The sequence below is a fragment of the Sphaeramia orbicularis genome, chromosome 20, assembly GCF_902148855.1.
Source record: "Sphaeramia orbicularis chromosome 20, fSphaOr1.1, whole genome shotgun sequence".
NCBI lineage: Eukaryota > Metazoa > Chordata > Actinopteri > Kurtiformes > Apogonidae > Sphaeramia > Sphaeramia orbicularis.
The window spans coordinates 23,685,743-23,829,921 of NC_043976.1; the positions used below are offsets into that span (position 1 = coordinate 23,685,743).

General features: G+C 39.5%; 3 protein-coding genes and 1 non-coding gene across 5 annotated transcripts in view; 1 reads left to right on the forward strand and 3 right to left on the reverse strand.

Moving 5' to 3' along the window:
* Positions 1 to 6,906: 6,906 nt before the first annotated feature.
* Positions 6,907 to 94,961, reverse strand: LOC115410891 (early endosome antigen 1-like). Its single transcript, XM_030122715.1, has 30 exons — positions 94,405 to 94,961; positions 91,247 to 91,396; positions 81,777 to 81,847; positions 80,839 to 80,863; positions 79,722 to 79,816; positions 76,258 to 76,375; positions 74,622 to 74,801; positions 74,213 to 74,470; positions 67,602 to 67,685; positions 56,295 to 56,414; positions 51,345 to 51,512; positions 49,810 to 49,989; positions 44,870 to 44,953; positions 44,374 to 44,541; positions 44,140 to 44,223; positions 43,172 to 43,339; positions 39,433 to 39,663; positions 39,072 to 39,302; positions 37,324 to 37,425; positions 37,027 to 37,103; positions 36,557 to 36,701; positions 35,050 to 35,287; positions 29,482 to 29,566; positions 27,194 to 27,305; positions 18,521 to 18,630; positions 17,800 to 17,874; positions 16,508 to 16,601; positions 16,365 to 16,405; positions 11,165 to 11,267; positions 6,907 to 8,175 (listed from the first exon to the last, which is right to left on the reverse strand). The coding sequence occupies exons 1-30, from the start codon at positions 94,639 to 94,641 to the stop codon at positions 7,780 to 7,782; spliced, it is 4,230 nt and encodes a 1,409-aa protein (XP_029978575.1). The 5' UTR covers positions 94,642 to 94,961; the 3' UTR covers positions 6,907 to 7,779.
* trnal-uag (transfer RNA leucine (anticodon UAG)) lies at positions 94,294 to 94,375 on the reverse strand. The gene has a single exon. It is a non-coding gene; the product is annotated as a tRNA-Leu (tRNA).
* Positions 94,962 to 95,080: 119 nt separating the features above from the next.
* On the forward strand, positions 95,081 to 102,240 carry pex2 (peroxisomal biogenesis factor 2). 2 transcript variants are annotated; one of them, XM_030123837.1, is made up of 2 exons: positions 95,081 to 95,165; positions 101,052 to 102,240. In XM_030123837.1, the coding sequence occupies exons 1-2, from the start codon at positions 95,162 to 95,164 to the stop codon at positions 102,035 to 102,037; spliced, it is 990 nt and encodes a 329-aa protein (XP_029979697.1). In that variant the 5' UTR covers positions 95,081 to 95,161; the 3' UTR covers positions 102,038 to 102,240. The 2 variants fall into 2 exon arrangements, with proteins under 2 accessions (XP_029979697.1, XP_029979698.1); XM_030123838.1 differs by having other exon boundaries at positions 95,082 to 95,165; positions 101,055 to 102,240.
* A 15,838-nt stretch (positions 102,241 to 118,078) lies between these two features.
* The window catches only part of zfhx4 (zinc finger homeobox 4), a 79,313-nt gene continuing 53,212 nt past the window's right edge, over positions 118,079 to 144,179 (reverse strand). The window contains 7 exon segments of the mRNA XM_030123451.1: positions 118,079 to 122,444; positions 122,960 to 126,982; positions 126,985 to 128,349; positions 128,592 to 128,712; positions 128,819 to 129,019; positions 130,103 to 130,236; positions 136,552 to 136,644. Coding sequence (XP_029979311.1) covers positions 120,871 to 122,444; positions 122,960 to 126,982; positions 126,985 to 128,349; positions 128,592 to 128,712; positions 128,819 to 129,019; positions 130,103 to 130,236; positions 136,552 to 136,644 — 7,511 coding nt within the window. The 3' untranslated portion in view covers positions 118,079 to 120,870.

A 144,179-nucleotide genomic window follows, 5' to 3' on the forward strand; every position in this document is an offset into this window, starting at 1 on the left:
AAGATACTGAATTTTATGAAAAGGCCCACAATGTTTAGCTTTCATGGGGCCCACAGTTGATAGAGGCACCCCTGACTGCATGTGTTTACTTTTTAGCAAGTGCTGCTCAGATGTTTTATGGCAAGAGGAGGGAGATGATGATGTCCAATAACACACTAAGGTTGAAATATTGAATTTCAGAGTATTTCAGTGAGTGCCCTATAAAGGGTTAAGTCACTGCTTGTTTTTTTTTTTTTTTTTAATTTGTCATGTATTTCTGTTTCAGTACATTTCAGTCTTGTGCTAATTTTAGGAGGCTCTTCACTTCACATTAGGTGATTCTTGATAAACGCTATTCAAGGTATTTTAATCATATGGAAATATCATGTAAACAGGAAGGCATCATGTAGTCTTTCCTCAGTCTTGTGTGCATTTTCTATATTCCTCATAACACTACTATAGCACCTGAATCTGCATTTTTATACAACTGTGCTCAATCAAGAAAATTTTGACTTTAGTGTCTCCTTCATTCTTTTAATGGGTTTGTTGGCCAAGTATTAAATCTCCCCAGAAACATTTTGTTTTGCTTTAAATGCCACCCGGGGAATCTGGGTTCATGAGCCATTATTGACAACAGTGAATCCTTTTCTGCTCCTGGGTGATATTGAGCTGATCCTACAGTCTAACCTCCCCACGGGGATCACCAGAGAACCACTATTAGCTTCCAACTAGCTCATCTCACACTAGCACTGTCCATTTATCACTCTGAGAGTTTATGGGTATTGTAGTTGCTGATCTTTTCCTTCACTCTAACACTTCATCCATATTCGTTTAATTCTTGTTTTTACATCTATATCTGTATTTATGTTCCAAATAGTATGTGTTCTTAAGGCTCAGATTACAATGAATGCACAATACTATTTAACCCTGTCATGCATAGTGGTCACTACAGTGGACAGTTATTCTACAGCTGTTCTCTTGTATATTCATGGGTTTTGTTGTTTTAGTTCCATATCAACCAACACAGTGGACACTTACGCATCATCTCATAAACTGCAATTCATACCATTATTGTAACTTTGCTGTTCTTGATTGGTTCTTGAGTGGAAATCAATCGTTAATATTTATTTTTTGCATATTATCTCCATGAAGTGAGTAATAACTAGTATTAGAATATGTTAAAATGTGAGAAAACATCAGATTAGCTGCATTAAACATGGTTTCATTTCACTGTTTTCATATCACTTTATGATATTGGGTTTTAAATACATGTTTCTTTGCTTCAAGAATAAAATTCATGGTGTAGCTGAGTGGAAATTTTTGTAACTCCATGAAAAACAGGTTGATTTAAAAAAAAAAAAAAAAAATTCAATCACATTGTTTTTTTTTTTCATGCCTAAAGAGGAATAAAAACACTCAGGAAAAAAAATCTTGATTAAGGTTCTCATAATTCATGCATGAAAGGGTTAAATGTCTGTATAATACATTACTAGAAACACAACAAAATCATTTTCTTGCCAAATAAGTGAACAGATACAACCCATCAGTCAGCCAGATCATTGGTAAGACAGCCTGATGCAAAATTATTTTGTTCTCACCACATTTTAGTTCTTACATGGTACTGTGCCAATGAAAAAAATCAGTCCAGTTCAGTTTTAATGTTGTAATGACTCAAGTTTGGCCTCTGGGGTAAAATAACAAAATACGCTTATTGGCTGCTTCAAGTCCTCCACTGGGATATCTGATTCGGGGCTGATTGTGGGAGTTATATTCATGGTCTTGTGTTATTTAACAGAACATACTCAACATAAGTAAGCCTCACACTCAAGGAAATTAAATATTCTACAATCATCACACAATTTCAACTATGGGTTTAATCTTTTAATATATTATTTTTATACCATGTCACATACTGACCACAATATTGCTGTCAATTATTAACCCTTTATCGAGCATGTGACTATGTTTGGTAATTTGCACATACAGTGAGTCAATAATCTCAGGTCCAATGTGGTCTACAGGGTCTGTAAGGTCCACCTCTGCATGAACAAAGAGTGTACCTGCTTTGTTAGGTACCATGAAGTAATGGTACTAATGTAAGGAATGATGTTCAAAGGGATAATGTGGATGTGGACAGGGGTCTGGATCAGCACTTATGTTGGTCTAATGCTCTAAAAGTGATGTTGTAATGTTCCAAAATACATGTTCCTTTCACCTTACATGTGTTTTTCTTATATTTTTTATATTTACTTTTTGGATTTTTTTTTTTTTTTGCCACTTATGGGCAAGGAACCAAATATGGGAATTTCATTGACCTTGATTTTCTACATGACAACAAAATTTTGAACAATTTCACAAAAGTAATAAAGTCTTGTGTCCTCCAATAACACACTGAGGTTGAAATATCAGAGTATTTCTATGAGTGCCCTAAAAAGGGTGAAGCAGAGGATTTTTTGTTGTTCGTAATATTTTTTTCTTTGCGTTCAGAGTTCTGCACCATATTTTCACTCCAACTCAACACATATTACCTATAAAGCATAACAGGAAAGTATGAATGTAGAAGCTGACTGACAACAACTTAATTAATGAAACTGGTTAATTTAAGTGCAGGTCTAAAAGGCCTTGTTACTATGTTTACGGATGAAAAATACAATTTGGGGATGATTTATTCTTTAAATGTGACAAAATGAAATATAAAATATACTTCACCTGTGACAGCACAAGTGTGGGTGAGGAATTGAGTGCTTTTGCCGGGACATTTTGTCATTGTGAAAATCAATCTCCTCCTACAGCTTAAATTTAACTACACCAACTTAATGTCAGAATTCGCCATACTGTATCTGTATAGTCTATAAAAAGTAACCACATAACAAAACCTCACCTTTTAAAATCTGAAACATTGTGTGAATACCTGTCTTATTTCTTTCTTTCTGTTTTTATTCAGTGACCTAACTTTCAGAGGTGACATATTGCCAGCACTCCTGTCAGTTTTATTTCTTTCTCACCCTCTCTTGCTGCTCTGTCATTTTCTGTTCGTGGTGTGACAGAACCGCCTCTCCCACTAAAAGTCATTTTAACAGTTGCGGAATACTGGGCTGGTCCCAGCTAAAGCATTTTTCACTTGACAAAAGGGCTGTTCCAGGTGTTGGATATACAGTGTATGCTGTCATGATATGCCACGTTCAAAAATGTCTGTATTTAGTTAAACTGTGAAAGTCAATGTTTGAAGGATTTTTCTTTCATTTATAAAATAGATGTGACAAAGTGCAGTTTGTGTTAATTATAATTTCGCTTTGCTGCCATTGATTGAAAATAAAGATTGTTAATAATACCTCACATACATTTCTGAGATTATTAAGATGCTATAAAAGCGCATAAAATGAACATGTACTTTTCTTTTTTGGTTTGCTGCAAAGGATAAAAATGAACTATATACACTGTCTCCTACAGACCTAAACAGCTGTCGGCAACTAGAAGTATCTACTGATATAAAATGTTTAATAACTTTTGAACCACCCTATCAATACAGTTAAATAATTCAGGTAAAATGCAGTTTCTCAGCTTTCATCAGTATCAGATATGACCCATTTGGATGTTCAGAGGCTCTGTAGTGAACATGTGTAAACACCGCCATCTTCTGCAACATTGATTCACCAATAAAACCCATGTACGTTTGACAAATGGCAGAGGTTGCAGACATTTATTTCTGTGCTCAGTTACTGATGTATTTAGCCAGAAACCTCACCTTTTCTTATTTTTTCTCTGTTTTAATAAAATAACCTTTGAATTTACTCTGAGTTTTTATAAACATCTACCTAATCAATAAATTCAGTATAGGAAAATATGTGATTTTCCCTGAAAAATGCAAAATACTGAGAATAATATTGTAATAAATGATGAAAAATCACTTGGAAAAGGTTAAATGTAGGGAAAAATGGACTATCCGAGTACTCATAGAAGTGGCCTACGGCAACTATGAGCTGCAACATCCCAATTTTATTCCCAGGTTGTGTGATATTTGTTTTAATCCCCTTTTACTTGTCTCCTGCCTTTTCTATGTTATCGGCTCATGAATTAGGGCTCAAAATAAAATAAAGAGTACCCTAAGAATCTTTTCCGAACACTATTTGTAGAACCACTTACAACATATGCTGTGAACACAAGGTTTTTTCTTTGTGTGATTAACATACCATGCAAAAGACCTTCAGGGAAGCTGCTCACACGAACACACACACACAAACACACATTATAGGCACAAACAACCCAATCATTTGTATCTTGAAATGGGGATCAAATAATGCCTCGTAAACACTGTAATGAGTACTGTGATGATCAACAGCTACTCTGTCTCCCTTTCTCCGTCTCTCTCGTGGTTGAGGGCCCACACTGTTCACAAACAGCCTGACGCTAATTTGGGATAAAAAGAAAATACTGACTTGCAATATTTTGCTGGTTTACCACAGATTTCCAAGGGACCACACAAACAGCAGTGAAGTACCACACACGCTCATTTGATGAAATTAGGTTAGGAAGGAGCCTGTTCTTTGCTTTCCGTCTTTGTGAGAGAAGAGCTCATGGTGTGGAAATTAAGAGTCTGTATGTGCTTATGTGTGCGAACGTGTGCTATTGTGTTTGTGTGTGTGAGAGGCTGACTAATCCCTCCACAGCGCTGAAACGAGTTAAAAACACATCAAAGGGAAGCTTAACCTCTGTGAAACCTCACCGGGTTTTCAAGAACAACAAATGATCATTCTCCTCATTGTTTCCAGGGGGACTCTTTTCACCGCTGCGCCGCTGACTTTTCCCTCAGTCCTGGGAGTTTTCAAAAAGCCTGTGGTTTCATTTTTAATGACTGTGCCGTTTGTGTAAGTGCGCGTTTGTGTGTTTGTGAAAGAATATAAACGCGTTCGGATGTGTGAGTGGGTGCGTGCATGTGTGTTTGCACATAAAAGAAGGGTATTTTTGAGTGTGACATGGCAAATGAGGAAAACCAAGCTAACAAGGACATGCAGTTCTGCTCAAAATCATTAAAACGTACGTGACCAGCTATATAACAGCTATGTATATACAGAACCAATGGCAGATAAAACGGGGGTTTGAAAAGAGACAAAGACAGGTGGGGGAGTGAGGGGGACAGGTGGAGGGGAGACAGAGAATAGTAAGATGAGGAAGCCAATTGTGGTCTGAGACCTGCTTTCCCCAGAACTCTCATTATCACAGTATAATAGTGCACTTTTTGGTTCAGATATTTGCATGCTTTTTTTTTCTTATCTCTTCTCTAAAGCTTTTGTTCATCCACTAAACACATTCCTGTGTAAAGAAAAAAGCATAAATTTACTAGCTCTACGTGGCAGTTGATATACTGTAGGTCTATACGGCCTTTGAGTGCTATCAGACTTGCTCTTGTCTTGTATGATTATTTTTACCCTTCTAAAGGTTCTGTGATCAGATCCATCTGTTTGTCCATTCATATGTATGTATGCGTGTATGTATGAATGTCTGCACCTGTAACACAAAAACTACAACACACTTTGATTTGGAAATTTTACTGAAGGTAGGTTTGAGCTCCATTTCTCAGTTCTCCTAGAAGACAATGGATCTGAATGTGGATGGAAAGTGTAGAATTTTTTAAGGATATTATTATATGTACTGTTTTATACTTGTACAACATCTTGTCTGTTGTCGTCTGAAGAACTCAGGGAATACTAACTTCGTCTCGTTGGTTTGCACAGCAGCACAATCGCAATAAAGTGTTCTTGAATCTTAGGTATTGAAGGATTCTTCGCCACTGGGAGACAGAGCACTTTTGGATATTTTTGCCATTCCCTTACATCACACACATGCTGCATGACAGTATCTATCAACATGGTGAGTTTCTTGCTGATCTTGAAGAGGATCCTTAACAGAGTATTCTAAATCTACCATATCCTGACCTCAGTTCTGATATTGTAACTTAAAATTTGATATTTCCACTCATTGTTCAATCTTTTTCATTATAAGCCCTGGTTGTACATGCTAGATAATAGATGATAATACCTGAAATCACATCCACTCCACCCCAAGTAAATCTGACACAAGTAACAACAGAAACCTGAATATTCATCCTGTGAGTATGTTAAATCCAAAAGCACTGAGTTATGAAACAATATATGGATAAAAGTATTCAAACATGTTGAATTCAGGCGTTTTTTTTCTAACAGGGGTCTGGACCACATAACAATAATGACAAATGCCATAATATAGTATATATAATTTAAATTCTGACAAACATCATTGTATTTCATTGGTTAATTTTGTTTAAATCATCTTTGATTCCGAAATGCCTCAGAGATGGTTTTTACTTTTTTTTTTATCCATGACTATAATTTCAAATGTTCCACTCCTAAATTTCTAAAATATCTTTTGTGCTCTGACTGTAAATAATAATTTTCTACCAGACCTAACCATCTACTTTCTTCACATCTCCCATTAAACTTCAAGGAAATATTGATGTTTATATCTCAAATTAGAATGAACATCTTACAGCTGTAGCCATGATGTGTCCCAATATTTTTGTCCATATAGTTTATAAACATCAATATTTGCTAAAGGAAACACCTAAATTCGATGTGTCCCAACACTTTTGTCCATATAGTGTATATAACATATATGTTTGTATTCGAGGTATTGATTGTGGTGGTTATGATCTGGGGGTGGGGGTGGGGGTCCCTTGTTGTCTAGTTTAACAAGTTTTTGACAGTATTGACTGATGAAATAATAAGTAAATGCAATAAATTATTTGTTTGAAGTGTCTTGGTGGCTCACCTGACAGTGCATACCATGTATAAGGATGGTTGGAATCCCTCTCTCACCGTTGTCTTTTCTCTCTCTTGACATGAACTATAGGAGTAATGCTATAAACCACAGGAAAAAAAATAAAGATGAAAAATGTAATTGTTTTTATTTTGTCTCACTGACACAATGGGAGTGTAATACAGACACAGAAACCACTGATATGTCTTTTAAGTATTAAACAATTCAGCACATTACAGTTTAACATCTGCTGCTCTCAAGACACACAAACTCACACTCGCTCACAGACGAAGAGACAAAGTCATGGACTGGTATAATACTCACTCATAAAGACACACAGCCACATTCATCGCAGTAGATGCAGGACACATGGCAAGCAGCTGCTTAGTAATCAGACTTAGTAGTTACAGTCATTCACATCAACATCTGATCTATGTCTGTGGAAACTGATGATGTGCCGTCCCTCATTTGTTCACAGTCAGACTCATCCACAGTGTACGACATTCGTCAGCGCTGAAGAATTGCACAGTTAGTCACTTCCTCTGTTAAGTTAATTTATATAATAAGTTAAAGTCTGTTCTGACAGTCATGTATGTACAGAGCACAGGAAAAAATATTTTAGTACTTGGTACTAAGTGATGCGTTGTTAAACAAGATTATTATTTTAGAATCGAGCTGCTGATGTTAAAAGCAGCTATTGCCCAGAGCAGGAAAACATTATTTAAGATGCAATCCACTGTAAATGTTTCAAATTCTCAGTCTATAATTTAGGAATGCTGGTATGCTCTTAGAATACATGACTTCGTATCACAGTAGCCGCAGTATTAGAAGGATGATTTCTGATGATTTAAGAGAATTCCATCTTTCTCTGTTACTGGAACCCCCTCAGGCGCTCTCCACTCTGGGACTTGACTTTGACCTGCAGGACATTAACCTCATACTGAGCACGCTCCCCGGTGAGAAGCTGTGGGTCAAAAAGTCATGACAGGTCAAAGTCTGCAGGGGACTTCATTTGATCAGATCCCTGCTTGTCCTCCCAGACCAAGCGTCGTGAAGAGAGGCGGAGACAGAACGCTGTGCAGTCGGCTTCGTCCACAGCGCTCCACTCAAAGCCTGGGATCCACCTGGTCTCTGTAAGTCAACCCCACTCTGCTCGGTTTGGGTTAGAATCCCATCGGCTTCGGCTGTCACTGAGTCCCAGCATACAGTTGGAAGAGGAGGAGGAGGAGCAGGAGGAAGAGAGGTGGGGAGAGGGGGTGGGCGGGCAACGATGGGGAGTTGGACAGAGGAGCACTGCCGGGAGGTGGGAGGAGTAAGACATAGTCGCTCCACTTGTCTACGCATGGACCTCTCCTCCTCCAACTGCCTACGCAAATGCTTATTTTCTCTGCTGAGAGTATTTAACTGGAGAGAGAAAGAAAGAGACACTGAGGGAAACGTTTTATAAAGAAAACCTTCATGCATGACAAAACGAACGGGGGAATGGGGGGGGGACAGTTTTGGAAAAGTTTCAAGTAAGGAGACGGTTGAGTTCATACATCATATTTACTTGGTTTAATCAACCAAATTATAAAACTTAATTTGAAGTTACGAATAAATATCAACCAGCTATCGTGTTGATGAAGTAGCCGACATCCCATTATGTGCTTAATTCATCGTTCACAGTTACTTTCATGCCTCTTGAAACAGAAATGCAAATGGAAAATTGCAAGGAGGTTTCAGGAGAGCATTGTGTTCACAGTTTGAAATGGTTGCAAGTGGGAGTCATGCAACGGTGTAAATTTCTACATGAAAACAACCAATTTGAGCGATCATTAGAGGTCGATTTGACACAAAATCATCCGTGACACAAAACAAATCACACATCGTCAGAACACGATTGGACTCCCTGAAACACAATTACAGACTAGCTAAATTGAGGGTGTTTTATTTTTTGACAGGAACATTTGTGTAAAAGCAGAGAGGAGTGCGAGTTAAAAAGTGGCTTTAAATGCAAAAAAAAAAAATCAAGCATTTGCATTTGTGGTAAAGCGTGGTAATTATATGCAAAATGTGACAGTCTAAAAATTGTAATAAGGCAGATAAAAGAGAATGAAAGATTTGAAATAATGTATTTTTAGCTGTGAGGAAGAATAAAATAAGAAATTAAAGGATGCACAGTCAAAGAGACACGTCGGGTAATGACAGTTGCACTCATCCACATCTGTTTTTAGTGTGTGTGTGTGTGTGTGTGTGTGTGTGTGTGTGTGTATATATGTCTGTGTGAAAGCCGCAGTTAAAGAATGATGTCACATCGACATGTCTGGCCATGTGTGCGTGTGTGTATATGACGGAGAGAGAAAGAGAGAGAGAGAGAGAAACACAAACGGAGATGAGACAGACACATTTCCGGACGGTTCCGCTAACATTACCCTTCCAGACACCACACACACACGCTCAATAAATCTGAGCAAATGTATTACATCTGACTAGAAATAGCTGGGTCTTAGGCTTAACCCTCAAAGAGCCAATGACATGTCGATGTGTCAAAACTATCCTAAGATGCTTAAAGAGTATTTACTTCAACAGGCAAACATCCTACGTGTTCATTTTATGTTACGCCGAAAGCAATGGGATTTCTTGATGAAAAACACTGAGGTTGACATTTATAATTAACTGTATATTCAAGCAGACCTGTTTAATTTTCCTCGTCTCTGGTGACTATGGATGCTTTCCTAATTGGAGGGGAGGGGGGTGAAATTAAAAATCACAGCTTGTCTCCTCAGTCTTCACATTCTGCTGGTGAACTGGTGTGCATATGTTCAGATGAAAAGGATGGGTTTAAATGGAGGGGGGTGGGGGTGGGGGGTGAAAGACACAGAAAGACTAAGAGGGTGAGTGGGGGGGCTTCAATACTTGGTGCATGAGTGTATTTTCCTTTCACGTATTTTTATACAAATTAAGAAAATTACTGTGATAGAAAAGCTGAACACAATTCTACTACATGTGCAAAAAAAACAGCCTTTAAATTTTGTTACTTTTGATGGAGTTTTTGTTGGTTTCCAGTCTGAAAAATAACTCTGCTTAATGGATCATTGTTCATCTTACCCTCATATCATCCCTTAGAAGCTCTTCTATTCTTTTTTTTTTTTTTACAGTGATGCGCATCTTCATCCCAGTCAATGGAAATTAATTTAATTCCCATTTAATTTGTGTGACAATTCAAAAGTTTGCATGAAATTTGCTTGACAGCTGGATGAAAATGCAACTCACGCATGCCTGCATTGTGGAGCGAGTGTTAATATGTACCTGTGGGTGAGTGAGAAAGCAATGGCGGTAAACCTGTTTGTGACTATGAGTAAATGAAACTGATCCTAAGAAGAGACATAGATCTGATTTATACCCCAGTACCTTCCTCATAGATAAACTGAGGTGTTACATCCAGCTTCTTTACTGATATCTGTATGTGTGTGAGTGTCTGTGTGTCTAGTGGACAGTGAAGGGCCTAACCTTGTGTAAATGAACTGTCTGTATCCAGCTCTGTTTGTATGAGCGTGTTTGTGTGTGTAGCCTGTCCATGCCGGATCGATGTGTGTAATGATTCACACCAGAGATTAAGAGGTGCTATTACACACCTGACCTGTGTAACAACACCTCTCTCTTACTGTCTCGTCTAACTCCCAGCTCCACCTTCCTCTGTCTAAAACACACAGCTAATGCCATTTGCTCTTCACAGACACAACACTATATGAAAACTTCAACAAGTACCAGCTTTCGTCGTAGCCCGTCAATCAGCGGGCTATTCCACAAACTAACAAAAGTCGGGTGAGCCATTCCCCAGGCCCTGTAGTTTTGGAGAACTGAGGGGGCTGAGGAGTACTTTTGATTCTTCTCTCCTTTGGTGATTTGTTGACTCTTGTGAAGTTCAACACAGTAAAAAATGTCAGCTTTTCCTCAGAATATTCCTCTGTGTTTTTCCCCCACATTGTTTTATCACAGCAGGCCATTTCCCTATGCTGTCATGGAGAGATCAGCACGGCTGTATTGATATACATCCCTCTCTCAGTTTCATGAAAGGGAAATCATTTACCAGTGGAAAGAAACGTCACTGCTTTGTCCCGATACGATTTGTCCCCCCCTCCCCACACCACACCACACACACATCCCCAACCCGCTGCCGCCTTTTCACTTTTATCGTAGGAAGAGGAAATGGATGTCTGTGTGCGCCTGTGTGTAAGTGCGTATGTGTGTTTGAAGTTGGACGCATAAAAGCTTCCTCTTCTGTGTGAGCTCAACAGCAGGTGGGCCAATGTGTGGGTGTGTGTTTGTATCAGTCGGGTAAAAGGACTGTCAGGACCTGGTGTGTGTTTACGTGTGTGTGTGTGTGTGTGTACGTGTGTACGTGTGCTCTTACTTGTTGATTTAGCATTCTGATGGCCTCCAGGTTGCTTCTCAGTCTGGTCTGCATGTCCTCAATTTTGCTGATGTTTAGAGCTACACAACTCTCCTTCTCCATGCTGAAACAAAGGAATGTGCACACACAGAGAAAGCATGAAATTAACATCTTTAAAGCTTAATACCTACCTGGTTTAAGAAAACAGAATAGAAAAACTTGCCATCCCCGATGGTGCCTGAAACCGGTTCTTGTGTAGTTCCACATTAAAAGCATATAAAGCATACACTTGCTCATACAGGGATAAACTTTTAAACTCCAGGCTTCTTCTGCACAGTGATACGCATTTGCTTAGCAAAACAGTTACAATCAAATTTCCTCAAAAATCTGGGACATAAAGAAGTTGGCGTGCATCATCATTTTCATTATAAGCATCTTTATAATAACTTATTACAAACTCAAAGATGGGTGAGCAAATGGGTTCCAGAAATCATTAAATTAGATACGAAGGCCTGTATAAAGCAGAAAAAAATATACATATAAAAACAAAACGAACACAGCCGCAGCCAGGGAACATTAAGAGTACAAGAAGCCATTTAAGATTTTAACTGTTTATTAAAAACGTTTTGGGAAATGACAAACAAATGTTAGGGTCTGCTGTCTTCAGACCCAGGGCTGACTAAGGAATGTCTATTAAATTAACGACGGTGGATAATGGTGCTCTGTACGGCCTGAAGAGCTTGCTGCCCCCGCTTTACGCTCTTTCTTTCATGCCCCAGTGAACCTGTCCAGTTAGCATTCGGAAAAACCTTCTAAATACTTTATTGAAGACTTCTTAGACCATTAAAGTACCACTGTACCTCCCCAATGTTAATTTTCTTGTAAAAGAGCAAGCTGGGATTTTCTATCAGAGCAGCGGATGGAAAGATGGTCCGTTTTGCTTCAGTTGAGAAGATGCAAATGCTCAACAAAAACACTAATAAATGGCATCATTGTTCCTGAAGATGGGGGTGTGCTAAGACACACACACACACACACACACACACACATGCACACACACACACACACACATGCACACACACACACACACAAACAAACTTTGGGTCCTATTAGCCACAACTTAAAGTATTTAAGATCTGAGGAGACACTTGAGGAAGATGCTAATATGTGAACTGACATTTTAGTCTGAAAAGTTTATGAGACTCATTAGTGACACAATTCAGCTTCCATGCAGTCAGAACTATCATGGTAAACCTCAACCAAGAGACAACAACAACAAAACAAACAGCAGTTAATATAACTCTTACTGTGTACTGCTCAAAACAAAAAACAATATGTTAAACCTAAAAGCTCTGTATTGAGATTTCTCCTGAAAGAAGATCACTTAAAATAACAATATTCAAAAAGAAAGAGTAATGCTGGGTGGTCTTTACAATGATAAGGTCATCTTGTTCCACTGACAATTCTCATTTGTCAAATTTCATAAAATTAAAATTAAAGCACAAGATTGTATGGACATTTGCATGGACATATATTTCTAATTAATTTGTCTCTGTGTGTACAAACAGGAAATAAATGACCCACAGAGTTGACATGAAAAATAGACATACACCAGCTCACGTTGCGTCATCTGAATCACTGCCCATTAGCCAAATAAATAATATAGACTCTCCAATATAGCTATTTTTTATAGGAATGTAATTTCCTGAAAATGACATTTATAAACTGAATGTAATTGCAAGTGACCCTTCCACATCTTTTAATTTCACACCATAATAATGATACAGAGAGCATTAATAAGGAGAAATGCTGAAATTCCCTTTCATCTCTTTAATTGTAAATGCATTTTAAAAGATGAGTTTCGTGAGTTGCAACAGAGACAGAAAAACAGGAAGCATAAACTTAAAATACAAGCCAAGTCTATAAAATCCAAAAGCGTACCATCATCACAGATTCTTCACATGATTTAAACTCCTTCCTAGATGGTAATGTGGTCTTCAGCACATCATGAAACATCACCACTGCTGAGACAACTGTGTGAGATTTATGCTCCTGATGTTAGAAGGCAGCGATGCGCTGAGCACTTGGCATGACGCCTGTGTAAACATGTGTTCCTGTGTTTACACGCAAACGTGGATGTGTGTAATTAGCGGCCTAACCCAATCAGCGTGTGTATAATTACAGTCATTAGTGTCAAAGCCAAGATGCCATGCTCTCTAAACCAGGCAATAAACTACACGGCTCCTCTTTTCCTCCAATCTCACTCTCATCTTTCTTATTTACTGCTCTCATATTGCTGTAAATTTTATGCAAGGCTTGACTCTCTTCTCACACAGTCTCTTTCTTATCTCCTCTTTCTGTTTCACTGTCACTTTAGTTCTCTGTTTGTACAAATCCTCTGCTGTGATCACTGGCTTCTCTTAATTGGAGACACATCGTTAGTGGTGCGACTGATGAAGCCTAATGCTTAATGAGCGCCCCAGATGGGTTGTGTCAGACAGGCACTGAGTCAGTGGTGCCGGCAGCAAACAGCATCAATCTCCGCTTCCACTACTGAGTGCATTTCAATGTGCGTTCTCATTTTAACACTCTCAAACTGTATCAGAGATATTTTCATGTTTCGGGAGTTCATGCCAAATCATTAATTTAATTTGCGGCTGGATTATAATTATGAAGAAAAAAAATCTGGAAGCTCTTTTGACAGTCTTTTCTTTCCATTAACTTTTGAAATGATGACATCAGGGACAAATGCTAGTCTACAGTATGTTTCCATGAAAACTGTGCAACATGACTGAACGTTGCCTGCTATTAAAGCATACGTCAACTTCCCAGAAGCCATTACTGTTGCTGCTGATCACATTTAAGGTTTTAAATCTTGTGACCTTGAAATTGGACAACATACAGTACAGTACAGAAGTCATAAGCCACCCTTCGCCATGATGTTTTTACACAGTTATAATAGTATCATTTGTATTTCTCTATTATATAGTAAAATATCTACTTCTCTGTCTCTTTATTAAAATACAACAAGGGAAATATTATCCACTGCATTAAAAACTCACAAAATTTTTTTCAATTTCTATTTAACCTTTATTTAACCCGGAAGTCCCTTGAGATAAAATCTCTTTTTCAAGGGAGACCTGACCAAGAGGCACATCAGTACAATACAAATAAACTAACAGAGTATAAAATTTACATACGATTAAGACAACTTTCATACAATTAAGACAACATAAAATGGCTAAAAACATTTTAAAAAGCTGAAAACCATAATATAACCCCAAATATAAACTACATGGCTTCATCAGGAAGTATTTGATGTGATCTCTGTTCAAAAATAGTCCAGACAATGAGAAAAAATGGACGTGTGCTGAATGAAACCTGGTGTAACACACGAAATTAGTTCAATAAAAATTATATTGTGAGCATAAAAGTTCAAGACATGTTAAGTACAAAGGATGATCATACTAAATACAGTCAGTTTGTTTGTTTGCTTTTCTTGTTTTTAATGCTGTTCTATATTTCAGTTGTGTCTCGTTTGTACTTTATACCATTATATCATTCTACTCCTGCTAAAACAACAAACCTACTTGTGGCCTAAAACTTTTGCACAGTCGTGTACCTGTAAAGAGTCCTTTGGAGGTCACTGACAACATATATACAGCTTGTATATCTGACATCTGGACAAAGAATTTCCCATTTGAATTTACATTTTTATGTTACAAAAATGAAAAGTAAAAGTTAAGTCATTGTGACAGGTGGGACATTTTGCACCGAAATTAACTTCCCAAATTGAAATAACACAGAGGCCTGTTTCTTTTATCAGTTTAAATTCCTATCTTTTCCTCCTTCCTTCACCTTTGTGTGGGTTTTATTGGTACAAAATACCAGCCACAATGTAAAGCCATGACACTCTGACTGCCTTGGCTCAGCAAGCCATGTAATCATAATAAATTTCTTTAATAAAGGCATATCTAATGACAAAACCTTCACGCCGTCTTGATTGCTGTCAGTGATAGTGACATTGGAGAGACACTGTGCAGATATCTTTTTTGCCACCAGTAATGAAATTTATACACTGGATGTATATGGCTGCCATGAAAATATCATGACATATCTGTTGCCTTATAAATGTACGATTTTCATACATATGGCGTTTTGGGTAGGTGTGTGCTTGTGGAGGAGGGGGTGGGGGGTTGCAATAATGAAATGAAATAAATTAAGAATCCTCATAATAAAGAAAATAGGAGAAAGAAAAAAAGCGAGAATGGATGGGAAGGCACTATGGAAGAAGCCTTCATTCACTGTTTTTATCTCGTTCCATGTTATTATATTCGCTCAATCAAAACCCCTCTTATGCATACATCTATATGAACTGCCTCTCTCGCTCTGTCCCTCTCTCTCGCTCATTCCCAATTATGAGGGAAAGACAAAGAAAAGTGATTCATCTTTCTGTCGCGGCCCCTTAATGATATCATTAAAATGACTGACAGCTTTGAATAGCATTGGAGGCCCTTCCCAGTCAAAACAAATCTGATCCGTTTTGGAAACAGAGCCGGGTGGTTCATGAGGGGAGGGGTGAACATGGGTGTGTGTATGTATGCAAAATGTGGTGAGGTGGAGAAAAAAAAAAAAGGGAGGAGGTGGGGGCTAGTTGTTAATGAGTGGGACCTTAGGGGGTCAACTTGGGGGTATGGGGAGTACTGCTACAGGCAGGTGCCCCCACAAACACCCTCTTCCACATGCACACACCCTCTTTTCTCACTTCCATCCTACACTCATTCCCATCTGTGCCACATTCATTTTCATTGCCTTAATGAACATAATAAATATATCTCCTCTCTATTGATGAATGCTATTTGACAGCCATGGGGGTGGCAAGCAGGAGAGGATGGGCCCTTGATTGGAGTGTAATCATTGTTAAAGGCTCAGCATGAATAACGCATTCAGATTGAAGAAGAGACATAACATGCACACACACACTCACACTGGCGTGCACACAGGTGGCTAAGCCCATGGGGTGTTTCATTCACAACTTGGCACTCCTGCTGTTATTATCATCATCAGCTTTGTTCGGGCTAGATTGTGTGTGAAAGAGCGAAACATGGTGGGCAATGCTTTTGTTGGATGTGAATGCTAAACTCTGTTCAGCTGGTAGACGCAAATAAATGTATGCGCTTATATGTATAATCACACACGATCACACACATACAAGACTCACGTTCTCCCATCTTGCCGACTGCCCTGTTCTCGGATCTGGGCCTGCAAATAATTTGAAAATGAAAGACAAACCTGTTTGTGATCTACTTTCTTTTGTCTCTTCATATTTGTAGCTCATTGCTTTTCCTCTCTGCACTTGTTCACCTTGAAGCGTTCCATGTCTCTCTCCTTCTCATCTGCCACTTCTTTCAGTCTCTTTACCTCCAGCTTCATTGTGTCATTAGCCTCCTGAAGATGTCTGACAAAGCGAAGGAGATGTGGAAACACAGTTAAACAGAGAAATATACATAGAGAGGCAGAGATAGACAAAGACAGACACCTATTATCATCAAGGGAGTGTTGTTAACAGGCCTGACAAAATATACTGCCACACAACAGCAATGGTGTTTGCGTTTTCTCGGTTTTTAGAGCAGGCTGTAACTAGCAATTCAAACATTATCTGTGACACACAAAGACATACACATATCACGATCCATTATAATGAAATGCTATATGTCCGTTGTCATTTTTCACTTCGCCTTGTGGCTATTTATTCCAGTTTTTTGCTATACCACCATGTTTCATATTCCTTACAGACAAGCTTATTTTACTACTGTACTGATAAAATTAGCTAAGTGTGGAGGAGGCATCAAAAGAGTTTATGTCAGTCCAGGTGAGTGAAACTGCAGGTCAACAAACCAAAACAAAGGCCTTTTGCTGCTGGTCCCAGACTGTGGAACAAGCTGCCTCTGCATATCAGACAGGCCTCCTCCTTGCCTGTTTTTAAATCTCTTCTTAAAACCCACCTGTTCTTCTTGGCCTTTTAACACTCTTGCAATGTTGACATTTTGTTTCTGTTTTTATATTCTAACTTGTGTTACGTATTTGATTTTAATGTTTTTTAATGCTTTTATTAATTTTTATTGTGCTTTTATTCTTCTGTGCAGTACTCTGGTCTACTGTGGTTGTTTTAAAGTGCTTTATAAATAAAGTTGAATTGGACTGGATTGGAATAACAAACATGTATCAGCATTTAGTGCAAGTTCAGAAAAAAAAGAAAGAAGCAAGCAAGCAGAGGTGAATGTGGTGCCAATGGGCGGAGCTGAAGGAGTTGTGGCGCTGCAGGGGGTGGGACGACAGAACAAGGCACGACCACTTTGATCTCTGGAAAGAGGAATATGTCACATCCGTGCCTGTGTGTTCGTGTCTATGATGATGCAGTAGTCATGTAACGTGCCAGTATATCAGAGTCCATCTGAATCGCTTGAACACAGAAACAGACAATTTAAAACTTAAATGCTTTTATATTCAATAATGCACCACAAGTGACAGGTATTGCATGTGTTGTAGTAACCTGAGTTGTCTTATTCCCCATCTTTAGTGAACTCATGCACTGATCAGGGTTAAGGCACAGTTTGATTGCATCAAAAATATCCCACTTTCAAATGAATACTCACTCTTTCTCCTCAGAGATGATAAGCAGCGCCTTATTTTGGGCCTTCATCTGGGCAGTCAGAGTCTCATTGGAAGCTCTGAAACACATCAAACTAAATATTATAACGGGCAAGGCCTTCATTAATCAGCATGTGGACATCTGTGATTAAGTAAAGCTTTAACCCTTTAAGACCTTTTTGGAGCAACATTGAAATAAATTTTTCTCTTCATTTAACATTTCCTAAGTAATTTATCCCTATATATTATAATATTTTCTTCTGAATTTTACATTTTTCAGTGAAAGGCAGGAATTTTCCTGTACTTAATTCACTGAACATGTAGACGTTCATAAAAGCTCAGAATAAATTCAAAGTTTGCTGTATCAAAACAGAGAAAACTGAAGCAAAACTGACTTTTTTTCAGCAAAATATGTCATTAACTGAACATAAAACCAAGCGTCTACAACCACTGTCATTTGTCAAACTACATGGGTTTTATTGGTGAATCAATGTTGCAGTAGATGACAATGTTTCCATGTTTACAACAGAGCCTCTGAACGGCCAAATGGGTCATATCTGATGCAAATGAAAAGCTGAGGAACTGCATTTTACTTGAATTATTTTAATGTATTGATAGAATTTGTGATTCAAGAGTTATTAAACATTTTATATCAGTAGATGCTTTTGTTCAGCAGCAGCTGTTTACACTTGAAAATGATGAAAAAATCACTATAAATGTTCATACTTTTGTTCAGTGATCCACCGGTTGACATTAGTCATGACCAGCTGACTCTCACGACGAAGGTTTGCATTGTCAGACCGCGTCCCTTCTAGCTCTGATCGTAGTGACTCCACCTGCAATATGCATCCAAAATAAAAGCATGGAAGTTTTAACCTGAATTAATTTCCCCACATGTATTTATTCAGAAGAACTGATATTTTCATCCATTAATTTTCTGTAATAGTTGAAGACAAACAAACACAGAACAGACATAATACCAATAAACAACTATTCACTCTCACATTCACTCCTATTGGCTATTTAGCCTAACCACTGAACCTATTAAGGATTATTGCAATAAAATATACAAAGAATTTGCAGATTTTCATGAAGTGACCACTTTGGTTTGGGAAAAATTAAACTGGCTCCACCCATTTGCATGTTGTAAGTCTATTTTAAAACACACACTCACACATTATATATAAATATGCGTTGGGAGGTGTCATAGGTGTGAAATAAAAGAAGGTTAAAATGAGATAAGTGAGGCTCTAATAGGGAGCAAAGAAAGGGTGAAAATGAATGTCATAAATAGAGCATAATAGCAAAACGTGAGAAAAATTAGGTAAATGGAGAATAATAGGGGATGGAAGAGATGGCATTTAGGGACATAGATATAAATAGTTAGGGAGGGGTGGGGGGGTTAAACAGGTGCAAAGGAGAAAAGATGGAGGATGGGGCAGAGAAGAAACAGACAGAAGCTGAGATTGGAGGGAGGGAAGGTGGGTGTGCAGTGGAAACTGAGATGGGATGGCACTGGCCAAACTGCTGACTTTTTCATTCTGCTTATCACCAGGACCTTTCCAGGCCTAAACTCTTGGGACCCTGACACATTATTCTTATCACCATGGTAACACCTTGATATACTGTGGCATCTACCTACAAAGACTTGGGTAAACGTTTAAAAAAGTTTCCAATATGTGGGGCATGATTTAAGCATCCCAAAATGTCATATGATTAACCTGAAATGTAAAAATATCAACTGCTGTCGGAGATAAATTATGTTTCGTGTGCATGAGTGTGCAGGCTGGCGTGTGTATTTTGACTGGTATATATATTTTTTCTGTTTATCTGCATCTAGAGTCAATGTAGCACAGAGATAATAAGACTGTTGATTCTGCTGATGCAGAGATGGGGTTAAAATGTACTATGTTATGTAGTTATGTGTGGTGATAATTTGTGACCCAACAGAACTGAAAAACTAAAATTTCTTATTTCCTAACTTAATGGTTCAATACTGATCACATAAGAGGGCTTCTGCTTGTCCATCACCTTAAAATGAAATGTGAAAATAAGGGCTTTTAGTTACCTAAGGTTGGCAGATTGGAAAGATGGAAATGATTGCACCACATAAGCTCTGGGCTGTCTAATGGACAAATTAAATGGGTCCTTTTTGGCTGCAAACTTTTCCAAACACCTGCTACAACAGTCAGATATGAAAAATAAATAAATAAATCTATACATATAAATCAAAAATATTTAGATTCTGTTGAATGTTTGCAGAGTGAATAAGTATGTGTATAACTTGGGGAGTTGCACCTCCACTAAATGTGAAAGGAATTTTGAAGATGGTAGCGACACATAATCAATAATTGAAATAGAATAACATCGTGAGCAATTTGACTTTTAATTACATTTGGAATAAGGCAGGATTGCATTTCAACAAATAAAGCAATCAAGAAGAACTGTGAAGACAATAAATTAAATAAAGCAAGGGTTAAGTGAGTCTGGGCATCAATTGTAATTATATTTCTCAACATTGAAATAAATATTGCGAATCCCATGTTGTTTGTGAAATCATTTCTGTTTTCCTTCTGGTGAAGTATCCTCTGTTGTAAATTTACTGGTAAAAACCACACATTAAAAGTCCAATATTAAATATATTTGCACACACAAAAACATAAAATCATACCAATCAGAAGCTCAAACAGAAAAACCAACAATGCATCTGCACACACACACACCTCCATCTACACAGGGACACACACACATAAGCACGCACCGGCAGGATCTGTGGCGTGCTGTAATGACAGTAATTACCTGTGGTCTCACATTAACATCTCCCTCCTGACTGTCTGACTGGCTCGGCTGGTGGAGGGATGTAAATCGCAGCGCTAGTCTGATGTTGTGATTAGGACTAAATTACACACCATCACTCTGTTTCCACCAGTGTCAAGGGAGGCAGTGAAAGGGTGTGTGAGAAAGGGGGAGGGGGGTAAGCAAGAGAGACAGGGAGGGACATTTAAAAAAAAAAAAAGGTAAAAGGACAAGAGGGTGTGAATGCAAGCAGGGGGAGTGGGTAAAGTAGCATACCTGCTTAACATTTAGATTGGTTTTGTAGCACAAATATTTTAGCAGATGATGGGGGGCTAAAAGGGGCAACGAAAATGCATTTGGGATACACTCAAAACCAAGTTCGGTGATACTACCGGTCCTTTCTGTTTTATGCTAGAAAATATGAGTTGACTACAGCGTAAAGAGTCTTGAGTATTTACAGCTGCAACAACAGAACTGATCATTTCGATGGTTTATTCAATCAAATAAGGCAGAGATTGTACGGCCCACACTTTAGATTAGCTCAGACCTTATACATCTAAATGAACTTTCATGACAAAAAACACAGCCTACCTTCAAAGAGAGAGAGAGAAAAAAAAAGAGGACTTTAGCAGGTAATGGATTTTCCATCGTTTCTATTCTCCATGGGGCTGTGGACAGGCATCACATTGCACATTAACTGTACTTTGTCACTAAAACAGAGCAACTTGTCCAAGGTCATGGGATAAATATAATTCAAAGTTCACTTTTCTGGGCAGATTGAAGAACATAAAGATGAGGAAAAAATGAAAAAACAGATAGCCCCGTTGTTGCCATCATCATCATCATCATCAAACTGGAAGAGCTGATATGAACCATTACTCTGTTGCACTCAGCCCATCAGAGCACATCCTCTCATCAAATTAATGAACACATTTATTGTTAAACACGTTTTTATAAAACATTCATTCATTCTGTCTAATTAAAAGACTCAACAGGCCTGACATCACTTAAATATGCATACTTATCACTCACAGGGTCTGAATTAAAGATCTATAAGCGTGTGCGTGTCTGTGTACTGTATGTGTGCATGTGCGTGGACGATGCTTGCAGAGAATGAGGTTTCCAAAGCAGGTCTTCTCACTCTAGGCTTAATGGTGATAATCATGGCGTGACCCAACATTAAAACTGTGTGCGTGTGTGTTTGTGTGTGTCCCACTCTCCCTAATGGTGACGATGATGACATGTTCTCCATTAGACTAGTCAGTGGGCCACAGCAGATCTAGCATATTAATGATGCTGATGATGGCTTCTTTAATTACCTTCGTCTGCTGCTGCATGGCCTGACTCCTTTTCTCGAGTCCTTTCATCACATACTCTCCTACGCATGCTGCTGGGTTGTTTATCAGTAGCTGCCATTATTGAAGTCCCCTATCTTGCATCTAGCCTGCATGAGCACGACGACATAACTAAGTTTCTTGACCACTTTCCAGCCAGACAAAATTTGTCCGTCTATTAGGTATCCTTTTGATATAACTGACTAAACATAGACTGTATCCCTTATTTTATACAGTCAAAGTTCTTGCAAGAGCACAAGTTTGACTGTCGTGTTAAATAAAAAAAAAGTTTAAAATAAACAATGTTGCTGCTGTATCGGAGAAAAACATCCAAATGAACTTCATGCAGTGACAGTTATTTTAATTTGGTGTTATTTCTGTATTTTCCATGAAATTCTAACATTTGTAAGTTAATTGTAAGCACATAGTTGTGTTGTGTGTCAAGTATTCCTTCTTTAATAGTGAACTTTTCAACAACTTCTTAATGTAGGTGAGGTGATGTTCGCATTGAAAATACAAGTTAATCTGAAGTACAACATTACTTGTCTACAGCTAAATATGCCAAATGTTTTTGTATCACCTGAAATTCTGCAATTGCAAACAGTGGCTAATGGTTATTATTAGTATTGTGGCTCTGCATTAAAGATTTTCTGGGATAGAAACGTTTATGAGATGCATTCCGTGATTTTTACTGAAAATTTTTGCTAGCTCTAAAAGCTTTCTCTTTTTGCTACCATTGATCATGTTGCTTTGAGCTAACAAGTCTTTCTCCCTTAGCTCAAAGATTTCCAAAAGGATCTTCAATGGGATGATTTTTACAAAGCTCTTTTGAAATCTGCTAAGAGGGCAGCTTACGTGATTAAAACTTTACCTTGAATAGTTACAATGACAGTATTTTACTTACTGTTATGAATTTCGCTCTGTTAAATGAGTGGCGTGTGTGATTTGTAAAGACTATTTTTTCTCAAGTGCTGTACACTTTTACCAAGGTCAGAGACAAACACGTTTTTAAAAGTTAAGTGTGTAAACTTTAAACTGTAAACTTTGTCAAATTGATATGAATTTGCCCTGACATTGTATTAAAAAAGCCAAAAATGTAATAAAGTTATAAAGACAAATTTTTCAGCACTTGAAGAACAACAGGTTTCCTTAAGCCATCGATTTATCTGAACTATTCACAAAAATAAGTAGGAACTCTCAACATCAGGTAAATTTTCTTCCCAATTTTGCTCAGTTATTTCCATTTATCTCCCTACTTTCATCATGGTTGAAAGGTTTTACAGTGCTTTACTGATACATGTACTACACCTCTTACTTCTGCAGCAGCAAACATTAACATATTTTGCAGATGCAAATATTTTCACATTTAAAAAAACACCTAATTTATGTTAAAAAAAGAAAAAGAAATTGCAGAAATGCAGCTTCAGTTGAAAGAAGTGCAAACAACGGACAGGCAGCCTGTTTGACTCTGTCCCATCTCTGAAATGGAGTTCAGCATACGGCTTAATGAGCTGTGCACGATGACAATGGGACACACATGCCTGAACATACACATATGCACACAGACCGAACAAATATAAGTCCATTCTATGGTTAAACAGTCAGACAATTGGACCTCTTCTCTTTATTCATCAACTTAACAAATGAGCTTCATTTGTCCATGCTCATTTCTCCCTCATCAAACCTGTGAGTGTGTGTAAAAATGAGAATCTAGTTACGGTCATTCTCAGCTAATTAGGCCGGACTTGAGGCTTCTATCAGGTATAATGATTGAGATCAATGGACAGACACAGCCTTCCCTGAGATCAACTCACCCTAGCATCACTTAAAGTAGAAAATACTACACTGCACTAGTGTCAACCCACACTTCCATGTTTAATTCATGTTCACACAATTAAAAACAAACACTTATAAGTGGAACCCAGAAGAGATAAAAGTAACATTAGGTAAAAGACGGATCATTGTGCTTCACTGCTGGAGTCAATATGGAGAGGAGAACCTGGAAAAATAAAGTTTTTACAGTTTTTTTCTTTCTTACCCTTTACCAGATACTGTGCTGAATAAAACAGGACACTGAATAAAATAGTACATGTTTTGGAGCAGTATGTGGTCCAGTGTCTTGCTCAAGGATACTTCAGCAGGAACCAGACTTGTATCTTTAATCTCCATACCACCACAGCACCGACCCAGATTAGAAGTCACTGTCTAATTGTATTTCTAAAGGATGAGATCAATAGTTACAAAAGATTTGGGCAACTAAGAAAAGTTAATAAGCACCAACACATGCTCATAAAGTTTGGCTATGTGAAAAACTTCACCGCGAATTCTCATTAGAACTGTTTGAAATCTTTCACTGCATGCTAAAAGAAGTTAAAGTAAACACATTAATGACTATGATTGTGTGTGCAGTAGAGAGAGAGAGAGAGCAAGTGTGCAAGAAGAAGAGAGAGGGAGCAGATCTGATCAGTTAGGGTGTGTTTGAAGCAGAAGTCACAAAAAACATGCCTCATGTTTACCACGGTTTGTATTTGAACTGGACTCATGCAGAGGGACAGGACTAAGCGGTGTGTGTGTGTGTGTGTGTGTGTGTGTGTGTTATAACATGCAAGCACAAAATTGTCAGCAGCAAACATACATATTATCTTTTTCCAGGGCGGAAAAGAGACACTAAACAGATTCAAGAAAACACAAATATCACTGTATGTGTCACACATCCCACTCTCACGCACACACTGTTCATACAAAGACATACACACAGAGACAGACAGAGCTATCTGAGGTTCAGCTACTGTGCACCGAGGCAATTTGTAATATAGATTTCCTCTATAGGCCACTGTAGTGTACCATTTACCATTTCAAACCCTTTGATTTTTTTCACCAGAGGATAATTCATCTTCTGCTGGTCAATAACAGAGATTGGGACCTAATGAAGGAGTCATAGTCAGAACGGCCATCACACTGGTGTTTAAACACTGTTTGGAGTCAAATTCATTGAAAAGCTCATCTGTTGTTGAGATGATGGAAGACAGCAAGAATGCAAAAGGGAAATGCAAGGAATTGTGTTGAATGCAGGAACCGGACATACAAATACAGAAACTATACATCCATACATTCTCACACTATTTGCCAGACAGACAATAAAAAATACAGATGAGTCTTTCTGCATGTGGTAAAAATGTAAAAGGAATCATAAGTGAGCCCAGATTGTTGCTGCCATTACAAAAGAACCAGGCCTTTACTTTAATTCATACCCTAGTTGCTATCATCATGTCCTCTTCATACATGACTCCATTTTGACAGATCCAGACTAACTCTGACATGCCACGCAATGTGTTTGATCATAAAATGTACAACTCAGACAAGAGGGTCTGGCAAAGATGAAAGCACAGTTCCACAGTTGAAAAATAGATGATGAAGTCTCTCTGAAAGCCCCAGTTTGGCTACTTGGCTACCTAACCAGCTAAAGTCAGTGTCTGCAGTGTCTGCTGGCCATGGGTATTCACTGTTGTCAAAAAGTGGTGGACTAATGCTGAGAGAAAAAAAGTGAGCTGTTCTATGCAGGCTGCATTATTCACAAGGTCAGCTTTGCAAAAAAAAAAAAAAAAGACAAAAGTAAGGTGAGGGAGAGCAAGTGAAAGAGAAGGACACATATATGTGGAGGAAAGAATGAGAAAAAGAGCACAGAAGTGAAAAGGAAACAGGAGAAAGGAAGAAAAAGACAGAAGCATAAAGGGCAAAAAGAAAAGGAACAACTTTAAAGAAGGAATTGAACAAAATGCAAAATCAAGATCCGAGAGAGCACCACAGTGCACTGAAGCTTAAGACAGAATTCAAAGTTTGTCGAATCTAAATGAACATCACTTTCCCATCCTGGCTTTACCCCTAATTATCCATTCTGCCTTTGTACAGCGGCAGCTCAGCTCTGACAACCACTCTCCCCTGAGGTTCCCCCCCGCTCCCAGCCAGAACATTAGGGAATATCAGGGAATATTACACCCAGGAATTAACGCTCCAAATCACCTTGCCAGGTTTAGGTCCTGCATACACCCCTCCCTCTCTTGGACAAGATAATCCGGGCTCTAGCACCGGATATATGCCACTAATCATCAAAAAGGTAGGGGGGGAGGAGGGAAGGAGAGGTGAGGAAGACCTTGGAGGAGAGGAGAACAGAGGAGAACAACATGTCTTAACATACGTCTGTGTTTCTGTTTGGAGATGAATTAGAGCAGATTTGGTTCTAAGATCAAGTGAAAATTAATTCCACTTCATATTACATAATTAGATTTACATAACAGTAAGTTATGCTGGGATAGCTGCATTTGGGTTTCCATGAATTATTTCACATGATAAAGGAGAAAATATCGATACATGAATATACTGTTTTACTACCTCTTGTTATACTTGTACATAATCAACACACTTACACCAAATATTGCTATTTTTATTAAATCTCATGGCATATATGAATATGAAGTTGTGGTCAGTGTGTGTGTGTGTGTAAATGTATTAACCAATGAATTTACTTTGTTTCATTTCATTTGTCATTTTTCTTAAAATTGACACTGACTAAAAACAATAAATTCTTGCTTTTTGCGTTGTTAAAGCATTTATTTTCCCCTTTAGTTAAGACCTTCTCACCCTCACCTGTCTCATCTGACTAGACGGACCCCCCCATGTGCCCCCATCCTATTGCATCTTTACAGACTGGAACTACATCCACAAATGGACGTCCATTAGTCCTGGTGCATCTATAGTCTGTCCGTCCATGGGAGTGGATCTCTCCTTCACCGTGGTTCTCCCTGAGGTTTCTCTTTTCCCACTGGGTTTTTGGAGCTTTTCTTTGCTGAGAAGGAGGGTCTAAGGACGGGGGATGCCCAGGACATTAATCCATTCCCTTCTTCTACTGTTTATTTTACTGTTATTTGTTTTCATATCCAACTGAATTTTTTTTTTTTAATGTTTTTATGTTATATACCTGTAGTGAAGCACATCGAGTCTGCCATGCATGAAATGTGCTCTATAAATAAAGCTGAATTGAATTGTTACACAGACATAGTTTAATACAGCAGATGATTGTCTTACAACGTATCAGGAGGATTGCTTTATCACAATATCACTGTTATCGCAAGCCACATATCATGATAGTATCATACTGTGACTGTCTATGATTCCCATCCCTTCTGCACAGTGCACCTCCCCAGTTTAGACAGACACTTGGAATCATGTGCCAAGGCTATATGTCACTCAGTTCTGCTGTGCATTTATTTACCTGGTCCTGCGCATCCTGTTTGTCTCTCTCTGCCTTGAGTTGCTGATTGACAGTCTGCTGAAGATTCTTCCTGATCTCTGCCACCTCCATGTCCAACCTCAAGACCACTGACCTAAACACACAAACAGAAATTATCATACCAAAATAAGGTTACATTTATTGTAAAAGTGTCTGTTTATTTCAATCATTAATTATAAAATGCCTTTGACATGCTTTAGTATTATTACAAACACATTTAAGTATTTAATTCTATCAATTTCTAGAAAATCTAAATGTGTGGGACTGGTTAATGTGGGACCAGAAAGTATAAGTATGTGTGTGTATGAATGTGTGAGTGTGTGTGGCAGCCCAGCTAAGGGAATGTGAAGGGGATCAATATGAAGGGGTCTATTCCTGCCACGCAACTGTGCGTCTGTGTGTATGTGAGTCAGTTAGTGTCTGCGAGTGTGTGCGTACATGTGTGCGGGTGAGTATGTGTGCGCCGGCTGCCCTGGCTACAGCAGGATCAATACGACAAATGATTACCATTTCCACAAACCTCCCTCCACAGCCTCGCTTCGGCCGCTCAGTGAGCCTCAACATCCCCTCCAACCCCTTCACAAACACACACACACACAGAGCAAAACAAACCACCCCCACTGTTGACCTATACCTCTAATGGAAAATGTAAAATTGAGAAATTGCAAGTTTATGAATAGTAAAAATATTTGAGCCTTGAACAAGCAGAAGTTTTAGGACAATGAACTGAGGTTAGTACATTATAGATTTTACAGTTAAAAAACGAAGTATGCAGGGAAAGACCACAAACTCAGAATCTGACCATTAGTTTTTTTTTTGTTTTTTTTTTTTTATTACTGGCGTTTGTGTTAAATTATTTACTTGTGTAAAAAAAAAAAAGAGAGAGAGAGAGAGAGAGAGAGAATAACAGAAAAAAATAAAACATTTTGTCTATTAAATGCCTAAAACCTAATTATATTTTAAGTATTTTGTGGGGGCTAATGAGAAGGGAAGGCAGAGAGAGATGGGAATAATATGCAACAAAGATCCTCAGCTGGAAACAAGCTGGGAATGTTTTATTATATGGCCACTGATGAGCATCTTAGACCACGAGCCCACCAGGATACCCTGCAGATACAGTTCCAAAATGATTATTAAAGCATTAAATCTATTTATTGTAAAATATAATATCCAAATAAATTATAATAGACAAATTTTCAGAGTCTCAACACATCAACTACAGGTTTCAGCTATAAACTTAAAGCTGATAATAATAGAGTAACTGAGCGGTAGTAAAAGCTGAAGCAGAAGCAGAGCAGCCAAAACAAAAAGGAAAGAAAATGTCTGATAGATTGGTCCGTGGAGAAAACACATGATAGGATGAACAGAGTAGGAGAGAAAAAGGAAAGAAAGAGAAGAGGCATCCTGTGGAGAAAGGAGGGGATTTCCCACAGCACAGATGGAAGCCATCAGCGTGGTGTTGTTGCTTAAAAACCTTTCATGTCTTTGCAGTTATTAGATAATACTGGGTTAACAGTAAACAGCGTGATTTTGCAAATAGATGTAATATGCAGACACAGCGATTGTTTTACCGTTCCATACCTAAAATTGGTTTAAATGTAATAAAAGGTAATAATTCTGAATGTAACCTATAAAGTCTCCATGCCGAGTTTTAAATTGTCGGTTGACGATGAAAATGTTCCATAGCTCAACTTAACCAAGAAACTCCCTGAGCCGGAGACCGTTGCAGTGAGGTCATGTCAAAGCCAAAGCCACAACCACAACTATGTGCGCACAAACAGACACACACAAACACGCACTCTGCTGGGTGATACATGCTTGCTGATGTCATCACCGCAGCTCTGGTGACACACAGGGGTCAACCAGAGGTCTCGCCCCTGAACTCTGAACTCCACGACCTAACATCTGCTTACCTAAACTGTCTCATCAATAAGTTCTTACGGTATTTCTATCACTGTATTTTGAGAAGAGAAAAAAAAACAACATACCAACAGAACGTGGCATTTACCATAACTAGGCACGATGGATATATTCCAGTTTTAAGAAATGATAGAGCAAAAAGTTCAGTGTCTTGCCTTGTAGTCTCTGTTGAACGATATACGTTTTAAAGCTCAGGGCTGATCTGTTGAACACATGTTGAGTTAAACAGCCTACTGTACGCCGCACGTAAAAAATCTAAATGTTTTTGATTACTGAGCGTACACAGGGGACAATGGGAAATGGGATAACAGGGGAAGCTTCTTTCCCTCTCTTTCTCTCTCTCTTCTTACCTCATTTTCTCCTCTGCTAGCTTTCCCTTATTCAGGCACCCCTCCATCCGCCTCGCCTCCTCTGTACGGGCTGCCAACTCCTCCACTGAGCAGCAGAGAGAGAGAGAGAGAGAGAGAGAGAGAGAGAGAGAGAAGGGAAAGACAGAAAAAGAAAGTGTGAGATAAAAAGCAACAGTTCACTTTAGACACTCTTGGGTAAGGTTCATTATAGAGTGGGTCAAATTTAAATAAAAAAAAATACATTCTTTTTTTTTTTTTTGAGGGGATTTTCCATTTGAGCCATTATTAAAATTATCAGAGTTAGCGCTTGAAGCTGAGTGTATTTTGTTTTTCATTGTAGTAAAAGAAAGAAAGCAATATACATGTAAATATAAGGTTTACACAGTACTTCACATCCTCCGGTAGGCCAAGGTTAATAGAATGATTTACAAAACATGCATACACAGAGGTGATTATTGATTCTGTTCAAGTTCAGCATGAGTGGGAAAATATGAACTGCGAGTCACCTCCAAAGAAAAGCAAAGAACTCCACCACAGAAGAGGCACTGAATGCCTTTCAGGGGCAGAGAAGGAAGGAATAAACGTACTGCACTGCTTACACTAAGACGGGGCAGCAGTCCTTTTGTTGAGAGACAAAAGAAGCGATCCCCAAATTCATCAATAGATGGCACTCTTTACCTTGAACAGGCTATTTGAGCTCATACTGCTGACTGCAGCCCTTCAATCACATTGCCTTTTCAGCCGTCTACTCCGTCTACATGCAATAAAACCCCATTGTCCTACACTTAGTAGTTTAGCACATTGAGCGGATGCATAATAAACCACTGGTCAGGTTTCTTGGTTAGGTTTGCTTTGCTGGCCCTTTTCACGTTGAATTTAAAATTTAGAATTTGTTTCCCCCCCTCTTTTCTTGTTCTGTATACTGTTTTGTGAGTCAATGTTTCTTCATAGCTCTTAAAACCTTTTCACTAAATTCAGTATTCATTGAATATAACATAAACTGTCAGCCATCGGTGGCCAGGGCTAGTGAATATTGAGAAGGTGTGCACTGAATATGTAGAGGTGTCTGCACTCCTGAGTTTGTGTGTGAATGTGTGTGTGTGTGTGTGTGTGTGTGTGTATGTGTGTATGTGTGTGTGCGTGTGTATTGAATATTTACAGGACAGACCTTGACTTTCTGAGCATGCATGTGTACTTGAGTGTGTGAAATAGAAATAGAGAAATGTTAAGTGTATTGCTGTAATGCTTTTAGGGATATACACCACGCTGTGATGGTAGTGGTTGGACAGACTGAATAGGGGGAAACTAAAAACCAATACCAGAAGGGAAGGAATACAGAAAAGAAAATCTACATGTAATGAAACCATGATTAATTTATGGTTTTGCAGCATCCAAACTGTTTAAACTGAAGCCCTAGGAAAATTGAAGCAGCAACTGGAATTGCTAAATATTTAACGATGCACAAACACTTTATTTGTGTGTATGTGCCCTACCTTGGCTATTTTACTGAACCTCAAGGTGAAAGTTTGCTACGTATCTCAATAATCAATAAAGCAGAGATGTGAAAACTTGAGACATGGATCAAATTCGCATTCAAGGCATTAGTTTGAGGTGACCTCAGTGACACCTCCCACCAGGGGAGGCCACAGAGAGAGCAATTAGCCGCATAGACTGACCGATTACACAAACACTTCAATTTGCACCCAAACGCACACGGGCAGAGGTGCTCACACACATATACACACAGAATTTAAGCAAAAATGCAGACAGCTTGCTCTATGACTTAGAATATCTGGACTTTAACATTAAAACAGAAAGACACACAAAGATAGAGAGTAAGTGCACATGTAGAAATACAGCGGTTTGTTGCTTTACACAAACACACTAAAGGTATAGCCCAGTAGGGACGGATGACAAAATACTACCAAAATGTTCCACATTACATGAGGATATGTCAAGGATTCTGGATTTCTAGTACTTAGTTAAAGGTAAACCAGAGTCCACACACTAAGTCTGAGTCATTTCCAACCTGTTTTCTGTGGATTCATGTTTTGACACAAGTCCACAATCTTAGATCTTGGGCAGCCACTCTCTCACTTTCTTGACCCTTTTATACTGGATTCACAACTTAAGGTATGACATTAGTCCATAATCTAACTCTCCCTCCATCTGCCTCTCTCAGCGCCTTCATACAAGCTTCAAAGCCCATCATACAGCATCAGCCTATAATCACTGATCTGCAGTCAGATTACCCTACTCTCTCAGCTAACCTTTAACATGAGAAGGATGAAAACCCAGCTAACCCTGAATCAGTAGATGGGGCTAGGCTGGGCCCTGCCTGGCCCCCATAAAAGCTTCATAAGGCTTCATAGGGGCTTCCTTTGGCTTTGTTGGGGGATTCGTAGTGGGCTAAGGTGCTCCCGAGAGAGGTCCCAAAGCCTCCCAAGACTCTTTCTCTCTCTTTCTGAAGTTTCATGGACTTGCAACACTGCTTTTGGGTATAAGCCAAAAGGTGTAGGCACACACCCGCACACCATCATGCACACAAATACACCGAAAAGAAAGAAAAAAAAATGCATGCACACAACATAGAGCACTCACAAAGACAAAGACTAACACACACGTAGAATCTAAAACTCACACACATACACCCCAACACACTCCCCTCTTGCTCTCTCCTCTCCGCTTTATTTACAATCCTCTGGCAGCGGTACAAGGGCCCGGGGCTATAACACACGGCACCTAATGCTCAAACTGCCAGGTAATCTCATGTCTGACATCCCCCTTTGATAGAAACTGATCAATAGACTCTTGTAAAGGAGTCATTTTCTCTGATGTTTCTACCAACCACTTCTCTCTATCTCTGTCTCTCTTCCCTTCTCTCTCTCTTTCCCTCCTTCTCTTTTATTAGCCATACATTTATAATTCATATTTCAGTGAGGCTGAGTTTGCTCTGAGACAAAGGGGGGCTTCTTTGTGTAATAAAGAACAATGGTTGTGAAATGATGGGGAGAAATGCCAGTGTTTGCTGCTGGTTCCGGTGAACAACAGTTTTGGGGATCGATAGAGTGTGAAATGGGATTATAGCTAGTAATAGAGGTGAATTGGAGGAGAGAGGCCTGTGCACGTGTGCGTCCAGGGATCCAGATTGGATAGCAGCACACACACACATTCGTATAATCGCACACACTCGTGCACACACCCACATGTACACAATAATGATTTCATCATCTTTAGGCAGATGCACATCAGTAGCACAGAGGGGGTGGTAATATCATATTTCTGTTTTTGTGTGTGGAAATATGGATATTAGGTTTTTGTTTATGCTGTTATTTCATTTGTTGTCTCACAGTTATCAGATTTATTTTACATCACAGCCAACCTTACAACACATCTTATTTTAGATGTAACACGACATTGTCAAGAATGTCATTTGAATACCTGAGATTTTAGGTCTTCCTTGAATTTTACGGTGAAAAGAATCGGAAAAAAATTAACAAGACTTTCATACAAAAACAACAAACACATATGCTACATTAAAAAGATCATACAACAATGTCACTTAAAAGAATAAAAAAAAAATGATCCTACTGTACTGGATGAATATATTTTATTTATCTATTTATCTGTTGTCAGTAAAAATAAAAAGGTAAAAAAAAATGACCTAAGCCTTGATTGTTATTAGTATTAGTTTGTGCCTCTAATTCCCATTTAATTTATGTGTTTAAGTGTTAACACATGGCCCTAACATATTATTATAAATTGAATGATTAAAAACACAAAAATACAAGGATTCCTGTTTTTTCTGATAAACTAAGAATTGTATGGAAAAAGGATGCTGTCAAATAGTGACAGTAAATTTGACAAATGCAGTCACAAGAAAAGTTTAAGGACTTATTTTCTCTCCTTTTTAATCACTCTCTTCTTTCTGGTCTCTTCATCCTCTCCTGACACCGTCTGATTGAATCCAGCTGCCTTCAGACGCTTCAGTCTCATCCTTATGACACTTCCCTCGTTCCCAACTCATCCTCCTCTTGTCTACTCCTTTCCTCCTTTGACATTCCCTCAAGCTGGCCGGAGAGACCGTTTAATATAATATCTATCTCAGTACAGTTATGTGTCATTTAAATACCATATTCCGGGCATTTATATAGTAACAGCTTTACAACTTAAATGTCTTGACAGAGGTGACAAAAAATAGAATTCTATCTTCTAAACATCAATAAAAAATAATATCCACCTGGCAGTGTTATTGCTTTTCAAATATTATATTGCTGGTTACTATCCTGAAATTTAAATGCATCTTTATTTACAATATATATATTTCTAGAATTTTACAGAAATATTCAAAGCAGACATGAGTGGATATCTACAATAAAATATCTAACAGAGTTTAGCAGAGTGCCTCATGTAATATAATAAAATAGCAAGTTTTCCTCATTATGTTGCTTCTCTACATGTGAGTCCATATTTTTCTGCTTATATCTACAGTCTAACCAGTTCATTGTCACATTCTCCTCCACGCTGGACCAAATCTAATGTTATCAAACAACAAAAAGAATCATCAACACTCAAGGCAATGTTTTTGTAATACAGAAAGAAGCTCAGAATGGACTACATGTTAATAAAAAGGCCTTTTGTTCATGACAGTAATTTCTCAAGCTGACTCCTCACCCAGTCTATTCAAGCCACTGCTATATCCAGGTAAACAATGTTCCTTTTGTTATAATAATGCATCTTTATTCTTCTTAAGTCATTACAATAGGCTCTACGTTGCTGGATTGTATTTGCTGAAGGTAAAAGCTGAATAATATGTGGTTTTGTGTTGAGCATAGAGTTGAGGGAATGCGTTTTGATCACAGACAAAGGCCAAGCTACACAGCGTTGTCCTTCTGTCTCTATCTTGTTAATGAGCAGTGTTCACCGAAGAAGCCAGCCACTGTCTGCCACAGAGAGAGACCTCAGATTCATCTCTCTGCGGACAATAGGTGATTGTGTGTGTGTATTTGTACCTCGGAGAGCAAGTGTGTATGTGCTAATTAAAGCAGTGGGAGTTGGGAGAAATGGCTGTGTGCGTGTGTATGTGAGGTGTTTGCCTGGCGTGACCGTAGATGTGTACGTTAATTCTTAATGAGACATTTCTGTGCCCAGAGAGACCCAGCCATCACCATTCCTGCGCTGACACACTACTACAAAGGCCACCATTGTGCATGCACGTACATGCATGCACATACACATAAACCACATCATTACCATACAGCTAAAGCAGTGCGCCATTAAATCAAACCTCTATCTACAGTGTGTGTGTGTGCGTGTGTGTGTGTGTGTGTGTGTAAGTTCACATTGCGTGCAGACAGCAAGTGAATCACCACCATTGCTGTACCACTGCTGGCTAATTTGAGCTAACTGATTGAGCTAACAGCAGTATAGCTGGTTCTGCAGCAAAAGGCAGGGCACATTATATAGTTTATGTGGTAGTCCTCTGATGGACAGGATTGCTCAAGTTCAGCAGCAGCCACAGATGGTTGGATAATATGAGTAAGTGATGATCTACTGACTGATTGCTACCTGTCAGTTGGTGCTTGCTGTGCAGTTCCTCCAGCTCTTGACTCAACTGCTTAATGTAAGTGTTCAGGCTGCGTTGCTCTTGGAGGGCATTACTCTTCTTCTCTTTTTCCTTCTGTAACTCTTCCCGAAGTCTCTGCACCTCTCCTTTCTGAACGTCCACCTCCCTGTTCCCTCTCTCAGCCTCTTGCCTGGCTTCCTTCAGCTGCTCTTCCAGCTGCCTGAGAAGTGTCACATGTACCTGCAGCACAGGGCCAAGAAGAACTGTAAATGAGAATGACTGTGTGTCAGTCTAGATTGTGTAAAGATTCAGTTGAGATGGCACTTCACTCCTAGCATCCAAATGAGGCTCAAATGTGTCTTGAGTGACCAGTTATTATTCCATTTCACTTCCATGCTCTTTCTTGATTTTATCTGTGGTAAATCATGACCGAAACTTTAAACTGTTCCACTTATCTGACATAGCCATATCAAAACGTTTTTGCATACGACAGACTTAATTTAAAAAGTGCCTTAATGTAGTCAGGGATGGTTTTGAGTTCTTACTGCATTATATACTGTGTAATAAGTGGCTTTGAATCTATTCAGATTAGTTAGCCAAGGATCCATATTAATGCAAACTGCAAGGATTGTTTACATAAAAATACAAAATGGCACAAGAAAAATACTGCTGTGCATTTTATTTATCCTATTTATACCTTTTCTTCATCAAAAGCTTTTAGCTCAGTATATGGCATTCAAGCACATCATTAAACACCTGAATAATTGTGTGTATATGCATAATGATTAAGATTAATAATGTGTGCATATGCATAATGCATGTGACAAAGGGTAGATGTAGCCTTCCCTACATATGTCCTTACATGACACAGACTCATTACTGATATTCCACAGGGATGAATGAATGGACCAGGCCTCACAGCAACAGGAGAATATTTTGTGTGTGTGTTTAGATGAATAATCGTGTGTATGCATGTGTATGATCTTGGTAAGCGTGACATGTGTATCACTTGTATGTGCCAGAGGACGCATAAATTAATGTGCAGAATCAAATGTTCGTACTTCCACCTACGCATACAAAGCTACACACATACACACACTCAGGAATGATGTGTCTATGACTGCCAGCAATGTTGGCACTTTGCCAGGCTACAGTCACCACTTTGAGTAATTTGAATATTTAGTGTCCCATTGAGCTCTTAATTGGAGTCAATTTCACCAGCCTTGGCACCGTTTGGTGCTTTAATTAATGGTGAAGCAATTTGTTTCTGCCAGGCAATCATGGGACAATCACATGAGTGCTGGGTATGTAGTCAGCGGAGGTAGTTTGGATACTCCTTTTTGTGAGGATGAAATTACTCCCCCCAGCTCTCTCTATGTTCTTGGCCTGAGAAACACGCAGAAAGAATGCAGCTTAGTCTGGATTCAAAGAAAGAAGAGAGAAGTGTCGAAATAATATCGCTGTTGCCGAAGTAGAGGACAGGCCAGCAGATACACATTAAGTTAATACCTTTTGGGTGTCAGCCAGCTCTAGCTCTAAGCGTGTAACTTCCTTTTTCAGATGTGTCACTTCCTGTTCCAGGTGGGTGCAGTTGTTCAGGTGTGCATGGTGGGATGCAACAAGGCTTTTCTCTAGACTTGCCTTTTCCTGGGCTCTGTTTGGAAGTGGAACAAAGAGTGACAAGCCTACCTAAGCATATTAGAAATGCATGATACCAACGGACACAGCTAAAGGGAGAAAAAAATACACTCTGAAAAAAGAAAAACAATAAGCTAGATAACAGATGGTGTGAATCGATTAGTTTACATTTTTCATGTCACATATAGTATGCTGCTGTGTGCCATTTGATAAGTAGGCTGTTGAGAGGAAGATAGAGAAAGAAGGGGGTGGAGGCACACGGGAAGGGCATGAGAGAAGAGACAAGGACACAATCCAGGATCAGCAGAGGAGAATGAGAGTTTTATAGACTCCGTTATTACTGTCTCTCCAGCTCTGACTTCATCTGAAGAATAGCCTTTTCACACTCTGCAAGGCGCTCAACCTGCTCTGTACAGTGCTGAAACACACACATACATGGAAATACACACAGTCATACCCATAAATGTGAGCACAATGTTTAACACTACAATCAGAAGTATCTATATTATTTCTAATACAACTAGAATGTAAACAAATTTATCTCTTAAGGTAACTGTATGTTTTAGTGTGATGATAATAAAGTGTAATCTGTAATGGGCAATCTAAAGGTGTGGCGACTATAAAATTAATGACCTTACCTTCTGAAGCTGCTGTCTTTGTTTTAACAGGCTGTGGTACTCCTCGTCAGAATGAGAATGACTTTGTTGATAAAGCCTTAGGTCACACTCAAACATCAGTTTCTATAAATTGAGAGAGCAAGTGAAACAAGTAGAGAGAAAAGAAGAGGTGGAGAAAAGAGCAAGGTGAAAAATGAACAAACATTATGGTTTACAATGTGTTTAAACATGCCTTGCTTTTAACTGGGTTCTGATTTACCTCAATACAACAATGAAAATGTCTTTAAAACACCAAAGTTACATAATGGTATATTCATATCAAATTACTTTTTAACAAATTGCATGCCTTTCGGTTTGCTAATAAAGGCCAATGACATTGATGTGCTGTTTGGGAACCTATCATTACGTTTTATATTTTACTCTTTTGTGTATTGATTTGTTGCAACACACAAGAAAGACAGAGATGGCCTTTATGCCAAACACAGTCTTCCAATAAGAATCAAAAAACCTGCATTGTATTAATTTTAATTGCAAAGTAATATCTTCCCAAAACAAAAAAAACATAGCTCATTGCACTTTCTGCTCATGTTTACTATGAAAAGAGAAAAGAAAGAGTTGCATAATATATCAGCACTCTAATTTGAAGTCTATTAAATGGTGTCCTTCATGAAGGAAATACTAATTCAAAAGAAGACATTTCTGTAAGAAAAGGAACAAATTTTACTTGTCTCCTTGTATTAATCTTTACATTACAGTAAAATAGTCCATGGTTGGAATGCTAATGTGCCAGATAGTATTAAGATACTACACTTGTGTGTACATTTCTAGTTCCTTTCATTAAGATACTTTAAAAAGAACTTTTTGATACAACTTTTTTTTAAATTATACTTTTACTTAGCTTTTCCTAATGTATATTTTCTTGTAAACAGAAAATTTAGGAATTAGTGACTTTAGGGTTAGCTGAGCCCAACAGTGGCATGGGGGTAGAGAATTAGCGGGACATAAAGCTCCATAAGAACTCCTAACCTCTTGATAGGCGCCTCACAATCAAAGTCATTAGCCAGTGTAATAAAGGGCCTGAGATACAGCCATTCTTCAACAGCCTAACTCTTTTATAACCAACAGATTAAAACTGATTGGATTAAAATGACATTCTGCCCGTCTGACCTTGGCGGCAGCAGTTAAGTTCATCCAAATTAAATTTCTCCGTAATAAAGATGATTCATTTGTTGCCTGACGTAGTAAATATAAAACAGAAAGAAAAAGGAGAAAAGATTAAGTGACACACGCCAGTGCACACATGCACAAATGCACACTTGTACACACGTGCACATGAATACAATGACAGATACGTACAAAGGAATATACCCTTGTATGCACTCACCCAAAGACACACACACACACACACGCATGGAACTTCCAAGGACCTGGGTGCACACATGAGCCATCTGAGTTGAAACAAAACCAGTGCACACAATGCACATGTTCTGTTTGACCTCAGGTTGGGTCCCATGAAAGCTGTATCATTAGCAGTAAGAGGAGTCTAATGGCTGTTCAACTAATCGCATCACCTCCATTTGTTTACAGCTTCATCTCCCAGGTAGTTTATTGATCACTGCGTTAAAACAGTAGCAGGAACTCACCTATATAATCAAACATACCCTTTATGGATAATTTTACATGTAACAAAAACATTTCATAGTTCTGACAAAAAGTCTCCTCAGACTTGTAATATTTTTTCCATATAATGTGTAGATATGTGTCCTCACCTGTTGTTTGAGTGTGTCCACCTGTTCCTGCAGGGATCCCATCAGAGCACTGTGATACTCAAGTTTTTGTTGACTATTTTGAAGTAGATTCTGAGTGGCTTGGAGCTCATCTGTTAAATGGTCCAGAGTCTCCTGTGAACTCTCCCATTGGCCAATCTTTTCCTTGTAGCGTTGCTCTAATTCTGCTAGTTCTTCCTTCACTGAATGATTTGCTCCCTGGGACTCCAGTAACTGAAAAAACATAATATATGACAAGACCAAAATAAAGGCAGGAGTTTCATTCACAGGTCCAAAGACATCTCTTTAGACTCACTGATATTATACTGCTCAAGTGTAAACTAATATTATGATTATCATCTACCTGTTGCTTTGAATACCGTAGTTCCTCTTCCAAAAGTTCCACTTGTCCTTGCACCCTGTGCACCTTCTCTATTGCTGCTGTGTACTTATGTTTAACAATTGCTATAGTTTCATTCTGCTCCTGGGCTTGTAAACTGGCATCTTTTAGCTGTTCCTTGGATTCTTTCAGCTGTCGATGGAGGAATTCAATCTCACTCCTCTGCTTCTTTATCCTCAGCTGAGATGTTTCAACCTGAATGCAAACAGTAAAATACATTACACATGGATAAGTAAAAGAAACTTAATTCTGTCATCTATCCTTCAATTCATGTACTCTGATTAAATACTCTTGGCTTTAAAGGCTATAAAACTGTAGCCTAGAAGGTAGAGGGAAACAAAACAGTTTCTTTCCTGCTTATATGTCTGCAAGATAAAGAACATAAAAATATGTGTGCGTACATTTTATAAAGACAAGCCATAATCATCATATAAAAAACAAGAGATTACACATCAAGCACAACAACATGAGTAAATAGTCAAACATATAGGTAAGCATAGAGATGTTTGCTAAAAGGATACAAAGAATTAATGACAAAAGCATGTGTACCATTGTGTAATACAGTATATTGTGTTGCTCTACAGTAACCTCTGCCATAATGAAATGGAGAACCCAAGAAGTGAAACCGGGCTTAATCCTGGTGTTACAGGAGGAATCCTACCGTAACACACCTTCCAAGGGGAGAGGTTGAGAAAGTTAAACCCACTCTAACACTCATCTTGAGTTCATCCACGTTAATCCAGCTGTAATCTGGATCAGAACATGTGGGTTTAAAACTAATGACAGCCAACTAGTTAGATTTCAGTGGTTTGCTGCAGTTGGTTTAACCAGGGATTAGCTGAGGCCCATCGAAGACTAACACTGGGTGGATGGTAGCATGACTGAGTGGAAAATGTGTTCATGCAAAGAAAGAAAGAGACAAAAAAGAGGTGAGGTGAAGAGATCAACCTGTATAAGTCCATGTATGTTAAGCGTTAAAAATCATTAATGTAGCTCATGTACTTTGATTTTAATTGAATGATATGATGCATATTTAACCCAAGTTTAATGTAACACTGTGGAAACGCACAATATCAAGTAGGGTGCCACGAATCAATTTTACCTCTAATGGGTCTAATGTATATGTTACTTACCCTTTTTTGTCTCTACATTTCTCCCTTTAAGGTATCCACTCTCATACTTTCCAAACACTTAGCATGTCTTTCTGTTGCTGGATAAAAGGCCTCATAACAAGGCTTAATGGGAACACCATGGCTTTCTTGTGACCATAATCAGGAGCTTGTGCTTTGGAGAAACAAATAAGCCTCATTAAATATGATGGAAAACACATCGCTTTGACCCTCATGACCTGACGAACCTCCTTTTGCCTGTTGTTTGAGTAATTACAGCTGTCACATGACTGTCTAAATCACTGTCGGTTGATAATAACTCTATTCTCCTTTCCTTTTTTGAAATTATTTGGTCTATCTTTCGCTCCTTGTTTTCATGCTTGGCCCCAATTGGATGTGAGAGGCCAACAAACAAAGGGGTCATTCTATCTTCTTTGGTAATTCAAATGTAGTAGAGGAGGATGCATGTAAGTTGACTGCAAAATAAAGCTTGCTGTCTTTAAATACATGTCATTCCTGGTAGAAAACTGTGTGATTTAAATCATTTATCTAGACACATAAATGCATCCGGTGTTCTTCTTACAGTATTTTTGGAATGAACAAAGTATAACTATGATTCAGAAAAAAGTTGGGATGGTATGTTGAAGTAGAATTAAAACAGAAAGCAGTAATTAGTACATTGTCTTAGACCTCTAGTAACACAATTATTTGATGTTTCACCTCATGACATGTAATGTTTTTCCATTATTACTTGATTCTTGCACAACATTCCCAAAAGGTTCGGACAGTAAAGCATTTACACTTGTTAAATTTCTTTTCACAAGACTTAAAGGATTATATGGACATCCGTGGAAAAGCTGTTGTCTTGAATGCAGCATGTGTTGCTCCAAAATCTCAATGTACTTTTCAGCATTAATGATGCATCGCAGAAGCTCAAATGCTCCCAAACCATAACAGACCCTGGCTTCAGTACTTGTTGCTGATAATACTCTGGATGGTCCTTTTTGCCTGTGGTCTGAAGCCTATTTCTTCCTTAAAAAAAGACCTGGAAAACTGTTTGGTTCAAGCGAGATCCATGTTTCCACTGAATGATGGTCCATCCCAGATGCCTCCAAGCCCAGAGGAGTTGACAACGCTTGTGGATACAGCACAAAAGGCTTTCTTTTGGCAAAGCAGTAAAGCTTGAACTGGTATTTGTGGCTGCGACTCTGCGTTGTAGTGCTTGTCAAAGGTTTGCCACTGTAATCCTTAGCCCATGTGGATCTATCAGCTATAGATGAATGACGGTCTTAATGCAGTGTCATCTGAAGGAGCAAGGATGATGGGTGTTCAGCTTAGGCTTGCATCCTTGCATTTTACACACTAAAATACATTCATATTCCTTCAATCCTTTATTCTGCTATGCGCCACAGAGGCTGAAATATCCAAATTCCTTCTTATCTTTCTCAGAAGGAAATTGTTTTTAAACATTTCAATAATTTTTTCACACATTTGTCAATAAACAAACATAGCCTGGTGATCCTCGAGCTATTTGCCCCTTAAAAGGACTAAATCTTTCCTGGATACCCCTTATGCACCAAATCATGATCATAATCTCCTGCTCTCATCCCCTGTTTCAAATCACATTATTATTTTGTTATTTTAGTTTCTTTTCATTCTTTCATGTCATATCACATCATTTTTCTTTAGAATCCTTAAATTGTCCATGTGCCAGCTTTTTTCCATGTAACAGCCTGAATGTAGGACTGCATGAACTTGACCAGACAAAACATGAAATATGTTGTATATATACTGTCTACAATAACATACAAGTCAAAGTATATTTTAATTATTCATCCATTCATTCATTTTCTGAACCCACTTTATCCTCCTCATGGGTCGCTGGAGCCTCTTCCAGCTACTTATGGGTGAAGGCGGTGTACACCCTGGACATGTTGCCAATTCATCGCAGGGCTGACATATAGGGACAAACAATCACTCTTACATTCACACCTATGGGCAATTTAGACTAACCGATTAATCTAAAGTGCATGTCTTTGAATGGTGGGAGGAAGCTGGAGTACCCAGAGAGAACCCACACAGACACAGGGAGAACATGCAAACTCCACACAGAAAGGACCCACCCCCATTGACGGGTGTTGGGATAGAACCCAGGACCTTCTTACTGTGAGGCACGAGTGCTATCCACTGCACCACCATGTCACCTCAATTTTTATTTTAATTAGTTTTTTTAATTTGCATTTTCCATCCCATCCCAAGTATTTCTGATTTGGAACTGTCGATTAGATTTTGTTGTAGGACCATGGCTCAACCGACTTAGAGGCGAACACCAAACTTCACCTCAGTCCTTCAGCTCAGTGACCTCTGACTCTCAATCATTCAGTTGGCTCTGTGTTTGGCTGAGCTCAGAGTTGTTCTGCTTCAATCGACTGTGAAGCAGGATGCTCCTCTGGCTCCAGCGATCCGCATCAATATAGAGGTCCTGTTTCACAGCTTCCAGGTCAGAGTTCAACTGATCTATAGATTTCACCAGAGCTTCCACCTGTAGGAAAGGTGGTGAGAGAGAAGAGGAAAGGAGAGGAGGCTTTCTTCACCTGCTGCTGACTGATACAGAGCTGACCATGTAGCTCCTGTTGTTCTTTCTCCTTCTGGTCTTTAAGGCGCTCAATATCGCTGACCTTTTCACTTAACTGATGGGACTCTTCCTGGTGTCCTCTGACCTTTTGGTTCAAGCGTCTAACTTTACCCTCTAGTGCTTCCATCTGTGCATGACGAGAGAAAAAGAAAGAGAATATGAAAAAAAGATGTAGATAAAACACATGCTCATTCCTCTCCTTGCAGAAGAAACAGCAAGAGAGGGCTGCAGTTTCCTGAAAGTGAGAAAAACAAGCATGATTCAGTTTCCGAGTTTAGTCTCAGAACCAGCTGGGAAAATCTGGGCAAAACAGACATAAAGGAGTAACGATTCCTTTTTCCTCCGCTCTAACTTTTGAGGAGCCTTTGAGCAAGGTGCTATGCCTCCCACTGCTCTAATGGAGTTGCTCAGTAGCAAACAGCAGAAGACAGTTGTTGGGCACTTCCCTCGAGTGGGTGTCTGCAACTATGTGGGTGTGAAGCAGGGCATTGTTGGAAAAAAGAACAGAGTGAGGGTGCTCACTCAAACTTGCCTCAGCGTACAAAAAGGTAAAACAAAAAAAACAGAAAGACAGGTTTAAGACCCTTAGATTACTAGCTACAACTAAATGTAAGCCCTAAGACAAATTTAAAATGGAAGAACAGAAAAGAAAAATGGTAAAAACCAAATCTATTTTTCATAGCACATAGCTGGAAGATACTGAAATGGCAATAAAAAGGGAAAAAATGAAAATGAACTGTGCACATCAACCTTTAAAAAGTAAAAACTTACATCTAATATCACCTCACTTTTCACTTTCATAAAGAATTCACAGGTAGGTATGATTATTAATACAGAGCGCTATTACTGAAAAATACTCTCAAATCACACAAATATTATCAGGGAATACAATAAAATGACAGAAAGGCACAACCTGACTGAACATACCTGTTCCCATGTTCGCTGATGCCTCTGTTCAGCTGTCTTCATTTCAGCCCTCAGCTGCAGAATCAACTGATCTCTGCTCCTAACCTTAACATGCAGGAAACACAGGATGACAACTTCAATGAAAATTTCATCTAACCACACTAAGTATATTATCTTTTTTTTTTTCTTTTGATAACATGAGATTTTGCTCTTTGTACATAGAGCTTTAAAAACAGGTACATAAAAAACACAAACCTCCAGGTGTGAGGTTTGCAGTTTCTCGTGGCTTAGAGCCAAGTCAGCTTCTAGTCTCTCTTTGGTCTGGTTAAGGTGAACAAACTCCCTGTCCCTGTCCTCCATCCTTGCTATCAGCTCATCCTTCTCCTCACACAGTTTCTTCAAAGACGTCTCTTTACTGTGCAGCTGAAAGATTAAAGCTTGAAATTGTTAAACTATTTCTGCTTAAGCACCTCCTAACTATAATTTCTAAAACTCACACAAGAATAAACTGTGAAATAATATAAATATAAATTCTAAGATCATATTAGGTTCTCATTGCTTACCATAATGTATAATTACTGTAAGTTGTACCGGTCTAAATATTGACATCACTATCATATAAATGTTATCAAGAGTCTATACGTGCATGTATTATCTCCAGTAAATCCACACTCAAATGTTAGGGCATGTTCTTTGAATATATTTTACATAATATTAAAGAGCTATTGTATAATAACATCGTGGTTTTTACCTGTTTCTGACAATCCGAGTGCTGTGTCTTACTCTCCGTGAGCTCCTTCACTAGTGAACACACCTTAATCTCTCGCTTCTGAATCTGAAAGAAAAACACATTTTTGCTCATGCTTTATGGATGGCTCATGCTACTTTAATTGTAAAACACAAATGCTTCCTTTAATCATACTCTGACATTAATAATGCCTTTAAAATCCTATCTTCATAATTTATTGATAAGCAAAAAAGTGTATCTCAAGAAAAAGGCAAACTTAGGTCACAAAACTTAAGAGTAAATATTCCACTCTTGTTATCATATTTGTGTTAAGATAGCGGGGGTGGTGGGTGGACGACAATATACAAAGAGAAACTGTTGTTTATGCTTCTCTTGAGTATAGTGCGTCTGAAAATTGCTTGTGTTTGTCTGTTACCTTGGTGACCTTCCCTAATTACCTACTTTAGGTTTACACCAAATGTGTGTGTGCGTGCATGTGCTTTTGTTACGCGCGCGATTCCTTATAGGTTTGCCGGAGAAATGTTTTCGACCTCTTTTTCTTTCCTATATGTTCACTGTGACTGCGTCTTTTCAAGGTTTTCTTCTGATCGAGGTCAGTCAAAATGGCCATTTATCTGCCAGTGTGTACTGTCAGTTTAAAGCCAAAGAGGTTCCTAATTTATTTCTGGATTTTTGTCAACACTAATGTCTTTCTACATCTTTAAGGTATATCCAGGCTTTGCTGTAAGAGGCTAAAAGGAGAGTCAGACTGAACAAACCCCGGAAGGTTGCAATATATATGTGCTTAGTCATTTACTGTACAATTCTGAGTGTGGCTGAAGCTTCCGTAGATGTGTTTTTACACTTAATTTGCACTCACTTCTGTAATACACAAACTTGATGCAGTAATATTGTTAACTATTTTCTCTCTCCATCCCTCCCCACCTCCCTTGTGTCCGTCCTGCATGATCCACGGATTGTTTTGACCGGAGTTGAGTGCTCGTTTGTAACTGTCCTGGGGGATTGATGGAGTTAACTTGGCTTTTTGACCCCTCACCTCTGGCTGTCAGCGGCCAGGCTCGCTAAACACACTAAACGTGAGCTACGGCAAGGGAAGAAGCAGAGAGGAAAAAACAACAGCAAAAAAAAAAAAAAAAAAACTCTGCATGCACACTGCCATGCATGTATCAGATAAGTAAATTAAGTGCTCATAAAAATAGTAGTAACCTGGACATGAATAACAGAGAATGTGTTCTGCATTTCACAGACATCACATACAACAGTACAAACACATTTAGACACACAAAGGGATGACCTGGGCATTTCTTCATGTTGCAAATGCAAGTCACTCCACTTACCCACGGCAAGTACAACACTCACTTCCTGCCAATTTTTAAATCCTATCTTGATTTATCTTTAAGTGTATGTGTGTGTGCTCGTGAATTCCCAATGTGAGCGTGTGATAGGCAGAATGGATGTTGATAAACACTGGAGGATGTCGTGTCAAAACAGACAACTTGTCAAAACGACACGCTAACTAGGTCAATCACAAAGTTTAAGAAGAAACTTTGGAGTGGAGCTTTGGTTTATGCATATCTCTACGTGGATGTCTACGTGTGTGTGATAAGCTCCTGAACGAATCTGCAGGAGGGGACCTCCAATATCGAAGGTATTTTTAAATCAATGAGCTCTTAAGTGTATCTCAGTCTCAATGTGTTCACACATACGCACACACACAACACTCTGTGCAGATAGAATCCCTACTGACAGGCAATGACAAGATAAAGAGAGGGAGAAAAAAGGGGGGAGAGGACTACAGAGGGGGGAGAAATAATATTTGAACAGTTGGGGGTGGGGGTGGAGACAGGGGGGATGAAAGGGAGAAGTGGCAAGGCAAGGAAAGAAATGAGCAATAAGGGAGATCAGGAGAAAAAGCGGAGAGAGAGAAAAATCAGTAAGCTATTCTGATGGTTGTAAAGCACTGTGAGCAGGACCAATGTTTGTCCAAGTCCAACCTTGAAGGCTTGAACAACCTTCCACAATACCACTTACCTCACTCTGTACTGCTCTGTCTCCTTTTCTTCTTGTTTACTTTCACACTTCGCCCACTGCTCTTGTCCATTTCAAATAATGAGCAATTTGAATTCTTTTATCCCGTGCACTTTATACATTAGAACACCTATGAGTGTGTAGAGGTAAAGTCAAGACAAAATGGAAAAGCTGCGCACTACACTGACGACTCAAACTAAATATACAGTATGGACATTGTAAAGTGAATTTTTTTGCTTTTCTTTATACTGCATCCCACAAGTGCACAAATCTGTGACACAACACTCACAGGGAAGGAAAATAAAGTTATTCTTTATTGTACATTTGTTTTGAAAAGACAGTAAAGTATCCAGCATTGACAATTATAAACATTTATCTTGAGGTTACAGAGAGACACAATGTAAGCGCCTTTACCTTCACATGACAAAACCACATCCACCAAGTCTGAACAAACCCCGCAAACAAAACTAAGACACAACAGCCACATTTTATAGCTTTAATTGTCCTGAATTTCATGCCTATGGTTCAGTCTGCTGTAAATTAAATACTCTAGCCATCAGATCACATGAGATCTCACCCATATCTCTTCAATCTTCCCTCCCTACCCTCAACAAACTCTTGTCCTTTCCTTGTGTTTCTCACACTAAATCCTTCCCTCTGTCTTCCTCACTAGCACCGTCCTTTCTTATTTTCTTTGTAAATTTACGAACTGAACACTTCAAAGGGAACCCTCCAGAGAACCGCATATATGACTTTTAGCCTGAGATGGAGCAGGTCATCTCCGAGACAAAGACTCTTGTCATGTTAATGGTTTAACGAACCTCAGCTTCTCAAATGGAGGAATGTGGGCGATTCAATACCACATGTCAAAACTACAGCAACATGTGGCATCTTAGATGGTGATGATGATGTGTGTGAGATGAAGGGAACGAGAGCTAAACAGTAAATATGGAAAATGAGTACAAAAAGAGAGATTAGAGGGAAAAGGGGATTAAAAAGAAATTAAAGGGATTTAGAATAAAGGAGCAAACATCTGCTTTGTTTTTCAGAATTTCCTGTCCTCTTTGTTTGTCTTCTCTACCCCTGACCTGAAGTGGCCTAAAGACATGTTTTAAACAACAACAGTGTTTCACTCAGGATTATTTTAACCGCCTTATAAGTAAACTGTTAATACACTCCTAAATATAACTAAATAGTAAAGTATTTGGTTCCAAGAACTAAGAAAAGTTAGACTGGTGCTTCCTCTCCTCAACTCAACCCCATGTTCAGAACAGCAGCTTCAGTGAATAAGCTTAAAAAAAAATTCTCCAAAGAAAAGCCAAAGTGATTTCCTATTCTTCTAGGCAAAAATGACTTTGTGAGAGAGGGAGAAAGGAAGAGGGAGAATGAATCAGCAGAGTACATTTCAGATGGAGTAGAGTTGACAGTATTTGTTCAGCTGTGCTAATGTTAGGACATTTAAAGCTGCAGAGGAAAATACTTAAGTTCTCTCAGTTTCACTTATATTCAAGTGGAAGCAAGAACATTCCCTCTCTCTCACAAACATCTACTATTTCCACCGTCCACACAACGATGGAAAAGAAAGTCTATATAAATGCAGATCTGTGAGTATGTGCTTCTGTGTGTGTTCTGTGTGAGAGAACTCGTAATAGATCAGAGACCCAGCATTTTGGTGCATAAACCAGGGCCAGATGTGGAAGAGAAACCAGATCCCTGGACAGAGTGTAATGATCCATACGTTGACTTAACCAATCCAAACATGAAAGATATAACCCCACACACACAGACACATATATACACATATACTGTATGTGTGTGTGCGTGTATATATACATATATATATATATATTTACACACACATATTTGACAGCACATATGTCCAAGACAATATACATATGGATGCATACCTAAGAGGTGCATGAGCACACCTGAACAAACACATCTGACCAATTTTACACAGATCTAATATTTGATATGTAATTTTTATTCAACATTAGCTGCAGAGCACATAGTATTTTAAATGTGGACAAAAACTGTGTGAGTGAAGTAACAATAGCCTCAGTAATAGCTAACAAGGTCCTGACCTTAACCGTACAAATATTTTGAAAATTATGTATTGTCAGTGAAGAGCCTTGCCAGTGAAAAGGACTGAACCTACTGTGCTGCTTCCCTTTTTCACAAATCCAAGCCCTTGAAATTCACCAGTGGCTTAGTGAAAAGTATCTTCCCAACCTGGTTAATTGAAGGTTAAACACAAACCACTAAGCACTAACATATGCTTTTGGCATATCACAGAAAGGGCAGGCTAAAAAAGGTCTCAAAAGCAGCAAGGCATATGAACATGAGATTTCTGAGTTGTGCTATCGTTTTGGAAAGAAAAAAAAAAAAATCAAATTTACGCAGAATAATCCAAAGTCTTTCTTCGTCAAAAGTGTATGTATTTAATAAGGCTCTAAATATCAGAACATCCCATTACCCATTATCTAAAACCTTATTATCAGCACTATTGTAGAAATAGACAATGCCTGTCACAGTGAATATTACATTTGAAAATTGAATATTTAAATGAATCCATCACCTGTTCGACCCCTCTTATCAGCACCATTGTGGAAAAAGACAATGCATTACATTAAAGTGAATATTATATTTCAACTCCATCCTGGAGGAATTACGTATTTTTAGTTTAACCATTTGTCTGACATTGTCCAATTTGAGTAGAAAATGTTTGTTGACCTTGCGAGCACAAAAAATTCGACAAACTAGGCTTCACTTGTTTTCATAACTTAATACTTGAATGTCTAAGCAAGGATGCATCCTTGCTTAGACTGTTACCCCCGCAACCCGGCCTCAAATAAAGCGGAAGAAAACAGATGGATGGATACTTGAATGTAGACCTTGAGGAAGAAACCAGTTACCTTTTTTTCAGTGCTGAGTTGCAAGTGAGAAAGCTCCTGCTGCAGACGCTCCACCTCTTTGCTGGCGTGATGGAACTGGTCTTGCATCTGCTGCTTCTGAACTCTCTCCTTGTCAAGACTGCTTTTGGCCTGATCCAGGGACTCGCTCAGGTCCCTCACCATGGACTCACTAGTCAGCAACTAAGAGACCCACAGAAATAGACGGCGATGAGGAGAAACACGAAGAATCAGTGTGGTAAACTTTGTAGTCTATAGGTCGAGCTCTCTATAAAGACAAAGAGAGAGGCAGACGGTGCAGACAGGCACAGACGATGAACCATTACAAGAAGGTACAAGGATATCAAAGTGTAATTCAGGGACGTTTTACCTCTGCTCTGTCTCCATAGCATTGAAAGGGAACATCATAAAGGTTTTGTGCCAGGCTGGGGGGCCCTTCAAGTAATCGCTTTGTCTCAGGACCAATAAAACTGCTTGACCACACATCATAAAGTTGTAGGACACTATCTTTAGACTAGAGCTTTTCAAACCCTTTACTAAAGCTTACAATAAGCAGTGGTTCATTTTCTATCTACTTCCAGACTCATGAATACACAACCCAACAATGGATGATGAAAAGTAGTTAGGGTTTTTGATGAGGAGTGGCTTAAGTTCACTTTTATAAATTAAGTTAAGTTCACAGTTATAAATGGGTGTAAGGTTGAAGTAGCATTGTTTTTGTTCATTATCTTGTCTAGTTAGTGATAGAAAAGTAATAGAGTGCTTCAGGTGTTCCTTAACTCGAGTAACTTACATGCTTTTATGATGAAAGTACTTCATTTAGTTGGCTGGCAGGCTACCGCACCAACAAAACACTAGAAGCAAATGAATGACTTGGTTTGGTCAAGGACACAGTAAATGGGTTAATACAAGCCTAAAACACATCACTGCCACGCGCCACTCCTGGAGGGGTAAGAGGAATAGAAGAAATACAAGGGGAGTGAGACAGAAAGAGGGAGGGAATTATAAGAAAGAGAGAGAAAGGACAACGAGAGAAACCTAAAGGCCATTCCATTCATCATGCCTATGACTCTTTAATGTTCCCATTCATTACCATTGGTTCTCATTGGAGCCTGGGCGAAGACTGGACAAGGGAGACAAAAGAAAAAAAGAATCTACGAAGAAAAGCAAGAAATAAATATTTGAAGAAAATAAGGAATGAACAAAAGAGAACAACAAAGCAAGATTTAACCCCTCCCCCGCTCTTGTTCTCTGCCTTAGCTAAGTGATATTCATACAAATATGGTTCTTTATTGTACAATGAGCTAACCCTCTGCGGAGCTAAGATGGTGGCGATGAGTTATTAAATATGGAGAGAGGGCGAGAGAGGGAAGGCGTAGGAGGAGGGGAAGAAAGACGGATGATTAACTGTGAAGGAAGTAAAAAATGAGGAGAATTCCCCGATGTACCTGACTGGATTTGATTTAGAGAAGGTTGCCCAATTCTGTTCCTTATTTAAGAAGTGCTTCCCTCTGTGTGTGTTTGTGTGTGTTACCTACTTTGCTCTGCACTGCAGCCAGGCTATCTTTGAGCTGTGCGCTGTCTCGGACCAGCTGTTGTGTGTGTTTCTCCCTCACAGCCAAGGTTCTCTTCAGAGAGTCCTGTGTGGTTTGCAAACCAACCACATCCTGGTCCAGATGCCTCACATGCTCCTCTCTCTCTTTCATCTAGCAGGCATGTACACATGTGAACACACACACAGAACCATATTGTAAGCATACCTATACAGTATTTGACCATACCAACACACCACCTCGACTAAATTTAACAGACTTATTTCACTATGTTTAGGTTTTAATCTTTTATACGACAGCGTCTTCTACATTTTACCTAGTGAAAGTAAAAATAAACTCGAAATGCAGTAATGTACAAATATCCCACATCAACATTAGGTTTGTTGGTTTAGCAAAGTTATATTGACCAAACATACTGTATATGTTTGTCATTCTCTGTACTGAGATATAATCTAGACATATGGGAAGTATTTACAGCATTTAAAACAAAAGTTTCAGGGATAAAACAGCCCCTACAAACAACAGTGGTATTCAGTGTGACCTCCCTTTGCACTTAACATTGTCTTTAACCCTTTTGTTCAGGCAATATGAGATTCATTGCTGATGTTTTTTTTTACCACGTTTCATTCAACACATGTCAGATGTTTCTAACTGTTTGTACTGCTTCTTGTCATGGGGTCAGGGGTCGTACTAAATACTGACTTTAACCTGTAGAACCCATTTCCTTCAGTTTTTGTGTGTCTTTTAAAGCTGGGCACATATTTCCTCTATTTTCTTGTTGTATCTGAAGAAAAGAGAATAAGAAATAAATATGTACAGTATGCTCATTTCAACCCTGCAAATACAACAAAGCTAAAGGTGCAAAGACTAAAGACTTTTGCACAGTACTGTATGTCTAATGGAAAAGTTTCTCTTACATGTATTATATTAAGTGATGCTCGTAGTTACACTATTATACCTGAAATACATTACTTTCAACAACTGAATGAAATGATTATTCACCGTTTTTCATGGACATTGCAGTTTATCCCTGCAATTTTCCTTGTTTTTAAAAACCATTTAAGAATATGGTGTACTAATCTAAAATGAAAACAGTGTTTTACTTTTGTGTAAGGTCCATTAGTCTGTGGTCTATTAGTGGCTTTCCCTTTCTGGCATTTTTGTCCAGAATCTTTTGTTGTTTTGTTTTTCTATCTGACATACTTACAGTCAGGTGGTGAATCTCCAACGTCAATACCATGCCAATGCAGTAAGACAATGTAATAAATATACATGCATTTTTAAAAACAAAACATTAATTAACTTGTGTAATTATCGAGGGAAGACACTAATTATTTCTGAGGAAGCAGACAGTGGTTGAACTCCTCACCCCATGCAGAAATATGAGTGTGTGTGGGCCTGTGGTTCAAAACCCCTTGCCAAATCAAAGCCCCTATTCATTAGCACTGTGTTAAATGAGCCCTGTGTTAGATTAGTAAGGAGGCTTTGCAGACAGTCAAACACACAAATACACACATGTTTATATATACAAACACATATTGTACGCACAAAACCGCAAAAAAATAAAATAAAATTCTTCTGTACACATGCACACACAAATAAAAGTGCTTGTGCATGCTTCCTAACCTGAATGATTTGAGGTTTGAGAAACATGCGGATAGAACTATATACACTATGCACACACATACACACACACACACACACACACACACACACACACACACACACACACACACAACAGTACCTGGCATACAGTATCCTTCTGCAGACTGTAGTTTTTCTGTCTTGGCACTGACACAGCCAGGACACAGACTCCTCTGCCTCCTTCTGAGAGCTCTCCAGACACTCTATCTAGTATATATATATCATCAAATGTATTGTAACACTGAGTTAAAGGTTTTCTTTTATGGAGTCAACTCATCCACAGTATGGCTAATGGATGGTAACAATTACAAGCCGTGAGGCAGTCAGTATTGCGACACCGAATTTAATTATTCTTTTAGCTGGATATTCCACAGATTTTAGTATGACTATTGGGAAATAAAATAAGTTTTAAAGAACCAATACAATAATGTGTGAATTTCAGTGCTTAAGCCAGGCAGATTGCAAAAGCACAGTTAAAAATATTAGAAAAGTGGGTAAAAGTTTGTCGTCTCTATATCAACCCCTCTACAGCGCAAGAGGGATTCCACATGAAAAATGATTATGAAACAAAAAAAGACATTTTAAACATTATTACTACCAATGTTACACCAAGTAAAAGCAATGAAATATTCTCAAAGTCGGCAAATGACACATCTCTTAAGGCCTTTGCACACCAGAGGCATTTTGCACATTAATGTATTTTTGTTGTTTTTGTCATGAGTACTTTCACACAAAACATATATACACATGCAGCAAAAAAGCAACATAATCATAAATCATCTACCAATCACATTATGTGGAACAGACATCACATCACATCAACAACAGCAGACCTGTTGTTGCTTGTGTTTGTACCCATACTTAAACACAAAAGGACAATGTAATACCAACGTCAAACAAGTAGACAATTGGGGTGGCGAATAACTTATGTGAACAACATAATCAAACACAGGAGACTCAATGTGTAGCTTTTTACAAGGGCGCTCTATGTAGACTATTCAAAGACGCTCTAGCACACATATGGGAGCATATATAAGCTTTTTATGATGCTCAGTGTGTCATTTCTTTCTGAAATATGAGCCGGCAGGAATATACTCTGACCTTTTATGGATCACATTCACAGGAATAGTTATGCTACAAAATATTTACAGGCAAGCATTTTGCATTTTCATCTCATTTATTCATCATATCTCTGTGTGCAAAGGCCAGAAAGTAATTTTCTACCTCACATACAACAAACATATGATGCAAATATTGTACTAAACTTTTGTGTTATTACTACTATCAATTCATATTATTATACAAAAAATAATGTGTTTTTACGTATTCCTGAGGGGATATGAGCGATATATCATGTAAAAACCTGCATGGAAACTGCAGTTTTCTGTGGGTTTTAATCATTTCTTAATCCTGTACTCCACTTAAATAATCTGTACAGCACCATGCTGATATTATGATCCTCGCTACAATAGCCCAGTCCTGTCTACCCACCTATCAGTTAGTTAAGGATCGTAGTGTCTGTTACAATTCCTTCTATAGCCCAAGGTCTTTACGGCACTGACTTTCAGAACTCCATAATATTGTTACATAATTAATACATTACAGTGATTTTTCTCATCTCCAAAGCTGCCACCATCAGAGATGATTAAAAGTTCCCATGTGGTCTGTGTGAAGACTTAATTCTCCAGTGGGGGAGTACTGGACCTTGGCTGGAAGTCCGGAAGAAAAAATATCAGATTTGCGATTTTATTTCAAATGAGTGCTTAAGCCTTAGACTTTCATATTAGTAGAGCCCCTATTGAGAGAGAAACCTCAATCTGATCAAGTCTCATTACTTTAGCAATCAAAGTTTCGCCCCTGGGGTCTTCCCCTCAACTCCCCTTCCCCTCCTCCTTCTCCTCCTGCCATCTCCTATACTTTTTTTTTGTCCTCCTAGCCATCATATGTTTTTGCCACCAAGGCTGAGGAGAGGAGAAAGGGAGAGTGGCTTTCGCAAATCCTTGATTGGCCGAAGTCTATCCTCCATCTAGGATTATGAATAGAAATGGAACATTTGAGGACAAAGGAAGGAGGGGTGAGGAGGAAAGAGACAGAGAGTGAAAAGAGAGAGATTGAGTGTGAGAGAGATGTGAGTTGTGGAGTTATGGGCATGGAGAGAGAGAGAGAAAGAGAGAGAGAGGGTGGCTAATATAATTGAATTAAAAAGATGGAGCGGGGCCATTTCTAAGCAGGTGGGAGTGTGGAGTGAGAAAGAGCAGGCGAGATATTAACTTCTAATAAAAGAGAGATTAGAAAGTGGCTAGGAGGACTGCTCTGTCTTTACCTGTGGGAGTGACGGCCCCCACATAACCTTTCACTGCAATATGCACACTGATATTGGCCGCCATATTCTAAGTCTGCCACACACAGGCATTCTTGCATTTCTGCATGTTGGCACCACACATATAATATATATGCGACATTTGGAGACACACAGGAGCGCACACACAGAGTCACGAGCGCCCTGTGACAGCGATGCATTATCAGCTCTCATTCAGTGATCCAACAGGCAGCAGCCATCAGATAATGAAGACGCAGCTCTTTGGGAAGCCGCTGCTATACAGACAATTAATTAACTAATTGGTCTAACGAGCTTGTTAATGCCATGCTTTTTTGGCAGCCAGCGTGAATACATTAACAGGGCTAATTCAATTAAACAGGTGCAGATTTCACAGCTGCCTCTCTCATGGGCACACACACACACACACACACACACAAATCCTACAGGTGTTGTGTACATGTTCGCTCCATTTGATTCTGATGTCTTTCTCAGGGAAACCTTGGCATTCGATCAAAAGCATAATGATATGCAGATCAAGCAGTGTGTATTTGCGTGTTTTGTGTGTGCACGTGTATTTCTGGTAATGCTTGTGCCTCAATGGGCCGGTGTGCCTTTGAATCAGAAGTACAGCTCAATAAGCTCTTGCAGCATTAGTAATCTCTATAATTGAAAGGGTATAAAATAAGTGGGTGGAAAACTGATTGAAGCGCTATGATAGCATAGTTAAATTAGCTTACAGAATCCCAGGGGTCAAACAATAATATTAGCCAAAGCTTCACAATGCAATGTAATTTTTAATTTGCTCCAAAGCTTTCCAGCATGTGTACTTGTGTGCTTCAAAGCTCTGAGCTGCGCATGAATGAGCCAGGGCCTGTCTTGTCCTTTAGCGGGCTTGTCAAAAAAAATCTTGTCTTTAAAATTTTTCATACATAGGGTTCAAGAATTGGGAGCATGTGCTAGTGTTATCTCACCTTCTGGGTTACTTTCTTCAGCTCATCACTCAGTTGGTTAATCGTTGCTTCTTTTTCCTCCATCCGTCTTTCAAGCAAGGCACTGAACTCAGTCCTTAGAGACACTATTTTGGCATCGCCCTGAAAAATAGAGGATCTTATTAATTCACTGTCATCAAGTCAAAGCTGTGGTCAGCCAGCTTTGTCGTTTTTATATGTCCACTCAAACTGTACAATTCTCTTTCTAAACCACACACAAGGGAGAAAAATGACACTGTACAAATAAAATCAAGGCTGAATTTTTGATAAAACAAGGCATGTACAAAGGTTGTATGTCTGATTACTGTGTATTTGCATGGTGATTAGGTGGGCTTGGACTGTTATGGCAGCAGCTGCAGTAGCGGCTCCCTTATAGGCTGACTAAAGCGCTGAGGTCGGTGGTTAGCTAAACTCCCATTGCGATGATACCACTGATTAATTTCCTCCGTCTTCATCGTCTCCACCCCTTCCCCCATCCATAGGTCCGCCTTCTTTCCCCTTCCCCCAGCCCCTTCAGCTACTGCTGAATATTAAATCAGTTCCTTTTTTTAATTTCCAGATAACCACAGTTCATTTTTCTCCTGGTGTCAAGCAGCCATGACGTGGAGTAGCAGCCTATATATGGTTGATGTGAGTTATTGTTATTGTTATCTTTTTTCCATTTACTGGCTGTGTGTCATTTTGTAGACTATTCATGGTTAAATCATTACCTGCACATGTGGTATAAATATTGAATAACATTATTAGTAATATGCCAAGAAACTTCTTATCACGACAGCAAGACATGTACATGTTGTTGTTTTAAAAGCAACATGAGTCTTTTTTACTGTATAAATATGGTGCCATTAGTAGGATTGTGTATTTTTTATACATACCAAGGAAAATATGATAAGGTAATTCAGTTTCTGTAAGTACTGAATGTGCAAACACAAATAATCATTGACAAGTGCATATATGCAGACTTAGATATGCCAAAAGTGTCATCAATTAATGGCCTAGTAACAAATAAAATCCAACAACCCCTGTCCTTCCTGCTTCACACTCCTCTTGTGATTTCATGTTTACGTATTAATACAGCATATTTCACATACAATACTCATACCCTCATATAGATTTTATTAGGGTGATTAATAACTAAATGAGTAAAAGAAACTCTCCTTTGGCAGGCTAACACTTAACATAAACCTTATAGCACACTGACACATAACAGCAACAGCTCTCAGGTTTGAGGTTTTCTTGACTTGTATTGTTGTGCCTTCCTATCATCATATTACACCACATCACCTGATTGCATAGCCTGGAACCTCGCCCAGGAAACTAGGGAAGTGGGAAGTGATTTGGAAAAATGAGGGCAATAAAAAAAACACAGGGATGAATGGAGAGATGTGATATAAGGTAATATGCTAACCCAATCAGCTGGCTGCTGTTTGCCGACAGTATAATCAACATATCGGCCTAATGTCATTACAGCTATATGAGAAATAATATTGCGTGAAATTATATTGCGTGGCGCGTGCATGCCTGTGTGGTGCACACATGAATAAGCTCACATGTTCAGATGTATATATTCCTATCATGTTCCACTCCAGGCATAGACACACCTGCACATGATGACATGTGTCTAATATTACATTGTAAATGACACATCCTTGAAAGGAGACTCTTCCTTTTGCTTTTCTTACAATATAGAATTTTTAAAAACACTAGTAAAGAGAAAATATTTATGGTGATAAATTGATTACCTGCTAATACTGATTATATAATAATTCCTGATTAATAGCTTTTTTAATTGTTTTCAGATTTTAGGAACTATAAATAGATCTTGTTTAGCGGTTAAATCAATTAAGATATTTTTGATATTAAAATTAGATGTTACAGTAGCACAAGACACAGTCCAAAGAGGCCAGAGAGAAGATGCTCTCATACACACACAGATATTTGCATATTCACACACAAAGATTGCTCGATGGCTTTGACACCAAAGGATATTAGTTAGTGTGTGGCTTCCATATCCTGAATGCATAAGGCCACTGATGGCCTCTATTGATGGACACTGGCGTGAAGCCATCACTCAAGTTATGGAGCTTTAATTGGAGACAGCATAAAACGATAAACCAAGAAACATGCATGGCTGAACAGCCCAATGTAAACCATTAATCATAGCACAGGCAAAGACAAGTGGCCGCCACATACACACATGAAAACACACAAGAGGGTGCACACCAGCAGAGAGACACACATACACACACACCTTGCATTTGTGTGCATATTTTCTCTCTCTCTCACACACACACACACACACACACAAAGCGTGGCAGAGACAAGTGTCCCAGTCACATATTCTCATGATAGATGACCCATTTAACTTTGATTTCAGAGAGAAATGAGCTCGCCAGCGATACAGGGTTACCACACGCACACACACACACACACACGCACTTTACTCAACTCATTCATAATACACAGATACCTTACATAGGCTACATTTATGAACTCAGTGTACGTTTAGTTTATATGTAAATAACAGCTAGCATTATCTTGTAGAAACACATATTCATGCCTTCTCTCTTTTACTCTCTCGCTCTGTCTTTTTCATGTGCACCCACAGACACACTGACTGTACCACTAATTTGCATGTGAAGGGTTATAATATGGGGATGATTTGTGATGTAAGCAATCAGAAGTGAAGTAATTCATCAGTAGCAGTGTCGCATACAACACACATCTCCACTGGTCATAAATACAAATCCATATGTGCTCGCACATACACCTTGTAAAATCTGCACCATCCCACAGAAGGGAGAATAAATCAGTAGACCAGAAATTTTACAAGAACTAAAAAACAAACCACCTTTCACACTCATTAAAACCTCAAATGTAGGAAATAAGATCAAGAAATAAGACTGTAGTTCACTCAAAACTAATTTTTTAATTATGTCATGTGCATGAGCAGCTGTATCTTGATGAATTTGTTCTGTATAAATTGATGTATGATATGATTTTATTGATCTTACCTTGGAAATGACCTAATTTGTGTATATTATAAAAGCAACTTCACAAACATGCAAGACAACACAGTAGGTAGATTTAAAGCTACAGAAGGAGAAGAAAACAATAAAATTTACATCTTTCTTCTGCAGCTTTGTCCTCTCTGCCCTAATCAAAAGACTAAGCATAAATACAAGTGATGAACTAATGCTATTTCACAGTCCAATGCAAAACAGAAGAGACTTCCATAGGTTTCTGTAGCCACAGCGATCAGTAAATACAGCTGTCAATCACATATTTACTCCCCTACTTGGCTGAAAACAACTGTGATTTGCTCAAATCAGAATTGCAAGGTAAATTTTTTACACTTTGAAAACATAAGTGGGTAGGATTGTTGTTTCCCCTCGGACCACTTGAGTTACAATATGCTGAAAGGTAATTATGGAATTTTTGCTCAAAACACCAAACACTGCAGCTTTAAGAAGTGAAGTATATTTGGAAAATAACAAGAAATAAGAGATAAAACATGTTCTGGGTTCTTTGAAAAACTTTAAAATCAAAGATCAAGACCAGAGCATCTGCAAATAATGTCTATGAGAACACATTAATGAAAGCCCAGTAAAATGTTAGGTAAAGGTTGGGAAGTCCTAGAAAAGATGCAGATATTTGTTTGTAAGATAAAAACCAGAAGAGATAGAGCTGTGAGTGACTGAGAAAAGTAAGTCTGCTGTGAGGAGAGTCTTCAAAAGATTATTTCTAATAAAAAAATAAAAAAAAAACTTGATCAGAGTTGAGATCAGATTCCTAGAAATACGGTCTGTGTGAACATGTAAATAAAATGCCAGTGAAATGTTAGGGAAAGGCAGTGAAATCCTAGAAAAGATGCAGAATTTGCTCTGAGATAACAACTAGAATAAACAGAGATGTGACTGATTCAGAGGAGTGAGGCTGCTATGAGGAGTTCCTAAAAAAGCTGAATTCTCATGTTAAAATGGAAATTGAGAAGTGACTGTTGTTTTGACTGGAGTGAAAAGGTTATTCTTCCAACAGGAAATGATTAGAAGAGCTTGAAGCGTTCAAGGTCTCAGTGTCACTGGGTTAAACACTCAGTAGGCTGACATGGAACCAGAGCAAGAGAAAAAATAAATTGCAAACATTTCTACTCTTGTCTGCTTGTATCGTCTCCTTAATGTTTTTTGTACAAGAGTGCGGCTGCTGCCAAATACGCAAGCATTTCTGTTCCAGCTTTGGTCCCAAGAGCAATTAGTTTTTGCAAAGTGATAATGCTGTAACCAAGTCCTTTTCTTATTTAGTCCAAGATGGCAAATGTTAACGCCTCACAACCAGTGCACCCCGCCACAGTCACTGTCCAGTGACATATGAGATAGTGTTGATATTTAGACAGATGGATGGTGCATTAGAAGGATAAAAACCTTCCAAATACACACAAACACATACAATAAGCACACACACACGTTCCATACAGCAGTTGCAGCCCCTCAGCGCTCCTCTGTCCTCACATGCTTGGTTTCCTCATCTAATTGCTGCCATTCGTCAGTGTGTGTGTGTCTGTATGTGCATCTGTATGCCAAGTGCTCCTGTACTTTGTGTTTTTGTGCTTCTTTCGTGATTCTGTCACTGTGAATTTACAAACAACTGTGGTGAAAAGAGAGAAAGTAATAGATAATCAGACGGACAGGTAAAAATGGAAAGACAGAAAGAAGCAGACAGAGGGAAATAAAAACACACCCAACAACACACACACACAAAGCTGTCACAGTGCCATAGGGCATACTAAACCTGTCAGCATTTAAGCCTGCTGGCTTGTATTCGGGCTTGCCAGGTGAAATTAGTCTCACATAATATGCCTGCCTCTTTACTGAAAACAACAAACACCCACTATAGTTAACCTATATGTTTTAAACACCATCATAGATGTTAGAAAAGTAATAGCGTTACTTATATGACACCTTTAAATAACAACAGTTCATAAATAGCTTTGACAGACAAAGCATTAGCAGGAAACTCAGAAGGTACAGAAAGTACAAAACAGTGAAGAGAAAAGAATGACAATGTTAAGATATCAGTAAAATAATGGCAAAATGTGAATGCAGACTGCAAAATGTCAATGTAGATAAATAAATGCATGAATAAATAAAGCAAAAAACTGAATAAACAATGACGTCATACCACATTAAAAAAAATAATAAAGAAAATTAAAAGAATAAAAGCAGTAAAACAAACAACAACAGAAAATAAAAAGCAATACAACCAAAAAAAAAAAAAAAGATCACAGGAACAAAAGGCCAAAGGAAGGAAATCAGGAATGGCATGATTGGGGTGCTCAGCTGAAACAATAAAAAATCTAGGATTTGTAGTTTTTGGATATCAGATAAACAGAGATATACTGTATATACACACACAAGTCCAAAAAAATAAATAAATAAAATAGAAATAGAAATAGAAGTTAAAAAAGGAAGGAAACAGGCACCCTCTTCCTTGATCATGAGCTTTTGCAGAAACCACCAAATAATACTTGCTTATTGTGGAGCTAATCAGTGACACAAACACACCAAGGTATCAACAAAGCTCTAAATGCATAAAACAAGTTAATTGGAACTTAAGTTGACTTATCTCTGATTCAGACATCTCATATCTAAACAAATGAGACTGATTGCACTCTTTTAGGCAATCATAAAAAAACAACCCAAAAAAACTGGAGTAAAGCTACTTATATTTTGTGTGGCCTGTGTGTCTTTGAAATTATGTCTACGTGATGGTGTGTCTGCGTATGTTTAATGAGAAAGTCCATGTTATTAGGTTTTTTTTTTTCTTTGATTTGTGTGTGCACATGTGCGTGTGTGTTCAACATGATAATTTGTCAGTTTATGTTGTGAGGGGGCTAAACAGATAAGCAATCCACAGCTCAATCCTTCATCCTGCTCTGATTATAAATCAGCTGGAGCTCTCAGAAGCAATCAGCAAGAGCAATCTGCAGCCAGCACAGACACCTTATCAATCAGAGGGGACCATCACACTGTCAAACACACACACAGAAATGCACACTCACCTATTCATATGGTCCTACACACACAGCCACATACACACAGACAGGTACGTCACAATTGTAATTTTACATCCCCACCCTGCAGCCTTTTTTCCCCCTTTAAAACTTCCGTCTCTTTTCTCTCTCTCTCGCTCTCTCTCTCTCTTTTTTTTGTCTTGTGAAACAGGATCACAAAGTCGCAACAAGACTTTCATCCAGCTAGCTGCCTGGCGGCCACGGAACACTGCAGCGCAAGACACATCACTCCTAATTACAGTCTGATATTAATAACAGAAAAAAATATTAATCTTGGAGGTAAACACTAAGCCGCTTAAAGGAAAATTGCAAATAAATCAGATTATCTTATAGAAATATCCTCCGAATGGGCCGAGGGGGTAATGAGAAACCTGGGCCCGACCGCTCTCTCTCTCTCCCTCTCTCATTTCCCACTCTCCATTCTCCTGCAGGATAGAAAAAGGTGTGACTGTGTGTACGTGTCTGGATGTGTTTGTGCGCACATCTGTGTATTTATAAAGCCCCGCTCTTTTACCACCAGCATCACCTCCCTCCTTCCCTCCCTCCCCTTCTCTCTCTCTCTCTCTCTCTAGTGCTGTATTCATTTTTCACCTCCAATTTTATTTTTTCATCAGTCGGGGGGCGCCGCCGAGCAGATTCAATTAGGTTCTGTGATTGGGCCGCTGGCATTCAACGGGGTCATGGAAAGGTTAAAGAATTCAGTGGCACAAACATGATTATGGCTCTGTAGCATTTGATCAGAAGTAAGGTTTGTCACAGCAAAGTGGAGCCCCTTCTTTTTCTTGCACTGGGACCACCAGTTTGGCCCAAGTGTGATGTGAGAAGCTGTTCCACGTGTTGGTTTACCTGATTCCACTGAATGGTAATTACATGCTGAAGAGTTTGGAAATGGACAGATATGCATAAGTGCATATGTGGACACAGGTGTGGGATGCTACTACAGCAGCAAGCGACAAAGCACAAAATATATATGCAGAGGAACATCATTCTCTCTCTCTCTTTCTTTGACCCACACACACACACACACACACACACTCACACACTTACAAGTTCTGAGACTAGCAGAGTAATAAAGCCCACCCTTGCAGTGAAATTAAAGCTAGTCAATGACACTGCATGCTGAGTACACACTAAATCATTTTTATACCCAGATGAAACAGCCAACACAATACCAGCTCTGCATGTGTATCCAATATCACCTGGAGACTATGAAAAAAAAAAACAACAACTAATCAAATATCATATTGGATGTGTGAGATGCATGTCAGAACAAGAGATTAATACTAAATATAGGAAATATAGTACAATAACACTGTGAGATCTTTTTATATTCAAAATGACCAGACAGAGAGCACATTATGAGATATTGGATTGATAAACAGGCTGGGATGCTGTTGTTCAGTGAATATAATAGAACAATAACGTTGCTCCTGGGTTAGCAAAGATTGCATTATGATTTTAATGTGTTTTACAGACACAGGCCCTTCACTGAGAGGAAATTATGTCGATAAATAAGCAGCCTCAGATTTTAAAACAAAGAGAATCATAGTCAATGAAAACATGTGAGAATGTGGAATGGTGTTTGGTTATCACTGAATATCTTTTACTACACACACACACACATGCATGGGCGTACACACTCACATATGCACATATTGTGGCATATAGTGAAGCTAGAAATATAAGCTTGAAGATTTCTCTTAAAATAATACACATACCTGTCACAGCTTTTTATTTTAGCGTAACCTATGATCAATGGAAGCAAAATATTAAATACAGAACAGCACCATAGCACAAGAAAAATGTTGTTTGTATCCCTCTCTTTCTCAGACTTATACAGTGTCTTTCATATATATTTTTTTTATCTCATATATTATATGTGTGCATATTCTTGAAAGTAGATTAACCTGCTTTTTGCACAATGCAGGTTGCAAAAAAGTTAAGGAAAAACTACAATTATACATACTAGAAATTAAAATATTTAAAATGTTACATATTGCAGAAAAATAAATTTAAAAAAAATAACCTGTATATTTGCAGGGTCAAAGTATCAGGTCACAGGTCACTCTACAATACAATCCATTTTTATTACAACGAACATTCTAAATCTGATTATATACTTGAATTGTAAACAAAAACAGGCAGGAAAATTAATATTCAGTCTCTAGGTTTCAGTATCATGAAATATCACATTGGTCTGGGTTGGTGCAGTTTTTTTTCCTATGCTTTAAAGTGAACTGCAGGTCCAGATGAAGTGAGTGAATGATTCAAAAACTACCTTACACTCAGGATCTTGATGAGTAGATGGCAAAATTTTGAAATGTTGTATGCAAACTATGCTTGGACATTTTTTTTTTACTTTGACTGTAAAGAAATAATATTCTTAATTCACATACTTATGTGTTTTATTTTACTATACGATATGAGCTATTGTGCAAACATTTTGTACTACCTCAGTGTGCTAGTGATGTTGCACAAGCATATATTACATAAACCAGTCTTGTAGCATCATTGTAATTTTAATTTTTACCAACTTTATGTTTGTTTGTTTGTTTATTGTTTGTACAGTTGTCATAAAACTTGAATAAATAGAAGTTTGAAAAAAAAAAAAAAAAAAACTATGCTTGGACAAAGCATTGTTTCAGCAGACCCTCAAATAATGCTGGAAGGTAAGTGTGTTCTTTATTTTATGTAGATTTTCCACAACAGTGTACATGCGTCAGTGCCACCACAGCAGTGTAAAACAGGTAAAACACTGACCTATACACCCATAGATATAACAAAGGTGAGATAATCATAACACAGCACACCTGGAGCATCCCTTCTACATTGATTTTGTTTTGTGGTAAATAAATATATACCCATCTAATCATCAAAACTGTTGCTGTACAGTTACTGGTTTTCCATCTCATGGACAAAACGCACAAAAAAAATATTTTAATAGAGCAGTGGTTCCCAACCTGTTTTGGCTCATGACCCCATTTTAACATCACAAATTTCTGGTGACCCCAGACATTCAAAACAGAGATTTTTTTTTTTTTTGCGAAAATTAATTTGGTTTTGATCCTGTAATAGTTTGCTATACTATGTTGCAAATAAACATTAATTTTAGAAGACATTTAGTCTATATAATGTATATCATTATGGACGGAGGCAGAAAAGCCAGGTGTAGATTACTGCACAGAGTGAGAACTTTAGAATTGGTCAGGATATGTACAGTCAGTCGAGCTTGTATTTACAAGGCTGCAAATTAATACTGAAAAAAACAATAATTCAAACTATGAATTATGAAAGAGCTGCAGCATCTTAAACCAATCACAATGAACATTTGAAAGATAAACAGTACCACAGTGCTTCAGTTTCAGCTTCAGAGTTTGTCATGTCTTTTATATATTGTGATTGTCTCTCTCAACTCACCATATGTTTTTTATTGGTAAGTTTTTTAATTTTTTATTTTCATCAATTACTACAAATTTCAGGTGATCCCATTTGAATTCCAGGTGACCCCACATGGGGTCCCAAACCTAAGGTTGAAAAACACTGTAATAGAGTGAACGTATCCATTTTAGAACAAGTAATCGAGCATCACTTTCTGCAGGCATTAGTTTATTTGAGAATAGCAAGCTTTAACTCAGTAACTTCCTCTAATGCAAGCAAAGATCCCTTGCAACTGTGTTTTGTCAAATGTTTTCAGAAGTCACATCTGTTTGCCATAACACAGCCATAACATGGTTAATATCTCAGAAATCTCAGAAGTACCCTTCACCCACTATGATCCTTATTTTCAAGGTTGCAATGCCTGCCAGTACCAATGCATATCAGCACAAACACATACCTAAATTCACCCGTGAGTAAATTCATTTTGACAGTGTGTGTCAATCACCGCATTTTGGGAGTGCCTGTCAATCATCTCCTTTCCTCAAATCACCAGAAGCCAAAGCCGTCAGGGAGCTTTCCCATCTGCCACTATCTGCCACTTCAGGTGAGGAGCACCAGCGAGAGACAACCAGTCAATAGAGCTGTTTGGTACTCCAGTCCCTTGCTGTGGCCTAATTGCTTGTGCAACACTCAAATATGTCCTACCCTTCCCAATTCTTATGGACCCCCACTCAAGTAATCCCCATTCTATACTCAAGAAGGGTATTTACATGCCCCACACTGCGGAGAGCAAACAAGCTCATTTAAAAGTTCACATGCTAATGTGTGACATTTAATCCAAACTTTACACGGGGAAAAGGACACGCAACAATAGATTTTGATTCCTTTCTTGTCCGTGAATCTCATCATCTTCCGCCTTCCATATTTATGAGTTGAAAAGGCAGGACACCTTAGAGGGGAATGAGGCAATGGGACAGGGAGTTTAATATTTGGAAATTGGGCTGGTTAGTGATATTTGTATTCTAGAGTGTTTGCTGATTTACACAAATTGATGCTTGTTCTTATTTCAATTTGCTCCGCAGCTGTTAAGTAATTTACTTCAATTAAGTGCGGTATTTAAGTACATCGTCACCAGAGTATGATATATGTCAACAGTTTCTCATTTTTAGGTGGTGTTGAGTTTTTCCATCTGTAGCTAATTATGTTAATTCTGCGAGTTGGCCGTTGTACAAATTTAAACTCATCACAGTTGTCTGGATAATTAACACTGAAAGTCTGTGTCTTTATACTTAGCGAAAAACTATTTCCCAAAGATGCACCACCATCTATCATTTTGATATTTCAAAAGAGGGGGAAATCCAAAAAGACTGTCAAATGGGCTGGTTTTGGAAGAAGTTATTGGTTGCTTGTGTATGTTTTCAGAGCTGACTGACTCACATAAACATATTCATAGTGTATTATTATCATTATTATTATTATGGATAACTTTTGGGTTTTATCTGCAATTAAACATTAATTTTTTTCTGCTTTTCAAGCAAATATTCACTCAGTTACAGTAGTTATACAATTAACTACTGGATATGTTTGCTTGTTCATTTATCTCCCCTCAGACATGGTATGAGCTAAAAGATAAGGTCAACATGCATAGACTCCCACGAGCAAAATGTGACTGATGAGGCCTGGTGTATTTTCATTGCATTTCTAACTTTTTGTGGACCTGTGGATTCTGCTTTAAAGCTGAGGAAAGGAAGGAGAATTATAAATGAACATATTCAAACCGCTGACACAATGCCGACAGGTTATAGAAAAGCAATGACATTTTTCTTATTATTTTCTTTTACCTGGGTGAGAAGAGTCTTCTCATTCTGTTGAAACTTCAACAGCTCCCTGCTCTGTCGCTCCACCTGCTTCTTGCTGACCTCCAACTAAAGAAAGAATATTGAGAGTAAAGGCTAAATATTAGAGAAATAATCAGAGACAAAACATTTTTAAAATTCCCTGTGAAACCCTATTGAAAGCAGACACACACAGATCGACCAGGACAGGCCAGGGATGAGCACACCCCATCTGATCTGTGGCCCGTTCATTCATTAGACCCATGCTCTCCCCTATTGATTTCAGCTTAAGTAATGAGAAAGCTTATCCAAAAATCTTTAGCATTTGGGCTCCAACTTAAGGGAATCGATGGGGCCATTTCCCATTTTGAACAGCACATACGCAGGGGTTTTATGTACGGTGAACGGGACAAATCCCGATGCTGATAAATCAATAGGCCTTTTTGTCGATGGACAGGCATGCTTGCACACACACATACATGCATACATGGACACACATGGCTGATAAATGGTATTTTTGAGGCAATTAAAGTGAGCTGTAAACATATGAAGGCCAATCAATTGGTCAGTGAGGTCTATTATCACGGCTTTAACACTGATTTAGAAGGGGCTTTAAGGAGCCAGCGGCTTTAAACGTGGCACAGTCACTTATGTAGATCAGCAGCAGCTAGAGACCTGCACAGATCAGTGGCACACTGTGCTTAGCTGCTCACACAACAAGATAGTGTATGTGTCACCTCTAAAGCATCTGAAAACCGCTGTAATACACAGAAAGAGAGGGAACTTTCAACATGGTAGGCAGTGCCAAGTGGCAAGTAAAGTGGAAATATCATTTAAAGACTTTGCTTCTTATTGGCTTTTGTTATGTTCCATTATTTAATCCAAATAAATATAGGTTATCAAGGGGAAAACATGTTTTTATTTTTGCAAAACATTTATAGGTAACATTTCTGCTACTTATCAAATCTTTACAAAGGACATAATCAGGCATGGCTCCAATATTAAGTTCCACTCAGCCACAAGCATGAAGAATTGTATCGTATGTTCTACGCATAATTCATTTTTTAAAAATGCAGTTTGCATTTAGGTGAAATAGGAGGAGGGAGGAAGGAGGAGGGAGCTGCATGCTGGACAATTCTATTTTAGCAGGGGTAGACAAGCTTGTTAGGAGAAAAACGAATACATCAATGCTGTCCACCCTCCGGGTTTCCCCCCCACTGCTTCCACTTTGCTAAAGGTGAGACACGTGCGTTAGCAAAGCTAACCTACAGACAACATTTCCCTGAGGTAATTGGTTCCGCATTAATATTCATTTGATTCTGTATTCGCAGGCTATGACAAGCTGCTGTGCTTTGATGCTGTGTGCCTAAGTCCCATCGTCGGCCACACAATGTTAACCCCATAACTATGAGTTCAGATAGACACACACATATTCAGATGTGTTTTTCCTGGTGACTAAAATACTACAGCGATATAAAAGTAAACTGAAACCTCCTCTCCCCTCTCAGTGCATTACTTTTGTCTTTGAGTTCTCTTATTTGGACTTGTACAAAGTGACCTGCTTTTTCAGTCTGAGTGATCTGGTGCGTGTGCATGTGTGTTGCTGAGGCATGACATTTCAATTGTGTGTCCAATCAAATTGGCAGAGAAGCAGTTGGGGAGCGACGAGGGGTGTGGGGGTGTTCTGAGGGTTGCTGACCAACCGTTACCATGGTGAACCACTTCTGTAAAAACCACCAAGGTCACAACTGCTGACCTGCAGCGTTATGGGACTTCTGAATAGCATACTGTGTATGGACATGAAGATTCTTTATTTCTCTCTTTTCCTCTATTTGTTTTACCCTAATTTCAAGTCCTGATTTCTTTACACATTTTCCCCTAGCTTTCTGTTTTGCCTCTTCTTTTTCTTTGTTTCTTTCTTCCATCATCTTTACTTATCCCACTCTTTGTCTGCTTTTCTTCTCCTCTCTCTATTACCACAGTTTCTTTATTTTGCCTTTCTCTTTTTTCTTTTCTCTCTTTTTCTTTCATATTTAAGATTGACTAATTGTACCATTATGAGACCTGTGGTGTTGCTGAATCCATTATGTATGGCCTGTGCTGGCAGTGAGTCTGAACAGAGCCTGTTGTGAGTCATTATAATTCAGTTTGCCAACACACAGCCATTGTGCTAGTATGGGGTTAGGGGAGATGGTATGATAAAATATTGAGGGCGAGCAAGGCAGCTGCAGATGCTAGCTGTCATGTGTGAGCGAATGAATGTTATGACAAGCATGTTTAAACATTCATGTGGGGAGGAAAGTTTAGGAGGGCTTTTCATTAACACCAATATGTCTTCGTCTCCCTGGTGCAGACACTGCTGGTGGAAGCATGACAACAACAGGGAGGAGAGGAATTAACATCTCGAGAGAAAACTGTCACAGACAGAGAGAGAGAGAGAGAGGGGCAGAGATACTCAATTCTGCACGTGAGCGTGCACAAATGTACACATTTTATATCGGATAGGTACACCATTGTATCTTAAATCAAAACATAAAAAGTGTTAAATGAAAGTGACACTACTTTGAAACTCTAACAGGCAGAAAAACAACTGCCTCTTAACTTTCTTTTGGTATTGTATAGAGTATTACACACACACACACACACACACACACACACACACATATATATATATATATATATATATATATATATATATATATATATATATATATATTAACAACAACAACAACACATATTAACAATGTCATCAGTGAAACAATTTTTCAGAGGCAAATATAGATGAAGGAGGTTTCTGCGCCAAACTTACATCACCCCCCTGCTTTTAGGCTGCCAGGAGATTTGACCTACTGGTAACAGTGCAATTTCTTGACACTTTAAAAAAAAAAACAAAAAAAAACTACAGAGAAGAAAACCTAAGTGTGGCATTTGTTGAGAACCGAGAAATGGCCAGTCTGTTTACATAACCTTGGCAAAGATAAATAAAGAGAAACTTTAATAGGTAGGGGGCTGAAATAACAGTGCTGTGGTAAAAGGGAAAAAAAAGAAAAAGAAAATCCTCACATTCTACTGAGAACTAAATTCTATCAGTGTCTGAACTATGAATGTGTAGCTTGTGATAAAAAGCAGATGGCATACACATTACCGTATTGTAGAATCAGAGGAACACATATTGTATTATGTTATTAAGTGCGAGCTATACTTAACTTAAACATGCACTAAAACTCCATCAAATGGAGAACAAAATCAATACTTGTAGTATGCTGATGATCTCATGAAGTCAAATCAAGGCAAAGGAGAAAAAGAGCATCAGGTATCCTTAACATAAGTGGCCTTGACTTGCAAAATGTGTTTGCATAACATGAGCTTTAGTTAATGTCATAAATGGCTTTAAATGCTGCAAGGTGCATTAAAAATATGCAGAGTCATCTGTTTTACTTACACCTTGATGCAACCATTTTGAATTAATCTAGTTTTCACTGGTCAAGCAATTCCATTTTGATATTCAAATTTGGTGTGTTTATGTATAAGCGTGCCAATGCACGTTCGTTCAAGACTGATCCAATCAGTCTTAAATTAGTTAATAAGCCAAGGACACAGAGGAGATGACTCAGCTGATGTGAGCATGAGCTAATATTAGCAGCTCACCCCTGTTCAAGAACCTATGCTGCACAGATTAGCATCCAGTGTTTGGGCTTCCTATTACAAAAGTGCCGGCTTTGAATGTTAAGCCCTGCAGTTTAGCTCCCCACACTGAATTCCATTAGCACATTAGCAAAGGTGCCATGACCTAATGCTAATGTTAGGTGAAGCTTTTTTTGTTAAATACTTTCATTCCATTTTAAGGGTACTCCTTAAATAGTTTTTATTAAAGACAAGGAGGTCTGGGCAAATATGATGGAAAAGACATACTGTGAGTACGTAGATTAAATTATATATATTCTAGTCAACACTTAAATTATGAATGTCATGTAATTCTCATGAAAAACTATCCTGTTACTTCTGACTGAAACCCTGCTACTGTCAGCAAAACAGACAAACCCAGAAACGCAGATGAACAGAACACTGTCAAAACTAATTCTCAACTACAAACTTCACATGACAAATTGCATTCCACACTGTTACAAATACAGGCAACGCATCACACACATGAAATACATACAAACATACACGGAAGTGTGCACACAGAAACTGGCTATTAATTAAAAGCCAGAGCATGCAGCTGACTCGGGGTGGGTGGTTTGCAACACCACAAAACTGGGAGACTTCCTGTAAGACATAAATCTGTTGTGTTCAGCCTCTCTCTCTCTCTCTCCCTCTCTCTCTCTCTCTCTCTCTCTCTCTCTCATATAAGCACAACAAAGACTGTCTTGTCTGGGTGTCTCCCTCCTTTTTCTGTCCTCACCATTCATTAGCAGCACAAGAAGCTGTGGTCACGTTTAAAGATGATCTACATTCTCTCTCTTTCACTCATTCATTCATTCCCTCTGTCTTATTCTTTCTTGTTTGCTCTCATTTTTACTCTATTTCTCCCTCTCCCCCCCGTCTCCCTCTCCCTCTCTCTGTCCCCCTGTCTCTCTCCCTCTCTCTCTTCTCTAAACACTGTCTCTTCTACGAGGCCTGGATAATGAGTGGTGAAGCTAAACGAGAGGAAACAAGGCTCACTATTAGGAGGGGAACGCTGACTGAAGGTTTTAAATAAACGGAGAGAACTTGAGGCCAAATTCTATTTCCAAGGACATAAACTAATGGAACAGGCAGACATTCTCTGAACAAATACAACCTCTGTTTAAACTACCATAATAGTTGTAAAAATATACATGTACATGTCATTCTAACTAAGAGACAGACAGGCAGCAGGCGAATAGAAATGCAAACGCATATATCCTCAAATATGCACACACAAAAACACTAACAACGTTTACATGAATTCAATACCACTTATTTCCCCTCAGTGTGGAAAGCCTATTACCTCTTATTCAATAACAACAATAAGGACATGAAAAAACATAAATGCTTGTCTATGTCACTGAAAACTAATTAGGCAAATGTGTTTTCTTAAGTGTCTCTGATATGCTCTCAGGCACAGAAATCCACACCCACATATAAACACACAGAAGCGCCCTCCCTGCTTCACTCTATGAGGTTAATTGGGTTATCTAGACTGATTAGCATAACTAATTAGGATCCTTGTTAAAGGATAAGTATTATTTATTCAATTAGTGCTCTGCGTGTATATATGAAGCTGTGCATGTGTTTAGATCCCCTTCGTCACTGGCACAAGTTCAAATGAAAATGAGGCAAAGCTAAGTAGGCATGAAGTGAGACCTGTGGGTGTCTGCATGTGTGTGTTCAGTGCATCATTTATCTACTCTGCACACACAGATGCTCACCATCAGGTGCCAGATACGCCATACTCTCACCCCCCCTCCAGCACACGCAAACACACATAGGCACACTAAGCCTGCCAGACTATAACACTTAAATCCTTCATCATCATCATTAGGCTCGTGTTCAGCATAATTAGCATTGTTAACCAGATGAGCTGAGTTGAGCCATGCTGTGCCAGTCAGAGTGGATGACATATGTCACCCTCCCGGCACCTTTCCAAGCTGGTGAAGAGGCCACTTGTCCCCATCAGGTGGGTTTATGGCACATTTGCATGTTTTCACTGATTGCTGACAGATATTACAGCAGCTGATCTTGGCAGCACATTCTAATGCAACGTGTGCAAAAATGTCCAAAGGGGTGATGTGATATCTTTTTAAAAGGAAAATAGTTTATGTGACACAGCTCCTGCAGTTATATTATTTAATGGAACAATACTGAGCTTATTTCACCAATTTATCCATTCGTGTTTGCAAATGCAGATGCTGCCTTTTGTTTGTGATGCTTAACATATGCTCTCGAGCCGACAGTAAACACGAAAAAAGCAAATCAACAACACTCCTCTAGTCTTTAGCTCACAAGTGAAAACTCACAAACACACTCCAACACTCACAAATAACCAGAGAAGGAAAATGAAAGCGAGAGAAAGAGAGAGGGAGCGCTACATTTACTGAAATTAAACATTTTCTCATCAGCCTGAGGGTGCAGCAGGCCCACTAATGTATTATTCATCCCCACTTCACAAAGGAACATTAATCAATTATGAAGATATGAGGATCTTAAAGTATAGAGGAGAGACGAAGAGCGGCCCGTTCGTATTAATATGCGGCCGCAATCGTGCGCCCCCACCCCCCGCCCCCGTGCTCCTCAAATCAATATTTTGCAGATTAATTTGGAGCGGTTGTGGCGAGATGGCAGGATGGAAAGAAGGGAAGAGGGGGAGTCGGGTGGAGAAGAGGAGAAAGTGTCTGAGGTCTGAATTAAGGTGAAGTGTTTTTGTTGTTTTTGTTTTTTTTTTTAACAAGTCTGTCAGTGCGTGTACACGTGTGGGAGGATTTTGTTCTGTCTTGCTGAAAGTAAGTCCACTCAAGTGAATACAGTTAATCATAAAAACAGTAGGAATTTTAAAAAGAAAAAAAAAAAAAAAAATTCTCTAAACACCATCATCATCGTCGTCATTTTAGCATGGTTAGATACAAGAGATCAACTTCCTATGCTAATACACCCACCTCCAAACTCAAAGCAGCTGCTTTTTTAACAGTTTCTCTGTGGGACCTCTTCTCCTCTTCGAACTCTCTTTTCCACTCTTCCTCACACCTCATCCTCTCCTCCTCTCTCTTCTGTTGCTCCTGTCTTTGCCTCACTTCCACTTTCTCAAGCTTCTTTTCATATGTCAGTCTCTGTTCCTCCTCTCTTCGCCTCCATTCCTCCTCTTTTCTCCTAACCTCCTCCTGCAGCTCCCTCACTTGCACATTCAACTTGGAAACCTGAAGTCAAACAGAAAAACAGTGTGAAATGTGCAGGCGGCCACATCCATACAGTCTGCTCAACAAATCATGGATCAGGTATTTGCATGTACACTATCTAAAGTGCAAGTGGAAGTGTATCTGTGCAAGCGTATGTGTGGGGTCTGCCCACCTGAGCATCTGTATCAGCTCCCTCTTGTTGCAGCAGCTGAATGTTGGCTTGCAGTTTAGTGATGCAGATGTCTTTCCCAGCAATCTCCTTCATGTTGTCTTTTTGGATTTGCTGCAGACACGACAGCTCACTCTGTAGGTGCACCAGCCTCTCATTTCTTTCCAGCAGTTGGGTTGCAGTCTGGGACACAGAGGAGTTAAAGATAAATAAATAGGAAGCATGTTATTTAATAGCAATTGACTTGTTACCTTTCCATATGTAAAAATCCAAATTAAATAAAAATTAAAAAAAGAAAACTGTCATATAAACTATATTTTATTACCTTATATATAGAAACAAATATTGCTGTTCCTCAGCCAAAAGAGTGATTTATATCTTAAGTTACAATGATTTCAAGTAATTATGTTGATGTTGGACTAGTACAAGCATAAAGCACTGCAGCAGAAGAAAATACAGTTCTCATGTAAGCAAATTCACATGTTATTAGACATAATAAAAAAACACATTGACAAATGAAAAGGAATAAAATTAACACTGGCATCATTTTAATTGTAAAGGATATGCAATTATTTTAATTGGTCTCATACATGTCAAAGTCTGGGAATTTATTCAGCAGTTCACTTAATGCTAAGGAATGTTAAGGTTTTGAAGACAAAATTCTATGGCAATCACCAGAAGGCTGCGTGTGTGTATGTGAGTGTGTCAGCAGATCCATCCGTGCATCTGCAATGCAGACGTACTACTTAAACAGAAACACGGGCAGAATGAAAAAATATATCAACATTTGTTGAAAATATGATTAACAGAACAAGCTTCACTTATTCTACTTGTTTCTCTAAGGCTCTGTAATCACACAAACCACTAATTAGCGGCAGTGCAAATGAGTCAACTCGCAAACAGCGTAAACAAACAGTAACCAGCCAACACACACATAAACAACCAACAAGCTTGGGTTTACCACAAGCTCAAATGTACTATATCTGTGTGTGTTTATGTGTGCTTTAACCGTAAGCCACAGAAGACAGTAAAACAGCAGTGGGTATAATTTAGTGACACCCTGTAAGGAGGTGTGGGAAGGCCGTAAAAAACTCTCTCTTTTAATCCAGGCCGGCGACGCCATGTTTGTTACCTAGGGCTCTGAGATATGCTGGTAATTCATCACACACGCCTCAGCTTCCTGTTAAACCTGGCTGCACATGGAGCGCTTCCAGCACAGCTGCCAAACCAATATCGTAAAAAAGACTTCTCCACCTCTCAGACAGACTTCTAAACAATAACAAGCAGACTGCAAAAAAAAAGCCTTCAAAAAGTTGTTTAATTTTGCAGTCAATCTTAGACCTGTGCTGAAAAAATCCTGGAAAAATATGATCCAGGTTCAGTTTTAAAGAACTGATTTCAAAACTTTAAAAGCATTTTGAAATAAAATATTTCATTCATAATAGTGAGAGCAAAATGTTTTGTCATCTGAAGTCAGATAACAAATTTGGAAGCAGGAAAAATAAAATTATTTTAACCAAACTACAGCTGTGCTTCCACAAATTTTTCTAACTAAACAAACATTCATGTGCTGGGATGCTGTGGTATATGCTTTGGTAAATCGGAACAATGTGAAACGAGGTCAACTTGAGTGAATTACCTTTTTATTTTGTGCTAAATTCTCTTCCAACTCCCTCTCCAGATCAGAGATGATGATGTCCTTGGTTTGCAATTGGATTTTAAGGTCTTCTACCTCACCTGTAATGTCAACCAAAGAACTGGAACAATAGCAGAAACATAGAAAGAAAAGAAAGGAGAAAACAGGAGAAACAGGAAAAAGTAGAACACAAATTTGTAACAGGTATGTATAATTGTAGACACTGAATTTCAGATCAATAACAATTTATTTTCATGGTTTTACAAATAAATATTTTGTAAGTCATTAATTCAATCATGCAAATTTCACTGTGTATAGTTAGCATCACTGTGAGTTAAGTTACAGTGATGAAAGTATGATAATCAGCAATTTAATATAAACAAAAGCAGCCTGCATTAAACATCACTGTATTAAATATGAAACAATACACTTCATACAATGTTACACACACAATAACAAAACTTACCCAAAATTAACCTTATGTACTTTGACGAGATGACAACCTACGACATTACTTTGATATATTTGATGCATTCTAATACAAAATAAGAAATAAATAAGTGAGCACCATGCAGTGTGTATAAAATGTAATATGTGATTCATGAAGAAATCTAATTCAAACGGAGCAAAGAGATGCTGAGCCTGGTGAATTTTGTGCTAGGTGACAGCAACTGGAGCAGATATGAGTCTCTGTATGTGTGTGCTTGCTTGTGTGTGTTTCCCAGCGGTGAAAATACGTTAACTCTGCCCAGACACCTTTCTGAGTCACCAGTGACAGCTGTCACACACCCAAGATGGAAGAAGGGGGAAAAAAAGATCACACAGTGTGGTGCTGTTCACAAACACACTGCAAGGTACAAACACACACACAATCTCATATTTACCAGCCTCATGAGATGAGTTATTCTGATGAAACTTTGCGCAGATTAAAAATGTTAAACTCACATTTGATCAAGCGTGTCTGCACATTTGCACCAAGCAGGGAAGGAAAGGCAAGATTTGACAAAAGTGACATGTGAGTGGATAGAGAGTGCTGAGAGTTAAATCTTCCACTTCAGGAAAAAAAAAACAACTTTTCAGTCAAATGGAGTAAAAGCCACAGAAGAGAGTGTGGAAAAACTGACTTTAGATTATAGTTTGTTTCTATCTCTAGTAGATGGTGGGAAAGTATGTGTGCTGCTGTGCTATTAAATCACTTAATTTTTATTTCACTCAAAAGTACTGTTCTGTTGCTGTGCATTATTACTGCGCAGAACATTTCTCTCAAAATAAAGTCTGTTAAATAAAGAACCATCTGTACACCTAAATGAGGACAGAAACATACACAACATATGCATATAAACATGCAGACAAAGTCTATTTTTTCCCTAAAGATGTGCACAAATTCCAACCCTCGACTTCTCTGAAGGACAAAACCTTCCACTGTAACATTTTAACATGATTTTTCTTTTTAGGACTTGGGGGCGAAAGCACGGTCTAAATATTAGCAATTTCAAAACTTATTTCCCTGTCAGTTTGGTGGAAAAATACTTGAATCAGCCCAAATTTAGAAGAGATTCTTTGGAGACGAATGGTCTAAAATGGGAACAGGTTGAAAATCGAAAGAGGTGTTGAATGAAAGTAACTGCAGCCAATTTCATCCCTATTTTCACCTCCACAGTGGGGTGGTGGGCTTAAACCACTGTGTGTGTATGTGTGTGTGAACATGCATATGTGTGCTACAGAAAACCTTCACTAGTTCAGATAAGAAAAATAATTCTGTACTGCCTAAGTATTCAGTTTAAAAATGCAGAACTGCACACACATATGAGGTCAATGGAGATTTATTTATTTATTTTTTACCTAATTGTACATATGGTTCTATTTTTTACTCCACTAATGGATCAGAAACATGAGTAAATATTAAGTATCTTTCATTGTTTTTTGTTTGTTCCCTCAAAAATACATGCAACGCATTCTGATCTGTTATCTGCAGTTCAAATACAAATATATTCATGCCATATCTGGTGTGTGCATGGTAGGTAATGATTATGCATATAATAAATGAGCTTATATATTTCACACTGCTGTTATATACAATAGTGCAAAACAAATGACAGAGTGTCAAACCAACAGATGAACAGGGAATTCCTCTTTAGAGTCGTAAGTGTTATGATTACTGTGTGGACAGAGATGGCGGGGCGAATGAGCCTGAATGTGACTGAGGAGTGTGTGTGTATCACCGTTAAGTGTGTGTGATATTAAAGCAGGCTCTCGATTTCTCAAGCTGTCACTCAGGCCTATTAGGCAAGGCTAACAAAATTAGTCATGAATATGCAGTAATAACATGCAAATTGCCACCCCTTTCCTCTGTCCTGTGCATGTGTGTGTGTGTGTGCGTGCATATGTGTATGCCCTGAGGGTTATAGACATTGGCTCTGTAAACCTAATTCCTTCTACATCATTACAGCAACAAGACATAATTCATAAGTAAAATATAAACATGCATGCAGCCTGGCATACGTGCACGTGCACACACATGCATGCCCAGCAAACAGGTCCCCATGCTGCCCTGCTCACATGCCAGGCTAATATACTAGAGGCTGTAGTTAACGATTTCCGTGTTGAGAAAAGTGTGTGTTTCCAGTGCCAAGATTTTGCACAGGTTCGTGCATGAGCATAGACAAACATGTAGACTGTCTGTTGCCTCCATGTCCCCAGGGTGATGTTTGACACAGCCTGGGTGCTGCCACAGCAATTAACCTCCCTGTTAATGAGAAGAGCCCTGTCAAGCAGCCAGATGGCACCAGCTGGCACACTGCCATGTACACACATATGCACACGTGCACACATTCATATGCATGCACATATACACACATGTGCATATTCACAAACGCAATCCCATGTCACCCTTCTGTACGTCTAACTGTTGCTGGTTGTCAGCATCCCCTCCCTCTTTGCTTCTCTCCTGCATTGTCTTCTATGGCTTTCCATTCCCCTTTTCCCTCCCTCTCTCCCTCCATCTCTGGCAGCTGCTTATCCATGTCGCAGCACTGCAGATGTCACAACTCTCAAGCTGGGAAAACAGCGGGGGAGAAGAAGTGAGGAAAAGATTTGAGAAGAGAGAAGGAGTTTGTGGCATCTGCGCATTTGACAGAAAAACTGCCAAGTGGATAAAAGCTGGAGATTTATAGATCATTGATTGGTTTATTATATCATAAAATTAAGAGTGTTGAGATTTGAAACATTTTATTACAGGTCATAGGAATGTTAGAGGCTGTTTTTAGATCATTTTACATTTGGTATCATTATTCAGTGAGGTACGTACTGGTTCTGTCCTGCTGTGTACACACGTGTGTGTTAATGAGCATCACTCTCAGTACAGGGCACAGCCTGTTGTGTGTGCCTGTCTGCATGTCCACACAGCAGCCCACCATGCCCGTGTATTGATCAGTTAGTTTGGCTTAATAGGAGAAGAGGAGCCTGACCTGGGAAAGTCGATATGGAGAAAAAGAGACATATCCTCCTTCTGTCTTAAGAGAGAAGAGGAGAGAGGGGGAAGTAATGTGCATCTCCTACTGTCCTTGAGGAGAAGAAAATGAAAAGGTAAGAGTCAGGAGACTGTCTGGAAAACAGCTGGACAACACACAACAAGCATAGCCACAAGCAAAACAATAATGGAACAATAATGAACCTCCAGTTTCCCCAAACCTAAATATATTATTAGTCTGTTAACAAAGAAAAGTTTGGAATTTTGAATTAGAACTGCTTAAGTACACTGAGGGGTACTGCAGGAATGTGAAATAAGTTAAGTTTCTACCTTTCCCAAATGAGAATTGGGATATTGTGTCAAAGCTTTTTTTTCATAACTAACTTTCAGCATTTGACTGCTTTTGGCAAAGAAAAACAGCACTCACGTTAACTCAAGTGTAAAAAAAAAAAAAAAAAAAACTCTGCAGGAGATTATACTAAGGGAAAATAATTAAAAAATTGGAGGGAGATGGAAAATAAAAAACTGACACCCACTCACACATCAATACATCGATAGATCAATGTGTGTGTGTGAGTGTGTGTGTTCTGTACACCATTTGAACAGAATTATATAAATAAATCTGTAGATAAACAAAAAACCAGAGGAAATGGGGAAGCAGATAAAAGACTTAGGTTTTACCATGCTCACGCACACACATACACACACACCTGGCTGAGTGATGCTACCCTGGAGGGTGGCTTCAATCTGATGTGTTTAATGTTGACGCTGGTGGCAAGAAACACACACACTCACCCGCTGTTTCAACCTGCCTGTCATTTCATTTCATGAGACCTGATTTACTCATTTCATTTATTTCTTTTTTTTTTATTATTATTATTATATGCACAGCCATTTAAAACGCTCAAGGTGTGATGCAAATCCCCATGTCTGTGACAGCCAGTACCCAAACTGAGGATCCATCATGCCCTTCAGTGCGTTTTACAGAAATGGCAAAGAACCCTGTACAGGCACGAACTGAATTGTGCCACATAGTGCCAGACCACGCATTTCTACTTGGTTGGGTGCTTTAATTGCACTGTGAGCTGTCAAACTACTGACTGGTTACTTCATACCATATTTGGATGCCTTCGTGGTCTTCTGAAAAACAAAAACAAATATTGACTGCAATAATACCCCTATGTTTGGAATCAATTGATTTATTTTATGACATCGCAGTAAACATTATAATGTCAACTCCTAGTATAAAGTATTTGACAGATTTCTCTGACTTTCCTCAGTGCAAGAAGTCAATTCCAGTTCAGGCGAAGGAGTAGCTTTACACTTTATGGTAGTTACTTAGATGTATTCAATTTATTTTAAAGTTTATTTGGGAGATTTTAGAGCTGGATGTGTCTCATCTGTCTTCAATGCATCACGCTTCTCATTGTGCTTGGCTGCACTTACTACATACAGTATCTTAAGCTGAGTATATTGAAATTTATCATCAGGTAACTTTTGCTCCAGCGAGCACTGGAGATTATTGTAATTCAACTGATTTTCATATCAAAATTTTCCCTGGTCTGGTGAGTCCAGGAGTCTAGCTATCGATGGAAAAATGTGGAAAAAGTACATATTTATGAGCATGAAGATTTAGATTCTGAAAATGCCACTTTCATTAGTTTTGTCAAAAAGTACAAAACTTAAAATAAAAATATGTCTTTCCAGAAAAGCCTAAACTAGAAACAGAACAAGTCTTTAGGGGCTTTGGAGCACTGCATGGTGGGAAATATCATATAGGGATTTGCATATTGCCATGGGGACAGTGGTGTTACAGCGACTCCCCAAGGAGCTCAACTTCCCTAAGGAGAGACAGAGTCCCTGAGGCCAACTCTGTTACCTTTCTCTACACTAGTGTCTTGAGTATGTATGTGTGTGGTCCATTCATGAACTTATTATAAAGGAAGTTATTAGTTATTTGAGTCAAGAGTGAACTTTTCTCAAAAACAGTGTTGATGAAGAGGGAAGCTGAGACATAATCATGAGTGAGAAAAATATGTCTGTGTTTCTGTACCTGTGTGGGGTGTGTGCTGGGGGTCCGACAAGCTCATCCAGGGACAAAGGCCTCACCTCTGCCTTAGACACCTAGAAGACACGCAAAAACATGTCAGATATTCAGTGGAATTGTACTGTTCGTCTAATTATAAGTGTTACAAAAGAATCATATTCCATTTTAGACAGATGTATGTCTTTAAAGAGTAAAAACAACCTTGCTGTTCTTCTAAAAAATGTCCCCTGTAGCCGCTTTGGTTCCGTTTATTAATTAGACACTACCGAATAAAAGAACATAATTTTGTAGTGAGTGATTTTTACAACTGTTAACGCTGATGAGGTTTGACAGCACACAGTAATAACAGTGTGAAAGTGTGACACCCTGACTAATTGCTCTGGATTTGCACCTTGTTGACCACGACAACATGACAACATGATAGTGTCATGGGAAAATTGAAGAAGAAATTTTAAAAAAGAAAAAAAGAAAAAAGCACACTGAAGAAACCTTTATGGTCCAAATGTCTCTGCTTTCAGCTTCATTTATTTTCAAAAGAGGATCAACTGTACGCGAATCACCTGATTCAAATCAGCTCCAAAGCTGACAAGATCAAATGAAGAAGACAGCAGAGGGAGAAAAATACAACTGAAATCTGAAATATGATTATTGTAATGATTTAATAATTTGGCTTTCATCCTTAGGGATTTTAAAGACATATTTGATGCAAAAGTAACACAGAAGGTCGCATGCTCTGAAAGGAGGACTTTGATAGAAGACTGTACGTAGGCAGATAAAAGTGTAAACACAGACAAACACTCAGTTCTTTTGTTCATCCTCAGATTAAGATCAACTCAGTGGTCTCAGATAACCTTCATTATGCTGCCTGTCTGTGGGTATCTTTCTGTTTTTCTGACTCGGGTTTTGTCTGGGTGGAAAATATGGGTCATTTGGACACTGCAAGGTCAATTCACACTTTTATGTTTTATTATGATGTAGAAAATAAAAATGCAGAGGAAGAGAGGAAACAGTCTGAAAACAACAAGAGTGAGTATACGGTATACATAAGTATAAAGAGGGGGAAGAAAGTCACTTAAAACCGAAGAATCCGAGAAAGACACAGAGAGACAGAAAGAAAAAACGAAAGAAAGAAAGGGCAGCACTGCTGAAATATCAGCCACTCTATCGTCGTGGTGACAGGGGTCACTCTGGGAAAAGGAAATCAATGCTGACAGCGATGACTCACAGGTCAACACGTAGCAGTGTGTGTGAGTCTATGTGGGTCTGTATTTAAACTATATATGAGCTTGAGTGGGTTTATAATGCATATTTTGTGTGTGTGTGTGTGTGTGTGTGTGTGTGTGTGTGTGTGTGTGTGTAAGTGAGCAACTGTGTGTTAGCGCTATGGTAGTGAAAAAATAAGTGAAATGCATGCACACACAGTTATAAAATCAAAATATAGACATACAAAAGAGGTGTTTGCGTGAACAGCAAAATTGGATTTAATTTAATTGAACTCACCAACTTTAAATCATATTTTACATAATATTTCTTCATTAAATCCAATTTTGTCAATTATTTATAAATGACAGCTGTGGTTGTAGAATTTCCTATTGCGTATACAGATCTTTTATTCATTAAAATTAAAAAGAAATATGATGATCCAAAGCGAGCACAGTCTTCCCTCCATGAATCACTATAGTCACAAAAAACAGAAGGGCAAAATTAGCAATACACAACATTTTCTCCCCCAATCATAAAACATTCATATTGCAATGCAGCTGCAATGTGACAATGAGAAGACCTGGCACACACAGAGGTCAGTGGCTAATATAGGTAGGCTGTGTGTGTTTGGAAGTGTGAATGTGTGTGTGTGTCTGTGTATGCATGCCTTATATACCCTTGGGTTAGTAGGAGTTACGACCTGCTTACATTATTAAGGTGAGTAGTAGGCTGTGTTATGTATGCCTAAACAGCCAGTCAATTCATTACAGATGCAATCCCCTAAGTACATGAATACGCGCACAGCTTCCTCTTGCTCTGCCTCTCTGAACTGTAAAGGAGACAAAATATTGGTGTGATGCAGAGCGCTTTAGATAAATCAGAAACAGGAGCAAATTAATAATAAGGAATAAAACAACATTAGCTGATTAAGTATGTATGGCAGAGTGGCGGCTGTAATTTACAGGCAGCTGGTTTTGGTGTCCGGAATAAGGTCTCATTACGGATTGCAGTGTGTGTATGTGTGTGTTTGTGTCCATCCCGTTAGTAATCTGTCACCAGTGGTCTCAGCTTTATGAAAAGGCCTGCAATCTATGGTAATAAGCCCTGTGAAGGTTATGACCATGGTAAACTCATTTGTTAGAGGGAGGGCTCTCGTGTATATATATGTGTGTATGTGTGTGTGTGTGTGTGTGTGTGTGTGTGTGTGTGTGTGTGTGTGTATGTGTGTGTATGTGAGCCTGTATGTGTGTTTTATGTGAAACACAACTCTACCATTAAAGAGTGGTGAGGAAAAATACTATTAAAGTAATGGTCAAAATCAGCAGAGTGGATGAGTGAGAGGAGAAGTAGCGAGAATGTGTGAGAAACAGAGCGCACATTACATGGACATTGCATCACATCAGTTACTTTTCTTTCTCAGTTTTAAGACAAACAGTACAAGCATCTGCAATACGTCCATGTAGAAGGTACTGTCTATAACAAGCAGTACCAATACTTCCAAACTGGTCACTTTTTGTATCCAGAATCATCAATGTAAAACCAATTTTCAACAAATCAGTAACAGCGGATGTACTTTATTAGGAGTACCAGTGCATGTAGTCATAGTTGGACTGTAAAAGTAGAAATAGCAGGAGCAGTGGGACTGGTACTATAAGAAGGAAAGAATCTCTAAAAAAAAAAAAAAAAAAATCTATCATTCATGGAATCAGTTCAGTCTCCCTTTTTACAGTCTTTTTTTCCCGTTTTTTCTGTTTCTACTCCTGTATTTCCTGCCTCATCACACACTCTTCTTTCCTGCCTCATCTGCTTGGTCTTCACCCACGCCTCCTCTCCTTTCTCTCTTTTGTCTTTCCCCCCTTCACATTCCCTTTTCTTCTTCCTTCTCTATCTGAAAATAGCCGTCCATTTTATGCAATCATTTCATTTTTCTACCCCAACCCCCCCCTCCATTCCTTTTGTCTGGAGCTAGGTCAACTGAACGCAACAGAGAGGAAAAAAAACAAAAGCTAAACATGTGTGCGTGAGTCACCAGATCACAATAGAAACTGAAAGATGGAAAAAAAAATACAGCTGATGGTAGTGGTGACTGAATGGAAGGAACACGCCAGTGTCTTCTTCTGCTAAGTCAAGTCTCGCATTTTTAGAATGTGTAAGTGCGAGAAATGTGGACTTTAATTTTGTACCGAGTGAGCCTGATGCGAGTGTAAAGTGATGCAACTATGATGATAGCCTACAGGAAAAACACACACATCGGCTGCCTTATATTCAGGGCTTTTTTTAGCGTCATTTGTAAAGCGGGAGTCACATTTACAACAGTGATGAAACACATGATCATGAAGGGACTTAAAGTGGTCACGCAGTCATTATGTTTCAGATTCTACAGACATGGTTTTAAGTTTGTTACAGTGATATTTTGTTGGTTTGAAGCAGGTCCAATCCACACATCTATTGGAAGATACAAATGACTTTAAGCCTTTAACCCCTGACGTGTCTGTGGTGAGCATTCTGAATGTATGATTTATTTTAAATATTCATAAAAATTCATTCATTTGCTCAATAGGAAAGATTTTAAAACGTGCTGATAGAATAGACCTTGTTCTTTCCATAAACATCTGAGCATGCTCAGTGTACCCCCCCACTGCTTATAGAATGGGGATAAAACACAGAGCAGTGAGTGAAACCAACTCATTATTAAAAAAAAAACAAAAAAAACACTTGGTCTGGGCTTTTTTTTTCACATTGTTCTCTTTATGTTTTTACTGTTGTTTGCAGTGTTGTGGTAATTTTCCTTAATTTTTTTCCCTGTTTTTTACCCAGTTTTGACCGTGTAACTGCTTTTTGGAGTTTAACCAGGTGCAAAAAGCAGCTGGACTGATTTAGAAAGAAAGAGGCCAAAACAAAAACTACTGGGCCAAAATTCAAATACTTGTTGTTCAGTGTGTTCCAGTTCACAGATCATGTTCAACATCCTAAATCTCTTATTGATGTACATTCTGAGTGCCTTATTTAGTAAAAATCTGTCAAATTTCAATTCCTCTCTTTGTCTTTTTTCTGTTATTCCATCCTGTTTTGACCCTAAAACACACACTAAAACAAAACCACTGAAGAAAAGGAACACAAACACATCCTCACATCAGCGTTTATGAACCTGAAATAGATGCAAATTCCAAGCTTGTTTCATTGAAATAATGTCTCAGGAGTTAACGGGTTAATTATATGATGAATTAACACTGCAGGTATATCATACTCTGTCAAATATCAGATATAAGATCAAATATTCATCACAATATCCCAGCACCATGGTGACATTTTTTTGCATTTATTTTCCAGTGATAATCCTACGAGAAAACTCCTACTAAAACAAAAGTATTAGCAGCTGAATTTAGGGCAATGCTTAATTAAAAGTACTGGTCTGGGGTTCTTCAGACTTTTTAGATTATTAATACTCAATCATCAGTGAAGCTTCTGGAGGTGGAGTTACTTCAAAATATTTATATTGTTTTATAAACACAGACAACAGATACATCCGAGGGCTCATCACGTGATTAATATGAGAGATATTTTCAACCTTTGGACTTTTATTCTAACCTCTGATTATTTGTGAGATATTTGCTCATTTGAACATTTGCTGAAACGAAACTATGTATGAGGTTTAGAGTGAAAAACCAGGTAGAGCTGCTAAAACCCATCTGAAATCTGAACCCAACTCAGAGCTTAATATTTAACCATATACTATGTTCTAAAAAGCTTATCTAAACCTATCAGTAAAATGTAGGGGATAAAATGCAAATACCCAATTAAACTACACATACCTTAAATTTTCTACAATACTTGAGTAAATATATTTTCTATCACTGGAAACAGACTGCTTCAGGAAAGCTACACAAAAATCTATTAAGAAAGATGCTAATTCTGAAGCTGGATCCCAACTGTTATGAATTTCTGTTCCTAAATTGTCTTATCATTTCAGCTCTGAAGTACATCAAATAAGACCAAACATTAGGTATTTTTCATTCTGTATTCTCTAACTTTCAAAGTTATGTCCAGCGAACTTTTGTGTTGCTTTAGTAATAAAACTGCTAGGATATGTAGTCACAGTCACCCAGCGCATCAGATGGACAAGTTACAGTTCTATCCTGTGGCTGATATATTAACAAAGGTTTACAAGGGCAGAGTACTACATATGTAAGTTTGGCCTTATGGCTGACCTTACAATGCACTTAGTATCCTGTACAGGGAGTAATGCTGCAGCCACTCCTACAAGCCATTTATTCCAGCTAACGACCGTCAAGCACTCATAAATCAGCATTAGGAACCTCTTTCGCCTTCTCTCTCTTGTTTAGTCCCCCCTTCTCCAGCTCCTGGCTTCCCTCTGATATTCTCTTTCCCCTTCTCCTTACACTTTGTCTACGCCCTTGTTCGCTACTCTTAAAATTTTACCATCTTTAAACTGGCAGCATGTACTTACCCTTCTTTTTTAAACACATTTCATTTCACCTTTTTAATCTAAATGCATCCCATCCTGACTTGTTCCTCTCCATCTTCTAAAATTCCTTCTACTCCTTGCCTTTTTCCTGTGAATACATATCATTCTTCTTACCCCTACCATCCGTCCCCTTTTTCTCTCCTCCTCGCTTTGTGAAAATTCCTTTGCCTGCAGATAGAGACAGCGTCCCTGAAATGTGTAACCTGGTATTGGCACCTCTATTGATTTTAATTAAGCTAATTAGTTCATTATTCCAAGGATCAAACGGGGGCATCCATTACTGCATAGAGCGAGACTGGAGGTTGGGGGGGTCTGGATAGGGTGGGGGCAGTGGAGTTAATATGGTAATGAAGACGATCAATTATCACTCACAGCAAAGTCATTAACAACAGCATTAGCATAGTCAACCATCGCAACCCCTTGACCTCCCTTGCTCTCTCTTTCTCACTCTCCCACACTCCCTCCAAGCAGCTGCAACACAAGCATCTGTATTTGTGTGTGTGTGTGTGCATGTGTGTGAAAGAAAAGAGTAGAATGAAAAAGGTCACACAGTTCAAAGACATTTTTTAATGCAGACCTGAATTGAGTCAATGAGATCTCCCATTGACTTCAGCAAAGCACCAAAGCCCAGGGTTGGTCAGGTTTCTGCATGTCCAAGGCCTTGTGGTACACACACTAGCCAGCCTAATTCTGTCCTTAGTAATTCATTCAAATAAAATCTAGTAATAATGCTATTAGAATTAATCTTTAAATTGATGGGAAAGACAGTATATTATCTGTGTCACTGCTGTCACATAAAAACAGCTTAAAGCTGATCAAAATGAGTGGTTGTAGACTTGCTAAAGCTAACCAGCTCTATGAATACAAAAAGTTGTCATAATCCTAAAAAGAGTATGATTTTAGATTTCCATCTAGCCACAATGGCATATCTAACAGATAAAAGACATCTTTTATACATTATTTTGTTGAACTCTGTAAGTAAAATGAACCTCAAGAGTCCTACCATGAAGGGGGCTCCACATGACAGGAAAAATTATGCTCTCATTAGCATGGATTAAGTCATGAGACCAATTTTCTTATTTGGTTCCAAGGCCTAAAGATTTAATAGCCCCTGTTCTGTGGTTTATGGAGAATGTCATAAATAGTCACTTTGTGAATCCTACAAAAAATGGACTCTTGTCACAGCTGGAGACCTTGCCCGCATTTAGTTAGAAAATTTGTAGTCAACACTTGTTATAAGCTATTTGTTTTTTTCTCAGATACACATAAGAGAAAATAAATTAGGTCTTAACCCCGTCTTTTATAAACAAGGAAACCTAACAACCATGGCTAATGGGATCCCTCTAATTTAAACTGCAGCACAGCAGAGTACCACTCATTTCCTTTGTAGAAATAGTGTCAAAAATGTGTTGGGTAACATGTACCTAGGTGTTTTGACTTTGCCTGGTATGGTAATAATTGAGAACTGCATGGGAATGATAGGATGATTGGATCAAAGAGAGGGCCAGTGATCCCAAATGATCCCCACTGATCTGTTCTGATCTACACTGATCCCCCCCAAGGCTTCTACAGTCCCCCATACTACACTGGAGGGCAGAGGCTAAACTCTGGGAATTAAATGTGTAACAAACAGACACACAGCTACAAGCACACAGATTAATACAGTATGGAGAAATTATATTTTCTTTAAAGGCATGCAAACAAATGTTGAGTATTATTCACTAAGTTGTGTTGGATTTGACTATGTATAATATGTAGGCAATATGATAACATTCATCAGGCTATGGATGACAAATAGACAACAAGCTAATTGCACTAGTCTAGAACACAGAATACAAGCCTTAGATTTCATCATATTATGCCCACAAAACAAACTCTGTTTAGTGTCCATTACAGTTCAACCCTATTGTGCATCAACAAGACCATACACTACGATTCAATCAGACGTTCGGCAAGCTCCTATTACAGAGCTCATTGCATCGTTTACATGGTGGAACGGTCCATAAGTAGCTCTAAATGCTCTTCATTTGATTGGATTTTACATTATGGACATCAGAGCAGAAACACACTGTTGTCCCTTGACTATCCTAATAGACTGTTGAGTGAAGCAGTCCATTTGTTTGTATTTGTTTACCAATCTAGACTCTGAAAACATACAAAGTAACTTAAACAGACAGTGAGAGCATCGTTTAAGACGGGTGAAAATGGAGATTCAAAAGCTCAGAAGATGGGTCGATAGCAGAGGAAAAATCTATTATGTTCCCTCACGCTGTGTCTCTTTGGCTGCCAAGTTCTTGCTGTCACGAACAATAAAAAAAAAAAAAAAAAAAATTGTGTGCAACTGGATGTACTGAAGAAGTCTTGTCAACAAAGAGTGCCATTTAATCTGTTTTACACATTTTTATTTACCCATTTCCCTTTGGCTATAGAAAATCAGATGAATTGGTAAAGTACATGAAATTCCAATGCAGATAATAGGACTTCTAAAAATTTGTAATGGCCTTGGGTGTTCTCACAATTCGTGAGCATACATTGTGTGGTAAATCACAAGAAACACATATAAATTACACATCATATTATGTAAAGGCATCTATAAAAATTATGAGAAAGAAAAAAATGCAGGTATTTCAGTTGCTAAAGCAATGTCTCTGAAGAAAATTAAAATGGATGGAAGTTGAAAAATGTTGAGAAATGCAAACCATTATATTACTGTGACCTTTCAGACCAGTGAGCATACAAAGCAAGCCCTATGACCTTGTCCATAATAGCAGATAAGTACTTTGATGTATAATAGACCATAATTACTTTTCTGTGTAGAAAATCCACTCAGAAGAACGAATGTTGATAGAGGCCTGGCCATAACACAAATGGAGCAATACCTTAAGGTCACTACATCAAGTGGTGGTGATGGCTTTAAAGACCTATATGGCACTGCAGAAAAAGGCTGGAGAGATTTCTCATTCTTTACAGTTTTATGGAATCCTAAGGACTGTTAACATAATGTCCAAAATACTGTTTTTGTCATATTTTTGCATGGCTTTATGTCCATCCTAATTGCTTGTCCTTGTATCATACTATAGATATTACCAATGAGATTTGTCTACACAATGAGGATGTGTTAATTTTGTTGTTAACCATATTCAGAGTTACATTCAGTGACTACAAGCAAAGTTAAAGAGGCCTTGGACTCAAGTTTCATACACAGACAAAGACTCCCAGAGACAATGGTACCACTGAACAAAAAAGAAATCCATTATTCTCTTTTCTTTCACTAAATATTGAATTTATTCCATTATCAGCACAATATCAATACTATCTTTATGTACAACTAATATTATATTTATATGTAACTGCTGTGCAAAGAGCATGTCATCAGAAATAATACATCATTTTTCCAAACCTATGCTTCATGAGTCATAACATTTGTCAAATGAATTTCCAAAACCACTGGCAATTGTTGAAATATTATGCCTAAAATTGTTGCAAAAAATTTTACGTCCTTGGTACGATCTTGCAAGGACCTTCATCACATGTCATCCTATTGTCTCTCTGTCTAACTATTATGACAATAAAAAATACTTACAATTACAAGAAAAAATAAATTTTTCTGATACTGTGAGAGGAGAACTTTTTAGAAAATTGCTTTCTTATAAGCATGCCATCTGTCAACTTAAATGTTTCTTGGTATACAATTTACAAATAATCACTGATCGTTTATTTGCAATATCGGCAAAATAGTCCGACTTTATCTCACTCATCAACCTAAGAACAATGCTGATGACCTTACATTGATGGTATCGTCGGAGGTACCTCGGTTCATTCCATAATTGGACATCTTGGAGTCAGCTTCCTTCTGCAGATCTTCAATGGTCTGAACCAACACCTGGTTCTGGTCTGTGAGGTCATTCACATAAGACTGCAGGAAATCCACTTTCTGCTGCAAGAATAACAGCAAAATATGATCAAACAGTAGTTGATTTGTGGTGTTTTAAAACCCTGACAGGGAAGCTAAGCAGTTTATTTTAACAATTTAATATACTGTATGTTATTGAGTCAGTTAAATCTATGTTTGATATAAGAGCAGTAAACACATTTAATTTCTGCATCATAAAATATGTCCTGCTTGCATTAATAGAAAGTAATACTTCATTAGCCGGTAGTTTGTCAGGGGTTAGGGCAGGCTCACAATGAGGTTATACCCTGCTGCTTTTCTGCTTTTGGAAGAATGGATTTCTAAGTTTACATTCTTGGTTCCAAAAGTAGGTCATCTGAACAAACATAATATACTTAATCCTCATAGTTCATCCTCAGTCTTTCATGTTGATCTTTGTCTCAGTTATGGAAAACTTTCTCCTTCAGGTGATTCTACAGTTGGTCTGCACATGATACACTGATTATATCTCTGATAAGCAGGAGTGCACCGAATTACAGAATTAAAATACTTCTTGTATGTCTTAGATAAGTAACTATACACCTGGGTTCATAAATATTTGTCCCCGTAAGCCATAAAGTCAACAAGTGGTGTACTACATCCCTTTGTTGCATAACATAATGATGTACAGGAGATAACATTTTAAAAAAGACAGAAGATAAGACGGCATTTCAGATAACATGCATGGTCCCGTGTTTTTAAATTTGTGGGACTGTTATCTAAAACGGAATAGTCTGTTGGTCTACTTTCTCCAAGCTTTGGGGAACTTATCACTGTTCTAAGACTGCCAAAAAGTCTTATGGAAATTATTTAAACAGGTTCTTCAAGTGTGTTAGCATGTTAGGAAACATCATAAATCTGCAGTGTCTCCTTGGATGAATTGTTGCTGTGTTTTCAATGGACACGCTGCATGATTGACTGTCCACATCAACCTTTAGGACTTGGAAGCTCCTAGGTTCTAAACATGTAACCTTGTTAAGCAGGCACACAACTGAGGCCGGCTGACCGAAACCCATCTCTGAAACCTTGTTACACTTCCTATGATGCACAGCCCAGCTCACACAAGCTACATTCTGTACCTAAATGATGTCACATGACAATCCTGATGATTAGAAACCTCTCTTTTTTTAAATATAAATGTGGATCTGTGTTCCTGATCTCCACCGCTCAGATGGAAACATAATGTAATTTGCCACCTGTTACAAGTGCTGCGGCTTTATGAAAGCACCCCTGTGCTTCCTCCTGTCATTTATCTGACAGGACGGAGGTCATCTTCTGATGGCAGAGTCACAGGATGGACAGGATGCTCTTTGATTTGTTTTGGATGGATGATAACCTAATGGCGATGGAAGCTACATATACTGTCAGAGCTTGGGGTCTGAATAGGGTCCTCAATTGTGCTTGATTTAGACAATTTGTGCTGTTGACTGGACCTAAGTATACATGGCTTTGGCAATCTAAGACAGTGGCAGTGTGGGAATTATTTGATTGCAATCTAGGAACGAGATCTTTTGCTGACTGATATAACAGCTTTAATTTTTCATGCACCACTAAGTCATAGCATAGCAAAACTACCTCAGTAGGCTGTAAAGCAGGGGTGTCAAACTCATTTTATTTCAAGGGCCACATTCAGCTAAATTTGATCTGCAGTGGGCCGAACCAGTAAAATAATAACATAATAATATATAAATTATGTCAACTCCAAACTTTTATCTATTTTAGAGTGAAAAAAGTAAATTTACATTATGACAAGTTTTACATCTACAAACTATCCTTTCAAAAGATGTGAATAACATGAACAAACTGAAAAAATAAGTGTAATTTTAACAATAGTACGTCTCAGTTTATCATTTACACATGTACATCATAACTTACAGATCACAGTGGATCTACAAATACACAAAACATTTAGTAACAGACAGAATCTTGTAACATTGTACTTATTTCTCTTAAGACATTTCAGGTTATTCACATTTTTTGCAAAATTATACTTTGTTTTAGTGTAAATACATGAAAATATTTACATTTACAAAGAGAAACATTTGGAGTTGTCATTATTTATATGTTATTATGATAGCATTTTACTGGTCCTGCCCACTTGAGATTGAATTAGTCTGAATGTGGAACCTGAACTAAAAGGATTGTTAATATCTTAGTGTAATTTTTGTATTTCACAAATTCATCCCAAGGGCCGGACTGGACCCTTTGGTGGGCCGGATTTGGCCCCCGGGCCACATGTTTGACACCTGTGTTGTAAAGGATATACTACTGTTGCTATAGTGGCAAGCACTGTGCAAAGTGCAACGTGAGGAGACACCGATTAACTGTGTATGCTCATATTCCTGACAGTTATTAATATAGAGCACAACAATTAATTAATTTGTCCCTCTACAAACACTCGGGATTTGGTCTGTAAAGCAAGCCAAAAAAACTGCTTGTCATATATATTTATATTTTAGCTCCAGTTTTACCATGTTGCAGTTTGCACGATAAAAAGCACAACTGTTTCATGTATATGTTTTTACAAATATTGTGTCATTTTGTCAGGCTAAGTGAGCCCCATCTTAAAAGGGCTCTATTATACATTAATACAGTATATGAATGCTCCTCACAAACCTATAAAGTGCCCAAATTTGCAAAGCAATATACCTCAAATCTTTTTGTTTTTTTAAACTCTAGTCATACACCCTACTCTAAAACACATGACTCAACCATGTATTCCTTTTATTATTACATTTAATGCAAGTTGCATATTTGAGTTACTGCGAAACACACTCAACTCAATTCAGAAGTCAAGTATTGTGGTGATTTGAGTGTACTTCTCTCAAAGCAAGACGCATATTTCCACATTATATAACAAATGACACAAGTATGAATTAACAAGTGACCTTTAAGATGTTAAATGGCAGCGGTGGGATTCGAACCCACGCCTCCAGAGAGACTGGAGCCTAAATCCAGCGCCTTGGACCGCTCGGCCACGCTACCACACACAGGTGACGGTAATGCATACATACCTGGTGCAGTTCTTCTGTTGGTATTGTGTTGTCTAGATGAAGGCTTCTTAACCTTTGCTCATAAAGTCCTTTGAACTCATTTAGAAGCGTTTTAATGCTGTTTGTCTCTGTTTCAAGGCCGACATTAGCTGTTCTGAACCTTTTATCTCCGAAAAGTAATAGTTGGTTCAAAGTTTCATTCCCCTGCCCCACGCACTTGGAGTTTTCCCCTGACTCTTTTAGTGGCGTTTGGCTCATGGCTGTTCAAGTTTTCAGTATCGAATAAAAAGCCCCTGCGCTGTTCTTGGATTAAAAAACAAAAAAACAAAAACAAGTCTAGCTAACACTCATGATAACTACTTGCCAAATCCGTGCACAGCCTTATATGATACATTTTAAGTAAACTAACCATAGAACTTAACTTGCAGAAGAAAGAAATGCCCCGCAATTAAGTGCACGTAAGACTTCTGTGTTCGTTTATGTATTTTACCGCTGCTTCACCAGCAACTTGGTCGCTATGTGGGGTTACTACAACGAAATACTGTGATTGAAATTCTCCAGACAGACCGACGTTTCCCCCTGCAGTTTACCGCTGTGTTGGCGCTGCGTAATGTGATTGGTTTATATTGATCACGGGGCTCAAGATTATGACGTCAGCGCATACTATTAGCTGTTTTTCAATAAGGGGCGGGTCCACGGTTGCAACACGGAAATCCGGGTTGTTTTCGTTTCACGGGGGGACTGGGCCACATTGATTTCAGTTTTCGTCTGAACAGAAATGGGTAAATATATTCTCTGTGATGTTTAGAGACGATTTCTGTCGGCGTAATCGTATTATGTTATTTGGTAATTCGATCGGCAGCTTTAATGTTCCCCCGATTGCTACGTTTAAGGAGTGTTAAGCCTCGAAGTTAACGTTGTCAACCTGAGTGTTTCTCTGTTATATCAGTGTCACTATTTTGTCCTTTTTCCTGCATGTCTGTTTATCACTATAGATATGGATATAATGTTTAACTTTACCCTCAGGAATTTAGTATTATGTGCATGTCTTGTCAGTTTGTGTACCACCTCCAACTGTAGATGGTAACCCTGTGACTGCTCCCTTCAGGTGTATGTTAAACTGCACCGCACATAATTCCATTATTCCCTTAAATAATCAGTGCCAGAGATCAAAACCTTCCACATTGAGATTCAAGGCAAAGTTGATCTTATTGATTTTCAAGAGACTACTCTCTTCATTTCTCTCATCCCAATCATCAGTTCCCTTCTCTTATCTGTCTCTTGGTTATATCTCTCTTTTCCAGCAGCTTTGACTGCACTGCTCTCACACACTCTGCCAAAACCTAATCCCTGCTGTGATTATCACATAATGCTCTTGCCTTATTATCAAAATGGAGCAGATTTGGGTTTTTGTTGTTGTTAAAAACGAGCAAAAAAATTAATAGACAATGCCATTATAAGGAGAGTGTGGAGCAGCTGAGTGCATGAGATGAACCATGGGTGAATGTGTGGAGCTAAACACTCAGTATAATGAAAAGATTGTAACAGGGTCACTGAAGTTAATTTTGGATGTGATCTCTCTTGATTCATAAGGTTGCATTTATTTTCCAGGTGAAGGTAAATGATAAACACATTGGGATAACACATTAACTTATTCTGAACAAAATCGACCCTGCCTGAATTCAGATATTTAGGCTGTTTACATTTTAGTTGTGCTAACTCACAAGATCTTTCCAATTTCTCTCTTTCTTTTTCTAATTTCTCTACAATTCAGTACTGGTTTACAATGGCTAATAGAGGGCTGCAGATATAAAACCTCTCCTGTTGTATTCAAAATGTGGACATTTTCAGAAGAAAGATTATTTCATTTTTATTAATTATTTTTACAAGGAAATCAAGGTGTGAGTCAGTGGCTCAGCTAAGCATTAATGTCATTACTTATTATGCTTATTGTTATCCTGAAAAAGGTTAATCAGACTGATATTGCTGCAGGTATACTGTATATATTTTATATAACGAGGTTTATTCCTGGAAAAACTAATACCATCAAGCAGTGGCCTTCATATTAATTATTTTCTCCAGGAGACAAAAGACAGCTTCTGCTCTGTCTTGGATGTCCTTACTCTATTCGTACATTTCATTGTAGCACAGTTAGTTGTTTTTTAAAACAGGACCAATAATTTTTTTAATTTTTTTAATTATTAGCTCAATGTTTTATGTATGAAATGCATTAAATGAATGAAATGTGGTGATCAAATATCCAACTGGATTACAAATTGCATGTGCATGTATTTAAGGACAAGTGCTCTGTCATTGACTGTTGACAAAGAGACAACTTCAGTTCTCTCATTTATTAGCTGTGCTGCCTTTTCTTCTACATTCATTGTGCCTTTCTGGCCTCTAAATGTTTCATGACTTTTTAAGTTGTTTTTTTGCAAACCCTTGTACTTATTACTCATACAGCCTCAGCATTCTCAACCTTCATACCCGTGAAATCAATTAATTCTCTTAAATAATTTACCTTCTGTGCAAACCAGATTAAGCAGAGTACATTTTTGTATGTCAGATGTGCTCCTCTAACTGATGTGTTTTTTTTTCTCTTCTTTTTTTTCTGTTCAGGCATTAACTTGGCCCTAACCCCACGGCTCAGAGGAGTCTTGGGTGATTAGAGAAAGAGGAGAGCCTTGATAAAACATTAGTGTGTTATGCACATACACACATACACCCAGCCTGAAGACCCCTCTGTGCATTTGCACACATTCATTTTTCATGAAACAGACTCATAACAATTAGTCTGGTTACCGCCTGGGTGATCTTAGCGTCCCTGTAATGCCTGTGGTCTGCTGTATGACATCACTCTCTTAAAGTTCTAAATCTGACATTCTCATCCGTTTTCATAGTGAGGACATTAGCAGGCCTTGGCTAATAGGCCTGCACGCGTTCCTGGCGAAAGAGGGGCAATAAAGTGAGGAAGTGGGAGAGAGGAGAAAAACGAGAATAGAGTGCTCAGAGAAATAGGTTTTATTCACCAGAGCTTTTACACAAATTAATTTACATGAGCAAGAGAGGAAAATGTAAAGTTGTAATCCAGTATGTTTTGCCAATGCATAACGTATTTCTCGCTACAAGCATCATAGAAAGCCAAGTGAACGTTTGTGCATTATTTCAGCAAATATATTATGCAAACAACCATAGCTAAGTGGTTAGGAATTTAAGCACTGCACTATGCCAGGAGCTAAATCGAGACTTTTTGTCCACACAGTTTCTACCTGGCGTTGTATGATAGCCTTATGAGCAGAGTCTGAGCAGTTGTGAGTTGCAGAAAAAGCTAAATGTAATCCCCAGAGGTACTCCACCTTTTGCAGCAGCCCCCAGTCCTTAGTCCCTTGCCCTAAACAGCTTCATCTCCTCCCCAGACACCAAAGCCAAGGTCAAGAAGAAAGCGCAGCCATGCTCTGTCTATTGGTTATTCCCTGGATGCCTGCACCACCGTATGGCTGATCCATGTATGTTTCAGGATGTTCCCTCCTCCTTTATTGTGACCATTAGTCTGAAGGTCACTTCCTAGTGAGAGGGTTGCACTTACCATTTTTACCTCGCCATTTTTCTCTTTACCTGTCTTTTTCCTTAGTTTTTTTGCTTTAAGTTCCTGTATCAGTAACTCAGAGCTCATAGCTGAGGTTCTAATGATGCGTCAACTGATATGTGTCTTTTTGGGTTGTATCTTTGTCTATCCCTTCATCTGTTGGGTAGCTGTCATTAAAGCCAGTTGTCTAGTTTTCAGATGACCCAGTACAGCTGCAAGGCTTCAGTCTGATGCTCTGTGTGCTATTGTTGCCTCATCTCTCCTTCCTCACACTGGTCATGGCCCCTTTTGCCTTGAAGCAATCTTGCAGTGTGTTCCCAGTTAGATTGGATATTGTTGTTGCTGTTGTTGTTGTTGTTGTCTGTAAGCTATGGCAGTCAGCCTTGAGTCAGTATGTTATCTTTGTCTGAACAAGATGCACAGGCTAAGAGAACAAGGCAAAAAAAAACTCCTGACCTGAATCAAAATACTCTTTAATATATTCTCTGGAAGATGTTTTCAAAAGTCTTTTATACAGGGCTGATAGAAAAGCAAGATCCCAGTCGGGTGATTTTCTGTTGATTTTGATTGAACTGCTCTAACCTCTCTTCTGGTTTTGTTGGTTATCAGATGCTTACTTTCCAATAGAGGGCATTTTGTCACCAGTTCCCCTGGCTGGCTGACCCAGGAGAGAATTATCAAGTCAATATATCACCTCAGGAGTCTGCGTGTGTTTGTATGAGTGAGTGAATGCATCAATCTGTGTCTGCTTTCTGTGCATAATTTTGTGCGCAAATGCAACAGTTTCTGTCTGTGAACTCTAACTAATGTCATGTCAGACTCAGGAAACATTGGCATCGACTGTGACTTTTGACTATTACATAAGGAACATGGATTTCCAGCTGTCCAAGGTAAAAGCCCTGTAAATTCAAATGTTTAATTTTTATAGGCAGCCCAGCATTGACTGAAGTGTCTGCTTGTTATATATTTGGCAAGTGCTGCAAGTCTGAAGGGAAGCTGTCAATAGCAATCCCAGCTATTGATATGGCAGTGGGCAGGAGATGTTACTTGGCCCCCGACTCCGGCATCCCTCTGATCCCTCTACATCATAATTACATTAATATTGACAGACCCTTGACAATAGTCACATTACTATTGATAGGTGGCTGTCAATACCGTGTTTCCCCAAATAAAACATATTCATTCATAACTTGTAAACTGCTCAATAAAAGGCTTTGAAAAGAATATTGGACCCGGCCGGGTTTACTCTCCTGAGGGCTGCTGCTGTGACGGGGATTTCCACCACCTGGCTGTTTGTGTGCGTGGCCTGTATGTGTGTATGTGCATCTATGTTCTGATAGATTAACTTAGCTCTGTGTAAAAAGCTCTGCATAGATCAAGCCTACCCTTGATGTGCATACCTAGTCACACTCAAACGCATATGCACATAATCTGCACATTTTCTCCCATCAAGGAAAAACTTTCAGATTAAGCTAAACAAATGAAGCCTATTTATTGGTTACCATACATATTCAGACTTCTTCTCAGGCTACTTTTTTTTTCATATAATCCCAACTCTACTTCCGTCACAGGCGAGGTTCTAGTCACTAAACATGGCAGCATTTCAAATGCTGCTCAATGAATTTGTCACACCTGCTTACTTCAGCGTGAATTCACTCTTTTTTCATTCATTTGCTAATTCTAACTTAGTTGGATGGTGTATCCTGGGTCTATTGAAACATCATGAATACACAGATGGTCCTGTGAACCACAATAAACCCTAAGCATTGCCACTGCATATTAGTATGTTTTTTTACCTCCTCGAGAAATGTCTGAAGTGACCATCATCTCTGTCTCTTTCTGTCAAAACTGCCATATTTACCCGGCTGAAATCTCTTTTAAAGCCTCGTGACAAATCCTGTTCAGCGAGACACAAAAGCCACTGTCAAAAAAAGGCCTCTCTGTCTCTCTCTCTCACTGGCCTTCTTGCTCTGTCTCTCCTGTTAGTTAGTCTTCCACTTCTTAAGCGTTTCATTTGGGGAAAGAGCAGATAAAACTGGGGAACTGCGAGCAGTTTGGAAACGTATGCAGCACAAAGTAGCCCAGACGTCACAATGGTGAGATCCCATATGGACTCGACTCTAGGGGGAGGAAAATTGTTCCACATTTGGCAGATGTTTACGGTGTACCAGAGACTGTGCCGTTAGCCTAATCCCTGGTGATGTGATTTGTACACACACCCCTATCTCCAGAGGGAGCAGGCACCAAGAGCCCTTGGGCTTCGCCTCCTGTGTGTGTGTGTTTGTGTGTGTGTCTCGAGTTGGACGGTGTGTGTTTATCCACTGGAGAGAGAAGTCTAAGACCCCCTGCTCCTCTGCATTGCACAGCTCAAAGGTTGCATTAAGGACGGGTTTTACATGTGAAAAGTGATTTCCGCTCCTATGTATAAAGAAAAAATAACCTTTCTAACAGGATGGGCTTCACCTCCAGGGCCTCATTCCTCCCAACAACGAAGGTGTCCTTTAATAGTTTGTGCCTCTGCATACATTTTTCTAAATGCTCATGATGTAAACAGATTCAGTATGACTTATGTTAATAAGTTGATTTATGATATAAAGTCCTGACATGTTTATTTAGTTATCAGCAGTTTTAAGTGAAGTTTTGGATCTTGTTGGGTCTGTAGTGATCTTTTCCTCTCACTTTTTATATCACTGGAAATGGACTGCATTAGATCCATTTCAATAACTATAATACAGTCATAACAAGTGCTCATAAAAATGTTTTAAGAAATCTCCAATTCATTGAATTTACCTAAACCCCTTATTTAGAATGGAAACCAAGGCTAAGTGCACCTGAAATGTAACTAATTGAGTATAAAAGCTCATGGATAAACCACATTTAGAAAGATCTGCATTATTTTCTAAAATGTGGGTTAGATAATAGAGGTAAATTGGATTTATTTGGATTAGCTTCATATGGGTGGCAAACAAAATACAGCATTGTCAGAGCGGCAGCCTAAACAAAACAGCCATTCTATGAAAATTATGAGCTTGATACGAGAGAAATTTGATCGGCTTTTAACATGCATGTCTTTGTGTTTCAGCAGGTTCGGTGAGTGAGGACAAACAAAAAAAGACTGCTGGAAGTTCTGGTGCAGATACCAATGTTGACCCGCTGACTCCAGTGCTGCGCATCAGCCAGCTGGATGCCCTTGAGCTAGATTCAGCCCTCGAACAACTTGTGTGGACCCAGTTCTCCCAGTGCTTCCAGAACTGCCGCCCAGGCCTGCTTACCCCGCTGGAACCTGAGCTGAGGGCTCTGCTCCAGCTGCTCATATGGAGGTTCACACTTTATTCCAACAGTGCCACAGTAGGACAGTCTATACTGAGTCTACGCTATCACAGCAGGCTGTCCTCATCTCGCCGTTACCGGCCTCTGTCCCGCAGGCAGAAGTTCAGCCTTGCCCTTCTCACTGCAGGTCCCCGCTGGCTCCAGGACCGTTCACACAGCCTGTTGCTCTTTTTAGGGTTGGGCACAGGAGGACCTATTTCACAAACGGACTCTGGGTTCCAACAAGGTATCCGTAGATGCCTGGCTTTTGTTTCTGGTATCATTCAGCTTGCAAGTCTCTTCAACTTCCTTGTGTTCTTACGGAAAGGTACCCATCCTGTTCTAGCTGAAAGGATTGTTGGAGTTCAAGCAGTTTTTAGCAAACCCAACGTGGTCCGGGACGTATCCTACCAGTACATGAACCGTGAGCTTCTGTGGCACGGCTTTGCTGAGTTCCTCATCTATCTCTTACCACTGATCAATACAAGAAAACTTAAGACAACCATACATTCAGTCTTATTTGGGCGTGAAGGTAAAGGTGGGGAGGAAGCGGGGGACGGGCACAGGGTGTGGAGGGAGTGTGGACTGTGTGGAGAATGGCCGACCATGCCTCATACGGTGGGCTGCCAGCATGTTTTCTGCTACTACTGCATCAAAAGCCACAGCATCGCAGACGCTTACCTCACCTGTCCCAAATGCGGTGCAGAAGCAGGGCAGCCTGAGCCGGTGAAGATGGAGGTGGAGATGGAGGGCAGGTGATTAATACGTCCTGCTCTGGAGGAAGTTATTTCGAGAAGAAGTTTATTTTGAAATGGTTTCATGACTTCACAGCTGTACAAACAGAATCTGCATACACGGTACAACACTAACTACCTTGTGTGTAAATAGAACTCTGTGATGATTTTGGTTTAAAATATGTTAAATATTTAATATTAAATTGAAAGGTCAGAGTATTCTCATAAACACAACTGTATTAACAGTCCATTTTGTGTACAGTGCTTATTTTGAAAGATTCACAAGTTGGTCATGTCTGAGTTTATAACTGGACTTCAGTCTTTATGATGTTTGAGTCTTTTCTGAACACACATCGACCTGCTATGTTTAATGCATGTGTGCATATATTGACAGTCCTCTGCCCCTACTGTTTCTGCAGCTGGACTTTGGACAGAACTATTTGTCTTTGGTGCACTGGACAGACTACAGAGAACCATACAAAGCATATATTTGATGAGTGAACATGTTGATTTATGCTCCAAATTTGCTCTGTGTGTGTATGTGTGTGTTTGTTGAAATGGGAATATTTGTTCTGATGAAAAATGCAGAAAGTCGGCTGAATAAATAATGGGAGGAATTTCTGATGCCTCTCATCATGACCAAATTAGCATTTGTTGTGTATTTTGTGCCTAAATTGTATTTCAACATCATTAAAATTGATAGAGTGCTACCTCTTGGGTGTTTATTTAGTTAAGTGGAGGAGAGAGAGATGAGGGAAAGTTATAACAATCAGCACACTTCTCTCTAGACAGGCCCGGTCGTTCTAACTCCCATTATCCGTTTTCACAGCACCCCAACATGCTCAAGATCAAGGGGGCAGCCGGGGGCTTGGATTGACTCACACACACATACACACACTTACTTGACAGCCAGCCTCTCTTTTCCCTTGGCCTTTCTCTCTTTTTCTGCCTTTCCATCTCTCTCCCTCTGTAATCTCCAGGGCCCTCGCCCCTATAAGACTGTAGTAAACTGTACCAAAACCCTGGCAGTCGTCTCCTTCCTCGCAGGCGAATTACTCTCTAATCCCTGTAATGAGTCCAAAGATGCTTATTTATGCTGGAGTTAACCTCCACCAGTGAGCCCAGCCGCGGGCCAAACGCACCCCAGCTGAGTGAAGCCTTTCCTGGGCTGACACAAAAGGGGTGGGGGTGGGGTGTGTGTACATCCCACCTCCCTCCTTTTTCCCCCTCTCCCACTCTGATCACTAGGGCTTAATTGCTGATTGCCAAGACGATCAATCGGAACTGCAGGCATGATAGAAAGCCTACTGCAGAGAGCTGGTCTCAGATCTACCGGCTCAGAAAGACATACACATTTGCACTTAAATAAGGTTACATTTCTGTTAAGCAGCAAGGATAAAGCATGAAATATTTGTCCTCATGATGTGTATGCATGTCCAGAAGAATACTTGGTAGGGAAATAGAGGATTGAACTTAAATTATTAATGTTACTGGCCAGTTATTTCACCTGCACAGGTCTATTGAGTATATGGTATGTACTTGAGTCTATGTCCTTGGTAATAATGCAAGGCCAAAATTAATTAATTGTACGGTTTAAAGCACATACAGAAGTACAGAAGCAGCACCTCACTGAATAAAAAGAGTGCATACCTTGAGGTGGAGGTTAGAGTCTGCGATGATGATTGGTTTGACTTTATGTAAAAACATAGGGCTTGCATGAACACACAGAGGTCCTCTCTCACATCAAGGACATTTTAACTAATGAAACCTATAACAATACACATAAAGTCCGAGTCAGGAAGGACCGGTTGTCAATATTTAGTGCACTACATTATGTTTATGTATGGCAAGTCCCAGAAAGTGAGATTAAGGAGATGTTTGAGATTAAGGAGGCATATGTGATCGGCCCTAACGCCACTGGGACATGTCATTGTCTTAACATTCCAACAGACGTACAATCCAAACCTTTTTGCTGCTATTACTCTACAACTCTAATTGAAGTCCCCAATCCCCCGGAAAGCGAAAAGATAAAGCAGAAACAGTACATTAAGGTCTATTAATTGAGTTAGGCTATGGATTGAATTAGTTGGAAGTTGGAACAGAGCTCTGGACTTAAGGAAGGTAGCTGAGGCTCCGTTAAGCCTATCTGTCTTTGGATCTTTTCTAATTCACAGGCTCCGTGTGGAGAAGAAAAAGAGGAAGAAGCCCAGATTCCCAGCGGCTATGCAAAGCAATCTGCACATTCACACGCAGCCATTTAGGGAGCAAATTGGCCCTGTGCCCCCTCTGACGAAGGTTTTAAGAGAAAGGGAATTAGGGTGTTGAATCCCTAACTAGATCTCCTTCTTTGATGAGCCTCTTTATCCGCCTGTCCCTCATCTCCATTTCTTTGATGTGAGGCGTTGATTTTCCTGATTAAATAGTTTTTAAAGTAAAAAGCTCTTCTCTGGGCTCTGTAATACTGGGTACTTTACTGTACCTATTGTAGGTTCGTTTGTGTGCATGCTTGTTGAATGGTCCATCTGTGGTATTCTTTAATTGGAACAGAGCCCTTGGCTTGCCGATAATAATAAGGATAGTACAATAGCTTTGATTCGTACATGCATATTTTCTCTCTGGAAAGAATGTTATCATTTAAGCTTATGCCTGGCTTTTACCTCTTCATTTGAAATGGCTAGAAGGACTCAGAACCCCCTATGCATCACTAATGAAATTAAAGAGTAAAAACACTCCTGTTTTTTCACGCCAGCTAAACTCATCTCTGATCCTTCTGCTCATGGTGTAAGCTTTTACCTATTTTTCACCAGGTAAGGGAATTACATCCCACTTGTACTTGGAAGATATTTCAAACAACTGACATCACTTTCAAAGAGTGAATGACATTATTTTCATGCCAAGAAAAGATGAAACAAAAAATGCACCATTTATTTGTTGACACCTCAGAGGATTTTGACACCTGTATATTTTTTTCTTGTGGCATGTCCAATATGTCAATAAGAGTTACAAGTATCTCTCATATTTCATCTATTCAATAAAAGACATGCCAAACATAAAACACCAAAATTCCTCCAAGGTAAGGAAATCCTAGGTGTGCTGGAGTTCAGGACTGCAGCCGCTGCAGGTACCTGTGTTATGAGGGTTCTTTCAACACCTGCCGGGCTTTGGATACCACCGGGCCCAATTATCTTAGTCTGCCTCCTCTTCTTAACCACCTCTTCAGTCTAACAGGTCAGGGGGACAATCAATCAAACCTAAAATAAGGAAGTAATTTCCTGAGCTTTTATCGTAGTATTGAGGTTTTGTCTGGTTGCATTTCAAACCTTGGGAAAGATGGAACCATATTAGTTTGGGAAGATACAGACTTTGACCTTTTCCTTTTTGTTCAGATCCAGAGTAATTGGGATCTATGTATGATCCATACGTTCACTTCAATATGAGCAAACAAAAGGAGAGGAAAAATACACTAAAGAGTCTCATGACCTCTGGTATACACATCAATAGAGGTTGTTCTACTTTATAACTTGAAAAGAAGTCCACATGTAGGCTGTATCCTCCTCCAGATAACAAACAAAGATCTCCCCGACTGCATGTATGCTATGCATAGAGTGGTAGATCTATCTAAAGTCGATGTTAGATATCGTTTTATATAAGCATTTACTAATATATTTACACCTTTCGAAAATGATTTTTTGAAAACTTTGCACATTTAACTTTTTTTGTACAGTAGACAGACTGCAGCTCAGATCAGATTCTCCTGCTTTCCCTAAAGCACAGTTGTGTCTGGGTGCAAAAAAAAAAAAAAATTGAGTCGAACATAAAATTGCACTGTTTTTGTGTTGTAAAATAACCAGACTAGTAAGGTATTTGAGATTGCAACTAATAAAATAAGAGACACCTCCAGTTCGTGTGTGTGTTTTTCAATATATATTTATATTTTACATCCTCTTACTCTAATGCGGGGCTAAAAAGATGGAAGCAAACTTTACCTGACCTGTCCTCTGATTGGATGAGCAGGGACGAGAGTAGTGAGGAGATTGGACAAACGACTAGGGGGCATCAAGGGGATTATACCCAGGTGTGTTGTGGTGTGCCTGTGGTAAGATCTGCCAAAGTTGAGCCTGTTTTTGTGTATATATGTGAGTGTATGTGCATCTTCCAGTATGTGCGTGTGTTTATCCATCTCAGTCCTCTTCCTACTGATGTCTAGAACAGACTAAATGAGCAATAATCTGCACACATCCCTCCAGATGTCCTAGTGAATTTCCTGTGGCTTAAGGCACCAGCTGAGCTCTTCTTCTGCGATTGTGATTGAACCACTGCTTGTTCAGGAATGTGGTGCAGGACACAATGTGCTTATACCCATTTCCCATGAAAAAGATGAAAAAGGAGGCATGTGCTTGCACTGGATCTGTAGTACACCTATGGGTATGATACTGCACATGCACTTTAAGCAGTTTACTAACTGAAAACAGTGACAGAGTTTTTCCACTTTATACATCTGCAATTTCATCCGTGTTTGTTCATAGCAATAATAAAATGATTAAAATTATATCTGGCAGTGCCGACTTGATTTGCCTGCAGGTTAATGTAAAGTAATGAAAAACATTTAACCTTTTTGTACCAATAATATGAATGGTACATTGAAAAACCCATGTGCATAGAGGCAGTTGCTGTCAGCAACAACAGAGAAAGACAGTGGAGTACAGGGCTTTATTCCCCATCAGCTGTCAAGCAGCACTTTTCCAAGGACTCGATACACACAAGCCACAATAGCAGAATGTAAAGTGTCATGAATCTTTGATAATGTTCAGCTAATTGGGTTTCTGTTACTTCATTTCATCAACAAAAATGTTAGATTTTAAACATCAGGGTCAATCAGATAAAAAAAAAAATCCAAACACAATAATGGCCATAGGGGATTTCAATAACGCAGCCACACATCTGTGTAGAGGGAAGCATCAACCCTGCATGTAAAGATAATGTGGAGCTTCTTTGTGGAAAAAGTAACAGAAGGAATTTCTAAATTACATGTGTAGGTAAGATACTGAACAATGCAAACAGCAGACAGAAAAGCCTAACCCTGTTAAATATAAGACTGCCGGGTAATGACAATGTATTTGTGCACTTCAGCATCTTGGAATCTCCGGCTTGCCAGGGAAGGAAGAAATGTAATTTTTTTTTGGTTTCCATGGATACCTGCGTGTGAAGGTTTTGCTGCGAGTCTTGACTCCTCCAGGAGATCAGTGAACCGCATGTGTCAACCAACATTAACCTGCTCAGTCCAACAGATGCACAGAGACACACATGCACCGGAATGAATAATAAACACACACAAACATGCGCATTAACCTTCTCATCTCCGTATACAATTCACACTGAACTATGGCTTCTAAACACACAGGCACACAGGTGTGAGTTGCACTGCACATCATCAAAACCAATGTATTCCCAAGCAAACACAGCGCTCTAACCCGAACCTGAAAAACTTTGATTATTATTTTGTTCATCTGTGCTACATGAGGTCTAATGAGTTGAATTCAGAATCCTCTAAAAGCCTTTCACACTGTGCTCTTTCTATGCTTTTCTTTTTCCCCATTGGTTTAGTTCTTGTTATAATTAGTACGTGTCATGTTTTCATATAATCTAATTTTTTTTTAACTTTCTGCAGAAGTTCAGAGATGGTTTCAGATATATTTTCTGTCCGTTTACATTCTCTTTCAACCAGTTAAGGTGCAGGGCTTTAGCCTAATGTGCAGAGCATCAAACCCTGGTTAGAGATTGTTACAACTGGGACCAAATCAACTAAATTATGCATTTACATTCCTGTAGCACCTGCCAAATTAATATATGCTCTGTATATATTCATACTATAACTCACCCTGTTAGAGCTGGAATACTGTGGCATTATTCAGTCCATGTGAGAGGAAGTTTGTGCCTCACACAGGCTGCTGTAATTTTTAAAATATATATATAATTCCAACTGAGGCCCAGAAAAAATGAGTTTACTTTTTTTTTTTTCTTTTGCAATCATCAGTTTTCGAAGATTAAGACTTTTGTGGTTTGGCCAGAGTGTAATGACCTCCACTGGGAAGTAATGCTAGATTGTTTAATAACTAGACAAATTTATGAAAAAAAGTCATAAAATGTGGTTCCAGATAATCTAACCTTCTAACAAAGCAAAAAAAAAAAACAAAACAAAAAAAACAAAAATCAGCTCTCTGGCATTTTCACAGTCTCTGCTTTCATCGTCTTCACAAACATGCCAGACTTTACTCTGTAGGGCTCCTAACTGACACTCTGGGCTTGTTGTCAAGTATTATGTTCTCAAGTGTTTGTGCAAGTCTGGAGTGCCAAGCTGCTGGAGTCCGCTCTGCCCCATGCAAAAAGGGCCTACACAACATTCAGCAGTCATATCTGTGCTTGTCTATCTAGGAGCCCGGTGTGTTTTCCCTCAAAGTCAAATTAAAAAGGTATGCCAGAAAAGAGAGCATATCTGCAATTCAGAACACATTTTTCTATCAGACAGGAGATATATTGCCGACTAAGTATTGTCAGATGTTGGCAAATTCCACATATTTTTCATATCCGGCCCCCTGAAACTTGGGGCCGCTTCAAGACTCAAGGCACATCATCGACAAAGACTGTGTTTGACCTTAGGAGCACAAGCAGAAATGAACCAAATATCCATTCTGTTTTCTACGAAAATATTTTCTCTGATATAAATGCAATATCACTGGCCATAAATCATTTAGGAATTCATTTGGAAATCATTTGAAAAACGCATTTATTTGGGTGGTGTTCATCAATAAATGTGGCTCCTGTGGAAAGTTTTATTTATATATTCATGCATTCAATAGATTCAGTTATTCATGTATTCACTCATTCACAAGGTCTAGTCAGTGGCTATGCGTCAGGCCCCTGTGTGTGTGTGTGTGTGTGTGTGTGTGTGTGTGTGTGTGTGTGCGTGTGTGTGTGTGTGTGTGTGACCTGCGGCGTAGCCCTGCTATGCTGCGGGCTAGTGCAGTTCCCCAGGGGGCTCTCATCTTTTACTGAGCCCTGACAGAAGATGGAGGCTGGGAGAGGGGTCCGCTGCATTAAAAAGCCTTTACCTAGCTCTGATTTATCACCCCTGCCTCACACACACACACACACACACACACACACCTACACACACACACACACCTACACACACACACACACAAACCTGCCTGCCAACCCCACGCCATCTCACCATTCCTCGCCGTGGCTTGACTCTACACTCTATCAAACACACAGACATATGGATGCATGCATGCACTCACACACACACTCACACACACGCAGACTTAAAACGGGCACACATTTACACACCATCAAACACATACTCGTTCCATCATAAGATGGCTGCCTCAGAGAAAGAGTGAGGGAGCGAGGCGCTGCACTGCACCGCAGTGGTGATTTTGCATTTTAATGGTACCCCTCCTCTCCTCCCTTCACCCCTTTCTCCCCTCAGTTGGTAATTCTGGTGAGTCGTGGGCAGGCAGGCGGCAAGCTACCAACTACCTCACCACAGGAAGATAGAGCGACACAATTACAACACAGCATTTACTGGCTACGTCACCTGCAAATGCTCGCATGTGAATGTGACAGTCACTCAGGTGAGGGAGGAGACTGTGGAAGGACGGGTATTGTATGTGTGTATGTGTGTGTGTGTGTGTGTGTGTGTGTGTGTGTGTGTGTATGTGCTCTGTGGGAGGAAGTAGATTGTCATCACGCCACAACAAGCAGAATGGACTAAGTCCTAGAAAACAACCTCCTGCAGATACACACACATACTCACGCCCATAGCTAAAACAGGATGTGAACCTTTAATTGCACATGAAGACACCTGCACAAACATGCACAGACAGTAAGAAAAATATCCCTGATAATAACTCAAACCTGCACGCATCCAAAACAGAACATGAACAAAGGTGAGCACTGATTCGAGAATGCGCTACAAAACATACAAACACACACGCACTCACACACACAAAAAGGCTGTCAACAGCACACAAAGAAAGAACACAGCACTTGTCCTTGAGAGGGTCCAAGACTTGGTAATCATATTCATTCATTCATTCATACATATGGGTGGAATACATTTGCTCCATCTCCGCTCGAGTTATTGCACGGGTGCTGATAAAAACTAGGGGTAGGGGGGGTAGGGGGGTGGGGTGGTAGTGGTGGTGGTGGTGGTGGTGGGGACATAGGGAATGAATTTAATCTGTGAATAAAAACCTTTACTTCCACCACACATTAATAAGAGTTGACTTTGCAAGAAGTTAAATGTTTAGAATTACAAATTTTTGTCATCGTCATGATATGGCAGATGAAAAGAAGACTCCTGCAGATGGCAATAATATATTTCATTATTATTCAGTGCTTTCCTCTGTATCTATTCATCGATGCATTCACTTTTGGAGTGATCTGTAAACAATAGAGATTCATCTGTGATTTAGTGGTTTAGCTTTTTTTCTCCTTTATTAACTGTGGCAAAGACTCGTCAACACATCGACAGCATTTTAAGAAAACAAACTTAAACTCTTAATACAGACTGTCTACATTAAACTGTATACTGAAACAGCTGTTAATATAAAGTGTATGTACACCACTGTTCAATTCATTCACGAGTATTTTTTTAGTAACGCCATCATTTGTTGCATTCATTGTATTTATTTACGGTGAAGGAAATGTGCCTCTGAAGAAGAAGAAGCCAACTCCAGCAGTACATAAAACAGTTTGCAAAGTGGATAACAATGAAGATGCCAGTAAAAAAAAAAAAAGAGTTACAGCATAATGGGGAAACAACTCTTTTGTTTGCACCAAATCTTGTATTTTAAATGCTTGAAATAAACCTGTGTGTGATCCAAGTAAGGAGTTTTGTGCGACCACACAGCAAGCAACTGATGCTTAGTGGTGTGAAATGTAAATCTAGGGTGTGCGTGTGTTAACGTAACTACCATACATGTTGCTAGAATGGCCTTAGCGAGCTCCATTATTCACTGTGCATGTGTGTGTGCTGTGAAGGACGAAGAGGAGGAGGAGGAGGAGGAGGAGGAGGAAGAAGAGGAGAGGTTGCTGGTAATAACCACAATTCACATGTATGATACTGGTGTTAACAAATTCTGAACATAGCATTATATTTTTAAGGTGCAATCTCAAAGTAGGTGATGTATTATGCTACTCAAAATTTAACCAATATTGGACTGTTTACTACTTTTCATCAATCTTTAACCCAGGTGTTGTGTGTTTTTGTGTGTCATAGCGGAGAAATCAACAAATCAACACTGCAGTTCATCTACATGCTGGCACCAGTCAAATGTCTACAGTTAAAATGATCTGTGCTATTGAGGATGTACCTGATTTCCCATGAGTTTTAAGTTATTTGTTTTTAACAGCAGTCACATTTTACCACTAATCTGCGTTCTTGCATGTGCATGTGCTTTGTGTGCAGCGGAAATGTAGAGTGAGAGGAAGGCTTCTGCAGCTGTTGCCTCCAAAACCATAATTCATTGTTGGGAATGCTGCAATCTAGATTACATCTCTTGCAGCTTAAAAGTGTATTTTCCCATAAACAGCAATCTACAGCACATAAAAATTCATTCTGCTTCAGCATAAACAATCCCCTTGTCCTCTCACCCCTGCATATGTGTCGGTGTGTGTGCGAGCACGTGTGTGTATACATGTATTTGTCGGTATGGCATAAACAATCCCCTTCTCCCGTCAGGAACATGGAGTGATCCATCAGTTTCTCCACAGAAAACCAATTTCACTGGAGATGTTCAGTTTTTCACAGACATACACCACCTACTCTTACAGAGAGAGAGGGGGGAAGAGAGAGAGACATACAAAAGTGGAAGATAAAGGAAGGGGGGAAGAAAGGCAAAGGAAATGGAACAGAAGCGAGAAGGAGACGTGAAGCAAAATTGAAAGGGAAGGATGGAGGGAATGAGAGAAAAGAAGAGAGACCCATCCCGCTGTATTTAATAGGACACACTGTTATTTGCTGTCTCATCAGTTCAATATAGTACCTAAAAACCGTTCATCTGCTGCCCTATACTCATATGCACTGGGAGTTGACGCATAGTACCTGTCAAACAGACTTTATGTGACTGCTCCCCGAAAAAAAAAAAAAAAAAGAAAGGAAGAGAGAAAGACAGCAGTAATTCATTCTCTATGTACAAATGTTTGTGATATATATATATATATATATATATATATATATATATATATATATATATATATATATAAGAATAAAGATGAAAAACTGGAGGAAGAAGAAGGGAAAAAAAAACATTTCTTGCTTTTGACCGTTACTTGAAGTGTGGAATTATGAGCCAGAGCAGCTCAGGCTGTAGCGGCCCAGTTTTGCAGTTTTGAAGCAGGCAGATGACAACATAATTACAGAGAGTCATCTCATAACACGTAATTAAACAAACAAAGCATGTCGTCTCCTCCTAAGGTCCCTGTTTGTTGCTTCTTTTGTTCTCATGCATGTGCTGGCTGAAAAGCGGTCTTGCATGTGCTCGTGTTCATGGGAAGGGAAAGGGTGGAGGTGAGGCCGTGCATACTTGAGAACATGTATGGGTACACACACAGACATAAGCAGACAGAAATATGGTATGTTAACAAACAGGCAGTGGACAGGAGGCTAATGTATCTTTGTAGTAATGGGCTTAAGCTAAAACAAGATGAGAAAGGCCTTCATTTTAGAGGAGCTGCATCGCTACTAATGACTAGAGGGCCTCCAACTGCCATCTCAGCCTATTATAACTTGGAGATGGCTCTTCTGTGTTTTTAAAGATGAATGCAAATTAAAAAGCATTAGGCTACATTCATTTGCGGTCTTTGGCATATAGGCCACTTTTGGTCGGAGGGCCACTTAAGGCTGCCTTATTTCTTCAAATGACCTTGAAATCAAAGAAAGAGCAAGTTTTAATGATTTAGAGGGCTCTTAAAGACTAGAGAGAAAAAGCAACACAGGGCCTCATTAAAAATTTCATTTAAACATTAAAAAAGCTTTTTGTTACAAATGTCCCTGCCAGGATGCTGAGTTGATACACAAAGAGGGCTGTAAGAATGCCCAGCATCTGAGCCAATTTGATGTCAATGCATCTCCTCATCCCTTCATCAGCGATTCGATAAATTACAAGGCATGGCTTTTTGGCTGCTTTATAATTGTCTGTGTTGAGACTTGGGCTTGTGTGTGATAAACGACGAGCTGTGGAGCATTGTGATTTGGTGCAGGGCTTGTGAATGACCTGGGGAATGCATCGTGTCACTTTATATTTAGCTTCTATTTCCTCACCGACTGCTCTTCCGCTGCACATGGTATGATTTCAGTTTGTTAGTGTATGTGTGTGTACGTGAACAAAGAGTGAGACATATCCCATCACCCCCTAAAATTCCTTCATTCCCTCCTCCATTGCTCCCTTATTTCCCCAACGACTCAGCACGCCTTGTAAAAACCTCAGCCAGGCTGCTCAGCGCCCTTTAAAATGTAAAGCAATATTAGGAAACTTGACACGTTGATCTCTGTTTCTGTGGTATTGTTTCAGGGGTCCAGTGAATGTAAAGCAAGCTGTAGGTTGTCCGGAGGTAAGTGGGTGTACGGAAAAATGTTCTCTTTGCAAGTTGTTTTCGCACTAAAAGAAAGTAAGGAACTGATGAGAGAACTGTAACGCTGTTTGTTTGTTACAGGTGTTTATTAATGCCAAAAAAGAAAGTGTGCCACATATTTTTTCAGTTTTTGGCATGTGGATTCAGTCTTCCATAACTTCACCTCTCGTGTGTTTAGTTATTTACAGCCCTGACAACAAAAAGCCTTGAACTGTTCAGCAAACTACACAGCCCCCTTTGTGTCACAGGCAAAACAGGAAATCAGGCTTTTGTCCGCTCGAGATGGCATCAAAAAACACCTTGTTTCATCTGTCTTAAGCAATCCCATCTTGACGCCTTCACACGTCCCCAAGTGAGGCTGTGCCGCTCCTCAGAACAGATTGGGAAACAGCACAAACGATCTGCCGGGGAAGTCCCAGCGGGCTGCCATAACATGCTCGTTTGCCGACGTACCTCTGTTGCACAGAGCCCATGTTTGATTTCTCTCAGGTCGCCCCTCCTTTTCTTTCTCTCCTGCTCTCACTCTCACTTCACTTCTATCACTTGCTCATTTTGCTGTCTGTATCACCTACTTTCTTTCTGTCTTTCATTCCATCTCTTTCTCTCTCTCTTTCTCTGTGTGCCTGACACTCAGTCTCCGTCAGCCTGTTGGCCTGTCTGTCTGCGGTACTTTTTCTTTTTCTCTCGGGTCTGCCTCCCTTTCTCCCTCACACCTCCTCCCTCTTCTCTTTCACTTTAAAATACGTGTTAGTTGGCGGTGTGTCTTGTAGAAATGCCAGCAGTGATTGTATCCTTCATCCACAATGCAATAATGAGGCAGGTGTACGCCTGCCCCCTCCATTTTCCTCACCTTCCTTCTTTCCTTTTGTACCTCAGAAATGAGGTATTGCAGCAGTAAACACTAAAAGCAGGAAGGCCGAAAGAAAAATGTACAGAAAAAAGATTAGATTGGATTTTTTCAATGCTAGTTTGTGTGTGGCCTTTGTTGACACTTGGATGAAACCAGAAAAAAAAAATGCTGTTTATGTTTATTTTCCATCTTAAAGGATGAATCACAACAAGAATCATACCTTTTGTCGCCTATTTCTGTGTCCGCTTTCCCACTGATGCAGTGCTGGCAACAATATTTATCTCCTCATTTACTTATAAAACACTTTTTTACACCCAAGAATTTCCTCCTGGGTGTGAAAAGTAGGAAAGTTCTGCAGAATCAGTTTTTGGGTGAGTTTAAAAGTTACATTACACCTGTTAGCAGAAAAACAACAGGTTCTGTTCTGGTGCATACCCTGAAATACAGCCAGCAATAAATAATAAGATTTCATGTTTAGTATTTGTGCACGAGGGACAATGGTTTCCTGATTTCTCAGGTGTAATGCTTTGGTGGATGAATCGCAGGTGTAGGAGATATTGTGTGGTGGATGGAACCCAGGTGCCGGAGTTATTTCCGGTCTGTGCCGTTAATCACCAACCTGACGCTGAAATATTGCTTGCATTTTAGTGGTTTTAAAATAGAGTTCCCCTGACTGCATATACTTAGGTAGGGAAATAATAATAATAAGGGCAAGATAAAGCCAAGAGACTATGAGAATGTTTCATATTAATGTGTGCTACAAAATGTGCTCTGTTTTATCAGCACATATGAGCTCAAAGTCTACAAGATAATAGAAACTAAAAAGGATCTGATGTTGTCTCCCTGATAACAATAATTTGACAGTTTCAATTCCTATGCAGCAATCAAAGCTTTGATGTAGGAGCTGATTAATAACTAACTTTACCAATCCTTGCTGAAGGAATTTACATGCAAATGTACCCTTGTAAAAGGACCAAATAAGTCAAATATGTTTTGTAGTGTCAGAAAGTCTACTCAATGATCAACTGATATGTGAAATTATTGTACACTGCTGCCCATAAAGTAGGTGTAATTTTGTTTTCACACACATTCCTCTTTTTATTCCTATTTATACACACCAGTATCACCTTTGACCAGGTGTAATGATTACACAGAGTCCCAGTTAAACTTTATCTATCAAAAATAAATTATACTGTCACAATCATTTCATGAGAAGAGGTAAAATAGTTTATTCTAACTTTATGGGCAACAGTGCAAATAAAGTGATATTTACAGTAATTTGTCGTTTGTCCTCCTAATCTGTATCTCCTATTCCTGTTTACACTTGTTTCTCTTTCGGGCCATAAAAGAGTCAGAAGGTTTTACATCAGAAACAGACTAAACATGTGATTATAAGGTGTTTATCCTTGTTAAATGATGACAACATAGTAACGCCAATATGAAAGTGGCCTCAGATGCGATGTTGGTCAATATCTATTGACAGACAAATCATTGTTGTTGTTCTTTGGTTTCGTCATTGTCCGGACCCGATGCATGAGAGGCTAAACTGGGAGTGAATGTGATTGGATTTTCAGTCTCCATCATTAAATTCCCATGCGGGGAATACTAATTCCAGTATTTAGTGCGGTGATGCTAGGGCTTGCTTTCATCTTAAACTGATTCCAGTCTAATTAGATTGGGCATGTGGGGGGTGGTGGATGTATCCGTCTGGACTAATCCCTGCCTTTCTGTCCCAAACATTGTATTATCCAGAGAAAATCCATTGGCTGCAGGCTATTCAAAGCCAGATCTGCCTCCACTGCAGCCTCTGTACTGTATCATCTGGAAAGCTGTGGCTAGAAGGGTGCACTGTGCAGTGAGGGTGGAACCTAATGGTCATGAGTGATGTATGGGTTGCAGAAAACGCCATTTAGAATTTACAGTAAACCTTTTATCGTGTATTCAGGGCAAGACCGCTCTCTGCTGCGGCCTCTTTAGCGAAGCTGTGTCTGAACTACTATGAACTACTCTTCTCTTCAGAGGGCCTTTTTATTCTAGGACAGTGCAGTTACATGTAGGTTGTTGAATTGGGTGGCCTCCTAGATACACTCACATGAAAATGGTTCGTTTTATGACTTTTATATTTTTATGACTTCTAAACAGTAGTTTCTGCAAATAGAAGTCAGAATCTGTGAACAATAAACTTGTGTGTACCCTTATGTACACAGACAAAGACGCACACACATTTACTGTGTGCACAGATCACCCTGTTATCCTGTTTGTGATTTACTGGCAGACCACAGTGAAATCGCAGTGTAAAGAGGTCCTTCTTCTAGGCGCTGAGAAGGCCAGAAAAATGAAAGGCCTTCAGCCATTGTTCTCCACAAAGGTCAAATGCAATTCAATCCCATAATATGGCAGGGGGGAGCCCTACCTCGGCAACTGCTTGCACTTTAAGGGTGAGAAACAGGAAAGGGCCATTCAGCAGAACAGTTGCACCCTGTGAGCCGAACACATTCGTCAAGGGCAAGTCAGAAGGGGAAGAAAAAACCTGTTTTTACGTGTTGGGGCTGTTTCACTGAAGCGTGTTGAATCAAAAAATAAAGGCCACAGCTGATTCTGACAAAGTGAATAGATCCTCATCTTCCCCTTCATTTTTGCTGCCCTTGTGAAATTTCATTAGGTGGATTTAACGACTTGTGAGTGTCGGCTCTCTCCGTGACCCTGACACCGGTGGCTGGTTGGCGGACACCTCTCTGCCAGGGTGTGATGTATTGTGCTGAAGTGCTCCTGAGGTGCAATTTTTAATGTGGCAGCATATGCTGACCTCAGGACCGAAAAGTCACTCTCACATCCTCCACTGGTGTCCATTTTAATTTTTAATTCAATTTTAAAAGCCCTATAATGTCAGTTTTTCATCTATTACGTAGCAAACCTAATGTAAGGATATTGTATGCTTTTGATATGGGCCTTACATACCTGTGTCCGACTCTTAACAGACGTTCTTTACTCTCTGTTGGTCCTGTGTATCTTTTTATCCGTGGTTGTGATTTATTCTTGGGGCAATTTCTATTTTAATGAAAGGGGTGCAGAGCAGCTACTGATCAGAACCAGATTAGCAGACACTTCCAAATATAATCCCCTGCATCTGCTCAGAGTCAGATTACCACAAAGGGCAAAATGACAGGAAATATCCATTATATCAAGTTGAGTTTAGAAAGTCAGTGAACAGGACAATGACACAATACGCTACATGTTTTGATAAGTCAAACATAAAGTTAGAGGACGCCTCACCAGAATTAAAGTGAAACATGGTTAGTATATGAATAAATAATTCCAGCAGCGATGAGAAAATAATGAGAAATGATCAATTCCATCCATAGTCTAGTGCAGTGGTGTAAATGACATGTGATCAGTTGAACCTATTGATATTAAATCTTAATATCAATAGGTTCAACTGAAGCATAACTGAAAATGTAAAAATGCCTCTTGGTCGCAGTTGATTGAATATTGAATTTGGTATAAAAATGCAAATGATTAAACATCATAACATAATAAGTAGCTGAAAGAAAGAAAGAATATTTGTTGAAGCCAAACTGGTTTGCAGATACAGTTTTTAATGTATCACAACAATGAGCAACAAACATACTTGATGAACTATTTCCAGAAGTTGTTCAAATACCATCTACAATAAACGTCATTTCAACTATGACAACAGGTCTGTGACAAAATAAAAAAAAAGGTTTCAAAACCATGTTATTACCGTGATACGGTACAGTTGAGACCTCAAACAGTACAGTAACAAAAACTAATGCGACTACTCTCTATATATAAAACATCAATAACATTTTTGGTTTAGTTTATTTAAAGTTTTAGCCATAGGGGCTTCTTCTTATTAAAACCTCAGGGTGCATTTCCTATGTAACCCAGATGTTGAAGAGTACATATTGTGTAGGATATGATTGCGCCATGAAAATCCCTTTGACATCCAGAAGAACAATTCCAATTTCAACCTTTTGAAGGCTGTCCCCATGAACATGACACAATCCATCCATTTTTTTTTTTTCAAAAAGTTCTTTTTTTTTCTTTTTGGCTGCTGTGCAGTTGCAATATCTATGTACAGTTATATTGTTGGACCATCCTTTTTGTTGGTTTGTTAGCTTTTACCAGTCCTTGGTGTGGAAAGCGTCCTGTCTGACGCTAACATCTTAGCACATGATGCTAGCTGACAGTTCAGTCTTTTAATGCTGAGCCACAAAGTGGGGAAAGGCAAAAAGCCAGAGTTGTGAAAGCCTTTGGAATCAGGACAGTCGCTCATGTTTGTACAATGGCAGAATTGCACCTTGGGAGGCCAGGATGTCTCTTATGAAACACAATCAAAAAGTGTCTTCAGGATTAAAGTAAATGTTAAAATACTAAAAATCCAAATAATGACATTTAAAAAGCTCACGCAGAAAATTAAAAACTGACATTTTGCTTTAAAACCTTGAAAAAAACACCTTTACAATAATAAAACATAAGAGGAAATGTTACTTGATTTCATTGTTTGAAACAATAACTAAGCATGATTTGATTTAACCTGTCAAACAGTTGCATTACATGCTACTTGCTCATCTCAGAATAGGAAATACCAAAAGCAATACATTTTTGCATTTCTTCATATTAATAAATTTGTACCATGCACAGCCAACTACGAATATGTACAACAGCTTAGCTTTCTTTGTTCACAAGCCTTTTTCTTTCATACAAATAGCCTTCTGTTACTTTGGAATGAATCACATTGGTTTCAATTACCAAACTAGAAAGTGATTCGTAAAAAATTGAACACCCTTTGACAGCTTTCACATTCTTAGTTCCACAGCGAAAAAAAAAAAAGAAAGAAAAAAACAAACAAAAACAAAACAAAAAACAAAGCAAAGCAAAGCAATTAATGGTTCAGTATTCTGTCTGGTAGAAAGTAGAGAGAATTTATGGCAAGCAAAATAACATTACACAGTAGCAGCAAACTTTGTAAGGTAATACTTTGCAATGTTGAAATCACTAAATATGGAAAAATTAAAAATGCTGACTTTAACTGTAGATCAAGTGCCCAGAGAATTGATGGGAGGACGTCAACCTATGCACTTAATGGCAGTGTATAGGTGTAACACTGTTTTAAGTTCTACAAGTACATGAAAAATGTTTTAATATACAACACAAATGCTGTTGTCCCCCTTTTAAAGCAGCATATTTGCAAAATGTATAGCAAATGATCATATCTTTAACATTGTGACCAACTTGTACCTTAACAGTTTCAAGTATACAGTACTGCTTTCATGGATGCACCAATTGTTAAATATGTCTCTAGATTGTTAGGCATCAATCCTGTAACAAATATGGACCAATATGCTGCTGCAATAGACACAAATAATAATTAAAACACAAACATACATACATACAAACAGAAAAATTCTATTAAATTAACAAATGGCCTACTCAAATAATAAAAAGACAAATAAAAACAAAATAAGTGCACTATAGTCCAGACACAAGCAGGTACCGTAACAGTACAGCAATTCACAAATGAAAAATGTTATATTCACATAATTCAAGAGTCTATCAAAACTAGAGTTATTACCTCTTCAGAAAAGGGTGTGAGCAGAGGTAAAAGTGAGAAGGTAAGAGTTGGCACAGATTAGTATATACTACAAGAAATAAAGGGGTGGGAAATAGTTACAGCTTGTTGAAATACAAACTGGCAAACACAGGGGCATCATACACATTTACTTCACCATTCTAAATTCCCTCAGTGGCAAAACCATACTGTCTTTGTAGGGCAAAACTAAAAGGATATGCACATCGTCCATTGTAACAGTAATATTGTCTCTTGGTACTCTATACACATCAAGGAAATGCGTCCGATAAAGCTTGACATGTTTTGGTTATAAGCCAAGTGTACCCAGGCTTGTTGCTGCTTTAACAAATGAGAAATGTTATGTTCTGACCTGAGAATTTAAAGCTACTGAATTACACCTATCTAAACTAAGAGAGATTCTCTTTGAGGGTTCTGGATCGTCATCCCATACAGTACATGCTAGCATTTGGAAAACAATCCAGCTGAGGTGCAATTTGCTATCGTGAGAGTTTTTGGCTTGAAACAAGCCCCCCAAGGGAGCCTGTGGGATTTTTTCCTACTCCATGTTTTTGTATACAATATAAGCTCAGTCAAGCATCTGCAACAGTTCTGTCCATAACAAAAATCAATCAATATCTTGCCAGCATATCAATATGGGAAAAACAATCCTGAGTCAATCATTTGGTACTGTAATTTTTTGGGTTAAGAGAAACTTTGGAACTGCAGTTTAAAAAGTCTTATTTTTTTCTTTAAGCAAGGGATCCTTTTGTCACTCCTACACACTGAACATATCCATTCTTATACTACTGAAGCTCGCGTCTAGGCCAGAGGCCGGCTTAGCCTTGACTTCCAACGCGTTATCTAAGTCATCCAGCTTCTGGCTTAGCTCATTGTCAGACTCATCTGAACAACTCTCGGTGGGTAGTGAGGTTGGAACCCCTGAGGTGCTGCAGGAAGTTGAGGTAACCGTTGAAGGTGAGGAGAGGGGGGGGGGAGGAGAGGCAGACGGGGAGGAGGAAGCAGCTTTCCGGGCTGTGGTGGCCTGGAACAGGACATTTGGCCAGGACTTCATGGACAAGCGAGAGAGATGAGGAAAGGTGTTATTAGAAGAAGCTGCAGACTGCGAGGTAGATGTGGTGTTAGGAGTAGGGGAGCAGACAGAGTGAGGTAATAATCTAGTATGCTCTTTGGCATTTCTCATTGCTTGTTTGATTGTTTTCTCTTTGTGCAAGCTCGACTGAAGGTGTTGGCCAAGTGCTTCATTCCCATTAACAACCACATTGCAGGCAACACAAGTGTAGTTGCTCACTGCCTTTCGAAGCACTGTCTCTTGCGGGTCAGTAAAAGGATGTCCGAAGTAACAGAAGGACTTCTGATGACGCACCACTGAATCTTCGTCAGCAAAAATCATCTGGCACTTTCTGCATATAAACTCATGCTTGACGGACGGTACAATAAAAGCATCTGGAAAATCCATGGTACTTTTGGTATCCGTTTTCGGTTCTTCTTTTGTGCTTTCTGTTGAAGAGCCTTTGTTGGTTTCATCCTTAGCATCTATAGCTTCTTTTGGTTTGAAGGAGTTGGTGGTGGTGGTGGTGCTCTGTATGCTCTGGGGCGTCTTCACAGGGATTTGTTTCTGTGAATGCTGCTGTTTCTGCTGTTGCTCAAGTTGCTTCTGCTGCTGCTGCTGTTGCTTCTGCAGTGAATCCTGAAGGGACTGCTGGTACTGCTGATACTGCTGCAGGAGAGCGGTCTGTGAGAGACCGGCAGCCATGGCAGCTTGAGGAACTGCTGCTGGGCCATATGGAAACAGGCTTTCCATTCCACACAGTGGTGGGAAGTATCCCCCTGTCTGGACCCCTCTAGGAAGCTGGGGAGAGAAGCAGTTGGGAAATCCAGGAAGAAAGTAGGGCAGAAACTGGCCTCCCAGGAAAGAGGTTGGATCACCAGTGGCAAGAGCATTCTGAAGTGCCTGAAGCTGGGTGGCGTCCAGTGAAGTCTCACCTCCTAGTTTCCCTGCAGCTGGACTTGGTTTCTCCCTTTTCTTGGCCATGCTAGGGGTCTCGGGTCGTGAGCTGCTCTCGTTCTCTCTGTCCTTCACCTTCATCTGAAGTGGCTTGTCTCCTGGTTTCTTGCTGCTGTCTCTCTCTGTGTCTTTACCTTGCTGCTCTGTATGATTTACTGCTGCCAAAGGTGTGGAGGGAACAGGAGGAGGAGGTGGTGGAGGAGGAGGAGGAGGAGGAGGAGTCTGCAGAAGAGTCTTGGTTGGGGTAGTGCTGAGAGACATGGCAGGAGAGGGGGTGGCTGGTGTAGGGAACCCAAGCATGCCAGCACCGGGAGACGCTAAAGCTGAAATACAGTGGTATATAAATATGGAAATATTCAATATTTAAATATTCAATCCCAAATTACTATGGATATTTGTTTGCATGACAAGATTAAGATGTTTTATTTGTCACTGGCTGATTTATCTCTCTTTTTAAGATTTTGTTATGGATCAAAACTGTCACATGCGCTTTATGATAATTTCATCTGCCAATATATTAGCATATAAATATATCAAACCTACAATTATGGGGAAAACAAACAACACAAATGAAAGTCATGATATAAATACATTTTTGTAAAAAAAAAAAAAATCTCTGAATTATCAGTTAGCAATACAACTCTGATGATGACATTACGCATGCACTAGATACACCATTTAAATGTTTAAAATAGTTTTAAAAAATAGGACTTATTGAGAAACACCATTGTGATATAGAGTAAACAGTAGTAGAATAAAACAAAATAGTGCATGGTAAAGCTCAGTTCATAAAGCTTCTAGTCTATTTGACTTTTCATTGTTTGTCATACTAACTCACCAGGTGTGTTTGGTGGAAAAACAGGAAGTGATGACGGCCCATTGACTCCAGGAAGTAGCACTGGCGGTAGACCAGATATCCCTGGGTAGCCTGAGGGCAGACTGAGGCCATGAAGTGCATTATTGTTGTCCACTGCAGTCTGTTGCTGCTGGCCAGGCAGGCTGAGTCCCTCACCAGCTTTCTTTATGCGGTCCAGTTCTTGCTGGGCCATTAGCTGACGGACAGTGGTTGGTGCTAGGTAGTCCTTTTCTCTATCTACCTGGTTTCCCAGGGTTTCTTGCACTTTGGTGATGTGCTGTTTGGAGAATATGTGGTCCCGGACGGACATCCGGGCAGTGTACTTGACACCACACAAAGTACACTCAGGCCTGGGCCCATCTGGTGAGCCTTGACTTATCATGAATGGCTTTCCAATATTAATCTTGAATTTCTTCTCTTTAGCACGGGCATTCTGGAACCACACCTGGACCACACGTTTGGGAAGTCCAATCTCATTGCCCAGCATCTCACACTCTTGCATTGTAGGAGTGCGGTAGTCACTAAAACAGGCCTTGAGCACTTTGAGTTGGAGGTTACTCATCTGGGTCCTGAAGCGTTTGTGCCCTGGCCTATCTCCCGCATTGTTGCCTTTCCCAGACTTATTGAAGGGGTTAGCTGCCCCAAAGGGACTAGGAGAACTGGGATCAGCAAGGCTTGATGATTCACTTCTGTCATAGTTGTCATCCATATCATCATCCCTTGAGCTGAAGTAAGAGTCACAGTCTTTTCCAGAAAAACTAAGGACAGGACTGACCATGCTGAATTGGAACCTGTCATTTCCACCATCAGAATTTGGCAACAGGCCACTCTTATTGTCACTGAGCTTGTCTCCTCCATTGGCTGTGAGGTTTTCAATTTCATTGTTGTTACCCTCATCACCAGTTGTAGCATCACTAATGGCTGTATTAATTGATGATGTCTCATCAAAGTCCATCTTAATGAGATCATAAGATGATACTTCTGCTGAATTAATATTAGGCCCTTCAGATTCATCACAGTTTTCAGCTTTTAAGGATGAAGGGCTTAAGAAGTTTTTTACTTGTGCCTCAGATGGTTTAACAGGGGTTGAGGATGCAGCAGGCAGCTCATATTCATTTGGCTCAGTCTTAGTAGGCAGCTGTGGGTAGTCAAAGAAGTTATACTTATTTGGGCTTTCACCTCTTTCATTGTCTTGATTCATCATTGGGCTTGGTGGCAGGCTAAAACCTGCTTGCTTAGCCTCATGCCAATGTCTAGATCGTATGTGACTATCTAGAGCAGATTTAGCCTTAAACAATGCTCTGCAAAAGGGACATTTCTTGTGGGACTGGGAGGGCCCTATAGCCCTAAACTGTCCCTTTCTCTCTCTTGCTCGAGTATTTTGGAACCAAACTTGCACAACTCTCTTTTTCAAGCCAACTTCTCGTGCAATGTGGTCCAACATTTTCCTTGTTGGGTTAGAGTCAAGTAGGTATTTGTCATAGAGAACCTCTAGTTGTTCTGGTGTGATAGTGGTTCGCAAACGTTTATCTCTGTGTTGCTCTTCACTACTGTTTCCACCATCTTTATCATTAGCAGTTTCATCCTTGTCGTCCAGTTTTCTCTTGACTGCCCCAGAACCAGCAGCAGAGGCCAGACCAGAGCTACTCTGAGAGGGGATTTGGGAGAGGCCTCCAGATAACAGATGACTAGCCATCAGGGGATTGTTTGGGTCGAATATCATATAGGGCATATCAATAGGTCTTTCAAGAAACTGGGAGTGAAGGAATTGGTTTTGGGCAGCCAAGAAATGCATGTGCTGGTGCTCCTGCCACAGCTCCACAGTTGGAAATGCAATTTTACACTGCTCACACTGGTACTGTAGCATTTGGTGGGAGAGGCTGTTTGTGAGTGTGGAAAGGGCCATGGAAAGTGGACTTGAGGGCACGGTCGCTGCCTGTGGCTGGGAATGGGGTCTTGACATTTGAGGCTGTGGTGCTTTCTGAGGAGGTGGTTGAGGTGTACAGGCCTTAGATGGTCTGGGTTCTGGTAGTGTCTTGATCACTGGTGATGGAGCAGTCTCAGTTTGTTTGGGTTCAGGTTCAGGGGCAACATCTGGCTTAGGAGAAGTTTTTCCCATGCTGGCACGAGGAGAAGCCATTACAGGGGAACTTGAACCAGAACTGTTGGCAGTTCCCTGGAACTGTTTGGATGGCTCAGACATTAAGTGGCTCCTAAATGGACCTTGCTCATAGGAATCTGTAAAATCCTCAGACTGGTTGTCCTCATTACCTTCTTCATCTTCATCCTTGTAACACTGCTTTTTCTGGTGAGTGATGAGGTCAAAGATACGTGGGAATACAATGTTGCACTTTTTACACTGGTACTGCATATTGCTAGTTCTGATGTATCTCTCATTGGTTAGCTCTTTTTTCTCACTATCTTTAGAATCAGCCTGATTTTCATAGCTCTTGCGAGCCTTCTGGCGGGCATTCTGGAACCACACTACAATAACTCTGGTTGGTAGGTTGAGCACAGTTGAGAGCTGCTCAATCTCATCATCTTTTGGGTAGGCATTCGTGTCAAAGAAATCTTGAAGCACCCTTAACTGATAATCAGTGAATCTAGTCCTGGAGGACCTTTTGTTGATGGCTGAGTCAGTTTTATAGTATTCCTGTGTGGAGAGGTGGGGCTCCATTCGAATGTCTTCCAATGTAGTAATTGGAGGAATACTGAAATTGTACGGGGAGTCTTTACTTCGCTGCCTCTCTTTGAAGAGCGTATTGCGGAACCAGTGCTTTATGACCTTTTGTGGCAAGCCAGACTTCTCTGACATCTCCTGAATTTGTTCTTCATTGGGGGAATTGTTAATGTCAAAATTGGCACGTAGAATCTTTAGCTGGTCATCAGTAATACGTGTGCGTGGTCGCTTAAACTGGGACTGGCGCAGGAAGTTTGGATCAAGACCCAATTGTTGTTGGCAGAGCTGTGTAAGGTCTGTTGAAAGAGAGTCCATACCTGGAAGCTGAAGGGCAAGCTGAGGAGGCAGGCCTGGGTGCTGTACAGACTGCATCATTAAAGGTGGGAAGAGGGGCAGATCCAAAGGAACAGGGAGCTGCACTTGTGGAGGTGCAGGTGGGGCAGATGGTGGTGGAGGAGGGGGGGGTGGCTGGGGTGGTGTGGCCTGGTGAGATGGCTGGTGTTGGGTCTGATGGGAAACAGGAACTGGTGATGGTACTGGGGTTTGGGGTTTAGTCATTGAAGTAGAAGGAGGCTGAGGAGCAGTCACTGGGGCAGGGGCAGGAGGAGGAGGAGGAGGAGGTGGTGGTGGTGGTGGTGGTGGAGGAGTCTCAGGTGAAGCAGGGTTTATTGGATATAGTTTGTCATAAGCCTCTCTGTACTGCTGGGCAAACTTTTCAAGCTCAACATATGGGAAAAAGTGGCTATGCACATGCTCCTGGTGGCTTTTGAGTATAAGCATATTGGAAAAGAGCTTTCCGCACATCCCACACTCAAGCTTATCAGTGTTCATTTCCACTTCAACTCCATCTTTGTTTTTCTTTTGGTTTTTCTGTCTGTTTTCATTGTACTGGATGACCAGTTCAAATCCAAAGTTCTCTAGTAGTGCTTTAGCTGCATTGCCTCTTGCTCCTGACACAATACGTGGAGGGGGAATCAATGGCTCTGGAAATTTTGACTTTTTAAGATCTTTGTTGTCTTTTCCTCCATCACTTAATGTATCACCTCCATTTTCCATCTTGGATCTGTTTTCTTGCTTTTCTAAGTGGTCTTCTGCCTCTCTTGACATCTGAATTTCTGAGACTGACACAGCACTGGACTCAATTTTGGGTTTGAGGTTCTGCATTTGCTGGTTTTTCTGCTGCTGAATCTGCGACTGTGTCTGAGAGGGTTGCTGCTGCTGCTGAGCCTGTTGCTGGGCTTGAGCCTGTTGCAGCTGATGCTGCTGTTGCATCTGTTGCTTCAAATCCTCTAAGAATGATCCGGTAAGGCCAGGCATTCCAAAGCAGCTGCTGAGTGCAGTGCTAGCTCTGGGCTAAGGTTAAATTCTGCCCCTGGGATGTAAAAAGGAAAAAGAAACTGTGGCTGTTGAAATTGCAGTAGTGCTTCTGGGGTCATTGGAAAATGGGGGAAGAAAGCTGGGTTAAGGAACTGGGGTTGAAAGAAGGCAGCCTGTTGTTGCAGTTCATGTTGAAGCTGCATTTGCAGTTGGGCTGAAGACTGTGCTGACTGGAGGCTGCTTGTCTGTGCAGAAATATGATCAGTAGTTGTGGTTTGTTTTGTGTTGTTGCTGCTATTAGCTTCTTTGGGTTCCACAGTGTTCTCTTTGTTAGCAGAAGGTGTTCCACTTCTAGCAGTGTCTGAGTTGGTATTGCTCCCTTGTGTGCTTGGGGCTGGACTTTTTGCTGGTACTGGTCCACTAGTGCCAGTTACACTGCTACTGCTGCTAATTTCAGTTTTGGCGGTTCTGGCTTTGGTCTGGTGGAGTACTGACCTCATGTGAATTTCAAGTGTTGAGCTTTGGCTGTAGGCAACATTGCAAATATTGCATTTGAATGGTTTGTTGTCAATGCTGTTGCCTGTCTCTTGTGGAACTGGACTGGATGCTTCCTGGAGAACCTTCTTCAACTTATGCAAGTGTGAAACTGAATTATAGTGGACCAGTAGGATGTTCTTCTGTGTGAAGGACTCCTTGCATACTGTGCACTTGTAAGGCCGTGAAGGATCTAAAAATTTCTCCATGGTGAAGTTGGGCCCTTTTCTAAATGGCAAGGTCCGTTTTGGTTCTGCTCCCATGTCATCTAGCAGAGAGCTACTGTCACTTCCAGTAGGACTGGGCTTCTCTTCCTGGTCCATTTCATCATCTTTATCTAAGTCATGTTCAAAAGCCTGCGCTTCCTCCAAGGCTCTGACCTCACTTTCAGTGATATCCCCATTTAGAGGCAAATTTCCAATGAGTTGCTGCACCTCAGCTTCACTAAGTTCAGGGTGTCCATTTTCTAAATGCTTCCTGAGGGCCAGGAATGTCCTGAAGCTGCGTTGACAAAGGCTGCACATAGTGGCTGCTCTGATGGCATGATACTGGGAATGTATCTGAAGCTTCTGCATTGTCTTGAAGGCCAGACTGCAGTGGTTGCAACGATATTTGTAGACATGACGATCAGACACTGACAGCTGTTGTTGTTGCTGCTGCAGCCTTTGGAGCTCACTGAGATGGTCCTGTAAGGCATCAGGAGACTTGCTTTCATGTCCTAGACCACTGGCTTTTTTCCAGTCTGGGGCCTCTGAAGCCTCCTTAGGAGGCTTGAGTTCTTCACACTGTACGTCCATTTCATTCTTGTCTTGAACAGTCAGCTCATCCTTTAAGATATTTCCTAAAAGTAAACAATGACATTCAATATTATTCAGTAATGTCTGAGTAAAACATAGACAGGCATAAATATTTCTTGCACAGATTAGACATATTTGACTGTTAATATTATGTATTCTCCTACTTTACACTGTAAATAGCAAATGTAAATGATTGCATGAATTACAGTTACAATATTATATTCCATATTCCACAGACAAATGAATAACAAAAAGAAATTATTAAATATTCTTATATTGTTCTTACCTTGAGACTTTCCTGTCCCATCAGAAAGAGAGGTAGAAGAATCCATTAAAGACAGACCCTTGTCTTGTCCAGTTTGGGGATGCATTACATTATTTGGTGTTGCTGTGTCAGGTCCCACAACCTAAAAAGCATCATAAATGATAAAAAATTAACAGATAAGCCAGTGCTTGTAAACAGCAGTGCTTAGGCCAAATTTCTATTTATGAAATCATGATTCTTGTACATACAGTCAGAATAAGCTTTTCCACGCAGTCTGGGGCCACACTATGCAGGTGGGTGAGATGCAGCTGCAGATGTATCTTGTTGCTCAGGACATCCTGGCACAGTGGGCAGCGGATCACTGGCTGCATGGAATGCTGGGACATTACATGGAGCTGCATACGGTTGGCATCTTTACTGCTGTAGTTGCAATATGGACACTGCTGGACCTACAAAACAGAAAGCAAACAGGATAAGTAAATAAATGGCTAAAACAAAGAAACTGCCATCATCACAAACAATGAGTATTATCAAGATGATAGAATGAAAAAAAAAATACAACTCACAGTTGTAGGAGTAAAAATAATTATAACCATCTTCAGAATCAAGTAAAATTTTCACAGGAACTTTGCTTCCTCTCCTTTGACCTCCTCACCTCATCTTACCTTCTTCACCTCTCCCCACTATCCCCATGCCCATCTTAACACAGAGAAGGTGGATCAACTACTTTTCCAATAATTCACTTAAGTCTCTGATCTCATGCAATTTTATTAACAGAAAACACGATTGGCCGGAATTTCTAATCAGGATATTACAGATGACAAAGGTGTGTACTCACTCAAGCTACGCCTTGCCCTCATTACAGGGAGTACTCTGAACATAGCTGCCTCCCCACCACCTGTCTTAATAGAATCCATTTCTGAAATGACTAAGTCCTCCCTCCTTGCAGAGCCCAGGACCAGACGAGCTAATACTTCATAATCTAATTTAAAAACACATATAATTTAAAGAGATGCAAAAAGGGGGAAGAAGCAGTGAGGGAGGCCTAAGGCTAGTGCAGGTATTCCACTTAAGAACACAAAGACTGCCCTACTAGGTTTGATGCTAAAAAGCTCTGTCAGGGAGGGAATGGTGAGCTGCGTTTAACCCTTTGAAAGAAAGCTGGCGCCAGCAGATGCTAAATGCTTAGGTTAGCATTTCTGCTTCTTACAGTTCATGAGTATCTTCCCATTAGTTCATCCCGTACTGACAGTGAAGATAAAATCTCATTGGCAGTTATGAGGGAATACTTGCCTCATTAGAGATTTCTGTACCCAACATTAAATGACAAATTCCAGTGGGTGTTGACAATTCACAGTAATTTGCCAGATGTCCACTCCAAATACAGCACATGGATACAAAAGTCATCTAAAACCAATACATGTATTTTATTGGTAATGGCAGGTCTCCATTGTTGCCCTCCGTGAGAATCACAGTTTACTTGGGTAATTTTTTAAAAATAAGTTTTGTGTTGATATTCCAAAAAGTCTTACCTGCTCATTGGCAGATGTCTTCCCTTCAGCAGACTTGGGTCTTTTGGGTGGGCTTTCAATTTGTTGATCTGGCAGGAGGGAATGTTTAGCAATGGCATTAGGTCCTGTAACCTCTTTGGATGTGGTGTTCACTCCTGGTATAAGAGATGGGAAAAAAAGAGTGTTAATTAAAAATTCAATATTAATAGATTATCAAAATTCATTGTTGAAGCATGTCTGTCCGCATTTGTGATTCAGCTCAAGAGAAAACAGAACAAACTGAAAAAAAAAATCAATTAAGCATTTTGGAGTGACAAAGGTATCTTTTAGTTGTGATTATATAATACAAATCTTCATATTTGACATTAAACAAACGAATTGTAAATAAGAAAACAGTCATTTCTCATTCATGCACTGCAACGTAACGGCTGAAAATCATATACTATAAATACTATAGAATACACAGTATAGGCCTAGTTTTAAGTATGTAAAAATTATGCTAAAAATTGAAATGTTCACATAAACTGAAACGTCTGGCAATTTGTGCCTATCTTTGACTGCAAAGCTGGAAAACGACTATTGAACATCAGACTTCCTAACATAAACAAGTCTACCAAATTAATACTCAGTGGAATATAGGTGATGATTTTAGAAATTATTTGACATCAAGACAACATAAGTATGGATCCAAACACGCACTGCATTATTTATATTCATTTACAATGACGTGTTTCTGCCTGAGGACATATGAAATGGAGAAAGCTCAGGCAGGCTCATTATCACAGCATGACATACATTAAATGTTATGGTAATATGATACACTTCATTAGTTCATATACATTTCCCCAGCTGCTGCCAGAACTTCTCTGTCTGTACAAGATGCAAAATTTTCAGAGCTCAGTCACGGCTGGTGGTATAGTAGCAGCATGACTTGTGTGTCTGTTTGTATGTGTGTGTGTAAGCGTGTGTGACATTAACAGTGGGGCTCAATGTGGAGAGATCAGCCTCTGGTTGTATTTAGTAAATGCTGCAGCCGCTGATAAATCTTTCATTAGCTTCATCCTACGATACAGGCCATGCAGGCCCGGCTATACTCTGCCACTGCAATTTACCCACTCGACACAACACAAAGACACAGCAACTCTTCCTCCCTCCTACCCTACCTCTCCCAGGCTCTCTTTCTCCCTAAGCAACCCCCCCCCCCCCCCCCCCCTTGTCTCCCCTCCCTCGTCTGGTCACTCAAGGCAATATGTGAGCCTCACTCTTGCGAATCAACGCTTCACGCTAGATGCACAAATGGAAAAAAAGGGAAATCAAAGCACTGATACATGGAGAGGGGGATGAAAAAAAACATTTTGTATTTCATATTATTCTGTGGGTCGTGTTTGTATTGGGCGCATATCAATTCCTCCGGCCCGTTCATGCATTTTAATTCTGTTGCATTAAGTAGGCGTTCCACTTATTTTATTTGTAATCCCCTATATCTGGAGCCTGAAATATTGGCCTGTCAAGGAAAGTGACAAGAGAGACGGAGGGAGGGAAGAAAGGAAGAAAGGGAGAGAGAGCGGAGAAAAAAACACAAGGGCACAATGTGAATTTCCAAGAACATCCGAGAATTGCTCTGCAGCTCAGAATAGCGAGGTAATCTCGTCTTCCACTGCCTGTGATGGCCCCTGCAGGGCTTATGTGTGTGTGTCTATGCACATGTATGTGTGTGTATTATGCGTTTCATGACAGGCCTCTGACACTCCATTGGTCAGAAGGGTACAGCCTGGAAGCACCCGTCATATCACCTGACCTTTTCAAAGCCTTTACCCCGCCTCCCGTATTTATTATGACCATTTCTAATTTCAACTTTCAATTTTTGCCTCCGTCTTCCAGTCAATTTGCAACTAAATTACAACCCTGCAAAAGGAGATGAGGCGATTGTCGGACAAGAGGCTGCAAACACATTTACAATGTGGCGGGGGAAAGAGCCCACACATCAACATTGATTACTGTCATATTGAATGTAAATATATGTTTGTGCAGTGTGTGTGTTTGTGTGTGTGCGTATGCGGAGCAGAGATCTGTCCTTCTGCTTTGGATTTGACTTCGACCTACTGCTTTCATCAACACATACAACACTCAAGCAAAAAAAACAACAACAGTGGGTTAACCTTGACTGTTCAAAGAACATTTCTGTCTATGGCCACTTAGGAGCTTTAAATGCTATGTCCTGTGATTGAATAGTAAAGTTTTTTTAGGCACCTGCAATAAAAATAAATACAATGGCTGGCACAGTCAAAATGCTGACTATATATTTAAGAGAGAATATCAAAATATCCTTCTACTCGTAGCTTTTACCCAGGCTCATATTTTTCTTCTCAATACTGGATGGAGAGCTAAAATAATTAGAGAAATAATGGGAGAGAGCAGGATACAGAACAAGACAGGAGCAAGAGACTCTCCTCTCATTTTCCTTTGTCTCTGAGTCTGCACCCTACACTTAATGACTACGTCCTTTTTCCTCCTCCTCCATGCTCTTTCCCCTCCCTTCCCACCTTCCCTTCATCCTTATGTGGGCTCCACCAGCTGCAACCCAGTGAAGCGGAGGGGCAGAATAAACCTGACACCCCCCCACCTTCCACCAATGACAAATGTCTGCATGCAGCAGGACCCTGCTTGATTAGATAAATCAAAAGGTGATTTATGACACTCAACCTCTTTTGCATTGCATGGGGAGAGAGCGGCACACTCACCACCCATCTTTATTTGCAACTGTCAATGGTGTTTAGGGAACAGTGTATACACACTTACATACACGCAAGTGCACGCTGAAATGGAGAGAAGTACGGAGCAATGGAGGGACAGGCAGTGAAAGGTAGAGTAACAGTGGGTAGAGGGAAAAAAATGAGCAAGACAAGGACGGTAAAGCTCGAAACACCTCAGGATATTTCTGTCCCAAATTGCTCCTGAAAGGGGAGGAGAACTGACCAGAGCAACACATCTTGTGCTTTTTCCCCAGATATATTTTAGAATCTAGCTTTTCAATAAAGAGGGTGTTATTTTGTAAAAAAAAAATGAACCGAGTAAATGAGACTTTCTCACAAACCAGCATATCATTAAATTCTTATAGGCCGGATCAACAACATTATCAAGATCAAGTCTCATGAACAAAATGACAAAACAATCAATTGCAGTCTTTTTTTCTTTTTTTTTTTTTTTTACCTTTGTCTGCCTTATATGTTGCAAAACAATAGATCCCATCCCTGACATTTAATTTCATGAAAAAAACATAAACAAAGAGAGAGAGAGCGAGAAGGGAAAAGACTGTCAATTAAGAAGGAGCAGGCTGGGTGGCGGCAGCTTGGATTTAGTATTCAATTTAGCTGTCCTGAGCCCTGGCAGACTGGCTAGGGTTACAGAGCAGTAAATCTAGGAGGGAGAGCTGGCCAAAACAGGCCAGGGAGGGCCGGCCAGCATGATTTACTGGCCTACTGCTCTGAGGTTACGCATTAGGGTGACCCCCGGTCACCTGATAACATTACAGCAACATACTCTGAACCCCAAACTCCCACTGAAGCCCTCAGCAGGCCCAGATCTAGCCGGAGGGAAGTGGAAAGAGCGAAAGAGAGAGGAGAGAAAGAGAGAGAGAGAGAGAGCCGCTGCTGAACAGCAGCTGTCTTTCAGTTTGTGTTTTTTAATGACTCGCCTTCTTTTCTCTCCTCTATTCAGATTGTGCAAGATAAATATGAGCAAGGCCTTGTCACATTTGACAAATCATCTGAAAGGTTCAACAAGCTGTCATTACATAGAAAACACACATACATGCATAAAAGAGTTGCTGCAGGCTTGTAATTAAACATGCTAATATCTTTAATATATTTTAATTTCATCTGGGAGAGAGAAGACAAGCAGAGCCTTCATCTCAAGTTTAGCAAATTTGCAAGATGCATGCAAATAGAAAAAATAAGGACTGAAATTATTCTGAATGTGAACCGGCTAATATGGAATATTTAACATCTGATCTTTCTTGTGTGGGATTCAATTTTGTTTCTACCCTTATCTTCACAATTCAAAATTGTACACGAAATTAATACATAACATTTGACTGTAGAAACAATGAGTAATTTCTTTGCTAATTTGAAGCAGGTAGGGATGTGTAATTTCCTTAGGCTGCCTGACAGGCTCATTTCCATGCTGGGGCCTTTGTTTAGTTGGTTATTTATAAGAAGTGGGCCCCTGAGCCATGTTGGTGACATGCGCCATCTACACACACAGCACAAAGCTATCTGGAAGTAATCCACATCGGGGACATTTGCATGGAAAATGTAACATGGATTATAATTAATCTAAAGTGACATGGGATTAAAAAAGACAATGTAAATGAAGCAGGGGAAAAAGCTCTCTCTGTCTTTCCTTGCCCCTCCCCCCTCTGTCTGTCTCTCTCTTCCTCTCCCTATCTACAGTATCTGCCCCTCTTTGTTTAAGGGATCTTGGTCTTGGAGATGAAGTGCGCAAACACACTGTTCACTTGGTCACACTGTAATCCCTTCCCTGGAGATCTCCATATGGACACACACAAACGCAAACACACACACACCGTTCTGAACATTTCAAGCTTGCCAGAGATTTGGGGTTGAGGAAAGAGATGCTAAATCTTACTACTTTAAGCTGTAAAAAGAATAAAAAAAACAAGGCCCTGTCTCTGATGATAACCCTAGCATAACGACACGCTGACACACCAGGCACCCTTTAGCATTTTCCAGCATTTGACTTCCTGAAACCTTTTTTATCCAAATGCAAACACAGACACACACATTTGCTTCACTATGCCAGTGAGGACACTCATTGACATAATGCATTCACCACTTACAGTAATGTTACCACCACAACTGAAAGTCTAACTTTAAGTGAACAGAGGCCTTCATATTTTGCCCTAAGAGTGACAAAAGTCCCCACTGGTCTATGTACATTAAGTTAAAACTACAATTCAGGATAACACATACATACACAAAAAGAAAAACAATAGCAACATTATTATTTTTACTAACCAATAAGCAAAAAATCTAAGAGTAATGTGCTCCAAATGAAAAAAGAATACATGTGATAGACTACACTTTGAAATGCAGATGTACATAAGCAGGCTCTAAAGTAGCAGGGACCTGGACACTCTGTTCATTGCTTTTTTGCATGTGTGTGGTGGTGTTAAATGACGGTGGCGGTAATATGCGGCGGGAAATGCATGGATGGTGGTTCCCCGCCAGTCCGTCAGACAGGCCTGTCAGAGAGATAGAGCTGAAAGATAGATGACTAGCTAAACTAATAGGCCCCAGCCTCACTCAGCTCTCCTTCTGCCTCATTGAGCCTCACATTATGGAGCTAGGTATGGCATGCTAGGAAGAGGAGGTGGGGAGAGTGCTTGAGACAGATAGAGGTTGGGAGTTAGAAGGTGTGTGCGTGTGCATGTGTGTGACTTGGGGGAGGATGTGTGGGGTAATAGAGAAAGAGGAGGAGAGACATTAGTAGAGGGAGAAAGAATGAGAGAGAGAACCCCATGCAATGACAGAGAAAAAAGAGGAGAGAGAGACCCCATGCAATATTCATCCCCAGCCGTGGATTTCCATCTCATACATAAAAAGACCATATGAATTCTTATTTGGGTAAATCAAATCTAACAAAGCCAGGGCTATCCCGACCACAGCCTTGCAGCAGAGGCATTATGTGCGCTCTTCCTCGCCCAAAATAACAAAAACACCAAGCTGCCTTGTACAGATTGTTGCCCCTCCCTGCTTACAACTGCGCTATTCTTACAAACGAATAAACAGTTTCTCTTTTTTTCCCCTTTCTATCGTGTGCTCCTTCCTAACCGAGGTAATGCTTAGTGATAGGGTCAGAGATTGGACAACAATTAAGGGATGGATTGAGCCTTGAAAAAATAGAGGAGAAAGAAAAATGAAGGGAGGGTGCAGGAAAAAAAAACTAATTTAAGGGTTGCAGGGATGCAGTGCAATATTAGAAAAACATATACACAGGCCCCCCCATCTAATCCTGCGCTTATGAAAAATTAATATGTCATCGGAGAGGGCACAAGAACGAGAAAAGATTAATGCAAGGCGCTTATAAATTACAAGCACGCAAACTGATTTGATTAAAAAATAATCTGGGGCCTGGACATTGCCTGGTAATATCCACAACACTCAACTTATCCCTCTCTCTTTCTCTGTGTTTTTCTCTTTCCTTCTTTCCCACTCTCTCTCCCTGTCCCTTCTCTCTCTCTTTTTCTCTTTCTGTCAGATGGAAACGATTAAAGCAGGTCACATGGAGGCTAGTCAGCAGCATTCACATGTTACACACACATGTTTGAACCTTATCTGAGGGTGCAAGAGATGAACGATAATTAAGGAAAGAAGGGAAGCTTACAGTTCATAGGTGTTTTGTGTATTTGTGTGTACGCACAGTATGTGTGTGTATGTGTGTGTACTTACGGTCAGTTCTCCTGCTTTCAGTCAAGTCTCGTTCGGTGAGTCCTGGCCTGGAGGAAGAGCGAGGGGATCTCTCACTGTCCTCAGCAGTCTCCTCTGGAAATGGAGAGAGAAAACTACATTACCCACAATGCACTATCACAGAAAAAGAAACCGTCTGTGTTATTCGAATGAAACAGAGCTTCTCTTTTATCAGATATTCTTGTATGATATCAGTTATTTTGAAAATATCCCAGCTTGTAGATGTACTAATAATCCTCATGAAGCCTATTTGACACAAACGTTAAGTTTATCATATTGTATATCTCACCAGAAAATAAAGCTTTATTGACTTGAACACATGTACTGTTGAAAATAGCTCTGCCATTGCTTTTATAGTGGATGAAACATAATACATTCATGGGCTGCAGCAAGTGGTGTGATGACAAAATACATCCTAAAATAAAAAACAATTTCAATCATTTTCAACCCCTCTTTGATTTGAAGAATGAGCCAAAATAATGTTTACTTTCACTTTTATTTTATTTTTTAAAAACTACGTGATTTTTTTTTGCTTATCATCAAATAATTCGAACTATTGTTTCTGGAAGGAAATAGAACTGATGCTCTTTTAAGGTGCTGACATTTGAAGATGTTGTGTTTTTGTGTTACTTTTGTAAAAGTGCGCATGCATGCAGACACACATGCACAGACACACAAACCAACACATAAACGTGCAGCTCTGTACTATTAGCAGATTAGCCTGCCCATCTCTGAGAGTTCAGCCCCTTGTTTGATAATTCTGTGTATCTGCAGTGTTCTGCCAGTGGATTAAAGTGTGTGCGTGTGTGCATATGTGTGTGTGTCAGTGCGTATATGTGCAATTTGTGTGTGTCTCTAAGTGTGTATATGTGTCGCCAGCACAAGCTAACACTAATCCTAGCCGAGCCCCAGCGCTCCCTTTCATCCAGCCATCATTTGTCTCCGGCTGGGCTGATGTCACTTTGTAATGAATTTTGAGCAGTCTGAGAGAGGCCAGATAACCAGGCATGTGCACGCACGCATGTACACACAGCACACACAAACATGTACACACACACATGCAGAGACACACACTGTACCCTCCTCCTACTCAGGGCAACACACACAACTGCAAAATCAAACAGAAACACTTACACACAGGCGTCAAATTATATACACGTAGTATCATATTCACACACACACACACACACACACACACACACACACACACACACACAGCAAAACCGTTAAAAATTTCATGTCTTCTAAATGGGAAAAGCAGGGGAAGGGGGGTGGTCTCTTTCACCACACACCCCTCACTCTACCAGAGAATGAAACTGGTGCATGTGTGTTTGTGTGTGAGTGCGTGTAAAAGAGCTGCGCTCATCAATCCTGCACTGGCTTAATAACCATATTTTACAACACACACACACACACACACACACACACACACATACAGAGTCATATTCATAGAAATCAGGGAAAGGGTGCATTGAGGTCAGCGTGCATTTGCATACAATCACTTTGGCTATTGTATGACGAGCACAAGGGGTCTCCAGAAACCCCCCTTGGAAACATGATATGATTAACCCTTTCACATACAGCGGGGTTTGCACACACACAACTAAAAAAAAAAGACACACACACACACACAAAGAAACAGACAGACACATAGACTAAGCGCTGGCGCCGTTGCTTTAAGCACCAACACATTAAGTGGACATTATATACAGCATGAAATTTTCATGGCAGATGCCGGCATGTGATTGAGAAGGAAAATTGCAGTTGTGTGTGTGTAGGGGTGCTTATTCATGAGCACTTTTGTATTTTTGAATCTACACTTGAGTGTGATTCCTGTACACATTTTATGTGTATACAGTCTATGTCAAGGTGTAAGTGTGTGTTCTTGTACGTGTGCATGTGTGTGTTTGTGTGAGAAAGACAGAGAGACTGGGACTGCACTCTGCTCCTGATGTTTTATTAATATGTCGGTGACAACGAGGATGAAATATCTCCTGTCAGCCAAGAGAGCCTGGGCTGCAGAAATTGCAATTTTCACTGCTGGTGCTGCAGCGTCCATCTTTTTATTTTAATTCACCCCACCTTCATATAGAGGGACATAGGAAGGATACTGTGTGTGGGGGTGTGTTAGTGTGTGAGTGTGTGGTGGAGTGTAAATGTTCTGAGTGTAGTGGGTTTGAAAGTCTTTCATCACTGGTTTATCTTTTCTCTATACTTGACTTTTGTTCAATGCCAGGGAAAAGTGAATGGCAGAAATCGAACCGCATGTTTCAGAGAGGAGTGAGAAAAAAGGGGAGGGAGAGGGGTCAAAACAGAAATACAGAGGAAAAAAAGCACTCCAAGATCTCACATACTGCAAGGTCATGACAATGTCTCAAAAGAAAGAAAACAAAAATGTCAAAAAGGACAAGGAAAAAGCACTTCTTCAGCTACTTTGTTGTTGTCTTTCTTCCTTTGTGCCTTTGCACAATATACACACACACACACACATATATATATATATATATATATATATATATATATATATATATATATATATATATATATATATATATACACATACATATATAAATAAACGCATATGCACATAATATGCACCTAATATATGCAACACATATTAGGTACTTTATATATAAATTGTATGTTTCATTGAAAATCTCATGTTGTGGCTTTGAAGCAGCTGTGAAGTATAATTTTATGATGTTATGAATATAAATACTAATAATGATAACATGCAGTTACATTATTAATTTGATTAAATAATATTTATTATACCTAATTCCCTCTATGTCTAAAACAAATAGATGAAATATCACAAGCTATTGATGTCCCATCAACAAATTTCTAAAAGCATTTTTCAGAAACAGAACATTCTATGCTTATGAATATTTAAATACACTAATGTTTCTGTAACTTCATTCCAGTCTACTTAATGTAATATAATTCAACAAATGATAATATGTTTTTATACAAACATATTTAAGCAGAATCCCTTTCAATTAGTTAAAAGTGGATAATAAGCAAAGGATGATATGTGTAGTTTGACCATAAAATTGCTTAACCACCATATTAAATAACCTCTAGGGGGCACTCTACCTGTAGCAAGATAGGACACAAGAGGAATAAAAGACAAAGAACAGAGAAGGAAAGAGGGGGAAGAATAAGGGTGAAGAGTGGGTGAAGAAAGAGAAAAAGAAAGGAAAGGAGGGGTGATCATCTGGGCCTCATCAGTGTTTTTTTTTTTGCTCCTTTCCCCTTCTAGTCGTTTAGATCTGTGGTGGAGTGTGTGTGTGTGTGTGTGTGTGTGTGCATACGGGGAATGTGTTTCCACACTGAGGACATTCCCAGACGAGCTCTCTCAATACATCAGCACAGTGTCTGCCCTCTGACTGACCCTGACAGTTACACATCACATGAGTGTGTATGGGAGTGCGTGGTTGGCTATGTGCATATGTGTGTGTATGTGTGCATGTTGGAGTGTGTCTGTGTGGATGTGTGTCATTGATCAAGTGAGTGAGACAGTGACTGCATGTGTTTGCATGTGAGTTGTCATGTGTGAGTGTGTTTGTATGTGTGTTTTGAGCAAGTGAGCAAGAGAGGAAAAGAGAGGGAGAGAGAGGGAGAATGAGGGTTCTGCGGCAGACTCTTAACCATCAACTTAATCGCTACCAGAGGACATGAAGAGCAAAACTTTCACAGTCACCTTCCACTGCCTGTGTACATACACACACATGCATACAGAAGGAGTGGGTCAGACTGTGGAGGGTGTGTGATTCTGGCAGCGTGGTGGGACTCTCTTTGATGTGGGTCGGTCGGAACATTAAAGCCGGCCGGTGAGATGAAGCTAACCACAGACCCTGGGTCCGATTACCCTGCAACCAACACCAGCCTATATTTAACCGTTAGAGAGGAAGAATAATTAAGTGAGTCTTGATTAGGGGTATAGCCAAATCAAGTCTGGTTTTAAATGCAACTATTAACTGGAAGCCAATGTAACCAGTTATGTATCTGGATAAAGGCCTTCTTTCTTTTTTGTCCAATATACTAAGTTCTAAATTCCCAAAACATGTATCCTGTTTACATAATTTTAATTATAAAACAAAAAGGGCTCTGTATTATTTCCGCATTAAATCATTTCCAAAAACATCACAGTAGAAGAAAAGAGAGTGGGATTATTGTCTGGATATCCGAGCCAAGATATGTAGGAGGATTGATATATAGAAAGAGATGTTCAGATAGAAAAAAAATTGAAGAATAGACATATGGGAGATGGAGGCAATGGAGGATGTATTGAAAGTGTCAGTGAAGTGTGTTTGTGTGTATGTGTGTGTGCCCTCTGGCTGTATAATGACCTGCTCTGAGACCACTCGCTCCCCCTCCCATCTCCCCCTAAGGGCCCATAACCGCCATGCCGGGTCATTATGTGCCCGGAGGAGGACTCAGTTGTACAGCACACAACCATAGAGCAATGCCACGCCGAGGAACTGTACACGAAGGCTCCAAAATGGCTGAATTCATTAGCTGGACCGAGCTGCCTCTAATTTGCTTCCTTAGGGCTAGGATGGTGCTCATTAAGGGGGTAAAGGAGTAAAAAAAAATATCTTTTTTTACATTATTGTTTATCTTAAATCAGGCTCTATGAAAGTGGAGCATCGACTGAAATGTTAATTGCTGCCAAAGAAAATAGCATAAGAAATACATAAGAAATGCTCTAACATTGAGAATGAGAAACTATTACGTTATATTTGCCAATTCTCTGTTCTACAACATTATCAGTACTGTTGTGTTAAAGTCTATATCTAAAGATAAAAACAATCGGTGGCCAGTGTATCTGTGCAAGTAATGCAGTCTTAATGTTTTGCGTACACTCATGACTGCCATGTCTCCCCCACTTAGCCCTGATGTTGATGCTGATTTCTTCTTACAACTCTGGTCATGTCCCCTGTGAGAGTGTGTGTGCATGTGTGTGTTGGAGTGTGTGTGATGGAATGGGTATGTAGGCAATAGGGGCCCTGTGATGTCACATTCCTGCGCCGTGCGCGTGGCTCTAGTTTGGCCTCTAGGTTTTAAAGGGGAAAGCTTTGAAACATTACACCATCCCACACAGACACACATACGAGCACACAGTCCTGCTCACACATACACACACACAGTCAAGGGCCAGTGGTAATACTGCCAGAGTAATAACCTTACAAACTTACTGATCTCCCTCCCTCCTGTTCTCTCACCCTCAAATCTTTATTTACCCTACTCTCCCTCTTTATCCCCCCTCTCTCCCTCATTCTCCCTGTACCTTTCCCCCCGAATTTCAGCGCGTTTAACAAGCATTTAGATCTTAACCAGATGTTGTTAATGTAGCATGTCTAAAATACTAAACATCAACCCAGCGGAGAGGGGCTATAGCTCCTGCACAGGGTCTGGGAATAACTGACACACACACACTCACACACACACCTACACATGGAAACCTCTGCACACACATTTACTCCCACATAGCATTCAACGTATTTCAAGCACAGAGATCTACAGCCCACATGCTAACATGTAAACACACATACGCTAGCAAAAGCAAACGCATGCGTTTCCATCCACACGCTCAAATCCACCCACACCCACCCATTTATTGCCCAAAACACGAGAACTTATTACACCAGCAAAAAATATCTATTGTTTCAGGTCGACTCTGAAAGCCAGACAATAGGATTGTCACATTTAATACGCTCCTGGTGTGAATGTCAATAAGTTGAACTGACAGAATAAGCTGAAAAAATGACTTTTGTGTAAAAAATGCTTGTATCAGCAGCTCCAAATTTGCTTTGTTGTTGTCAATTATGACTTCCTGAGACTCTTCATTGTATTTTCTTTTGCTCAAATTGCCCGCTCCGCTGTCTTGGAGGCGACTAACAAAACACCTATTACTCTTTTCAAAAAAAGAGAAAGCAAATCATATGAATAAACATAGCCAAGATTAAAGGCTTGCGTGTCTTGCTTGCTGTGCAGACAGAAACTGTTGTTTCGTGTTAAGAGGGGTTTCATTTTCAGTGCTGTGAGCACTAGGGGGGACGATGTTAATGATTCTTTAATAGCAAATACAAAAGGTTTTCACAGGACAAAAATACAGCTTCAAAAGGTTCAGTGGTGAAAAAAATTTGCTGCAGCACCTGGCCTTATACAATAGGCTAACGCACTTACTGTACACCTCCACATGTGCACACACACACACACACACACACACACACACACACACCTGCATCTTACACAACAGCCATATTGCATTTCGGTTGTTTGAATCACCTTAGGCTGAGTGGGTGAATTGAAGAGGCGGCACGGCAAGCTTACTGAGGGATTTAGGAATAATTTGAAAAGAAGATTCCTCTCCTCTGTTTCATCTTCCCCCATCTTTTCCTCTATTTTTTGTTTTTCTTCATCTTTTATGATTCCTCTGTCCAATATTTATCTAGCCCCTGATTATAAACATCTGGCCGAGGGGGCAGTCTGCACAGCGGCAGCCTCAAAACACACACACACACAGTCTCGCAGAGTCACACACATAGTGGAAATATCACACACGTTCGCCAACGTGACCCTGCCAGGTCCAGACCAGAGGACGGAGGGAGGGAGAAACAGAGAAAAAGAGAGAGAGAGTCGAACGAGACAGAGAGAACTAGAAGCTGAGGGTTAATGGCCTTCCCATCTCTGTGATAAGAATTCATTCTGTTCTATTACCAGCACTTATCTATAGAGGCTGCTGTCTTTCCCCTCTCTTTCTCAAAAACACACACACAGACACACACGCACAGCAAGGGTCCAAGATCGATAGATGAACCTAATGAAGAAAGCAGCTGTTTCTCGGCATACCTGCTCAACTCTATCAGCCCAACAAGATCTCCCTGCCGCACTCATCTGTCTATCTATCCATCCATTTATCTATCCACCTATCTATCCATCTGTCCATCTATTTTGATATCTTTTCACACAGCTATCCATCCATATACCCAACCTATCTGTTCCCCAGTGCACCCATTTACCCCTCTATCTGTCCATCCATCACTACACTGGTAAACAAAGATACCAGCAGGATAGATATAGTTTCCAATTGACCAGACTGGTCCTTGTCATGTATTCAAGGTTTATTTACTTTCCGGGAGCTAATATGAGGCCTGAAAAGAGAGAATCTAATAAAATGGCTGCCATGGTTTAAGAGAATGGCTGTGTATGTGCGTCTATCTATGCTTAAAATAGGCCTGTGACGGGCAGTGGCCAAATGGATAATGCTTAAACAGATCTTTATCCTATTGGGCTACTGGCCCGTTTTTAGCTGCATAAAAACCATCTGCTTTCAGAGCCACCAAAAACACGGCTGTAATCCTGGACAGAAATCAAAGAAAACATTTAAGTAGATAGAAAGGAGAGATAAAAATACCAATTCCTCTCAGATACAGTTATAAGATCATAAATCGTTGTATTACTGATATGACTATCAATATAATTAATAAAAAGATAAGAAAACTCGATTTTTTAAAAACACACAATATGGTATTTAATATTTACATGCTTTAAACTAAAAAAAACATTTTTGATATCACATGTATAAAATGTACAATGCAGTA

Coding starts and splice junctions, on each gene's coding strand:
- LOC115410891 (XM_030122715.1), bottom strand. CDS start 94,641: ATGAGCCAAACGCCACTAAAAGAGTCAGGGGAAAACTCCAAGTGCGTG. Junction 81,848..91,246: donor CCTCCGACGATACCATCAAT/GTAAGGTCATCA, acceptor CGTGTCTTCTAG/GTGTCTAAGGCAGAGGTGAG. Junction 37,426..39,071: donor TGGACACACTCAAACAACAG/GTGAGGACACAT, acceptor CTCAATTTATAG/AAACTGATGTTTGAGTGTGA.